The sequence below is a fragment of the Muntiacus reevesi genome, chromosome 5, assembly GCF_963930625.1.
Source record: "Muntiacus reevesi chromosome 5, mMunRee1.1, whole genome shotgun sequence".
Taxonomy (NCBI): domain Eukaryota; kingdom Metazoa; phylum Chordata; class Mammalia; order Artiodactyla; family Cervidae; genus Muntiacus; species Muntiacus reevesi.
The window spans coordinates 109,354,336-109,476,231 of record NC_089253.1 but is presented as its reverse complement, the minus strand read 5'-3'; the positions used below and the strand labels follow the sequence as shown (position 1 = coordinate 109,476,231).

The 121,896-nt window shown below is 41.2% G+C and overlaps 1 protein-coding gene across 1 annotated transcript; it reads right to left on the bottom strand.

The window, feature by feature from the left end:
• Positions 1–394: 394 nt before the first annotated feature.
• On the bottom strand, positions 395–118,021 carry LAMC1 (laminin subunit gamma 1). The gene is made up of 28 exons (XM_065936173.1): positions 117,149–118,021; positions 46,233–46,537; positions 40,179–40,309; positions 37,957–38,123; positions 34,819–35,007; positions 33,883–34,000; positions 33,415–33,513; positions 33,192–33,328; positions 32,700–32,822; positions 32,419–32,608; positions 31,996–32,108; positions 29,563–29,784; positions 29,253–29,441; positions 22,588–22,833; positions 21,977–22,130; positions 21,226–21,368; positions 20,040–20,218; positions 18,801–18,957; positions 16,022–16,227; positions 15,505–15,584; positions 13,541–13,678; positions 12,896–13,040; positions 11,071–11,220; positions 10,687–10,801; positions 9,520–9,719; positions 8,131–8,289; positions 5,410–5,509; positions 395–3,433 (listed from the first exon to the last, which is right to left on the bottom strand). Exons 1-28 carry the CDS (start codon positions 117,561–117,563, stop codon positions 3,177–3,179), a joined length of 4,827 nt encoding a protein of 1,608 aa, XP_065792245.1. The 5' UTR covers positions 117,564–118,021; the 3' UTR covers positions 395–3,176.
• Between the last annotated feature and the right edge of the window lie 3,875 nt (positions 118,022–121,896).

Genomic DNA, 121,896 nt, shown 5'->3' with positions numbered 1-121,896 from the left:
TTACCGAAAAGTCTGCCAGCCTCTGTATCACACCAGAGTATCCCAATCTGAGAAAATATATATGTGTATTACACTGTTGGGCGTGTGTGTGTGTTCAGTCATGTCCGACTCTTTGAGGCTCCATAGACAGTAGCCCGACAGGCTCTTCTTGTCCATGGAATTTTCCAGGGAAGAATTCTGGAGCAGGTTGCCATTTCCTCCTCCAGGGGATCTTTCCAACCCAGGGATTGAACTCGTATCTCTTGCATCTCCTGCACTGGCAGGTGATATACTCACCCACACTGGAGTGTTCTCAGGAAAATCATCCAAAAAATATGTTATGAGAAGCTTCCCCTTTGTCATCCCTTTTAAAACATCTTACATTCCCAGTACCACACTCAAGTCACACCAAGTATAAAGGGTTACAAATATTCAGATTTTATTATAAATAAAATACTGTTCTTTTTAACATAAAAAATGCCATGTGTTGCATTTTTTTTTTTTTACCACCCTGGAGAGCAAGACCGTAGAGGTTAAGGCAAACAGCTCAAGTGAAGGCACATGGAAAAGGGCCACAGTTGGAATTAAAAGGGAAACTTCCAGGGAACAGCTGTGTATGTTCCCTGCAACACCCCGCATTCTGCAGCAGCCACCCTGTCGGTTTCAGTACATATAATACAGATAACTGGAACTATACAATAGAATAATGGCTATATTGCAGGAGTGTAATGAAGGTATCCTCTTATAAAGAACTTTTATTTAAAAAATAAAATTCTGTTTAAAAATATACCACATAGATGGAAAAGGAGAAAAGAACCAACCAATCTCCCCAATTTCACTGTGGCCTAAGACTTACTGTCATGAATCTGACCCACAGGCTAGGCGGGAGAACCACCTTCGCAGTCTGTCTTCAGTCCTTTTCCTGCAACCTTGACCAAAACGTCTACTGGGATGTGACCACATAACAAGAGGAACTAGCTAGGAAACACTGATGTGAACACTTGGCAAGAAAGAGTCATGCCTCCTGTGATGGGAGAAGAGGCCTGAGAGGAGGAATAGAGTGATGCCAGGTCAAGACACTGCTAAGTCAACTCTGGGAGGCAAGGAGGAGAGGGAAAGGAGAAGAATGAGGACAGACCACCTCTCCCACTCTACCTATCCATAGCACAATCCCTGATGCCTTACAAGTGCTCAGTAATTATGCACCTCTCTATCAAAATAATCCATCCAGTCCAAAAACAACTGCCAGAAAGGATATTTCCAGCTCATCCCTGGCTAGGCTCACACTGAGGGTGAAGATGTCCTTCAGCACGTTTTCCCAATTCCAGCATTCCCTGTCAACCTGGTGTTCCTGCTCTGGGGCAGGCATTAAGAACACTGTGCTGTGGTTGAGGACCACCAGGACTGCAGTGGAAGAGGGTTCCAGGTACCTCTTTCTCGTGGCTGTGTGTGGAGGAAAGCAGGTGGATGTGAATGTCAGAGAATAGACACGCTGCAAACACAAGGCGAAGGGCAGACCAATGGGGAGCAAATCCAATCCAAAGAACGGGAGATGGAAGAGGAGGAGGTATATAGACGCACTGTGCCGGTGAAGAGGAAAAATGAAGTGAAGAAGTGAACCGACAGTGTCATTCCAGAAACAGGACAAGGGTATTTACATAAACTTCTTACTCTAAAATCATGATAAACAAACAAAAAAAAAAACATTCACACAAAAATATAAATTTGAAATAATTAATAGCACCAGTGTGTCAGATAATAGTTTCTTTCCCCCGCTACGCAAAGTACAAAGTTGCATAGTGTTAAAGGCTATATATGAATCTTGAAGGCGGGCTGGCAGGAGGAGGAAGGGGTTTGTGGCAGAGAATCGTCACGCTGTGATCTTGGAAGAAAATCACAGAGCTGAGGATCAGAAGTTGAGAAGCCCATTAGGAAACTCCATGTAAGGGCCTTCCGTCTACACTTGGAGGGAAGGTCTAGAGGTGGTGCAGATCACAAAGTGCAGGAACTAGACGGTGTTGGCAGCCGCATGAAATACTGAGTGCAAGTATCTGCCACCAGGAGTTGGCAAACAATGTGTTCTGAGGGATTCTACACGATGGGAGCATCAGAAGAAAACTGAAACTGAAAAAAAGGGTCTAATATTTCCTCTCTCCCCAATGGAAGAAAAATGGATACGTGGGATCCTGACAATGCAAGTCACATCTAAGTTCTATCCCTTTGCTAGAAAAGACTAGGACAAGGAGGCTTTTGCTTTGTTTGTCAAGATCTTAAGGACCAACCACCACCCTCTGCCAGGTAACAACACTAGTTCCAAAACTAATATACTAAAAAAAAAAAAGCTCTAAGAATTAGTTTGATTTTGGAAAAAAAAAAACTTTAGTGGTTATCATATCCCTATTTCTTCTGTATAATTCCACTTATAGGAATAGAAGGCGTCTGTTGGTGAGTGCAAGCTGCCCGTTGCAGATTTAAAGTATCAGCTGCCCAAAGATCTGAAAAAAGTTTATCTTCCTAGTCAATTATTAACATCTGAGAAAATGTTCGGCCTACTTCTGCAGTCTCATATTCTCCTGGAGACTGTCATAAATCATTGCATCCTTACCCGTGGATGGCTCAGTGTCCTAAACTCAAAGAGCTAAAACAACTGATGATGGCTCTCGACATTCTGAATGACCAACACCTTTGGCACAGGAGGTGTATCTCCTTTTTGCTTAAAAGGAGGAGGGGCAGGAGATGTAGATGCATTTTCTTTGCCTATAGACTGGATATACTGGCCATCACAATGCTACTGTTAGTAGCCAAACTTTTCCTTCATAAAAACAAGAGTACTGAGACAGGAGGCTCTGCTGGCGTCAGTGGGAAAGGGGGGGCTACTTGCTCAGCCCTGGCATACAATGGTTCCCACGGAGTGTCTAAGCCACTGCACAGCAACGCAGGACGCCACGTCCTTATGCGACTCGGAAGGGACAGGTGGGTCTGAGGGGGTGCCGTTAAGTGGAAGAGAGACTTTATTAGATAGAACCCTTTGTTCCTGATTCACGATGTTTAATTTGCTTCTCTTTAAAACTTTGTGACTTTTCCTGGTTCAATAGGACAGTGGAGGAGAGCAGCAGAGAGTGGGGGCAGGGGTCTGAAAACTGTAATCGCTGTGTGGAGGCACTCTGTGGCCTCACAGTGGCTCCCGCAGGAAGACGCTAGGGCTTCTCGATGGACGGGGTGTTGAAGCAGCCGGACGGCAAGGTCTTCTTGATGTCTTCCAGGTTGCGGATGTCCTTGAGGATCTCCTCAATGTCTCGGTTATAGTCCATGATGGCAGCCTCCTGCTTCCTGGCTTCGTTCTCCAGGTTGGACACCTTCCTGTCCAGATCACTGACTTTCATTTCCTCTTTGGCTTTGTTCAGGGTGCCTTCAATCTCATTTAGCTTGTTCAGATCCACTGTGTCCAGCTGCCCTACAGAGTCAGAAGACAGATGCACTTAGTACAAATTACGACATCCCTCCACAAGTACTGCCCCCCACCCAAACCCGCCAGCCTTTTTATAAAGGAAGACCAGCAACTGCCATTATACAAAAGCGGTCTGAGAACGACACCTCACTAATGAGAACACACTGGACAGCAGAGAGAACTCTACTTAACGCACTGCGGTGACCTCAATGGGGAGGGAGCCCAGGAGGGCGGGGATGTATGCATATGTACGGCTGATTCATTCTGCTGTGGAGCAGACACTAACACGACATTGGAAAACATCTACACTCCGGTAAAAGTCAATTAAAAACGGGAGGGGACACTAACAATGCAAACCAAGTACAGACACGGACCTAACCCAGCAGGGACGGGTCAGAACATATAATGAATACTGGGGCTGGATTTTTTTTTTTCTCAGAATATGGTTTCTGTGAAATGTTTTCTGAATATATAGCTACTATGTCCTAGCCCTTACGCCTTACTTGTGGTTTGAAGGTCATCTAGTAACGTTTAATCCCTTTTTCTTTTTCAAGTTTATATATGTAATCTTTTTGTCTTTTTGGTGCCCTTTAAAAAAACATAAAAATCTTTAAGCTAGAACTCTAAGCTCTCAGCTCTTTGATACCAGGGAGACTGGGTTGCTTTGGGGGAGTGTTACCTGCTCCTGGAGTTAGACTCTATTATAGAAACCCTCCTGTGGAGAATGGCCAGGGTTGAAAGGCTGAAATAATTTTAGCAAAGCTTTGCTTTAAAATTAGCATGAAAAAGAGGTCCCTTTGAAAGAAACTATTTCTTTCTTTTTTTTTTTTTAGGAACTATTTCTATATAAACGAAAGCAGACAGCCAGCTGCGGTACTTTATGTATACTGTACTTGATTAAATTCTCACAAGACCATTTGACATCAATGATTCTCAGATGTTAAGTAATTTGCCCAAATTTGCACAGCTTACAGGCAACAAAGCAACGATTCCAACCCAAGTCTGACCAACTTTAAAAGCCAACCTTTTCTGCGACAAAAGCTACCTCTTCTAGCTTACTTTCATTTTAAAATCCATCTGCTGGCACATAATTTATTACTCTTCAAAATTAAGATGGATAAAAGTATCACACACACACCCCACAAAACAAAACACAGACCAAAACCAAACTTCAGACACTAACACGTTAAAACAGGATGCCTTGCTACCCAGCTGTGCTAGTTAAGAGTATCGTGTGCGTGCTAAGTTGCTTCAGTCGTGTCCGACTCTGCAATCCTGTGGACTGTAGCCTGCCAGGCTCCTCTGCCAAGCAAGAATGCTGGAGTGGGTTGCCGTGCCCTCCCCTCCAGCGGATCTTCCCAGCCCAGGGATCGAACCCGGGTCTGCTACCTGGCAGGCGGATTCTTTACTGCTAGTGCCACCTGGGAAGCCCGCTGGTTAGAGAAATTACAGCTTTATGAGGCAGACTGGTGACAAAAGTACGTCTATCCTATAATGCGGCCTGCTCCCTATCAAACTGGATTAAAGGAAAATTTCAATATGCTTATATTTCCTTCAAAACAAAAGCCTTTTCTCTTATTTTGCATAAAAACCATCAGTTCATCAGATTATTCTTTAAAGTGCTCTTTTATTCTACCACTGAAATCCTTCACGTCAAACTCTTTGAAGACATTCTGCCAGCAGGATGAGCTAAGAATAATCACTGCTCAACTATATTATAAATCTTGACAATAAAAGCCATGCTAGCTGGCAGCAAACCTTTAGAATTTTATTAAGTCCTCGGATCATGGTCAGATTCCAATACTGAGGTCAGATTCCATGGGAGGACCTAGTAAGCACATGTTGAATTAATACAACTTAAAAATCATGATTCAGTTTATACAATCTTTGCACTGTAATATCTACTTTTGAGTCAACTATCTCTGATCCCAAGAACAGTACCAAGAATTCAAAGACTGCCTACAATGACTACAGTTACTTACCAAGCTGCTCCAGGAGGTCATTAATAAGGTTGAGGAGGTTGGTAACAGAGTTTTTGGCTTTTCTAGCATTGATCTCGGCTTCCTGAGCAGCCTGTGAAGCCTGTACACCAAAAAAGGATAAATAATAAATAATACATTTTCATCTTCTTGAAATATCTTTTCCCAATGAGCCAACAAATTCAATTTTCAGATGGTTTCCCTTCTTTTAACTCATGAAACTATAATCTCTCACCGTAGGAATTTTTTGGGTCATATCTTCATGTTGAGGATGTTGCTATTTTTAATTCACATGATAGTCATAAAGAGGCAGTCGTATGCCTACACTGTATTTGTATTTCAAAGATCAATGTTATTATTTCCTTTTCTCATTTTCTTACTTAAGAATACATGAAGGTGTATTCAAAATAAAACCTATCAAGAAGAAACAAGTTACTTAAAAAATATTTTTTTGGTTCTCTGCTTCTCCTTTTTTAAAAATTTAACTAAATTTATTTATTTATTTTTCGGCCACATCATGTAGCATGTGGGATAGATCCCCAACCAGGGACTGAACCCATGACCCCTGAAGTGGAAGCATGCAGTCTTGACCACTGGACCACCAAGAAAGTCCCTACAAGTTACTTTTTAAGGATGAATACAAAAACTATTAATACATATTAGAAGTAAAACATGTCCTCCAAGACTTGATTATCAGAAATAGCCTATTCTCAGGAAATTTTCATAATTATGTGATATTCTTCTAAAATTCCCTCTCCCCCTGTAACCACACACATACATACACATACAAACTGAGACAATACAATCTACATTTAAAAAAATCAACCAAAGGTAAATCTATTTGGGAAAATTCCATGAAACCTGAACAAATATGCCTCTGCATGAGTCACAGGAAATGGCAATGGAAGAGGAAGTGTCTAAGGATCAGAAAACAGATGCTCTCACAAATAAATCTGGTCAGGATATACACCAGTAACTTTGAGCTTCCCACCACAGAACTGTTTTTCCTAGTTTTTTCTGGGTCAACAGAAATACAAAACTTTTGGGTAGAGAAACAATGTGAAAATTTTAAAAAGAAAAAGAAAGCAAGAGGAAAATAAACGATTAATCTCTGTTCAAATCACAGCCACTACCATTGCGTCTTCCCAGGCAGTCTGCGAATATCCTAGCAGAGATGCTGGCCGTTGGACTGCAAGTGAGGGCATTTATCCCGCTGTCTGCAGCCCCCTCTTCTAGGAACAACTGTGAGCTTTCACCCTTTTCCTTAAAAAAATAGGTTACAGACTCCAACAATACTGATGCAATTCTGGCCTTTCAGGCTATTTAATTATAAATGGGATAGTACATATGAGGGTGCCCTGTGCTCCTTATAAATTATTTACCAAAAGGAATAAAAGATAAATCTTTTTTCTTCTTTGAGGGTATGAAGATATAGAGAATATATATCTTTTCCCTTCTTTCAACAAGCTCTAAATCTCATGTTTCTATGATTGCATTAAAAAAAAAAAAATCCAGAGACCCTCAGCACATATGAAAAACACACATTTTTACTATGTGGGAATTTTCACTTGAGATATGCCTTGCTATAGAAAATTCAGAAAATCCGAAACAAAAATCAAAAAACGCATAATAAAATAAGGTATTTGCAGAGGGATACTTCTGTTATCACTTCCCTAAGGACTTCTTCACTAAATTAACAAGCTTCGTAGTTCTTCTTTCTATTCCAAGGTGAAAATGATCTACCATGATTATTTATACAGTCACTCAGTCAGGTCCGACTCTTTGGGACCTCATGGACTATAAAGTCCATGGAATTCTCCAGGCCAGAATACTGGAGTGTGTAGCCTTTCCTTTCTCCAGGGGATCTTCCCAACCCAGGGATTGAACTCAGGTCTCCCGCATTGCAGGCGGATTCTTTACCAGCTGAGCCACCAGGGAAGCCCAAGAGTACTGGAGTGGGCAGTCTATCCCTTCTCCAGCGGATCTTCCCGACCCAGGAATTGACCTGGGGTCTCTGCACTGCAGGCAGATTCTTTACCAGCTGAGCTATGAGGGAAGCCCATACAAAGGAGTTCATGTCTGTCATTACTGTGATTATAATCAGACTGAACTGGAATGAAATTATTTCCATTGTGACTCCACTAGTATTTCAAAAGCAAAATATTGCATAAAACAGAAAAATGGACCCCAGTCCTTTGGGGGACCAGGCATTCACAAGTCAATCTTGTTACAAACAGAGTTATGTATATACATCATCACAATAAATGAAAAATTAAATTGGATGTAAGTTTGGTATGCTGTGTCATCTTCAAAACTGTCCAAGAAACTGGTCTTTGCTAAAGGCAAGTTGCTAGGAGACTAAGAGGAGGAAGGAAATTAACTTTCATTGCATTCCTTTTTTTCCCCTTTCTGACTATATCCCATTTATGAATTACCCATTCAAAAATATAAATACATACTTTCAAATGTCCTAAAACCTCAAATGTGTAAAACAATGTTTTGCTTTTAATTGAGAGTAGCTTTGGGAAGGAACTCTTGTGCAACCATCTGGCAGAAGATCCAAATTCTTTGTCTTCTATGTAAGTTACTAACCCAATTCTTGACCAGGAAACACAATTGAAAACAGAAGTCAACAGGAGAGAGACTCCTCAACAAGTCAGGAACCTTTCATCACTAAACACCCTTCACTTTCTACTCGTTACCAAAAATTCCAAAATCACTTACCATCCCTGCCATCATCATGTCCTGGTCAGCATCCTCTTGTTTTTTCTTCAGCTCTTTTTCTGCTTCCTGTAGTTGTTTCAACATATTATTCACCTCATTATCCAGATCTGTAACTTCTGCAAAAGTCCTTTCAGCTTCTGCCTTGGTGCTGGTAGCGTTCTAGACACAAAATAAACAATTGCTGATGAAAAAATGTTTCCCTTTCTCTAAAGTATTCTGCCACTCAAAACTAGGATCCAGAAACAACAGGGCAATAATTTGCCCTATAATTTGTACTGTAAGTTGAATTATGTTGTCATTTATTTGGGCTACAAATAACAGTAATGAAAAAAATACCATCACCACCTAACACAATAACATTTTACAAAGCACTGCTATTTGTATCCTTTTATTTAATCCAGTTAATAAAAATTCCTGTTCTATTGATGCCATTTTTAGTTGGGGTCACATCACTGCAACATTTAACTGGTGTGTACTTTCCACCGCATCACACTGATTAGGCTCTTTCACATGGATAATTTTCTATTCAAAGCTAGTCTTATTCTAGTTGGCAGTTCATTATAATGTATAAAAAGTCCATAATCCTGAAATATATCTGCTCTAAACAAACTAAAAATGTGTGTGATTTTCAAACACATATAAGTTTACAATCAGCTCCAATCTCTCCTTTAAATGAAACAAACTGATGTTTAAGTAGGAGAAAGCCAGCCTAAAGAAGTTATTAAGATGCGTAGAAAGAATCCTGGTATGGGCAGCTACAAAAATTCTGAATAGGTGGGGCTTAGATATGGCAATATGTTTGTTTGAAAGGGGGGCGTGAAAAACCGTATAGACTTGACACTCTATATAAGACAGAAAAAAATAAACTATCCATGGAAGGGAACTGTGTTTATTTAGAAAGAGTCTGATTTTTTTTGCGGGAGGGGATTCTATGGGTCCCTGAAGCCACCCCCCTCCTCACAACTCAGACCCTGCCACTGAGACATAGGAGAGATTTGAGAGTAAAGGACCCTTTCTTTCTTTGGTTGGATCACACAGCATGTGGGATCTAGTTTCCTGACCAGGGATTGAACCTGCACCCCCTGTGCTGGAAGCATGGAGTCTTAACCACTGGACCTCCAACAAGTCCCAAGAGACCCTTTCAATAACTCTCCCCTCTAATCACTGTGGTTACCTGCTCTAATGCTTGGTTTAAAAAAGAAAAAAGGGAAAAAGAAATGACAAAGGTGGAGTAATGTAACTTTACTTGAGTCAAGGAAAAAATGTGTAAGACCTTTTGGTGGCGGGGGCGTGGGGAGGGGGCGCTGTCTGGAAAGAACCTGGAAAATGACTAGAGAATAGATAACATGTGAGCAAAGGCCTGGTTTCGGACAGGAGGGGCGTGCACACCTTCTGGACAGCGCTGGCGATCCTCTCCGCCTCGTGGGCCTTGTTCCTGGCCTCGGTGGCATCTGCGGCAGCATTGCCCAGCGCCTGCTGAGCTTCCCTAGTCTTTTCATTGGCTTCAATTATGGTCCGGTTGATGGCAGGGATTCTCCTTAGGGCCTCCTCTGCAGCCGTCTTGTTATCATTCACTCGCCTATCAAAATCTAAAACAGGTTCAAGGAATGCATTTGAACTAAACTCTCAACAAGCCAAAAGGGAAACTTTCAGGGAGCTGTCACAAGACTTTGTTTTATGAATAGTGGAAGTCAGGGGAAAAGAATGAAAACAACATGGACTGAAATCTTAGAAGAACAAAGCTCACAGCTCTATATGGAAGATTCATGGGAATGAACACCTGCTTCTGCAAGGCAAATTCTCACTTGAGGCATTTATTTTCATGCAGAACCGAGGATGCTATCACCTTCAGCTTAACCAATATTGAAAGATGCAGCTGATTCTGTGTTTGCTATGTGTAAGGTACTGAGTTCAGAGCTTCATGAATTTTTGTAACTGCATCGTTGGTATACATTAGAAAACTGAGGACTAAAGAGGTAGATCATTTTTTCAAGGATTCACAGTAAGAGGTAGAGGTAGATCAGGGATTCTAACTCAAACCCACTGACACAGAGCCCATACATTCAACCATTATCCTGTAAAGCTTCTGTATTTACAGAACTTATATCTATCAGAGGCAAGTTCAAGGCTATACAATGAATTGAGTGTAGTTGTTTTTTATCTTGGGTAAAGAAAGAAAACAAAGACTGAGATGCAATTGGCAGAAAACATTAAAGATACTCTCAATTTACCAGTACTAAGCAGATAAATAGGTGTATCTCGGTTATAAGAAATATACTTTTTTTTTTGGTTTTCATGCCATGGGTAAAATGACATGAGCTCTGGGATTTTCCTTTGAAATACTTGACATAAAAAAGGTAGGGAAGGTGTTGGGGGATAAAGTAAGTGCAGTAAAAATCTTAACTGTTCAATCTGAATGACAGGTATACAGGATTTATTATACTATTATCTCTCATACCGTATGTGGTCAGAAAATCTCACAGTAAAAATCTTTTACAAAAGAAAGAAAACCAGCCTAACGGAGGACATTTACCCTGTGACCTCACCCTCTCATACCTTTCAGGTTGTTGAGAATGTCATTGGCTTCTTGTAAGGTGTTTCGTCCCTTTTCGGCAGCTTCTTCCGCAAGAGCCTTAGCAGCGTCAGCTCGGGCGAGGAGTTGGTCGGCAGTCTGCAAACACATGGCAGGTCAGAGGACAAAGCCTCCCAGGTAAAGCCCTTCTCTCCCCTAACAGACCAGGCAGCTCCAGGCCACCCCACTCTGACACCAGCCAGCATACAGCAGGTTAGGCCGGGGCATTGGCATAGCACCCTCCTCTGATTTCTTCTTTGTGTATTTTGTTGCTTCTGTGATTTGTGGTGATGGCTCAGACACAGCTTACAGTCAGACAATTTCAATTTCTGCCTCATGAAATGAAGCAATCTGCAAAGCAAACCAACCTGCTGTTCAGTCTTTCCTTTCTCCAGAAGGTTCTTTACTTCAAACTCTTTGCCTCTCATGTCCTCTCTGAGGTCCTCATAATCTTTCAACTTCTGGTCAATCAGACGGTCCAGATCTTCAGCTTCCTTCTTGATTTTATTTGCCTCATTCTATGAAAAGCAAGTTAAGATCACATAGGTTACGAAAAAACAACCTAAACTGCTCAAAAGATAGCCTCAGTAATTCTGTAATACTTAGTAGATAGTTTTGAAAAGAATAGCACAGGGCAAGATTTTATGGACTTTTTTAAGAGAAAAAAAAAAAAAAGAAGGTATATCCTACCTATATATAGTGAAATGCACAGTTTCATGAGTTTTGACAAATATATTCACCTGTGTAACCAAACCCCAATCAAGATACACAGTATTTCCGCCCAGGACATGCCCTTGTGTCTCTTTCCAGTCCATTTCCCCACCCACCTCTCCAACAATGTGGCTGTCGCTGGTCTGTTTTTTAAATCATCATAGATTAGTTTTGCCTATTGTCAAATTCCATATATATGAAATCATAAGTATGTACAAACCTAGACAGCATATTAAAAAGCAGAGACATTACTTTGCCAACAAAGGTCCATATAGTCAAAGCTATGGTTTCTTCAGTAGTCATGTAGGGATATGAAAATTGGACCATAAAGGCGGCTGAGAGCCAAAGAATTGATGCTTTTGAACTGTGGTGCTGGAGAACTCTTGAGAGTCCCTTGGACTGCAAGGAGATTAAAACAGTTAATCCTAAAGAAAATCAATCCTGAATATTCATTGGAAGGACTGATGATGAAGCTGAAGCTCCAATACTTTGGTCACCTGATGTGAAGAGCCAATTCATTAGAAAAGACCCTGATGCTGGGAAAGACTGAAAGCAGTAGGAGAAGGGGATGACAGAGGATGAGATGGTTAGATGGCATCACCAAATCAATGGACATGAGTTTGAGCAAGCTCCGGGAGATGGTGATGGACAGGGAACCCTGGCGTGCTGCAGTTCGTGGGGTTACAAACAGTCGGACACGACTGAGCAACTGAACAACAATGACAACAGTATGCACATGTCTGAAGAGATTTAAAACATTATGATAAAAACAAAGTCAAGACCTCAGACATACGAATGGAAACTTAACATATTTCAAGTTTAATGTAAAAAATATACCATTTATATAGAACCTGGTGTGAGGATTCATGATTAGAGTACAGGTGAAATAAAATACCATCAATCGCCAAATATTTCGCCTGCCCCAAAGCATCCTCACAGTTCTTTCATTTAAATCACTATTATTTCTCTCTTGTTCAAAAGCAGATAGTGCCTGGGAGCAACGATCTAGGTGTCAAATATAATTTGAATTTAGGAGTGATTATTCATATCACTAAAGGAGTCTTTTCTATTTAATGTTTATACTCACAGGATTATTTTACCTCAATAAGCTCTCCTTTTTCAGGCAAGGCTTTATTGGGGCCCCTTGCTGCAGCAGAGAACAAGTAACAGGCTACCTTGCTCACTCGTTCACTGAAAGGGGTGAGCTTGTTCCTTGTATGGGGTGAGGGTCGGCGTTTATTAACATATCTAGACTTTACCAGTGAGTCAACGGGAGGTCAGAGGAGGTATTGGGTGGGCCATTACCATAAGATCTTATGGAAAAACCCAAACGGACCTTTTGACCAACTCAATAGGGCCTGATGACAGCTGAGGGGCAGTCAGAAGCGCGCTCCCCCCAGACTGAGGGGGCGTGCGGGTGTGCGTTTGGTGGGGAGAGGGTGGGGGCGGCAGGTCTGTGCAGGCAGGCTGTCAGCCCACTACCTCCAGTGCTTCTGAGTCCACAGGAGTGAGCAGGGCTACACTGGCGTAGATCTCCACCGCTTTGTCACCAGCCTTCTTGGCCTCCTCGTGTACACGGACAGCTTGCTTCTCCAGATCCTGGGAGATGTTCTTTGCTTGTTCATACCTAAAGAGCAAAAGACGTGACCTAATGAAAACCTACATTCCTTTTAGCATCTTAATGCTCACCAGATTCATTCTAGTTTAAATCACTGTGACAGTATTTTCAAAACTTCAAAGAAATGTTATATTAAAATTCTATTATTTAATACCAATACAGCTTACATTTCTGTTTTATCTCATCACTTTATAGCATATAATATACCATACGCTTTCTTATTTCAGACACCTTTTAAATATACGTAGCTTATTCCGTGATATTTTTTCTTTTCTCATTTATGCAGAATTTTAAGTATCATGGCTAGTCTTTACCATTCTCTGCTGATACAGCAATTGGATCAAATAAAATCTCTGTGGCTCTAGATCCTTTGCTCTAATTACTGCATCATTTCAAAAGTATGATTAATAAAAGATACCTTACTGCATGAATGTCTGGCCTGAATTCACCAGCATTTAATTCTTCATTGAACTGGTGCCACTTACAAGAACAATTTAAATTATACTCACTTTCTATTAAGCTCTTCAATCTCAAGTGCTGTTTGATTTTCTCCTGCTAGGGTCCTCAAAAGCAGATTGTATGCCTCAGCTGAGGTATCATTGGCTGTTTTCGCTACTCGTACAATGTCATCAGCTTCTTGTTTATGGCTATATAACATAACAGGAAAAACAAGTCATGAAACAGAACCTTTGAATAGGGAAAGAAGCAGAATTCAGGTAAAGCTTACCTTATTATTATACATATACTACCGCGGGCAGAGTTCCACAAATATTGAAAAGTCTTATACATTTGGAATTTTATCATTTCAGTGGGACTGAGTTTATAAATAAGCATTCTATAATCTGAGAAAATGACACTTTCCAGGAAGATTAATGATATAAAATATATAGGGACAAATGCTTTTACTTCTTAAAAACTACTTTTAATTTTAATTATTTAAAAATATTTATACATGAAGCTATGTATGCTGGCAAGAACTCATTTCTCTAGTCATAAACACAAATCTCAGACCTCATCTTTAATGGCTACTCTGGTTCATTACTACCTAATCTTAAAACCCCTTTGACTATTTAGATTTCTCACATGCAACCTAGGAAGAGCAATTCAATGCCAAATGGCAAAGAACACGTCGACTGGGACTGCTGAGTAACTGCTAAGGTTTTTTTTCAAGCTCTAAAATTTCATATTACATTGTCACACTGCAATACCTGGCCATTCTTTTTGATCTGATAAACTTTCCTTCAAATTTCATGCAAGAAGTACACCACAATTAATTTATCTCTAAGACCTAATTTTTCTTGGGAGCTTTCTCTAATGTTTTCAGCTGTCGTGTTTTAATCAGAAAATCCAGGTCTGAAACCATGAATGTTCTATGAACTAAATTACAGCAGTTCACACACTCACATTTACAAAGAACAGAAAGAGAGCACATATGTTAAAGCAAGAAGCCAATGCAGTTGCTCAGATATTGAGGCTAAAATTGTATCAGGTTTTACTTAAGCACCCTAGACCCATGAGGTCTACTGTTCTGCAATGCATTTATAAACATTTATTGAGTACTTATTATATGTCAGACATTATTTCAAGCACTGGGACTTCAGCAATGAATAAAGCACACAAAAACGCCTGCCCTCACAAGGACTACATTTTAGCAATTTTATTTTTTTCTAAATGCTTTAACTTAATGCCTTCTACAATTTAAAGTCTTCTTAAGAAATTGCATTACTTTTAATCAGGAGTGAAATGATCTGTTTGGCTAATTTTCACGTGTACTATGGGTTATTAAATGTTTTCTACCGAAACTTGAAAACATTTTTGTTAAAAATTTCAAAATTAAAAACAACAACAACAATGACAAGTGACTTCAGTGGTGGTCCAGTGGTTAAGAATCCGCCTGCCAATGCAGGGGGACATGGGTTCAATTCCTGGTCTGGGAGGATCCCACATGCTGCAGAACAACTAAGCACACAAGCCACAACCACCGAGTCTGCGTGCCTTAGAGTCTGTGCTCCGCAACGAGAGAAGCCACCGCAACGAGAAATCCCACACTGCAACAAGGAGCGGCCCCCACTCACTGCAACTAGAGAAAAGAACACGTGCAGCAACAAACACCCAGTGCAACCAAAAGTAAATAAAATTTTTTTAAATCAAAAACCTTAAAAAAGCAGCTAAGTTCTGAGCTTATCTATTAAAGATTAAGGTTTCAAAATTAAAAATCTAAATTTTCTTTAGATATGTAGATACAATTTCCCCCTAAACCATCATATTCTAATATTCAAAATAAATATTCTAATATCAAAGTGAAGGGAACAAAAGAGTACATGTAGTTCTTTTCAGAGTACAGTACATAACATTTCAGAAAAGAGAGTAAACTTTGCAGAAGTAATTATGTGGGAAGTGTCTGTGGGTGTAGGATGGAACATGTACATGCCATAAGTCATAATTAATCATTAAAAAGGGATCTAGAGGTTACCGTTCAGCAAGCTTCCGTGCCTCTTCTGCCAAAAGGGTCATGTTGTTGGGGTCCCCTGTAGACTCTGGCTGAGTGATTGACTGAAGAGGAAGTAAACAAAGCACTGATCTCAAAGGAGGGGATTATTTATATTAATAAACAAGTGTCAAAATTAAATTTTTATCAGTATTATTTAGAGAAAGAATGCCTCTTTATTTAAGAGATCTTCAGTTAATACCAGCATCCTTGACTACAGATTATTATTTCTATTTTCAGCAGAGAATAAAGAAAGCTTAAATTGCCTAGAAGGACCAAAACTAGAGACAGGACCCAGATGTCCTTTGGTTTTAATTCAGTTTGGGATAACTATTTCAAGGCAACTATGAGCAATGTGGCTTTCTTCCTCCATGTTCAGAGACAAATAAAAAGATACAAGGAGTCAATTTATCTGAGGAAGCACTCCACTCCCAGTAAAAGACTTGCTGTGAATGACCATGGGACCCCCCCAGTCCCACCTCAGACTGTCCCCGTCACTCACCACATTGGCGATGGCAACCTTCGCTTTCTCAAGTTCTCTGGATGCGATTTCAATTAACTGCTCTGTGCTTTCTACCCGGGAACGTGCTTGTTCAGCCAAGTTTCCGGTCTCTCCAATGGTATTGCGGATATTCTGTAAACGGCTAATTTGGCTGAATAAGGTGTTATTCACTCTCTGGAGGCGATCCATCAGATTTTGGTCTACATCTGCAATAGCAGTGCAGAAGAAAGTTCATAAATTATCTGAAGGGGGGGCACATCATCTCATATGAAACCTGAGGCACTGCTTCTCATCACACTTCCAAATATAGCATCTTTCTGACAAGTTTCCCGAAGCCATCAGCAGAGCTGGTCAGTCCTCACCGTGCCTAGCAGAACCACCACTGTTACATTCAACCACGGTCTCCGTTGTGTTTAACTGGAGATGAACACACCATCTCTCCCACTTGGCAACGAGCCCCTCCGTTCCTACTCCACACAGCATCCCAGTCTTCTACAATGGCTGGCCAAGAGAAGACACTCAAAACATAGTCTAATGAAGCAAAGATTTTGACACTCCAGCACATCCAAGGTTGAATCATAAAAATACAATGTTGGTAAAAGCACTACCAGCCCTGAGAGCTGGACAGTTTTCTAAACTAGGAAAAAACTCAGTTCAAAATAGAAGTTGAAATACAGCACTTTAAATTCATTTTTAAAATTTTAAACTATGTAGACTCTTGCTGCACCCCACACATCCACGTAATTTCAGACTGATCTCTGTTTTTGAATAGTTCTTTGAATTGTTCTTTCTTAATTTTGCCCATTCAATTTAAACCTCATAGCTGTACCCTAATCAATCAAGAAACATATATAAGCCCATACAAAGATAATTCTGACATTATTAAAATTCTCACATGTCATAAGGTTATATTAATATACAGGAGTCATTAAGTCAATTTTATTCAAACTGACCAGTTCTTAATTCTGCATGATGCTAGTGTTGGTATCTGAATTTTCCAAGGTATGTAAAAGAGATGAGAAGTTGAAGTCAAGATCAACAAAGGAACACAGGCTTGGAAAATAGCATCTTGGAAGCAAGGTCACCCAATCAATATACACACAAAGCTGGTAGACTGCAAAATGCTCATCTAACTACAGAATGACCCTGTTCAGATATTACTTAAACAATTCTTTGACAACCCAAAGACTTTTAACAAAACACAAAAGAAAAAGCAAGTTGAAATCACAGAGAATCACTTAGATTTAGGAAGCAGCCAATGAAATTATAGAAGCCCCTTCCATTTCAAACTCCAAGAAGGTAACCTATTGATCTCTCTGGCCAGTTCTTTAGAGAAACAATAGTATCCCCCCAAAAGGGGAAGAGATAACCTAAGTGGATCACTTCAAAGCCCTCTAATTTCAAGTGTCCACATGTACCACATAATCTCCTTTCAAAACCGAAGAATAAACACAAGTTTAAACTACATATGAAAACTTAGGGAGAGTCTGAAAGGATAAATCATTATGAAGACATTCTTATTCTCAGCTAGTTTGAACCTAAGTGGGAAAAGTCAGCCAGGACTCAGTGGGCATGGATTTTAACCCCCAGCCTCACTCTGGTGGCTCCCAAAGCGAGCAGAAGCAGGAACTCATTATGCTTCCCATCCTTGAGGTGGTTCAGGGGGAAGTGCGGTGGCCATGGCTCCCATTAGAGCTTCATCCCACAGAATCATCCTCTCAGGCAGAGGAAAGGCTGTAGTCATTGTGGCTGAAAGGAGCCCAATGTGCTGTGGCCGCACCGAGGTGTAGAGCCTGGATGGGTGGCAGTGCCGGCCAACCTTGCTTTCTTGCCCCTTGACTGAGCTCAAGATGCTGGCACCAGAGCTGTGTGCCACACCCCACCTCTCAGGTGGCTGATCAGCGCTTAAGAACGACAACCCCACATTCAACTCTTCAACAGATATGGCAGGACAGATATGAATTTGTTGTTACAGGAGAATACGTTAATGGAAAAATGTGTGTCAAAATTTGAAAAATTAACATTCTAAAAAAAAACCCCACCATTATTTATACAGAACAGGAAACCCATAAATTCTTCTTAATCTAGGTTTAAGACTTAAAATGTAACAGCTGAAACAAAAAACATGTTTTTGACATCTCATTTTATTTTTCCATTTCTAAAAATTTACCTCATAGAACAATTTCTGGACTGTCCTACAAAAATTAAACAAACTTTCCCAAACCAGATATATCCAATTTCTTCCTTCTATACTTCAATCATTTTATAAAATCTTAGGGACATTTACAACAGGAAGTAAGCAATATATTTAGTTTTCGTTGACCCGTACCCTGACAAAAAGACTTCTCTAACTCATAGTGGACATGGAGTCAATAGGGAAGTTGATCATTGCGGCCCCAAGTGTATTAATGTTAACGCACACTTGCAGTGAATATCTGGCGAGCAACTGGATCTCAACGATGGAGAAAATTCAACACAAAAGTAACCTCAGACCAACAGTGAGCACCTTGATAGAAGGATTTATAAAATGCTTGGGTTTTAACATCTAGCCATTTTGATGTAATGGGAGAATTATTTTCTGCTTAGTGTATCTTAAAACAGTGACAAATTCTTTTCTACTTAAAATTCTTTTCTAACAAATAAAATCATTCATATTCTAAACATAGTTTAAAAACTGAGAAAGCATTTTATAAAACCATACTATTTAACCTTGAACTAAGAGCCACATCTAAAGATGGCCCACCTCACGGAAATTACCCACTTGTTTAACTTCGTGTACCTTTGACATCCTGGGCTTCACGAAGGAGGTCAGTAACTTCTCTCTCTGCTTCCTTTAGTCTATCCTCAAAGGCTTGATCTGTCACCATCTCATCCCCAGTTCCAAGGTTTGCAATGAGATTCTCTAATTCCCGGAGTTTTGCTCGATGATCAGCAACCTAGACATAATGAAAAAGGAAAAAGGAAAGGTAGAATGTATAAACTTTCCTGAAGAACTTGATTGTACTTCCTGCAGAAATAATAATCAAAGCGGTGCTCTATAAGTGTGGAGGTCTACATACTCCATGTATGTAAACTTTTAAGTAGATAACATGTGTAGTTTTTCCTCATTTCTCTGGTTTCAAAAGAAAAACTGTCAGGCTGATTCCTGCAAGCTGCAAGCTGATGATTCTCCAGTTCTGATCGCTCTCTCCTGTTTGAGATTACTTTCCTGATATCACCACTTGGCTCTCTGACAGGTATTCTCAACTTAACATCCAGAACTATACTCTTGATTTTTTTTCTCTTAAGTATGTATTCTCTGAATCATCTCCATCTCAATAAGTAGTGCCTCCAACTACCTTAAGCAAAATAACCCAAGATCTATCCTTGATTCTTCTCTTTCCCTATCCTGACCCTCTCCTATATCCTGCCTTGTTGAACACACATATTTATCTAATTCAGTCTAAGTTTTCCCTTTTGCCCTATTCCTAACCATCCAACTGCATGGAGCAGAGTGTTCTTGAAGTATAAACTGAATTTCCCAGCTTAAAACTCTTTAGTGCATTCCCATTGAATTTTGAATAAAATCTACATTTCTTACTCTGGTCAACATGGTGCAACATAAGCAGTCTCTAACAACCTCTCCAGTCTTATCACAGACCATTCCCTCTTTTTTCAGCAGGATCCAGATACCCTAGAGCTTCAAGGCCTCTGTAGCCCACGTTCCTTCTTCCTGGAACAGCCTACCTATCACTTCTCCTTTGGCTTGCTCTTTCTTATCCTTAAGATCTCACCTTAAGTGAGTTTCCACAGAGGTTTTATAGAAAGTAGTTCTCCCCAGTTATTCTCTGCATTCTTTCTTATACTTATCTCAGTCAGTATTTAGTTTTTATTATGTGTCTCCCAGTCGGCACTTGAGCCCTTGAGAACAGGGGCTGGGTCTATCTGGTTCACCATTTTTTCTCTAGAGCTGAGAGCATAGGAAGTACCCATTCAACGTCTGCTGAATGAATGAATGCATGCACTGTTGACAGCTGACCTTATCCTTCACCAGCCGGTAACAAGCTGGACATTCCTGACAGCCAGGCCAAGACCGATTGTAGAAATAGTTCTCTTCACACTGGTCACAGCGATTCCCCACAAAGCCTTCTCTGCATTCACAGCGACCATCATCCTTGCACTGGAGGGAAAGAGACCCCTCAGGATGACAGTCACAGGCTGCAGAATAAAGGGAAAAGGGTACATAATAAGGAAAAAACAGGAGTGCATTTTCTTTAAGTTCAGACTGATATCAATAAGCCAACTGTACTCTCATTATAAGTAGATGCTTAGTGAAAAACAGGCTGATTTAGGAGAATTTAACTGGTTATGCCTGCTCAGCAGAGAAGACAGACATTTTTAAAACAACAGTAAATTTTAAAGTAAAGTAAGCATCTTTTGGAGGGGGCACACTTCCTATGACTGAATAATTATACTAATCAGTCTATGAAGCAGAAATCAGTCCATTATAGAAAGTGCCCTTTTTGTGCACTTCCAAGAATTCATCTCTACCTTCATCTCTCCAACCTTTTAATTTTTCCTTTCTCTAAGGAACTAGAACACCCAAATGCTAGTGCTGATTTTCCATTATTTTGTAGTTTGTTTACTCATGTTGTTCTCTGAACGGAGTCAATGACCTATGCTGCATTCCACAGGAGAAACGAAGGAATTCAGAAAGCAAAAACCCAAACTGTTCTGCGGCCTAATTCCAGGCAAGTGTTTATGCCAAGGAGCAGCAGATGTGGACATGTAAGCGCACCAAAAAGGCCCCAAGGGTGGGAAGCAACTGCAGTCAGTAAGTCAACAAACACGTCTGAGCAGAGTCCCTCACAGCTTCATTATCTGCACGAAGAATGTGATCAATTAAAAAGTTTCATTAAGCACAGGAGGCGGCTCGGTAATCAAAGGGTAATCACTTGAAAATATGAAAGACCAGAAAAAGGAAGAAACAGAAACACTATAAAAGAAGACATAAATTGGGTGGTTGCTAAGAAACCAGAGAGACTTTCGGTCCTCCGAGTTTTACAAATGGATCATGTTTCTGAAATAAAGCATCTCTGAGGACTTGGGTATAGCCCTGACTGTGAGCCGTAGGCCTACATGGAGGCTGGTGAAATGTATTGGATTCACAGTTCTAACGGGAATGAGAGGGGACTGAAGACCTCTATGCCACCCACGCCCCTTACGTTTGCAGCCTTCGGGTCCAAACCCAAAGTGGTTGACCTCGCAGCGGTCACAGTGCTGACCGGTGATGCCAGGCTGGCACTCACACTGGCCACTGTGGATGTCACACTGTCCGTTGGTGGAACCCAAAGCATGGCAGTCACACCTAATAAACGAAGACATGAAAATTCTCAGGTAAGTAAAACAGACTTTCAGCAAACCTTTCTTTTTTTTCTTTCAGCATAGGACTGATACAATTTTGTATCAGAAAACAGAATGCTTTAATGATGACAGATGTTAAGGGTTATTATACCCCTGAGGTTCCAGTAATTTTCATGAGCTCTACTCAGATCTTCTTTTTCTAACCTAACCCACACAAATAATGCTGTTCCACTACTAAACCCACTTCCCACCACTCTCCAACCTGGCACTGCATGGGCGCTGGGCTGGAGCTTTGAAAATGGGAATTCTCAGCCTCTAAAACCCTAGAAGGTCCGATTCTAAACGTCTCAGAAAGGACTTTATAATTTGCATTTTTTTAAACAAATGTTGCTCAGGTGATGCTGACATAGCTGGTGCCACTGCCTTGCACTCTCTGCTCTCATTACTTCATTACAGCTCTCCAGCATCGCCTCTAAAGGGTGCCTTGCCTATTTCAGGCACTCAATTCCCGAACAAAGCCAAACCAACTGCGGAAATATAACTTACAAAAATGCACCTGTGACAATAAAAGAAAGCCGAGGTTACCCGCACCAAAGGCACCCGCCGCTTTACCTCTCACAGCCCTGCCCGCTCTGCAGGTTGTAGAATCCGGGGTCACAAGTGCCGCAGTCCCGGCCGGTCACGCGGGGCAGACACTCGCACTGCCCGGTCACGGGGTTACAGCTGCTCTGCTGTTTCACCGTCCCGTAGGGGTTGCAGTCACAGGCTACGGCAGGAAGACACAGACAGCAAAAGATGCACATCACCCAGAGGAACGCTCAAGTGTAAACGACACAAACAGTCTTTCGACTCATGCTGTCCAATACAGCAGTCACCGGTCACCGGACGGAGATGCGCTGCCAATGTGAAACACACACTCAACTTGGAAGAAGCAGTGTGGGAAAAAACAACGTACATCTCAACCATTTATATTGATCACTTGCTGAGATGATAATATGTTAGATATGGCAAATAAAATACAATGTCAAAATTAACTTAACCTGCTTCTCTTTATTGTACTGTATCTACTAGAATAATTTAAATTACGTGAGTGGTTCGCACTATACCTCTATGCAACAGCGCTGCATTAGACCAAGACAACTGTAAATATTTAAAGAGACCATGAAGTGACGCTCAGGATGAATAAGTGCAACTGCGAGAGGATTTGGCTGATGGCTGGTTACCTTTGCATTTGTCTGCTGGATTGGGAGCCAGGGGATTTCCAAAAAATCCATCTTTGCAGCGGTCACAGTAGAAGCCGGCCGTGTTATAGATGCACTTCAGGCATTCTCCCGTCAGGCGGTTGCAATTCCCAACTGCATTGGGATCGATGTTGTCATTGCACTGGCACAGGCGGCAAAGCCTCACGGGGCCGTTACTACCCAGAGGGTCTCCGAAGTAGCCGTCATCACAGAGCTCACATCTCTTACCTGCGTGTGAGACAATCTGATGTTACCAGAGAAAGGCCTTAGATGTTTCTACTGCCACTGGTTACAGACAGCCTGGAGCAATCACCAGGCACAATGCTACCCGGTGCCATGGACACAGCACCAGCCTAGGAGAGAAGACCTGGGCTGCAGCTCTGGCATGGTGCCTGGCCACTGGGGTGACCTTGGACACATCTCCATTTCTTCAGAAAGACAGCACCCAGTTTGCCTCTTTCTCCAGCCTTTGAGGATTAACTGAAATCATGCCCTAAGAGTGCTTTATAAATGAGGCTTCACTAAACTTTCCAGCCCCAAGGGTTGGCACATTCACCTGTGCTTGTTTTTGTCAATAACATTGAGAAAACTGAAAGATGACACTTTTTATAAACATGATTTTTAAAAAAATATTTATTTGGCTGTGCTGGGTCTTAGTTGCAGCACACGGAATCTTTTGTTGAGGCGCATGAACTCTCTAGTTGCAACGCATGGGCTTAGTTGCTCTGTGGTGTGTGGGACTTAGTTCCCCAACCAGGGATTGAACCCATGTCTCTTGCATCAGAAGGCAGATTCTTTACCACTGGACCACTGGGAAGTCCCTGAAAATGACTCTTCATATCATTCATTCCCTATACAACAGAGTTGAAAAAGTGATAGTCACTCAGTCATGTCTGACTCTTTGCGACCTCATGGACTATAACCCACCAGGCTCCCCTGTCTACGGAATTCTCCAGGCAAGAATACTGGAGTGGGTTGCCAGTCCCTTCTCCAGAAGGTTTTCCTGACACAGTGATCGAATCTGGGTCTCCTGCATCATAGGCACATTCTTTACCATTTGAGCCACCAGGGAAGTCCCATATAGCTGGTTTGGCAGGATCATTTTCTTAAAACATAAAAGGAATCTACTAATCCTTGTGTGAGCAGTGTCAGCCAGCACAGAAGAGACCTCAGAGATCATCATTTGCTACTCATTCTTATTATGAAGAAAGGAACAGACAAGCTAAGAAATTTGCCCACAACCAAGCAACTAATAATAAAAGAGACAGAACTAGCATTCAGGACTCTTCCCACTACATTAAACTCACTGCTCCTCATCCTTCCCTTTTCCACTTGCTCACCATTATCAGCTCAAGTTGTGTTTTGGTATCTTTGTACCAAACTGGGCCTAAATTAGCCTAAACTTCTTTTGGAGAAACAGAGGTTTGTTCATTTACTCATCCCTTTAATACTGTCTGAGCATCTATCATGCACAGACTGTTCTAGGGTTGTCCAGGGCAACGTGGAGAACAGGGTGGATGAGGTCTCTCCTCTCACAAGACTTGTGCTGCCCCTGAGGCAGATGAGTTCACAGACAAACAAACAAGACCACATCAGACAGCGACACGCATAAAAAAGTTAAAACAGAAAATATGATAAGAGAGATAGGTCAAGGGTTACTTCATATTGGGTGGTTCCTCTGTAAGAGGAGCTAACTGGGATGACAATGGAGAGACACAAGAAATAAACCATGATAATATCCAAGGGAAGAATGTTCCAGAAAAGCAAGATGAGCTTGTAGAAGCAGTAAGAGCAGCCATGTAGGGCACAGTAAGGAAACGGGGTTTAAATTAAAGTGCAATGCGGTGCTATTGGGGGAGGGGGTGTTTCTAAGTGATGAGATCTGAGTCACATTTTATTTATTTATTTATTTTTCTGAGTCACATTTTAAAAGTATCATTTTGGCTGCTATATGGGGAATGGGTTGTAGGAGAGCAGAGTGAAGCATGGAGGCAAATTAGGAGGCTATCTCAGGTGAGAGATGACCGTGGTGTCAGACAGGGTGGTTACCAGTGAAAGTGGTGAAGAGTGGTCAGATTTGAGATAATAACACCTTCTGGCTGACTCCTAGAAAATGAAAGAAAGAAGAGTCAAGGATAAGCCTAGGATTTTAGCTTGAGCAAATAGGTAGATGGAGATAAAGACTAGGGAAGGAACAGAGTCAGAACTGAAGACAATCAAAGACCTAGCTTGGATTTGCTTAAATTTGAGATTCCTTTAGCTGTCTGATTCAAAATCACAACAGAAAAGATTTGGCACCTTCAAACTAACAACACTTGAGCAGAGTTAAGAAAGACAGCATCTACAGAAGGCAGGGGAGGGTGCTGAGACATCTCAAGTAGAGTGTAGCACTTGGGATAGTAATGCAGGGGTCCATAACCTGGACCTCAGGGGGTGAGCAGTTACCAGAACCTAATAGTTTCTAACTTTATCAGAAAGAGCTGCTTGGAGAAGGTCACCTGCCAAGAGCCGAAAGACCCTTCAGAGACAGGGCCTTGGAATACATACTCTGCCCTCCTCCTCTTTTTCTCTCTGACCTATGTGCGTCCCACCAAGTGCAGGTGGCCATGTGCTGCAGCACACACAGGTCTCATCAGGGTGGAGCAGCGCAGAGCATAGATACGGAGGGGCAGATGGAAGGCTCCCCACCCACCATCCAGGTAGAGACAGCAAGTAGGTAGCTGGCCCTTGAGAGAGCAAGGTCAGGGCTGAAGACATGGATTTTCCAGCTATGGGCAAGGAGGGGCTTTTGAAGCCTAAAGGTGAGAGGTGCTCACCTAAGGAGAGAATACAGATAAGAAAACCCCAGGCTCAGAAACAGAAGTGATCGAAGGAGACACAAAAGAAGAGAAGAAAGGGAGAAGAAAACCAAGGAGAGGGAAGAGTCACAAAAGGCAAGAGGAGAAACTCTTTGGAGCAAACAGAGTAGTCAGCAGTGTCCAGTGCTGCTGAGACACCAGGTCAGACAAGGGCAGAAAACGGACCACTGCATCTGGCAAACAGAGACCAATGATGAGGTAACAGAAGACCGAGCTGGGGATGGGGCAGGACGTGAAGACAGGATGTTAAAAGGGGATGGGAAGCTAGGGGCCCTTTTGCCTCTGAGGTAAATACAACAGTTTCCAGACACGAGATCCTTCTCCAGCGTAGGATTAAGACAGTACTTTAGTTCTGCTTTTTCATCAGGTAATTTAGCTAGTTTAGATACGATCCGTATTTTATTTATTTATTTATTTTTAGATATGATCCATATTTTAAATGTCTTAGGGACTTCCCTGGTGGTCCAGTGGTTAACACTCTGCCTCCCAATGCAGGGGACACAGGTTTGATCCCTGGTTAGGGAACTAAGACCCTACATGCTGTGGGAGAACTAAGTCCGTGTGCTGCAACTATCAAGCCCGCGCACCGCAACCAGGGGGAAACCCAGACACTGCAGCGAAAGATGCCCTTGCCACAACTAAGACCTGACGCAGCCAAAAATAAACATTAAAATGTCTTAAAACCTGTCTTGACTAAAACTCAATTAAGAAACTTGCTAGAAAAGTCAAAACAGAGCTACATGGTACATAAAAGCTCTCGTTGCAAAATATCCTCCAAAGCTATAGCTAGCCTGCCCCTTTGTTTCAGAGTCTAGGATGTAGGTTCTAATCCAGGCTGTACTACTTACATGACTTGGGCAATTTATAGACTTCTCTTATTATCCTTCCCATACCAGGAGAGGTGTCTTTTTTCTCCTTTAGCATTCTTGAGTGCATTTCTTTATCTGAACTAACCTCACTGTATGAAAATGATCTCTGTGCTTCCCTCCATTTTTAGACCCTGGAGAGTAGGGACCCTCCTTTATTCATCTTCATAATCCCAAAGCCATGCACACAAACAATTTTGTTGAAAAAAGATTAGTATTATTAATTTACCTGAAAAGATCATTTTAAGTATTAAATGCAGAAGCGAATCATGCATGAAGATCTCAGTGACTATCATCAGTCACTCATATCCTTCAACAGTCTTCTAAGTGAGGAGCATCTTACTTTGCCCCTGCAAGTTCTATTCATTTATTTAATAAATACTCACACTCATTCAACAAACACATGCGCCAAACACTATTTCAGGTGTTAGGGATACAAAGATGAATAAAACAGAGCAAAGTCCCTGCTTCAAGGACCTTAACTCTGGGGATGGAAGGGGGAGATAAGTAATAAACAAATGAATACACATAAAAATATTGAGCAGCTAAAAAGTGCTATAAAAAGCAAAGCAGGATGTAGGAAAATAGAGTGATAATATTGTTTTTTTTTAACAGGTTCTGTGCTGGTTTCATGCAGACTTCTATATCCTAATTAACATCCTCAAGAACTGCTATAGATAATTTTCTTCAATCCAGGTGATACCTCACAAAACAAATGCAGCTGACCCTTTAACAATGCAAGGAGTGGGGGGGTTGACCGCCCCCCTGCACAGTCAGAAATCCACAAATAAACTCTGAAATTCCAGCCCCCACCTTCTGTGGTTCCTCTGTATTCACAATTTCACATCCATGGATCCAGCCAACCATGGACTATAGTACTGTAGTATTTACTATTGAAAAAAATCTGCATATAAGTGGACCCATGCAGTTCAAACCTGTGATGTACAAGAATCAACTGTATATTTCACAAACGTTCTGTGAGAAGCATTTAATTAGTGACTAATATAACATTTTCTAAAATCTTCTATGATATTCCATCTTTCCATAAGCATCCCAAATAATTTTACTTCACCATCTGTACTAGTTAGTATAGACATGAGAACGACTCCACAGTGCTTAACTGTTCAGCTCATTGACCAGTGATGTAACAATGAGTAGAGGGATCTTTTACCAAAATGCTGTGTTAAATGCTTCTGAGTGTAGACCCTGAATGTGAGATATTTACTATACTCTTCGAAAGCAGAGCAAAGGGTCCTAAGAACCTGGGGCAGTAGCACAGAAAGGATTCATTGAGGAAAACCATTCTGGGGAAGGGAAGTTGCAACTCAATCCACAGAAGAGTTAGGAGCTGGCTAGGAAAAGTGAGATCTGGGTAAAAGGTCCGGGTAAGCATTCAAAAGAAAGAACAGTTCATGGCAGGCCAGAGTCGGGTGCTCTGGGGGAAGACAAGACCAGGAGGCTTGGAGAAGAGGGTACCAGTGCAGAAGCAGGTGGTGGGGAATGAGGCTGGGGAAGTCTGTTTGTAAGAGACTCTGCCGGGCCGCTGTTTGGTTTTTTTTAATAAACGACAACAACAAAAAGAAAAGTTAAAAATATGAAATTCTATACTAACCTCTACTTCTCATTTCCTCAACTGCCTTAAGCGAATGACTGGCTCTCCCTGCGTGGCACAGCCTGGCGCTCAGTGTGGGGTCAGGGGGAGGAGTGGAAGGAAGGTAGAGTGTTTTCATGGTTCCCAATAATTAAAGAGTGTTTTTGATGAGACAAGAGAGATGCAGATTATGAGCTCGGTGCTTCAGTTGTTCTGTTTATGTTCACGCTCTGTAGCAATATTTTTTGAACAAACAGCTTATAGTGGAGTCAAAGGCTGGAAGGCTGGCCAGAACCTCTCTTATTACATGAAGGCTAAAGTCAGTGGAAGAAGGGGAACTGTCACCTGTGAGCCCCAGTCTCCTCTGTCAACCAGCACAGGCAGCTCCTTGAGCAGCTAGCAAAGATCTACTTCAGTGTTCTTATAAAAAGAAAGAAGCTCAGAGAATGGGAACAGAGGTATATATTCAAAGCTATAAAAATATTTTATTCCCAACTAAATGTGATGGGCTCTGATACATTTGAAACAACTATTTAGAGAAAAAAATTTTTAAATGCCGCTTTACATCAAGAATCACTGGGCGCTCACAAACTGAAAATCTTTGAACCACATCTTATAAGAGAGTATGTTGTAGTAAATCATCATCGTTGGCACCTGAATGCCTGGGTTGAAATTCCAGCTCCTTCAATGACCAGCCATCCATCTTTGGACAGGTAACTTAATTGTGCCTCAGTGTTCTTAGCTATAAGCTGAGGATGGACTTCCCTGGTGGTCCAGTGGTTAAAAATCTGCCTTGCAATGCCAAGGATGTGGATTCGATCCCTGCTCAGGGAAACTAGGACCTGATGCAACCAAATAAATATTGGTGGCTGAGTGGTAAAGAATCTGCCTGCCAACGCAGGAGACTCGAATTGGAACCTTGGGTCAGGCAGACCCCCTGGAGGAGGAAATGGCAACCCACTCCAGTATTCTTGCCTGGAGAATCCCACAGACAGAGGAGCCTGGTGGGCTACAGTCCATGGATTCACAAAAGAGTTGGACACCCCTTGGCGACTAAACAGCAATGAACAACCTGAGGATAATACAAGAAGCTATCTCAGAGGGCTGTGAGGATTAATGAGGCAGTATATGTTAAAGTACTTAGAAAAGCACCTGGCCATAATTATTACATCAGCTGTTATTAATATCATATATGCATTTTATGAATCCATAATAAACCTGTTTCCGACAAAACTTTTGCTACTGGGAAAACTAATCATGAAACCAAACCAGAAAAACCCTAACCTCCAAAGCCCGTCCTTCCCAGGTGCTCTGCGGGTAGAGCCGACTCACCGGTCGTTCCGGTAGGACAGTTGGTGCACACCACCTCCTGGGTCTTAGGGACCACGGCACAGCTGGAGCCCCCGGGACATGGACAGGGCTGGCAATCGAAGGAGGTGCCCGCGGTCGAGTCTCCATAGTAGCCATCGCTGCACTTCTCACAGTGGGGCCCGGCCGTGTTGTCTCTGCAGTTACAAACACCTATTTGGAGAGCAGGTGTTGAGAAGGAGGCACGTGTCCAAGCGAACAAGACAGTGAGCATTCCTGACCCGCCTGCTGAGGAGAACTGAGGTCTAGCAGTCCCCAGAGGCCACCGTCTCACCTGTCTCAGGGTCACAGGTCTCGCTGTGCCCGTTGCAGGTGCAGAGCACACACGGACTGTATGGGCCAAGGCTCGGGGTTTCTCTTCGGTAACCCGAGAGGCACATCTCACAAAACTGCCCTCCATATCCCACGGGACAGGTGCAGGACTCCACCCAAGTTGCAGGGACCCCAGGCCCAGGACGAGCGCTTGACAGGGTGACATCATCCAAATAGCCAGCACCTGTGTGTGGAGGAGGGAAAGAGGATCACTGAACTGGCTTCCGTTTTCCAAAACTTCATGAAAATTCATCAGTGCTAAAGGATAGATTCAAAATTTCAGAGACAGCCAACCATTTGTTTAATTTATCTACTGGAGAAGATAACTAGAAAATACCACTTAGATCAATTATGTGGTACCTGGTGCTAAGTATCTGGAATGGCAGTATATCAAACTCTTATTTTTTAAACACACACACACACACACACACACACACACAGACATGCACACAGAAATTTCATTTTTACAGTTCTCCCAATCTGATCCCCTGGAGAAGGAAATGATAACCCACTCCAGTATTCTCACCTGGGAAATCCCATGGACAGAGGAGCCTGGAGGGCTACAGACTCTTTGCGGGAGTCACAAAGAGTTGGACATGAGTGAAGTGACTTAGCACACGCACCCAATCACCAAAGTGAAAAACGAAAAGCACTGGGCAATGATCTGGAGCAAGAAGAGATGGAAGAATTTGGGAACAGGAAGAGTCTAAGGCTACAGCCACGAAGCCATGCTTCTGTTCTTCTGCCACAAAAGCAGGCAGTGATCATAGAGTTTAAGGGTTGGAAAGCAGCGAAAGCACCTGTCAGTAAGGACCACGCAACTGTATTTTTTGCCCTGCATAAAATAGCAGAAATAATTAAACAAGTTCGAATAATCAGGGCTACTTTGACAAACATAATTACTCCAGAGCCATAATGCCATTATGCCATATATCATAACACTTTCTTGTTTTCAAAAGAAAATAAAAATAGAGAGAGCCCTATATTGGCTTAGCTCAAAGGTTCATCCAGCCTAACAGTGCATGTGACAGGCTCAAAAGGAACATCCTCCCGAAGGGCCAAGTTTTTATTATACCAGCATGTTTCCCTTTAATTTCCATCCCATTACTATCTCTTACAGTCTTATCTTTTAAGTGTATCTCCCCATGTTATGAAATATCACTTGTTTATATAGAAAATGAGAAACTGAGGTTAAAGGACATCTCTTATTTCTGCCTTGTACTTAGTTTAACTTTTAATATATTTATGGGCTTTTTCAACATTAGATCATGAAAGATATCTCCACTGTTAAAAGTGCTTCCAACTCCAAACATTCTTAAGTCTCCCCATCCTAAAAGTATTCTTCCTTCAGTCTGTCCCTAGTCCCAAATTAAAATCTCTTTTCCTCCCCTTAAAGCTGCACTTCTTAAAAGAATATTTTACTTCATCTTCAAATGTACTTGTAATTTAATTTACTTAATTAAATCATTGCAATCTAACTTGTTCCAACATTTCTCTTAAAATAAAAAGTCACCAATGATTCTTTAGTTGCCAAATAACAAAATCCAATTGTACTGTCTTTCTCAATCTGTTAACTTCCTTAAACTTCTTTTTTTCTCTTGAGTCTCAGATCAAGGTCCTTAAATAACCATGTTTCCAGGATTGCTTCTTTTCTCTCCCTACATTTTTTGTCATATTTCCAAGTTTAAAAATGACTGCCCATACGCTGACAACTCTTTGATTCTAAATCTCCAGCCCCAACTAAGTCCCATCCACATTTCTAACTACTTATAAGACATTGTCATTTGGATATTCATGCAGGCACCTCAAAAATCAACACATCCAAGCTGCTGATGCCACACCAGTGCTCTGATTCCTCTCCCCCAGCATTCTCTACCTTTCTACAGAAATAGGTCCTTATTCTAAAAAATTACAGGAAAACAATTTAAAGGCACACTTAAAAACAGCTTTGTTTATCTAAAATTATAACAAACGTTCATTCAGTAAATTTTAACTTTTCATCGTTTAGCTAAAAGGGCTTGATAATTGATTTAGTTAAAAGGGCTTGATAATTACATAGGAAGAAGTAAAAAGAAATGGAGGTTAAGTAATGTGAGCCAGTAGAACTATATTGGGATTCTTAGAAAAATCTAATTATATATATAATGTAACCTCAATAGGCTTACCCATTATAAGACAACACCATTTACTAATTTTTGGATAATTTTCTCCAGGTCCTTAAGAGAGGTTTCTAAATGCATTATTTTTATACACAATTCATGTATGATGAGGAAGTTTATTATACCACTTCTTTAGGATCAGGTTTACATTAGGACTTTAGAGATAAGCTTTTGATTATGGATCCTTTTTCCTAATCATCATCTTAAATGATTATCTTAATTATATTATAACTTACTTCTCTCACTGTATGTCCCACGAATCTTGATAGAGGTCAAATTGTTCAGGAGTTTCTGAAATTCGAAAGGGGTAAGAGTAGGCCTCCAAGGGTAATCTGTCGCTTCATGGAGCCTAGAGAAAAAGGAAGGGGCATGTTAACCTCTGTGAGGACAATTCTGAGAGCTGAGAAAGTATTTCTTACTCATCCATGCCACCCACGATGCACTGCTCTGCCGGCCTAACCCCGTCAGAGATGAGTCTTTTGGTTTGACCATACCACTGGAAAAGGCACAGATAAACGGGGGCAAGTGCCCTTTTACAAAGTCACATCGAGAACCCCAACGTTTCTCTTTAATACACACCTTGAGGCCTGAGGCGCTTAGATAAAGAACCACTTTTATAATTCTGGTCAAGTCAGATTTAATAAACCAAACTGTCTTACCTGAAGACGTATGTCACAGCGGTCTCACTTGGGTAGGAATTGCCCTGAGCGATCAAGGGCACAGACACTCTTAGGCCAGCTCCTTCAAGCACCAGGTCTTCTGCCGAGAGGCGAGTGTCTCGCCTGTCCACGCGGAAGGAGAAGGAGAAATTCTGACCATAACTCAACACCTGCTTGCCCAAGAACTTCGCTGGAAGGCAGACACAATGGTGAGCAAGAACATGAGGTCAGGAATAAACACACACACATACCACACCACAAGGTTTCCGAGCCTTACTTACCAGGAGCAATGAAGTACCTAGGAAAGTAGCTGTCTGAGATGACGGCAATATCCTGCCTCTCAGAGGACCACTCAAATGATGCTTCAGAGCCATCTCTTTGTTCTGCACGCCACCCATCCTCATCTACAAGCAGAGGATTAAAACACAAGTGCAGTTACCTTGCAAACATCCTGAATTCAGGTCCTCTATATTCCACAAAATATACAGAAAGTCATCAATGAAAGTTTTTGAATAGATGGAAGCTGTAACAGTGCCTATATATGCTATACCTCTGAAGCTGTATTTTTCTTTATTTTATATAACATTTATACTCACTGGTAAATTCTAAAACCATCTGTATATGTTTTCATTAAATTAAAAGCCAAACAAAAATCACATACATTAAAAAAAAAAGTGTTGATATTCTCAAAAACTCTTCAAAGAGTTACTGACTTTTTTAATACTGTAAGCCTAGGCTCAAAATTCTAGGGGACAGAAGGAAAGGTCTTTTACCAGTCTCAAAGGTAGAGGTTATAGAATAAACGCTGTAGCCAACGGCATTTGTACACACGGAAGAATGCCCAAAGCAGAAGCAGGGGGTGCACCCTCTAGGGTTAGATGATTCCAGATTAAAAAATCCAGGTTTGCATCTGAAAGAGATTAAGATACAATCAGGTATTTTTTGTATCTGAAATATGAGAGAAGACACAACGCAACCAGAGAAAGAATGAGCTACCTCTCACAATTGAAGCCTTCAACATTGTCTTTGCAAACACATCTTCCTGTTTCAACATTACATTCATCTATGCTGCCAGAAGGATTGCAAGAACACGGCCTGTTGGATGGAAAACGGAGTGAAACAATGAAACAAGAGGATAAAGAAATTTTGCTCCAAATCAGTCTTTTGTTTTACATGCTAATAGATTTTTTTTAAAAAAAGAAATACATGAAAAAGCAAAATGAATCCTAAAGTCATCTTTGTATTTGGATTTTATTTCAGTCAAGGACACCCATCACATTTAGACATTAAAAACTGCTTCATTTCTGTACAAAACAATCCTGGATCATCATTACAGCGAGAAGCCTTAAATCTTGGTGATAATTATTATGGGAGGGGGGAATGTTTATATAGCTGCAGATAAGCTACAAGATCTATTACTAAGAATCAGCTACACTTGGGTTCTGCCCCCTTAAAAAATCTTACCTGCATCCAGCCTCAGTGAGAGAATGGTACCCAGGCTGGCAACGGTCACACTTGTCCCCCATCACTCCTGGCTTACAGCTACATCTGCCATAGCTATCACACTGTGTACTGAGGGAACCTGAAATATAAAGCACTCAATGTCAACCACCAGAGAGGTAAGTAAAACTAATGTCTCAAAGAAAGAAAACTGGTAACTAAAAACAATGCTTGAAATTCAGTATGTAGATTGGTTTTCAGTGTCTAGATGGTAACCAAGAGAATAAAGATCAAATTTTAAAACAGAACTCCCTCAAAACCCATACCCCTTTAAACTATGACATTTAAACTTTTCAGACACACCCTAAGATGAATCTACTCATAATTATTGAAAAATACTAACAAATAACTCTGTACCCATGATAAACTGCATGCAAAATCAGTCACTGTGGACAAGTACAGGCTCCTTAGGGCCTGTGTCTAGAATTTAAGTATATACAGGCAGCAACAGCAAAAATAAAGTTCAAACTCCTAGAAAAGTAGAACAGACTAAGAGCTCTCGGCTCCTCTGAACACGCAGCAACCTGCTGCAGGAGTTTAGTCCTCTGAGGAGGTTAGACTAAACAAAATCATTAACAAGGAAGAACTCACGGAGCAGCTAAACAACCTTTTACAGTCAAAAGTTCAAATGGTCTCAACGATCTTACTGCTAATTATTTATAAACCATTACTCAGGCCAATCCCAGCTTTATACACACCAGAAAGTCATCTAAAGGTTCCACCTGGTTAAAGAGAGTTGAGGCCAATGCCAAATCGTTGACGCAGTGTAACAATATTCACTCTTCTGTACTTAACCTGTGAGAATCCTAAGGAAGCAAAGCTTTATTTCCTGGAGATACAGGAAATGCTTGTTGTGTCTCCCAACCCATCGGGCTGAGGCAGACCCTGGCTGTCACTTACCAACAGGACTGCAGTGGCAGGGAGAGCAGGCTTCCCTGCTCCCGAGGCGGAAGAAGTCCTCCCTGCACCTCTCACAGTTGGCGCCGTCTGTGTTGTCCCGGCAGTTGGTACAGTGGCCACCATGGCCCGTGGAACGGTATAGTTCAGGGTCAAAGTAGCATTCCTGCGATCGGCCATTGCAGTCACAGGCTGTTGGCCAAAACGTTAAGTCAGATCCACATTTTGAAGACTCAAACCAAACTGTAACTGCCCACATATCCATGACAGATGGTGGTGGTGGTGGTTTAGATGCTAAGTCGTGTCCAGCTCTTGCAACCCTATGGACTGTAGTTCCTCCGTCCATGGGGTTTCCCTGGCAAGAAAACTGGAGTGGGTTGCCATTTCCCTCCTCCAGGGGATCTTCCCAACCCAGGATAGAACCCTGGTCTCTTGCATTGCAGGCGGATCCTTTACCTCTGAGCCATGATAGTTGGTAGTAGAATAAGAATGACTACCAGATACATTTCTCATTAAAAAAAAAACAAAAAAAGTATGTCTATTAATAAAAGGTTTATAGTCAGGTTATCAGCTTACAAGGAAATGTTCATCCTTATAAAAAATGGTACTATCATAGATTAGCTGGTAAAGAATCCGCCTGCAATGCAGGAGAACCTGGTTCAGTTCCTGGGTTGGGAAGATCCCCTGGAGAAGGGATAGGCTACTCACTCCAGGATTCTTGGGCTTCCCTTGTAGCTCAGCTGGTAAAGAATCTACCTGCAATGTGGGAGATCTTGGTTCAATCCCTGGGTTGGGAAGATCCCCTGGAGAACGGAAAGACTACCCACTCCAGTATTCTGGCCTGTATTGTCCAGCAGATCACAAAGAGTCAGACACAACAGAGTAACTTTCACTTTAAAATATAACTAATTCCTGTACTTGGGAATCTCCAGATAGTAGTATATATACAAGTAAAAGCCAAGTCAAATTACAGTTTTTCTGAGTCTTTATCCTTCATTTTAATACCAAGTCCAAGCACAAGGGACCAGTTCATACGCAGGTTTCAGGTTACCTTTTTAGGGCTCAGACAATTCACTAACTTTCAAAATGCCAGATTACTTGCATACTGAGATTGGGGTGATCTGAGCCATATTGGGTACAATATGTACCTCTGTAAAAAGAAGCAGGAAATCTAGATGCACTAGAAAGTAAATCCACTAGAAGGGAAATCTAGACCCACTAGATGCCTCTATCTACTGGGAAGCCTTGGTACCAAATGGTTCATCTGTTAAGCAGCTACAGTCCCTACAGGGCACAACCATATTTTAAGAACAAGTATCTACAGCCACTGAAAATCTTTATTATATTTATATTAACATGATTTTTTTCAAATTATTGATTCTTCCCCAAGTACAGACAGTATTTTGAACATTAAATAAAATTTTATTTGATTTCAGATACAGCAGAAAATTGTTGTTTTTGAATATATGTATTTTTTCTCCTCCCTGCCTTTCCATTAGTTCTTTTATAGTGTTATACTTGAAAACTTTTTAGGAACTTGAATCACTAGCATCAAGAATTAGAGAGTTAAGTAATTTTAAAAGCTCCCATTCCTTTCTTCATAGCTATTTTCTCCTCTCTCAAGCCTCCCTAGATTACTTCACAATCAGCCCAGCTTACAGCACCTAAATGGTCTGGTGCCTGTAGTTTATGAGGCAGAGCAACCCCCATGTCTACACTGTCCTAACCCACCACTAAAGCAGACGCTGTGGCTCCCGGATCCCAGCTGAGAAAACAACTGTCATCTTCTCTCCCCTACCCCAGCACCTAACAATACTGTAGTGCTGTCCCCCACCAGGAGCTCCTCTCTCAGGGGTCATGGTGCTGAAGGGACTTCCAAGGGAAACAGACCGACTTAGCTCTTCATCAAAGTCTGGCTAGCTGTATTCAGTTCATCTGCCAGTCAGAAGCTGGCAGTCACATTACACTCGCTTTTATAATAATGTTCCTTGATAGACTCAAAATATGACATCATTAAGCAGATTACTGTTCAAACACATGTGTATATTTACTTAGATGTCACATCTTAGGAGAAATCACTTTTTATCAGCCTTTATCATGCAGCTTCTAACACTGGATGTTACAATTCAGTAAAAGACATAGAGAAGTTCAAGGGCTTAGGAATACTAGAGGAGGAGGCTATCAGACTTACCTAAAAATCAGGGATTTGCTGAGAAAAGAAAAGATGAATAAGAAAATGTGCTGTATGCAGCTAATGGAAACAGTCCTAAGTCAAGATATTGGTCCCTTTTCAAGGTTTCTGCCAATAATTCTTGCAAGTTCAGAGTGTCTTCCTTCTTATTCCCTTTATTTCCAAGAAGGTATGATAAGGAATATTTATAAGGACAGAAGAAAGTTATAGCTGTTTTAAAAGTGTCTTATTTTTTAAGTCCTTGGCAAATCATGATTACAACGGTTTCATGATTTTTCTCCTAAGATTCCTTTCCCTATCTCTTCAGAATAAACCGAGACATTTATGAAGGAATAAACAATGTATAATCTTTTTTCATTTTCTCTCTTCCTAAGAGGACTGGGATCTACTCTTTCTCTCAAAGCCTCTCGCCTCTGCACAAGGGAAGTAGGAAAATTCTCTGTATTTTGCTCTTTAGTGAGATAAAGAAAAAATGATTTTTATATACAATCTTTTGAATGGTAGTATGTCTACTACTCATGATACCTGACAAATGTTAATCAACAACCTTGGCTGTCTGAAGAAATAAGAATTGGAAGGAAGAAGACTATTTTAAAGAGCAACAAAGAAAAGACTAGAAAAACCATGTTTTAGTGTAGGCTATACCAGCCCAGTACTTAGAACTAAGGAGAAGGCCAGACCTTGGAAATGCTGCTCCCAGTCTGTTAAGTGTGCTCCTGAAGGAAACAGAAAGCCTGAGAGTTCACGTTTACGGCCAGTTCCACGCATCTATGCTTTTCCTCTGACACGCATGCAGGTGAGATATATATATATCTACATGCTCAAACTATGGAAGAAGCACTGCCTTGCAGGCTCTTCCTTTCAAGGAAGAATCGAAGGAGGCCACCCACTCCCCCCGCCCCCTGAAGTCCTCAGGACAGCTCAGCAGACGCTGAGCCTGGCGCACTCACGCTGGCACTCGCTGGCACTCTCGGCGGTCGCCCTCCTCCATGGCCGGTCGTTGAAGAAAGGAAGGCACTTTTCACAGTCCACGCCGTAAGTGTTATGTTTGCAATTACACACCAGCTTGTCAAAGTCGTTTTTCACACATTCGCTTGCGTGTCCGTTACATTTACACCTGGGGAGAGAAGAGACGCTCAAAAGCAGAAACAGCTAGAAAGCGCTGACCTGGACTAAGAGAAAGGGTGTTCATGGAGAATTACAGCAACCTCCGAATGTTTTCAGTTTACCAAGCAAAACTGTAAACTGAAGAACTGAGCAAGATTAAGTAACGGCTGTGTTTTTAGTTATGAAGAAAAATTCTGACCAAAAAAGGTAGCTTTATTTAACAGGGGCTGGAGCATTCACTGGACATAAAAAGAACACCCCCGACAATTTCTGAGGACGTCTGTAGGACTCTTTCCTGAAGTGAAATCTGTGTGTTTCAAGAAGAAGCCAAGTGTAGTGGTTAAGAAGAACACGGTGTATACATATGACAGATTCACCTTGTGTGCAGTGAAACTAACATAACATTGTGAAGCAATTATACTGCAATGGAAAAAAAAAAAAAAGACATGGACTCTGAGGCCAGGCTGCCTGTGACTTACAGATGTAACTCAACCTGCGCCTTACCTGTAAGAGAAGGATGAGAATAATGTCTATTTCATAGAGTTACTGAGGTCAAGAGGTTGCTGTTTTTACGTGCCCAGGATTACATGGGCATATAACAAGTCAATAAATGTCAGCAGTTACCTGTCATCATGATTTTAAAGCATTCTGATCTGAAGACAGTAAGAGACAGACACGATACCACCATATGGATCTCTGGTAGACACGCCCTCGGGTTGTCTTGGGTAAGAATCCTTGATGGATCCCTAAGACGAAGGCACTAGAACAATAAGGACTTGTGGAAATCCCCAAGAGTATCTGCTGCCCTGCATGCCCCTCACTCGCTCTTTAAAGACAGCAGTCAGTTCACAGCTTCAAGCACCACTTGATATACACTCAAACACTTCTGAAATATCTACAGCGCACTAGGATGAATCCCAAATTACATCTCCAGCTTGCCTCTTTCTTCCAAGCTCCTGTCCTTGACTGCTACACAAATTAAATGTCCTCCAAGACTTAAAGCTTTACCTTTTATAACTAAACTCACCATCTCACCAAATGAGCTCATCTTCTCTGTTTATATTATTATAAACTGGCATCACCATTCTCCTGATCACTAAACCTTCAGATCTTCTTCGACTAAAATCCTGATAATTCTTCCTCCACATAATGCACCTAAATGTTCCCTTCCACCCTGTTGTCACCATCCCAACGTCAGGCATTTGTCACCTAACACTTAGATGATGGCATAACAGGAATATAAAATTCTCTCAAGCATATTCTACTTTCACTCTGCCTGCAGCTTGTCTTCCTAATCTACTGGTCTGATATCAGAGTCCTACTCCAAAAGAGTACCTGATTTCCCACTGGTTACAGTTTCCATCAGCTTTCTCTGAGCATCAATCCCATGCCAGGAACACAACATACAAAAATCATGTTTCTGCGCTGGAGACTTCACAGGCTAATACAAGGAGAGGTAAGCCCAAGATTCTTGGCCCACTGTCTAAGGTCTCTGGCTAGCAAACTCTCTCTGGTTTACAACTCTACAAATTCATGTAAGATGTTCCTCCTGTCAAGGAGATTTAGATTCTTCCAACTCTAAACTTTTGCTCACATGTCCATCCTCCTGCACCCAACCCAGACATCCTCTCTCCCTACCTAAACCCTGCCTATTCTTCGAGGCCCAGCTTCAGTTCCATCTGCGTCTCTAGCCTGACAGTCCTCTGGCATATGACATCTCTTTATCTAAAGCATATGACTGTCCTAGTATTTAACTTTTCACGCACTCACATAGCACCTGCCTCGTTCATCTGCAGGATTCTTGAAGGTCAGGTCCTTCTCAGAAGGTGAGTGTCAGTCCCATGCTTCCTCAGTAGCTTCACAGTGCCTTGTCATAGGGCTTTGCACTTAATTGCTCAATAAGAATTCACTAATGTGTTGACTGGATAAGGTTTTAGATAACCTAGTTACTTTGTTTCCAGGATAATGAGGTCTAACAACTGTAATGTGGTTGTAAACAAGTGGCTACATACACTCCTACGCCAAAGCTTCTATGGCTTTCAAGGTTATGTAATGGCTTACTTACCTACCACCCACAGCAAAATCAGAGATTGCATAATAATAGGATTTGAGAACTTTGGGGTCGTTAAACACTTCATCTCCAAAAGTGTTCAGGCGATTGAGAGTTACTCTGATGTCAGTGGCAGTTACCCATTCCTGTCAGAAAATAAAAGCATAGAAAAGATGGTAAAGGCACTGACATGTATGTGACAAAATCTTCTAAACAGTTAATGTGTCAGTTAACTTATGTCTTCTTCTGGCATTAAATCTATTATACTACTCAAAGACCTCCTCTAATATCCTTATATTTTTCTCCTTGACTCTTCCCTTCTTGGATCTAAGTTGTTGCTTCACCACTCAGAATCCCCCAAGGCAGAAATAATATTAGTTTCTTCACAAGGCTGTAGAAAGGCTTAAATGAAATACCTTTTCAACACTCGGCATACATTAGGTACTCAATCCACATGTCCTGTCTCTCCAGTCTATATCCGCAGCCCAAAGCCAGCCCAGAGAAGCCAACAGAGAGTTCACAAAGCGCCACGACTGCACTCGATGTGCTGGTCACTGCCTCCTCCTGCCCATCTTGTTCCATCTCCCTTTCCCTTTTACCCCAACCACTACTGACAGCTGAGAGACACATCCCAGCACAAAGCAATCAATCATTACACTGGCCTGAACCCATCAGACGTACTCTTTTGTCGTGACCCTTCCCAAATGTCGCTTCTTGTGAGGCCTTCCCTGGCAATGCTATCTAAAACTGCCACCACACCACTACCTCCAACTCCCTATTTCCCATCACTATTTTACTAAAATTGCCTGTTTCCATCACCACCACCTGCCCACCCCACCACTGCCACATCAGATTAGGAGCTCCACAGGGCAGGAATTTTTTTGTTTTTGTTCACTGCATTTCACTGCTGGTTAGGATATACTTGGTTCTCAGATTAACATTCACCAAGGAGAAGACCCTTGAAAGTTCTTTAGACAGCAAGGAGATCAAACCAGTCAATCCTAAAGGAAACCAACCCTGAATATTCATTGGAAGGACTGATGCTAAAGCTGAAGCTCTAATCCTTTGGCCACCTGATGCGAAGAACTGACTCATTGGAAAAGACCCCGATGCTTGCAAACATTGAGGGCAGGAGGAGAAGGGGATGGCAAGGGATGAGATGGTTGGATGGCATCACTGACTCAATGGACATGAGTGTGAGCAAACTCAAGGAGACAGTGAAGGACAGGGAAGCCTGGCGTGCTGCAGTTCATGGGAAGGCAAAGAGTTGGACACAACCTAGCCACTGAACAACAAGCAAATGGGCAGACTGGCAGAAACTACAACTGATCAAGATGGCAGGTGTATCATAATGGCAGAGGACAAGAAGGAAGGTTGTACAGTTTTCCCCTAGGTTTTATGAGATCTGAGTGCTTATAATAAATGCCCTATCATTGAGCTAATTTTAGACAGATGTTTACATCTGGGGTAATTATAACAATGATCCTGGGGAATCATGTCTGTCAGTGTCCAAGCCCTGTGTATTCCCTTTTCACACTGATTCTAGGTGGGCAAATGACTTGCTTTGGCCAAAGAAACATCAGTGAATGTGACACAAGCAGAGGATTGATATATATGCGTGCACTGGGACTTACCCTCGTGAATACTTTCACCATCACATGAAGAAGCCTAGTCCAGCCTCCTTGAGGAGATAAGATGACAGGGAGAAGATAAACCCAGCTCCCATCCCAGCTGACTGGCCAGGGAGTGACCTCAGGCCAACACAGAATCATGAGAAACAAGAAATCACGGCTGTTTAAAACCATTAAGTTTTAGAGTGGTATATTACATATAATGGCCCAAAGATGCCACTTCCACTTTCAGTTCTCTCCTGGGACTGCATCTCAGCATCACCAACAGAAACATAAGAAGCCCAGTGCAGAGCTGAAGGCATCTGTTTTCAGAAGGCTTCACGTGAGACAGTGAGGCACACCCCTGATTAAGAATCGCTGCTTACACCATGCCAAACACCTGGCAGATAGAACAACACAGAGAGCTCATCAAGGCTAATCTCCGTGAAGCCTCAATGTATAATTAGAAAGGAGAAGAGATGGTGATTTCACCATATCCAAACTTGGAACTCCAATAACAACTCCCACTCACGGTCACAATGTCAGGAATCTTTCAGTCGTCCGCAGTGTAAATAGCTGAATGGATCTCTGTGTTTAGCGCTTGTATCTTTGACAGGCTTCAACTTTATCACAACTTTTCTTGAATAAAAACTTCTCAAGAGCTGAATCTGCAACTTGTTCTTTCACAATGCGCATCTTAAAGAAAACAGACTCTAGAACTAGACTTTCTAGGTTTTGAATCCCAGTTTAGTGGCTAAAAACAGTGTAATTTGGGGCAAGTGATTTTACCTTTTCTAGACCTCTGATTCCTCATCTGTAAAATGGAGATAATAAAAGTGTCTACCTTATAAAGTTATTGGGAGAGTTAAATGTGTTAACATATTTAATGTACCTAAAGGGCTTAGAACAACGCTTGGCACACTATGGCATGCTATAGTAAGTGCTATAATAAATGCTAATTATTATTATAAATCACTACATGCTCAGCAATATTCAACACTGAAACCAGGAAGGTTTCTGAGAGATCACAACTTTTATAGGGAGGTGCAAGGAGCAATGAGGACAGGAGCCAACTGCCTCTGTCCTCACTGTCAGATCGGCTACCAGTCAAATCAGTTACCATTCCTTGGTAACTGAATATCAGAGTCAGAGCTCTTACATCCAGAGACACATAACTGATGCTTCTGCATAATGATACCAACTGACCAAATCTATTGTGAATGCCCACAGCCTTTTGTCACATTTAGTCTTATGAGTTTCTGAGGCATGAAGAATAAGAAACATCAGAACTCCTATAGCTGTGGAACTGATTTAAGACAAGGCATACAGTTAGCAAAGGGGCCAGAAAACCACAGTCACATTACCTCACTGCTTTTTCCTACTGACTACATGGTCCCTCTCCAGGACAGTAAAATAGAATAACTCGTATAGAAAGAATCAAAGCCAGGAAACATGTGCCAGTTGATCAACTTAGACTTGTGGACACAGCAGGGCAAAGAGAGGGTGGGATGAACTGAGAGAGTGGCACTGACATACTTATACCGCCAGGTATAACAGACAGCGAGTGGGAAGCCGCTTCCTAACACAGGGAGCTCAGCCCAGTGCTCTGTGATGACCGAGAGGGGTGGGATGGGGGGATGAGAGGGAGGCTCAAGAGGAAGAGGGTATATGTGTACTTATAGCTGATTCACGTTGTGGTACAGCAGAAACCCACACAACATTGTGAAGCAATTATCCTCCAATTAAAAATACATTTAAAAAAATTTTTTTAAAGAGTATTTGTAGATCACTTCTCCCCTAGGTAATCTGTCTCCTGTTTATTCATCTACCAGAGCTGGTTATTCTTTCTGCCATTTATTTTGAAAACATCCTCCAGCCATTGAAAGAAATTTTCTGAAAGGCCTTTGCAAACATACTCACTGCTCACCAAAATTCTTGGAGTTTATCAAATCAAGATTTATGATTGCCCAGCAAGCAACAGAAGTACAATGGGAGGGAGGAACTGGACTCAGAATATAGTCTCATCTTTTGCCACTGTCCAAAGTTACACAGCCAAGTTAGACAAAGAGTCCTTGAACATAAAAATTTCCAAAGAGAGAGAATGAGAGGGTGCAAAGGCCTAATGCCCAGAAAAACACGGGCATTCCCTTCTTAGAAGTTATAATAGCTCTTCATAAAGTATATGTAGCACTTGCAAACCCACATCCAGTCACAGCAAATATGGGCTGCCCCCATTTAAATGTTAGCTTCAGCCACGTGACTGAAGCAACTCTGATCAGTGTGAATGTGCTGAGGGTGGCAGGACACTCATCCACCTCTCCAAAATCAACAGCCATAATGTAAGAAGTCACAGACATCTAAGCAATACAGAAAGATTCCAAATTGTAGTGCATAAGGAACACGCACACCGAATTTATGAAAAAAAAAAAAAATCTCTGAATCGATTGCCACATAGGGACAAGTTTCTATCACCATCCTTAAGCACGACACCAGGGTAGCTAAATTCACATCTCGACATAAAAACCAGTGCCTTTAGGTGATGAAGAGTTTTCATAATGATTGGCAACAGTGCCAGACAACCAAAATTTCCTTGTACAACAATAAAGGGGGCTTCCCTGGCGGCTCAGCGATAAGGAACCCACCTGCCAACACAGGAGACATGGGTTTGATTCCTCATCCCGGAAGATCGCGCATGCCAGGAAGCAATTAAACCCACACACCACAACTACTGAACCTGTGCTCCAGAGCCTGGGAACCGCAACTACTGAAGCCTGCACGCCCTACAGAGCCCATGCCCAGGAATGAGAGAAGCCACTGCAGTGAGAAGCCTGCACGCCACAAGGGAGAGTAGCCCCCACTCACCACAACCAGAGAAAAGCCCACACAGCAACAAAGACCCAGCACACACAAAAATAAATTAAAAAAAATTTTTTAAATAGCAAAGGAAGGTAGAGTTCTTAAACATCTTGTTTCAGTTGTTCCCTCTTGTCAACATTAAAAGATAATTTTTTTTTAATTTTGTCAAATCAAAGAGGTAAGACAGGATACAAAAAAAAAAAACAAAAACAAAAAACCCAAAACCCAGCAGATTCATTCAAATAACCTCCTTCAAAAGGAAGGTAGAGAAGCAAAATATTTCCACTGCAAGTACAGAGACGCAAGTTAAAACTGCTCAGCATTTAAAAATATCTGTGGTTTACATCCCAGGATACATGTGCATGCAAACACAAGAACAAACATCAATGGGACAGCAGTAACAAAACTACTTTCCTTCACTTATTAAGAGTACACAGGGATACAAGCAACTCCTGCAGCTCAATTCCAGAAAAATAAATGACCCAATCAAAAAAATGGGCCAAAGAACTAAACAGACATTTCTCCAAAGAAGACATACAGATGGCTAACAAACACATGAAAAGATGCTCAATATCACTCATTATCAGAGAAATGAAAATCAAAACCACAATGAGGTACCATTAAACGCCAGTCAGGATGGCTGCTATCCAAGAGTCTACAAGCAATAAATGCTGGCGAGGGTGTGGAGAAAAGGGAACCCTCTTACACTGTTGGTGGGAATGCAAACTAGTACAGCCGCTATGGAAAACAGTGTGGAGATTTCTTAAAAAACTGGAAATAAAACTGCCATATGACCCAGCAATACCACTCTTGGGCATACACACCAAGGAAACCAGAACTGAAAGAGACACGTGCACCCCAATGTTCATCACAGCACTGTTTATAATAGCCAGGACATGGAAGCAACCTAGATGGATGGATAAGGAAGCTGTGGTACATATACACCATGGAATATTACTCAGCTGTTAAAAAGAATTCATTTGAATCAGTTCTAATGAGATGGATGAAACTGGAGCCCATTATACAGAGTGAAGTAAGCCAGAAAGATAAAGAACATTACAGCATACTAACACATATATATGGAATTTAGAAAGATGGTAACGATGGCCCTATATGCAAAACAGAAAAAGAGACACAAAAGTACAGAACAGACTTTTGAACTCTGTGGGAGAAGGCGAGGGTGGGATGTTTTGAGAGAACAGCATGTATATTATCTATGGTGAAACAGATCACCAGCCCAGGTGGGATGCATGAGACAGGTGCTCGGGCCTGGTGCACTGGGAGGACCCAGGGGAATCGGGTTGGGGGGGGGGGGGGGGGAGGTGGGAGGGGGGATCGGGATGGGGAATACATGTAACTCCATGGCTGATTCATGTCAATGTATGACAAAACCCACTGCAATGTTGCGAAGTAATTAGCCTCCAACTAATAAAAATAATTGGAAAAAAAAAAAAAGAGTACACAGGAGAGCAGAATAAAATCCAGCTGTCTGTCCTGACTCTCACTCCAAAAGCGGGCCCTCGGGCCGCCACTATGATGATTTTCCCGCACCCTGGCATGTGGAACCAGTCAGCGGCTACCAGGCCGAGCTCCGGGTGCCTACCTGCAGCACAGGGCTGTTGTCGAAGTTGTAGGCGCTGGGCCTTCCTTCCAGGGTTGAGAAGGCCACGTTGCCCCCGGTGAGAGGGGAAATGTCGCTGAACTCATCCGTGCACAAGGCCTGCTGCTCGTCGCCTCCCGTCCGGATGAAGCCGCGGTTTGCCTTCGCGTAGGTGTTCTCGCAGGAGCCGCTGTAGTACTGGTAAGGGATCCAGGGCCCGTCTTCCCGCGTGCGCTTGTAAATGGCGAAGCTCTCCGGGCGGCTGGTGTGGAACTTGAGGCGCACGTATGTGATGTCAAATGCTTTTCCTGTAGGGGCGAACACGCGGATGTTTGTAAGTCATGTGGATGAAGCGAAGAACCCTCCTCTATTCCCACTCTGCTTTGGAACTCGACCAAAAAAGAGGATACAAACCACCCTGCACAGACTAGACTAAGAGCGTTCCAGAGCGCAGTACATGTGGCTGGGCCCGACAGGCTATCCTCAGCCCGGAGACAGTGCGTGCTTTCCCACAGACACACGTTACAGCTGCGCTCGGAAGCTGGCTCGTAAAAGCCCATTTATGATGTGTGCTGTTGAAATTTTGCTTCCCATGAAAAATGACAGTGTATATTATGTACTTATACTGTGAAATGAAAGTAAAATTAAGTGAAAAAGGGCATTTTATCCTCAATGCTGTTGCTTCTACAAAAGCTTAATTAAAAGACAGAAAGGAAAATATTTGCTAGCTTTCTTCTGGGCACTTCCAAGATTTTAAAAAGCTCATTCTTTGTTCATTTTAATTTCTCTTCTTGATGCAAGAAGAGTATCATCAGGACTAATCTTTCTTTCTTTACCAGACTCTGGAAGAGAAATTTGAGAGATAAGGTCAGGAGTTGAGTAGGAATGAAGAAAAAAAATTCCTCCAGTAGCTGAACAAAGACAAAAACAGAGAGAAAGAGGCAGAGAAGAGAAAGGCAGTTTTAAAAAGCTGTATTCAGAAGAGAACATATGGGACATGAGTGCCGAGCAGGAACAACAGCCAGGAGCAGGAGCCAACGGGCTGTCATTCCTCTGGGAGCCCGGTCCCTGGGTCTGGCAGCACCGCGCGGCATCCGGACCAGAACACGGTCTGAGAGCTGGGGCGGCGTGGGTGCTGGCCAGCAGGACTGCAGGTGGGCAGGAAAGGCACTGTGCTATGGCAGAAACCATAATGTAATCAGTCTCCAGTTAAAATAATTGTAAAAAAAGAAAAGATAACGTGTGACTGGTTCCAAACGCCATTCATTCACAAATGGGTCTTCCCATCAGTTTCTGTCAAGAAGAGTTTCTTGGGCACAACTACCTGCTCAAACCCATGTTACATATTTCGGGGGACAAGATGTGTCAGACACAGGGGGTCTCCTCTGTGAATCAGAATCAACTTCACAGGAAGAACCCTCCTCCAGGGCCCACAGCGGACGAGCTCCTGCACTCTCACAAGTGTTGAGGAGAGACTTCTATCATGGTCTCACTTCCTCACACCCACTCACCCCCGGGGAGGCGTGATGCTCGTGTGTGGCCTGGAACCTCCTCAACTCTCTCCTCTCCCTCACTCCTCAGAGCGCCCCTCCTCTGCCGGGTGGGGGAGGCCTGCTGACACCCTGCTACTCCATCCAGGACTGAGTGGGTGAGTGCAACCTTGGTGGGGAAGTGTAGGCTGTACGTCCAGGCTCTCATCTTCAAGTCAGTTTTATCCAGGATAAAACTGATCAGATGACCCAAATATGACTCTATGGTCCGATCTTAAAAGAGGGGTTTAACTGTACCCATATACATGAAACACATTCATGCACATAAGATCTTGAACATAAAGAGGTAATATGCATGACGGAAAAAACACAGGACCAGGCACTGCAAAACCTGAGCACAAGATCCCGACTCCTCAATACTAGCTGTGGGATCTCTAGTACATCTCCATTCCTTTCTCCTCTGTAGAAATGAGGACGATACAGACATAGAGAACAAATCTGTGGTTGCCAAGGGGGAGGTGGGGGTTGGGGAGGGAAAGATTTGGAGTTTTAGATTAGTAAATGCAAACTGTTACATATAAAATGGATAAATAACAAGGTCCTACTTATAGCACAGGGAACTATATTCAATATCCTGTGAGAAACCATAATGGAAAAGAATATGAAAAAAAAAAAACAAATATATAATTGAATCACCATGCTGTATAGCAGAAATTAATACAATATTGTAAATCAACTATATATCAATAAATTTTTTTCAAAAACAAAAAAAAATGAGAGTGATGATCCCTGAGCCACCTATCTCGAAGAGTTGTTGGAAGGTCAAACTAAGATTCTGTCTATCTGCATATACTTGATTAGTTATAAAATTGTACACAGACTTTGTATAATATATATATCCTGAATTTTATAGTCATGAAATTGTATATATATGTTTATATATATAATTGTATATATAATCATGAAATCATAGCTTAAAAACAATTGTCTCTTCAATCTAGTCTGAGATGTAAACACTAAGAATTTCAGGGTTTTGGCAGCATTACGCTGGTTGAACATTAGGCCTGCTGGCTCATTTTTCAGTACCATTACCACTGCTGGCTCAGTGGTAAAGAATCTGCCTGCCAAGCATGAGACCTGGGTTTGATCCCTGGGTCGGGAAGGTCCTCTGGAGAGGGAAATGTCAACCCACTCCAGTATTCTTGTCATGGAAAATCCCATGGAGCCTGGTGGGCTAGAACCCATGGGGGACGAAGAGTTGGACATGACTTAGCAGCTAAACAGCAGAAGCATGCAAATAGAAAGCATTATTATAGGAGAGTACAGAAGAGAATTCCTGAACTAGGATCCTGGAGATGTTCACACACAAGAGCCTGACTGCACAAGGGCCTACCTGATACAGTTGCCAAAGAATATAACACAAACCTGGACCTTCTGCCTAGGAAGCAGTACAACACTTTGGACACAGGTCATGCAAATACAGCTTACAACACTCCTGTTAAAAGAATGCAGAGTGAACCTGTATCTCTTTGCTGTGTCAAAAATGTAAAGAAGTCACCTGTGAATGAGGGCGAGGTTATAATACAGTATCAATGGCATTCCAGAGACTATCTAAAACATTCGGGAATGGTAAAACAATTTAGTTACTCATGAGTACGTGGCTTGGGATGTTCAAAGGCTTATCACTAATCTTTGGATTACAGATTACCCTTGTTTTTCTATTCTGTCTACATTTCTGCCATTTCATTGTTCTTTAGCAACCCAATCTGCAGGAGGATGGATCAAAAGAGAGAAGGTAAAATGGATCTGGGTATCCAGTGTCCCAGACAAACATCTGCACCACAAAGCCACACGCTGAAAGAAACAGGAATATGTGGTCACTCAGTGTCAGCACAGAACATCAGAAAAGCAACTCTGCCAGCATTAAGCTCTGCAGCAGCCTAGCTTGCTGGCACTGGCCCTGTCTAGCTATGCCTCATTTTCAGAGCTGCTTTTTTCATTCTAACTTTTAGCTACGGTTGAAAGAGGTGGCAGTCTGTGGCTATCTGGAAAGGAGGCTCCCACATTCCACACTACAAGACGGACACATGCAGGACCTTCGGTGTTGCGGCCAACCCAGACGCGGATGCCGACCACTGCAATTCCATGTGATGAATGCTATGATGGAGAAGGACATGAGGTTTGGGAAGGCTGGAGGAAAGTCACCTCACCCACATTTGTGAGGTCAAGAAACATTTTCGAGAGGCAGAGACATCTAAACCCAAGACCTGAGAAACGCAGAGGGATTAGCTAGGCCAGTAGAGACCAGTCGTCCAGGCAGATGGAACAGGAGGTATGAAAGACCAGAGGACACAGAGGGCTGGAGGACAGCTAGGACTGGGGAGGGTGGCTGGAGACAAGGCAGCTAGCAAGCATGGTGCGCCGGGCCTGAGGCCATGCTGAAGGGCAACTTCAACTCCCACTGACAAGCCAACTGAGGGATATATGTCAAGACATGGACGATCAGGTTTGATTTTTAGAGAGATCATTCTGGCCACCGTGTGGAGATTAGGTTAGACAGGACAGGACTAAATGTGGGAAAAACAGTTAGAGAGATGTGGCAGTAATCCTGGCTAACAGTGGCTGAACTCGATACAGGGACAGCTGGAACAGAGAGGAATGAACGGACTTGGGTTACATGCAGTTGTGTGTGTGCACGCTCAGTCTCTCAGACATGTAGTTAGCAGGCCTCAATATGAATAATAATTTGGTAACTAATGGAGGGAAGCAGAAGATAGTTCCGATAGCCTTCTCTACTTTTACCCTATTGACATTGCTAAAGTTTCATTGCTGAAGTTCCTTCTACATGTTCCATAAGGTGGTAGGATTAAGAATAACATTCAGTTTTCTAGTTTAAAAACAACCAAATGGAGAGACATACCATACCATTCACTGAAACAGACAACAAAGGAGGTTAAGCAAAATTGGAGGCAGAGGTGGAGGGCACGATCGGGATATGCGTTCTATCTTGGATACACAAGATTTAAGGTGTTTATGGTCACCGAGTGGAGAAGGCAATGGCATCTCACTCCAGTACTCTTGCCTGGAAAATCCCACGGACAGAGGAGCCTGATAGGCTGCGGTCCATGGGGTCGCTAAGAGTTGGACACGACTGAGCAACCTCACTTTCACTTTTTACTTTCATGCACTGGAGAAGGAAATGGCAACCCACTCAGTGTTCTTGCCTGGAGAATCCCAGGGGCGGGGGAGCCTGGTGGGTTGCCGTCTATGGGGTCGCACAGAGTCAGACACAACTGATGTGACTTAGCCGTAGCAGCATGGTCACCGAGACAAGAAAAAAAAAACATCTGGTAGGGACTTGAATGTGAATGATCTGAAGACCCAAGAGAGACATATAAGCAGAGATACAGATTTGGGATTCAAGGACTTCCCTGGTGGTTCAGCAGGTAAGGCTGCACGCTTCCAACGCAGGGGGCGTGGGTTCAATCCCTGGTTGGGAAACAGATCCCGCATGCCCCACAGTGTGGCCAAAAAAATTTTTTTTTAGTTTTTTCAAAAGTTAAAAGAAGATCTAGGACTCATTAGCGTGCAGTTGGATAATGAAGACATGGCCATGGTTGCAACCGAAGAGGGCAGGAGTGTTGAGTGAGAAGACAGCTGACTTTTGGGATCATGCTGAAGGACATCAACATTTAAAGCACAGCCAGAAGAAAAAGTGACAGAGGGGACGATGAAGACCAGAGTGGGGAGGGCAAGTCAGAGGGTACAAGTATCATGGAAGCCAAGAGGGAAATAAATAATCAGTGGTGTTTAAATCTGCTGACCGAGTCAAGAAAGATAATGACTAAGAAGCATCCACTAGCTTCAAGCCACAAACAGGTCACTGCAGGGAGATGGGAGGGGGGTTCAGGATGGGGAACACATGTACACCCGTGGCGAATTCATGTCAATGTACAGCAAAACCACTACAATACTGTAAAGTAATTAGCCTCCAATTAAAATAAATAAATTTATATTAAAAAAAAAAAAAGAGGTCACTACTGTGCTTAGTGAGGATAGTCCCACTGGCAGGGATCTTACTGAACTGGAACTGGGAACCCATGGCAGACAGGTGGTGGAAATACAGAGACAGTGATGGCAGCCAGCCTGGTCTGACATCTCAGTGAGGCGGAGGAGAAAGAGAAGACCACAACAGCTGGAGGGCAGAGGGCCGGGACTCCGCCTCCCTTTAAGGTGGCAGGAGATACAAGGAAGACGCCTCCCTTTAAGGTGGCAGGAGATACAAGGAGGTCCTGCTGTGGTGCTCCAGTCGGCAGAGAGGAGAAGACTGGAAACGAGGCTGGGGACAGGAATGTGATTCAGCACCGTGAAAGGACCGGCTCCATACGGGAGGAAACCTATCCTTTGCTTCCTACCTGAGGGCAAACGCAAGGGATTTATCAGTAGGCTGTAGTGGGTGGAAGTTGAAAACATTCACAGGGATGACTATTTTTTCTATGCAGTGACAATCAAGGGTATCTGATAAGGGGTTGAGGGAAAAGCCTGTGGACAATGTTAGGTGGGGAATATCTGAAGAGAATGGATACCCAAGATAGAAACTAGCAGAAAGCTGACAGCAGAGAAAGACACGTGGGGCAGAGACAAGGCTGCCGGGTAAGGGCATATTCAACTTCGAGGAGGTGTGATTTCCTAAAGAAGCACTTAGTTCCCTCCCACTGCACAGGGGCAATGAATGGACAAGGCAGGAGGGCTGATGTGACTTCAAGGATTTCCTTGGCAGTCCAGTGGTTAAGACTCCACACTGCCACTGCAGGCGGCACAGGTTTGATCCCTGGTCAGGGAACTAAGATCCTGCATGCGAGGTGTGACCCCCAAAATACACAAATAAGAAAGTAAATAGAGAAAGTGGAGTGGAACAGTCGTGGCTTGAATATTCTGTGTTATCTGGAACTACCTGTAATCATGAATAATCAAGAATTGAAAACTTAGGAGCTAGTTTTTATTTCACTAAACAACTACAGCTGAGACCTGCCATGTGCTTGTTCCCCCCACACACACTCTCTCTCAATATACTTCCCTGCTCCTTATCTGTCCATCCTACTCATTTCACAGTAGACAGAGCAAGAAGGTCTCATTCACCTACCATTTAATAGAAAAAGAGGACTAGGTCTTCGTTTTTCCAGGCTAATAACAGCTACTATACTATCTTCATAACGCGGGGGCACATTAAAGTAGACAGTATGACTTCAAAGTAAAGGAGCCAAGCCAAGCCAAGCAATGAGGAGGATCAGGAAGATCTTGTCTGGAAAGGATCCCAGCCACCATACAGCTTAGAAGGTCTTCCCCCTTCACCTTGCCTTCACGCACATGAAGACTAACCCTGGAAATACACACCCTCAAGAAAATACTTAGCTTCTGAATGTTCTGCTGCCTCCCACCCTCACCCCTCGCTGCCACATTCCTTCCACAAACAAAAAGACTCGAGTGCAGATGTTCATGACCAAGCAGACAAAGTTAACTTAATACTTCCTGCTCTGAGCCCTACAGTGCATGTGGCCGAGGGATTGATAAGACGAGGAAGGGACCACAGCCTGAACAATGAGAATCCAGCCTCTGCTCACACAGGGTCGAGCCAAGGAATTCTGCGTCAGCCTCCTCCATGATGAAGTATTTCTAATCTCTCCGAGTAAGGGAGAAACCATTCCTGTCTCAGAACTGGAGTCAAATACTGACTGCAGCGGAACATGAATGCTTCTCTGTTATGTGTGGCTCAGAGCATTCCATGGGGACGTTGTGCAATAGCGTCCCTTACAGAGAAGTAACGAACAACAATGGACATAGAGTTGCACGAAATTTCAACATGCCCTTGTGTGGCCTGAATTAGAACAGAACGAGCTCATTCTAAGTATCATATTAGGAGTCACTGATCCACTGCTGTTCTTATATGCTCTCTCCTCAAGATCAGAAAGTGACTGCTCTCCTTGCAGTCAGCCTTGATCTGAGATAGACATGCACACGTGCTTAGTAGTGTCTGACTCTCTGTGACTCTCTGGACTGCAGCCTGCCAGCTCCTCTTGTCCATGGAGTTTTTGAGGCAAGGATACTGGAGTGGGTTGCCATTTCCGATGCCAGGGGATAGTCCCGACCCAGGGACCAAACCCGTGTCTCCTGCATCTCCTGCATTGGCAGGCAGATTCTTTACCACTAGGGCCACCTGGGAATACGAAACTTTAATGAGGTTGTAGCACAGAAAGTTGATTAGAGATGGGAGATATTTAGGCTACTAGTGGGGAGTCTCCAAACAGTTAACACAAACAGTAGTCACAGAAAACAACTACTTGAAAACGTTTCCAATTTTGTTAGGATAACTGCTGGCTGAAATAGGAGTTCCCAGGACAACGTGTACAGCTGCATACCAGCTGTTATTGTTCCACCTCAGCAGACAGATTGTACAAATACGGCCTCGCCAATCAAGATGACCCAGGGCCAAGTTAATGCTGAATGTGGGATCCTCAAGTGGACACAGATGGGTGATCAGAAAGCATGGAGAAGAAGCATCAAGCACAGACAGAATGTGTTGGGGTGAGCTGGGTACATGGAGTCAGTCCAGCTGTTAGAGGAGATTCAGCCCTAACTGCCTGCTGAGAGGCCAGTTTCTGTGGCTCAATTCTTATCTTCAAAATAGATTGTCTTTAAAAACTCATTATCCCGCTCCTGTCCCTTAAATTTTAGTGCTCCTTTTGTATGCCATCTCTCTTGTCTATCAGCTAAATTGCCAACACTGTAAGGGGACAATCCCACGGGAACTGCATCTGAACCAGCACAACTGATGAAGGAGAACAAGTAACCTTAACAGCTCTCTATGAACTAGTTGTTCTTTCACTGAATTGATTAAAACAAATGCAGCAGCATCCACAACTGGAGAAAGCATCCCTTTCAAATGAATAAACAAAATGTTCAAATTTCCAAGTACATGCAGAAGGCACATTCCATCACATATGAGCCCCTGTCATGACAGAGAGTCATGCTGAGATGAGTGGCGCTGGAATACAGACAGTTTCCATTCCAAGCTGCCATGGGGAAATGTAACAAAGCAGGCGGTAAAACAGACAAAGGGAAGATGACCATTTTAGAGGTTTTTAAAAAGCTAATAAAATTCTCTACCAAAGGTTATGTATTAAAAAATAATGGTATAGCTATAACAATAAAGCTAAGGCGAAAACTTGAGTTTTAAAATGGACTGGTATGATTTGGGAGAAAATAAACCCATAATCTCTTGGGGAAACTAGATTTTTTCCCTAAAGGACCAAATTTAAAGTTCAAGGCAAGCAAGACAGTTTTACTCTCTCCCTATCACCTGCTGAACTTCTACTTAGTATGACTGTTGAATAAGACCATGGGCACTAACTTAGTATAGCAATCCTCAAAAACTAAAACCCTGCTTGTGTTCCCCAAGTGTAATACCCAAAAATGCGACATACTCTTCAGCAAACTGAAGGGTCAAAACTGATTTGCTTTACACATTAAATAAACATGAGATCATCATACAATTGTTAAACAAACAGAATTCTTAACTGAACACTTTTGGAAGGTAATTTCAAAATAGGTGCAAATTACTGTTAGAGGTTACAGATATTTTCCTTTATTGAAACATCAGATAAATGTATCTCAATTTGTATATCCTGCCATTTTATTTGAATTTGTTACCAGAAGAGACAAGATTTGCAAGTGAAATTCCAAGCCAAGAACTGGGCATATGACTTATTAACCCCAAATCTCATGCTCGCAGACTCAATACCAGCCCTAATTCAGGCTAGTAGGTCACAAGCATGCCTGAAATCCTTGAGCCAAGCTAAAGGAATGAAGCCAGCATTTACTCCCACTCGTCCAAGCTGAGGCAAAAAAATCCACTCTGCTGAACATCAGAGTTCTAAACCACAAGGAAATGATGTGTAAGATTTAATGGAATCACATAAAGAAAGTAGTTAAGTTAATATTAAGAAGTAAACAGGCAATGAAATGTAAGTTCCATAAATAAAACCCATACTTTAAAACTAATATTTTTTAAGACATGAAAAAGATGTCTAATTGTCCAAGACATGAAAAGGAAAAATGACACCAGCTTTATGGGTAGCTATGTCTTGTTCTGTGACATCCGTACACTATTGAGATATGACTAACTTTGACTACCATCCCTAGCAGAAGGCTGTACAACAGTAGAGGGAAAATCTGACAGGCAAAAATAAGAGATTCTAACATAGTCATAATGGTAAAATCATAGACTAAGATAATTTCTAATAAATCCTCCCCACACACAAAAAATCACAAAACGTTAACCCATAGTGTACTTTTTATTCATTCAATAACTATTTGCTAAGTAAATTTAAATGGTAGGCCATTATGACAAGCTATTTAAAAACCCAGTACTTCATTTTGCTAGAATGCCTTTTACCCTCCATTTACCCTCCAGTTTAAGTCTTAAACTCAGCTCTCTATGCCTCCAGATCATAAACTATTTTTATCTGTCCTCAATGGCAGAAACAATTACAAATACCATAAAATATCTTAAGTACTAAAATGTCTTTCTCGGTTTTCACAACAGTGTAATTTCTTACCACAGTCACCTATTAGATCAGGTTAATAGCCATAACTGGTATTAATAACTGCAAGTCCAAATTCTCCCATTCATTCCTCAAATATTTGCTGAGCACCTATTATGCCACTGTCCTAGGCATTATTCTAGGCACTGGGGCTACAGCAGAAAAGCAGATGGACAAGGTTCCGACTTAGTGGGGCTTACAATGCAGTAGGGAGTGGGAGTGAGGAAGGGAGAGACAAAAAACAAAAAAATCTTGTGTGTCAGATGATGAATGGAGTGATAAAGAACAAAGAGGGACAGAAAGCAGGGAATGGAGTGGCATTTAATGCAGTGTCAGGGATGGCCTCACCGATGTAGATAAGGTGACATTCTGGGGAAGCACGAAGAAGTAAGGAGGCACCTGGGGGAAGAACATGCCAGGAAGGACACACCTGAGGCAGGTGTGCTGGCCAGCTCCAGGGAAGGATGAAGAGGCCAGTGTGGCTGAAGTAAGAACAGACGACAGGGAAAGGACAGGGGATGCGGTCAGAGAAGCTGAGGGAGCGAGACTGCCGAGCACGCCAGCCTTTAGGCCACTGTAAGACACTGGCTTCTCCTCTGAATGAGATGAAAACCCACTGGAGGATTCTGCACAAGGGAGTAACATGATCTCACTACTCGTTTAAAAGGATCACTCTGGCTCCTTTATTGACAGGACTGTGGAGGGGAGTACAGAGAGAAAAGAAGGCTAGTTGGGGGATTCTGCAATCTCCCAGATATGAGATAACAGCAGCGTGGTCCAGGGTGCTGGCAGCAAGCAGTGATCAGATTCTGACTGTATTCTGAGGCTAGACCAGACCAGTTGCTGAGGGACTGGATACGGGGTGTAAGCTGCGGCAGCTATGAAGATCACGCTGTCATTTACTGAGACAGCAAAGAAACAGGTAAGAACAAGTGTAGGGATGGAGAGCAAGGAAACTGGGAGTTCAGCTCTGGATATTTTAAGTTTGAAACGCTTATGAAACATCTGAGTGAAGATTTCAAGTCAACCACTAAGATACACAAGTCTGGATTCCAGGGAGAGTTGCAAGATAAAGAGAAATCTGAAAGTCATGAGTCAGACAGACAGGACTGAAAGTGACAGCATTAGAGGAAAACACCTACAGAATGACTTGCTAGGCACAGAACTGGGTCTTGGGACATACTAACTTTCAGAGATGGGGGAGGTAGGGAGAATTCAACACAGGAGACTCAAGAGGGACAGTCACTGAAGCAGAAAGAGAATCAACAGAGCAGAATCCAGAAGCCAAGTTTAAAAAAAAACAAAAAAACAACTTTTCAGGAATAAGAGAACGATCGACTGAGTCAAATGCTTCTGAAAAGGTGAGAAAGATGAAAACAGTGTTGGCCACTGGATTTCCCTGATTACTGCTGACCTTGACAGCAGATGGACTGGCAGAATGACAGGGGTGAAAGCCAGAGAATGTAGAGGGGGTGGGGAGGAGAGAGACTGGAGACAGCTAATAATTACATTTTTCCAAATAATTCTGCTATGAAGAAATGAGACGGTAAACAGAGGGGAGAAGAGACGGTTCAGGGAGAAATCACCTTCTCGTCCAGGAAGACAGTACATGTTATGGTGATGGCATTGATCCAGTGCAGCAGCTGAATTTACACTGAACAGTGAGGACCATCTCTAGTGTCATGCAGATGGATTAGAGAGGGAAAAAGAGACCTACTTTGGTGCACAGTAAAGTTCTTTGCGCCTTTCCAAAGTTTCTCTCAAGAAAGAAGAAATAACAGAACAGGATCACAGTAAGTATCTAGATTAAAAAAAGAGTTATCTGGTGCAAACTGTTATATAGGATGGATAAACAACAAGGACCTACTGTATAGCACAGGAAACTATATCCAATATCCTGTGATAAACCATAATGGAAAAGAATACAAAAAAGAAAGTACATACATGTATAACTGAATCACTGTGATGTACAGCAGAAACTATTACATTATGAATCAACTATACCGGAATAAACTTTTTTAGAAACTTAATCTGGTACCCAAACAGTTCAAAGACCACAGGAGCTCTGGAAGGCCTTCTCCAGTAGAGCCAGCCCAGATGGAGACTTTCTTGCTACAGCGGTCCCAAAACCTAGCCCACAGTAAGGTATCAGACTAGCTGTTAGAATCAATCAGAAAATTTCTGAGAAAATGAAAATTGTTAAGCTTCATCCCCAGAAGTTCCATTTTGGCAGGTTTGGGGTGAATTCCTCAAATCTGCATTTTTAAAAAATACCTTAGGTGATTTTTATGTACATTTGAAAAAATACTCACTATAAACTCACCTCATCCTCGTTCTCACTCTTTAAAGTTTTAGGAAGGAAAGGTTCTACCCCCTGTGCTACACTGTAGAATGAACTCTGGCACTCAGGAGTGGGGACTTCCACTTTCATGTCATGTATTTTAAGGTGAAATTTACGTGAGTGTTAACTGTACAGGCAGGAGCAGTGAACCAGAGTAATAGGGGTCTATCTTCTTGCAGACACAGACAGATGTTAAATTACACAGGGGCTGCTCACTCCATAGCCAAGAAGACTTGGGGTCACTGGACCAGGTGAACCCAAGCTCCACAACATTCTTCTCCATGCCAATTTCCTTTGTCATTCAACTTGTATCCTCAAGGCCCTATTTCCCAGGCAAGTAGAAATAAACATTCGATTTTAAGAAAACCCACCTACTGCTGGAGGTTCCACAGTACTGTTCTTCTCATGGAGATGTGTGTGTGTGTTAGTCACTCAGGATGTCTGACTCTCTGCGACCCCGTGGGGTTTAGCCCAACAGGTTCCCCCATCCACAGGATTTTCTAGGCAAGAATACTGAAGTTGGGTTGCTATCCCTTCTCCAGGGGATCTTCCTGACCCAGGGACTGAATCCAAGTCTCCTGCATAGCAGGCAGACTCTTTACCATATGAGCCACCAAGAACCTGATTCTCTGTAATCAGGTCAAGATTCTCTGTAATCCAAATTCTCCAACCCCTCTAGTTTCGGTCCCTTCTTCTTCCTCCCAACAATTACTTAACAGTTTATAAAAGGACAGACCACCAACAGTTCTCAATGGCAAGAACAAATCTGGAAGCAAAGAGTTAACTTCTGCTTCAGTACACTCAAAAAGATAAGAAAACACGTTTTCTTCTTTGTCTAGAAGCCTAGACTTGTTTAATCCCAGTCTGTGTCGGGTAGTGTTGGCATTTTCAGAGAGAGTGTTACATTCTGTTGGTTAAAGACCAATGTAGAAATATTTACTTTTCAGAGAAGAAATTTCAGGTATTTATTTTTTAAAAATATATATATGCTTAAGAGTAAAGTACCAGACATTCACATTGTTATTAGAAGGACTGGGGGCGGTGAGGGGGTGAGGCTGACTGAAGAATTATAAGAACACTTTAAAAATCCAGACTCGATACTCTGGATTTTAAATTCTCCCCGATCATTCACATCTGATCTATAGGGTGTGTTTTCTATTTTGGAAATACTTGGAGGTGACTGATCTCATCTCCCTCCAGAATCAAGCCTGAGGACACATCTTCAGTAGTTTCGAATCTAAGGTTGAGCACACTGTGGCCCATGGACCAACTCTAGCCTGTCACCTATTTCTGTCAGTAAATGCCCACTCACTGCACGCTGTCGATGGCTACTTTCTGGCTATAAGGGCAGAGCTGAGCAACTGTGAGAGATACTGCAGGCCTAAAATATTTACTATGTGGCCCTTATGGAAAACATCTGCCAATCCTGCTCTAAGAAATCAAAGAATACAAAAACAAAAAGCTCTACTAAAATCTTCTCTACCTCTTTTCTGCAGGGCATAGTATTTTAAAAATATAACTGGCCCAAGGATATCCGAATCTTTTTCTCTATGGCCCCATAGAATACGGAAGGAGGAAGTCTATTCAGGCATTTTTAAAGATTAATAACAATTCAAATTCATTTGAAACCTAGATTTATTTTATTATTTCATAGGAAAACTATTATTTCAAATGAATAGGCAAAAAAGATCAGCAATTAAAAGAAGGGATGAAGAGTTAACGCATTTCAAAAATAAAATCTGTAATAATGTTAGCCCACAAAAACGAACCAGTCAAGCAGAAAGACAAGAAAAACAGCACCGCTGGGAAAAGTAGCACCGTGTTTCTAGTGATGCTCCCTCTCAGATCCACCCCACGTGGAGACTTAATAAGCAAAAGCAGTGAAAGGAGAAAAACTGACGAGCAAACTCCACAGCAACTGCTGGAATGGCAGGAAAAAATGATGCTGAAAACGGCAATAAAGTGAAAAAGGCAAGTCAATCCCACGTAGATCTCTGCGAGCTCCTCCCTCCCCTGTCCTCCGGGTAGGAATTCAGTCCTTCACACAGGCCTCCTTGTACTTCTGCTCTTCTGAGCGGATGGACAGTTTACATCATGAGAATGCTCTGCCAACTGGCACTCTCTCCACAAGCGGCTGATTGTGAGCAGATGCCTTCCTAAGATAAGGGTAAACGAATGCACCCCCTTCTTTATTTTTCATTCATCCCCCCTCTGTGCACAGGAAAGGACATGCATGCCCTTCACACTGTCTTTTAGAGACCAAAGTCTGTGTTCTTCACATCCCTTCATCTCTCATGGGCGGTGCCTGGACTTGCTATTGCGTTTCTGATTTCACTGTGCCCCCCACCACATACCTAAGATGTATGCAATCTCGCAATCTCCCTTGATTATCTGTGAACAACCCTGAGCTCCCAGATACAAGTGCCTGCTTATTTTTTCTAATAATTTAAACACTGACTACTCTCAAGCAGAGCCTCAATTTAGAACACTTGATAATCTACCACAACAAGAATCAAAACTTCCAGCCAGAAGTCAATCAAAATTATTGGTGTAGTTACTGTTACAGATGAAACAGTCACATTTAAATATGCTTTTTTCTAGTTAAATCACCTTCCTTTTAACACATACATTATACTTTCAGAAGCTTCATTTTAAATTTCTCTTCAATAGGAAAGTAGTTAGAGTTGCAAAATCCCTTTTCAGGGAGGAGAAACTTTTTGTGATCACTCCTGAAATTGTTTTATACACTATGTATACACCACATTCAGTGAGGGGAAGACAAGATCATGTGACAAATTATTTACACAGAATGCTTCAGGTAGGTCGGTCAGATTCGCTGTACTTCAAAAACATGAGCCTTCTTTATCTGCTTTTCCTTCTATATTAAGAGCAAATATTTAGCAGTGATATCAGAAGAAATGTTCTTCTAACCCATCCTTCACCTTATTTCAAACAGACAGTGCTGAGTTCTCATCCATGGGAGGATTCCCCATGCACCACAATGGGACCTGTTCTACCTTTCTATTTACATTCTGGAGAACTGCCAAAGTCCTTCCCAGTTCTCTTTGATCTGCTGCCAGAGACTTGGTACCCAACACCCAGCTAGAAGAAATTCCCTCAGGAGATCCACAACTAAAGAGGAGGAGTCAGGAAGGAGCTGGAAAATATTCTATAAATCCACCCTACATCATATTGCTACCCAATTTATGAATCTGTGCAAGGTACCTAATCCAGCGTAAACTCCTTAGGGATGTTATTGCAAGGCACCGATAAGCCCGAACACTTGGGCTTCATTTTACGCCTTCAGACTATATCCTACAACTCTCTAATGGAAGACTCCAGTCTTGCCACCTCTTTTATATACATACCAATGTTCACTTCAAAGCCATTCAAAGTCTTCACTCCTACCAAATCCTACCTTTCTTCCTAGGTTTAGTTCAAGTGGCACTGTCTCCATAACACTTCCAACATGTGTTATCTTCCTGGAACACATAGTTCTTACTATCCAAATCACATAATTCAGAACTTGGGTTTTCACCCCTTTGTATAAGTTTCATTCCCCCTACAAGAAGTTTAACTCCTTTTAAAAATTAAACTATAGTTGATTTCCAAAAGTATATTAGTTTCAGAGTATAACTTATTCAGAAGCAAGTAATCTACCTATACTTTTTGGATATCCTCTACAATAGAACTTTTCAGGTTTTTCTGACCAGGACACATGGTAAGAATAAAGACATTTTATACTGCAACTCTCAACATACACACACAGACAGACACTGAAACTCAAATTTGACTTAAAAAAAATGAAATACTACCTATCATGCAATCTGATATTCTCTTCCATCCCCTATTTCATTTGTTTATTAAAAAAAAATGCTAGTCACAGCTCACAAAATTCATGCTATGACATTAGGAAGTTGTAGCCTACTTGGAAAACACTGTCCTTGGCACAAAACCAGTGCTTAGTTAAGTATCTACTATAGGTTGACGCATCTCCTGTACATAACAGGTCAGAATTCCACAATGAAATAATGTTTTCTAGATACTGACGTAAAGTTTAAGATGATAAACTTTCAAGACCTTCCAATTACTTAAAAAAACTGAACAATATTTTTAAAGTCTTTGTATATGGCAGCTTTTAACATGATTAAAAAAAAAAAAAGAAAGAAAACCTTTTCCTAAAGCTAAAAGGCGAAATTCCATTCATCACCATGGCATCCCTAAGAAGACCAGAAGCCACCAACCCTTCTTGAACTGATCCCTCCAAACTGGTTCCTTTTAGCAGCTCTGGTTCCAGATAAACTCCTTCAGCCACAAGTCTGTGACAAGCCTTCAGGGTAGCAGCAAGGATTTCTTCTCTGTGGGGTAGATGGACTGATGCCCGGTGCTGGGGGTCAGACTTAGAGAAGACATTTGGATATTTAACCCAAGGGAAACTCACTTCTTGTCTCATGTTCAAGGCACTCTTCTCACTGGGTTATCAGTACCTGGAATTATCTCATTTATTTTTTGCACGTCTTGTTTATATGCCCCCTTCAGACACACACACACATACACACACACGAGAGTAAGCTTTTGAGGACAGGACTCTTGTCTTGTCCCCTGCTATTGCTTTACTTTTGAGGGATGTTTCTGTTGTTGCCTTTTAAAGGGAGAGAAATGTCTGACTTATAAGCAGCAAGCCAAAGGAGAAAGTCAGTGACCCAGGTAAGTCTGGCTTGTTGTTTCATTCATTCATTCACAGATTCATTCATTTTGCAAAGATATGCTAAAACTTTCTGCTAGGCAGTCAGTTAGGCAAGGATGAAGGAAGTCTCAAGTCCTTTCCCTAAAGGAATTCCATATGATAAATAAGGGAAGACACAAATAATTAAAATGTCATGTGAGAGAAGTACTATACTGGGGAGTAAGGAGTAATCACACATCTATTTGCTCATCCATAAAATAAGGGCTCAACAAGATGAACTTAACATTCAGATCCAAAAAGCTTGATTCTACAATCCATGTGTTTAGAAATCCACATTTCTAAAGATACCTCCCTCACAGATCTTTTGAATACTTCCTTTGCTTATAGCAACATTCTAGAGAATGTTAAAATGCCATAGGAACTGATTTCACAAAGACAAATGACGTCAGAGACATGAAACAGCAGCTGGTTTCCAATTAACCTCAGTTCTTTAAAGACAGTAAGTAATTCTCTGAACCCAACCATGCTTCTGCCAGTATTTTGTACTCTGTTTAATCCTATAGTCCCAGGTGAGTTTATACTGAATAATCTACAAAGGATAACAGAAATTAAGGTTCCATTTTTAAGGTTAAAACTTTTCTAATGACCTAACAAACGGCTCTCAAATAGCTGCTTCCGACCTTGAACGAGAAAAAAATAACTCTCCACATCTAGGTCCACAGAAGATGATGTTCAATCTCCAGGCTGTAAACAAATAACCAAACACCTCTGTCCACAAGGGAAAAATGACACGTTCTAGAATAATTTCTTCAGTACCAAGAAAGAATGGATTTTCTGCCCTTGTTTCTCTCGCTTGAAAAAGTAAATGCCTGGATCCCTTTGAAAATTAGCCCAATCTACGAAACAGTGGAACTGAACTGAACTCCCACCAAGACTTGGCTCATGCATTCTTCCACAACTGTGGAACAAAGACCCCATTGACTTACGCATGTAGGCGGATTAGAATTGCAATGCAGCCATGTAGCACATTACTGCTCATTGATTCCACCCGGAGAAGTCAAGGGAGCCTTCTCCAGATAGATGTCCCTGTTTTCCTTCTTTCCACAGCACAGCACTGCTCAGTGATTCCTGCCCGACAAGTCAAGGGAGACGTCTCCAGATGTATCTCCCTGTTTTCCTTCTTTCCACAGCAAAGTAAATTCAAGTTCACCCTATAATACAGATGTGGGATCTAGCGTAAAACAGATCTGTCTGCACATTTTTAAACAAATAACAGGCATTACATTTTTTAATTTGCCTGCTTCTATTTAGTGCTGTTTCTAATCCTTTTTAGAGCTTTCCTAAAAAACCAGATAAGTGGAAATATGCGAAGGGTCAAACACTCCAAGTTCTTAAAAGTCCAATGAGAACCTAAAGAGAAAAACATGGTTATGAAAACTATTAATAGAAGGAATATGAGAATGGGAAACGGGTCACATGGTAGAAAACAAGAGCAAAAGGACAGCATGAGCATAAAGCAGTTTTTAACCAGTTTTGTTATCTCTTTAGAATTGATAAAGCATGTTTATAAACTTTTCAGTGGCCCCCACTTTCTAATTTCTAAGCACATAGTAACTGCCTAAAGTAACAGAATGTAAGAATGGATATGCTCTCTGCCCTCAAAAAGATTACAATATAGTGGAACCAGAAGTCCAAGTGTAACCTAGAGAAGGATGTGCTAAGTTTTAGCAAAAGTGTATGCAGGGCAAACTGACTTCAAATGGACGACTTCACAAACTTTTATAAAGCAGTTATGGGCAAATTTAGGTTTCTTCTTCTGAATAACTTGATAAAATACAAGTGGGAGGCTTTGACACAATAGACGAACATAATCTATACTCTCAAAAGCATTTTCTTCCAGTTCTTCTCCTGATGTTTTAGTAGAGGAGTTTTAAGAATACTCACTTGAGTAGAATGCCTGGCATTGTCACTCTTAATGCCAGAATAAAAAAGAGAGCATTGTAAGAAACCCACAGAGAATTTATATGAATACGGGCACAGATAAGGGATTTTAAACACCAGGCTGATTTTAAATACCATATATGCCTGAGTATAATAAAGGAATTTCCCCCTAAATTATCCTTTCAGAAAAGGGAGAACTGCTTTGTATTTCAGTTCTTACAAACCTTCCCAATTATTTCATTTTAGACCACAAATTACTGTGAGGAAATCAAATTAGTCTGAAATGACCTCAAATAACACAAGTTTTGGATGCTTACATAGGATACATAATAGGTTTTTTGTTGTTTTGTTTTATAAGAGGCAAGAAATTAACTCAGATTTACATAATTTTCCCTGAGAAGTATGGCTTGAAAATTAAAAGTGCTGAATACTATAAATAATAAACCTTTTAAAGAATACTTTATTAGGAAAGAGAGTAAATGGTTATACTATGAAGAACGCAAATACAAACCAAAAAGAGAAGCGGAGAAATACATATATTAATATTATATGAATCAGTTTGTATGGCTTAAGGAAAAATTTCCGATGATGACAATCTTATACAAATGTAAAAGTACTGTATCATAAATAACTTGTTCATGAAAATGAATATATCTGTAAAACTGTGCTGATGGCTAAAAGGGGACTTTAACAGTCACTGATGTCAGAAATGTATGCAAAGAACTGGAATAAAATCACTCCATAGTTGTGAAATTGTGGAAAAGAATATTAATTTATAAATATGTTATTTAAAATGTATAAGTTAATAAATATTTTAAATAGCTGATTATTTCGCCTATAATCCTTTAAATTTTTATATAGTCAAATTGGCAAAAATTTGTTTTTAAAATCTTCTAAAAGGGAAAAGGAGAAATAGCTTACTATTTGGGCTGTCTTTCACACATATTCATACGGTAAATTGCATGCTGTGACTCAAAAAAAAACAAGACAGTAACTCAAAGGGGATTCTGTATAAGAACCGTATAAACCTTAACAGAGCAGTACCCATACAAAAGCGTCAGTCCTAGAAGATACCAGCACAAGTCAGGCAGTGTGTGGGCTGGCAGGCTGGCCACTCATCCTGGTCTTATTCTGTTTCCATATCATAGATGAACGTTACCCAGGTGGAAGGATGCCCTGCTCAAAACTCTTCCATCCCTTCCCCATTTTATCCTTACTTTAAAAAGGAAAAACAGCTTGAGGACTTCCCTGGTGGTCCAGAGGTTAAGAATTGCCTTCCAATGTAGGGGACGTGGGTTTGATCCCTAGTCAGAGAATTAAAGATCCCACATGCCACACAGTAACTCAGCCTGCACGTCACAACCAGCAAGGCTGCATACCACAACAAAGAGTCCACATGCCACAAGTTAAGACATGATCCAGTCAGATAAATAAATATTTTAAAAATACCTCTTTAAAAAAAAAAGAAAGAAAATCAACTTTACAGGCAGATCAATCACCATCAACACTAACATATGAAAGAGCATCAGAACAGGTACACTAGGATGATCTACCCTTGATGGCAACAGATTACCATGAAGGAAAAAAATCTTTTTTTTCTCTTATTTGTCTTGCACTACTTCAAAAAGATCACCTTTCCTGGCTTCCTCCAAAGTCCTCCCACTGCACAAGTCACTGTGAAGGGCAAAGCTGCTGGAAGAGTTAGCAGCATAGACAGCAGGAACATGGGCACTCAACTCAACTCTCTTTGAGCCGGGCTAGGGCTCAAGAGCCCTTGTTTCTCTGTATCACTAACAGACCACATGACGATACTGTCCACAAGGCTTGAGCTGGAGGAACCTCACCTCGAAACTCGAAAGAATGCCATCCAAAGTCACAATCCTCACTTCAATTCCCAGCACCAGGAGATGGTTAGTACTGACCCTAACAACTCCCCCACTTAAACCATCTTGAGAGATCCAGGCACATGCCTAAAATGCACAAACATTTTCATCATCAATACTAACAAGGCATACCTTGTCTTATTGTTGTTCACTTCATCATGCTTTGTAGACACAGTTGAAGGTTTGGGGCAACCCCGCATCCAGCAAGTCTACAGTAGCATTTTTCCAACAGCATTTGCTCACTTTGCGTCTCTGTAACACATTTTGGTAATTCTAGCAATGTGTCAAGTTTTTTCATTATTACTACATCTGTTACAGTGATCTGAGACCTTTGATGTGACTGCTTGCTGAAGGCTCAGATAATGATTATCACTTTTTAGCAATATTTTTAAAGCATGTACATTTAAAAAACGACTTTAAGTATTTATTTTCACTTTTTTTTTTTTTTTTTGCTGCACCACACAGCATGTGGTATCTTAAATCACCAAAAGACTCTTGCCCCTTGGAAGAAAAGCTATGACAAACCTAGACAGCATATTAAAAAGCAGAGACATTACTTTGCCAACAAAGGTGCATCTAGTCAAAGCTATGGTTTTCCCAGAACTCATGTACGGATGTAACAGTTGGACCATAAAGAAAGCCGAGCACTGAAGAATTGATGCTTTTGAACTGTGGTGTTGGAGAAGACTCTTGAGAGTCCCTTAGACAACAAGGAGATCTACCCAGCCCATCCTAAAGGAGAGTTCATTGGAAGGACTGATGCTGAAGCTGAAACTCCAATATTTTGGCCACCTGATGCGAAGAACTGACTCATTTGAAAAGACCCTGATGTTGGGAAAGACTGAAGGCAGGAGAAGGGGGCGACAGAGGATGAGATGGTTGGATGGCATCGCCAACTCGATGGACATGAGTTTGAGTAAGCTCCAGGAGTTGGTGATGGACAGAGAAGCCTGGCCTGCTGCAGTTCATTGGGTCACAGAGTCGGATAAGACTGAGTAACTGAACTGAACGGAGGGATCGAAACCATGCTCTCTGCAAGGGAAGCACCGATTCTTAACCACTGCACTGCCAGGGAAGTCCCCAGTATGTACACCTTTTAAACATAACGCTGTTGCACACTAACAGGCTACAATGTAGCATAAACATAGCTTTTATATGCACTGGGCAAACAAAGGATACCTGTGACTCACTTTAATGGGACACTCACTTCACTGTAATGGTCTGAAACCAAACTGGCAGTATCTCCAAGGTAAGCCTGTGTAATCAAAAAGCATTCGTGCTATAATCTCATCAATACCATGGCCCTTTGATACTGCAATAGCGGTCATATGTCATTTAACACTGTCCAAACCCACAGAAGGTATTACCACCCAGAACAAATCTAGCGTAAACTATCCATTTGGGGGGATACTTACGGGTCACTATTGTCCCACTGACTGTAACACGTGCCCCACTCTGGTTTAGGATGTTGACAGCGGGAGAAGCTGTGTGTATGAATGAAGGGAAGAAGTGTTCCATGGGAAATCTCTATACTTTACTTTCAACTCAATTTTGCCATTAAAACTACTCGAAAAATAAAGTCTGTTAATTTTAAAAAGAACATTACTAAATTTAATCTAAAGGGCTCATTTCAGAAGCCAAATGAACCCTGTCATAGTTTTTCAAAGGTAGTTTTCATGCAAAAATACTAAAAACTTAAAACATTAGTACTACGAAAAGTTGTATTAAGACCAGTTTTTTAAGTCCCAAACTGGTTTGTGTTGGGGGGAAAAAAAACTAGCAATCTAACAACATATATAAAATAACACAGCCTAGCAGTATGCATTTTTCTATTTTTAATATTAAAAAAAAAACCACTAACATCAAACTATAACAGTTAAGATTTAACAAACTAGCTACTGGGTCTGGAAAGAACAAACCAGAAGCAATAAACTCCCTGATCCTCAAGAGGTCTGACTCAACTCAGCGACCACTTAGTATAGCTGGTGTTCTCTCAATGGTTCTAAGTCCCAAGGCTGAAGTCTGAGAAGTTAAGGGAGGGAACAGGGAAGCCTTGGCTTCCATAAGGAGGGCCAGGACAAAACACTGAGGATGGAGAAAGGGAAGCTGATCCTTCGAGAACTCCAGGGATACGCCCCATCCAATCTGGTCCTTTCATGAGCTACAAGCTGAGTTGTGCCCATGTACATTTCATCACTGATCAGTGTAATGCTCTCTGGAAATGAATAACCAAAGAAAAGGACATTGCCTAGAAATTGTAGAAACTATCCTGGTATCTTAAATATCATCTGTGGTGGGGGGGGGGAACAGCCAATAAAACAATACTTTTTTTTTTTACATTTTTATAGCACTGTCAATATGCAATAAGATATCCCTTCATTATGCCTACAATAATAAATACATTTATGTGTCCATTCAGTAGAATTGTACTGACTCTATTATAAAGACTGGTAACACTGGTTATTTTATGCACAATCATCTCATTTTCAGCTTTTCAAACTGAGAAATTTAATTTTTTATCAGTGCATGAAAGGCTGATTAGGCTCTTGGGAACTGACTTGTGCTAACCAAACTCAACCAAACTGATGTATCCATAAACAACCACATGTTCATTTTTGATAAAAGCTGTTTCTGTCAAAACAATAGGAGCAGATAGCTGCACAGCAAGTCCTCACAGAAGACCAAATTAGAGATTGGAGAACTGCTTGGTAAGCAGAGAACTGGAGCAAACGGGAGCTGAACATTCTCGGGCAAGAGTTCTCTCAAATTATGGCAAACTGCCCTTCTCTATTCTAGAGATAGTTCTAAAAATAATCAGACCAGTGGTCTAATATTACTTTCTCCTCCAGAGAATGGGACACAGATTAAATTTTTTATTCTTTATTTCCTTTTCAATACTCCTTATATGTCAGTAAAGATTCTGTCTTATAGTTTTTACATTAATTATATATCATGATCCCCTTAATCTCACAGTGTTACCTTTAACCACAACATGAAAATTAGTTAAAATTACTCCATCTATTAGATTCCATTTTCTCACCTTGACTCCCGATTTGGGGATTTGAGGATCTTATCTCATTACTTGAGCTTTTAGATTTAAGTGCATTTTAAAAAGCAATTAACATTCTACTGTGATACCTACCCTTCCAGTTAACACCTTATCTGCAGATGCAGGAATTCATAGGATCCATAACTAGTCAAAAAAAAACCAATATGATAAAGTCCTGTAAAGAATAACCTTTCTGAACTACTATTTTTTATAACTTTATCCATATCTAAAATATCAAGGGAAAAAGTACACTAAAACACACACACACACAAAAAGCAAAGCACGACTTTCAAAGGTTAAGAAAAAAAATAACACCAGAGTTGAATAAATTTTGAGAGAGAACTTTATTACTACAAACAAGTAGTTTGTAGTACTCCAAAGAGATGAAAGAGAAAGCTGGTAAGAACCAGTCAGCACAAACAATAGTACTGAGAAAAGACTTGATAGAACAGGAAAAAGGGAAGGGAAAAGGAATTCTTGCAAATAATGAGCACTGTCCGCAACCATGACTCTCTCCTGTTCAAAAAGACTCAACAGCATTATCTCTAGGATCACAGGTACTTCAAAGAAATCCCCACTCCCCCAAAACTTTCAGCAAGTGTACTTGCTTTTCAATAAAAAGCAGAAATGGAGGGGCAAATTGGGGTTTAAGACTGGTTGCATTTTTTAGGTCCTTTGTTCTGCTCTCTCTAAATTAGAAAGAAGCAACCCTAACTGTTCTCCAGAGACCCTCTTATTTACACCAACTACCAAAATGAACTCAGGAAGCACAATCCTGGTCTTTCAGGCAACTTCAGGAAACTGCAGTGAAAAGGTCAGTCACTAGGTAACAAAATCAACAGGTCCTTCTCTAACTAGTTGGGCATGAAGTTAAAATACTTTTGTGTTTAAATATTTATGACAGGCATTAGATGGTGGGTGGAGTCTGGGGTAAGGGGGACAAACTGGAGTCTCTTAGAGAAAAATAATGTTTTTGTTTGTGCACAAATGCTTTGAATGACAAGTGATTTCTGCCAAAATGTATATCCAGCCTTCAATAACCAGTGATCAAACCTCTAATATTAATTAGAGAGGCCATTCACAGGATAAGTTGATGACTGCGATGCAGAAAAGCAAGGAAAACAAGCGCTGACTAACTTTCTTTGATATAGTATTAGATGTAGTATTAATATGGTTCAGATACTGTTTCATTCTAAAGGTCTACAATGGTCCTGAAGTTAAGACCTGCTGATGCATGAAGGTTGGTACTCAGCCACTGCAGAATAAAGGAAGAGAGAAAGGAGGTTAATAATCTCTCCTGTTATATGACCAACCTACACAGCATATTAAAAACGGAGACATTACTATGCCAACAAAGGTCCATCTAGTCAAGGCTATGGTTTTTCCAGTGGTCATATATGGATGTGAGAGTTGGACTATAAAGAAAGCTGAGTGCCGAAAAATTGATGCTCTTGAACTGTGGTGTTGGAGAAGACTCTTGAGAGTCCCTTGGATTGCAAGGAGATCCAACCAGTCCATCCTAAAGGAGATCAGGCCTGGGTGTTCATTGGAAGGACTAATGCTGAAGCTGAAACTCCAATACTTTGGCCACCTGAGGCAAAGAGCTGACTCACTGGAAAAGACCCTGATGCTGGGAAAGATTGAGGGCAGGAAGAGAAGGGGAGGACAGAGAATGAGATGGCTGGATGGCATCACCGATTCGATGGACATGGGTTTGGGTGGACTCCGGGAGTTGGTGATGGACAGGGAAGCCTGGCGGGCTGCCATTCATGGGGTCACAAAGAGTCAGACACGACTGACCGACTGAACTGAACCCCTCCTTTCTTACCACCCCAACCACCAGTTTGGTTCCATCATTTTCCCAGGCTGCTGAACAAAGATGGCAAAGGCTGGCGAACAAATGAATCGATGGACATGTTAACAGAATAAAATATAACTACAGAAGTGTTTCTCATTTGACATAAAAAACCCCATGACTGCATTCTTTCAGTCCTTACTGCTAAGAAATAAAAATAAGAAAGCTCAGACAAAATGTCCTTCCCTACTCAGGGATAAAGGCAAAGGAAAGGGAGCTGAAAGCATTAATATGAAGTGTGCCTAACAATCACAAAAATGTCTGGTAAGCGGAGAACCTTTCAAAGGGTGAACAGATTCTCCATTTCCATCCTTCTTTACCCCTGTGGAGGCATATTTACACTGTTGGAAACAACTTGCCTAGGAAGGTTAGTTCTCTCTTTATAATATCTCTAAGACCTGGTAAAACGACAGAAAGAGGCTTTTATGACAGCTGCAGAAGCACTGGCAGAAACTGGCCAGACAACATGAGGTTGAATCCACGGATTTCACAGGTCCCCAGTGCGCCAGGAGATTAGGAAACTTACTGTACTATCTCTTACCCTTCCTCTCCACGCAGGAGACAGCTGAGTCATGAGCCAAAACATCTTAAGCACCAGAATTTGAGGATTTGTTTGACAGGAAATAAAAATTTTTAATTTTTTATGCCTTTTTCTCATTTACTTTTTAATTATGGGAAAACTGCTTTACAGTGTTGTGTTGGGTTTCTGTCGGATGACAACACGAATCGGCCACAATTATATGTATAACCCTTCCCCCTTGAGCGCCCCTGCACTCCCCGTACCCCCCCCTCTAGGTCATCAGTGCCAGGCGGGGATCCCTGTGCTAGAGAGCAGCTTCCCACTAGCTATCTATTTTACACATGATAGTGTACAAGAATGCTACTTTCTCAATCCACTCCACCATCTCCTCCCCCCGCTGTGTCCAAAAACCCACTCGCTACATCTGTGTCTCCATTCCTTCCCTGCAAATAGGTTCATCAGTACCATTTTTATAGTTTCTATATATATGCGTTAAAGCTTGCTTTTCTCTTTCTGATTTACTTCACTCTGCATAATGGGCTCTAGGTTTATCCATCTCACTACAACTGACTCAAATTTCTTAAGAAAGGAAATGAAATTTTAAAAAACTTTCCAAGGATACAAGAGTTTTCTCTACCAAATGCTTGTAGCTATTCATTCCAATGTACTATACAAGTTACCACCATACCTGAAATGGCAAACTCTAAAAGTTATAAATTCCCTATTTCTGAGGAAAGACAGGAAGGGCAGATCATCGCTATCCAAAATAAGCAAACAAGATAGTCCATTTTAGGATGTGTGGGAAGAAAATATTAGAAACTCTCTATTTGGTTTTGTCTAACCCTTCTAAACTTCCTATCTACTATATTTGTAATGTACATAATATATTGCTATAGCCTACACGTGTACCATTTATAAATAAATTAGTATACATACATTACAGGTGTATGCCAAGAAATATTTTACTACCAGTGATGACTGATCCGAAAGTTTAGAGACCACAGGTCCAGGTAGCCACTTAGAACTCATGCTTGTCATGGACTCATAAAGCTTTGAGATAACCTGAAAGTTCACGTCCTAACTTATGTAACTTCCCTTCATTCTTGCTCAAACATAACTATAATCTTAGTAACCTGTTTTGGAAAATTTTTCCATTAGACAAGAAAATCATAAGCAGTGAATCAATTTTATTTCATCACAATTCTTTTAGACTTTAGTGGGACTGAGGCTGTGTTTGAATTTGGGAGGAAATAAGTTTTCTTTTTAAAATTCAGTGAGGTAAAAGCTAGTCTGTATATAATCTGTATCTATCCCAAAGTAGATAAATGAAAGAGGTTTCCACTACTGCTATTCAGTTACCTGGTATTTAGGTAAAGTTTCATCTTTAAATCTTACAGCACTGAGTAAAAAAAAACTCCCAGGATTTTTTTTCTTATAGTCTCCAGTAAGATTATCAATTAAAACTATAAAATTAACAGGTAAGAATGAAAAATATCATTTTTTCTAACTTATAAAGTGTCAAAATTCTCTGGAGTAGATGGGAAAGGTGTTCTGTGTTCAGCTCTTCTTTAGGTAAGTACTCAGCCTCCTCTTCAAGAGGGTAGACAGAATTGAATCCAGCCAGGGACCAGAGCCTGTGCGATCAACATCAGGAGTGAATGGAATCGCAGCTTGCCCTGGGCCTGCTACTGCTGACGCTCCCTCGGCTCTGCCGTCTCCACCTCCACTCCTTCCGCCAGCCAGTCACTCTCCGTGCCTGTTCACGCGACGCCAGCCCCTGTCTGCCGGCTGTTGCACTGTACTACTGTACTTTTAAAGGTACTAGACTGGAAAGTTACAAATGTTTTAAGTTTTGCACTTGTTTTCTATGTATGATTTCTGTGAAAAGTATTATAAACCTATTACAGTACAGTACTATATAGCCAACTGTGTTAGTTGGCTGGGTACCTAGGCTAACTTTGTTGGACTTAACAAATTGGACTTTGAACACGCTCTCAGAAGAGAACTTTCTCATATGCAGGGGGCTTATTGTACCATGATGTTGGGGGGTAGGGCTAGAATATATGAAATCTGACAGTACAAATATTCAGCCCATAACATGTATCATTTCGAAAAGGTTTTGGAAGCTACTTTCATTAAACAATTTTTATGGGAAAAAAAAAAACTTTACAAAGCAAATCATGGTTGAACATTTGGCATATATCCAACTTAGGCAAAAGTCTGATTCCTAGATTCTTCATTCATATCAAATGGGTGTGTCTCTTTTAGGTTCCCATTCAGTCAGTTCAGTTCAGTTGCTCAGTCATGTTCAACTCTTTGTGACCCCATGGACTGCAGCACACCAGGCTTCCCTGTCCATCGCCAACTCCCAGAGCTTGCTCAAACCCATGTCCATTGAGTCAGTGATGCCATCCAACCATCTCATCCTCTGTCGTCCCCTTCTCCTCCTGCCTTCAATCTTTCCCAGCATTAGGGTCTTTTCAAATGAGTCAGTTCTTCACATCATGTGGCCAAAGTATTAAGAGTTTCAGCTTCAGCACCAGTCCTTCCAATGAATATTCAGGACTAATTTCCTTTAGGATAGACTGGTTGGATCTTCTTGCAGTCCAAGGGACTCTCAAGAGTCTTCTCGAACACCACAGTTCAAAAGCATCAATTTGTCGGAGCTCAGCATTCTTTATAGTCCAACTCTCTCATCCATACATGACTACTGGAAAAACCTCAGCTTTGACTAGACAGGCCTTTGTTGGCAAAGTAAAGTCTCTGCTTTTTAATACGATATCTAGGTTAGTCATAACTTTCCTTCCAAGGAGCAAGCGTCTTTTAATTTCATGGCTGCAGTCACCATCTGATTTTGGAGCCCCCCAAAATAGAGTCTCTCACTGTTTCCATTGTTTCCCCATCTATTTCCCATGAAGTGATGGGACCAGATGCCATGATCTTAGTTTTCTGAATGTTGAGTTTTAAGCCAACTTTTTCCCTCTCCTCTTTCACTTTCATCAAGAGGTTCTTTAGTTCTTCGCTTTCTGCCATAAGGGTGGTGTCATCTGCATATCTGAGGTTATTGATATTTCTCCCGGCAATCTTGATTCCAGCTTGTGCTTCCTCCAGCTCAGCGTTTTTCATGATGTATTCTACATATAAGTTAAACAAGCAAGGTGACAATATACAGCCTTGACGTACTCCTTTCCCTATTTGAAACCAGTCTGTTGTTCTATGTTGAGTTCTAACTGTTGCTTCCTGACCTGCATACAGATTTCTCAAGAGGCAGGTCAGGTAGTCAGGTATTCCCATCTCTTAAATAATTTTCCAATTTGTTGTGATCCACACAGTCAAAAGCTTTGGCACAGTCAATAAAGCAGAAGTAGATGTGTTTCTGGAACTCTCTTGCTTTTTTGATGATCCAACGGATGTTGGCAATTTGATCTCTGGTTCCTCTACCTTTTCTAAATCCAGCTTGAACATCTGGAAGTTCATGGTTCAAGTACTGTTCAAGCCTGGTTTGGAGAATTTTGAGCATTACTTTGCTAGCATGTGAGATGAGTGCAATTATGCAGTAGTTTGAGCATTCTTTGGCATTGCCTTTATCATATAGTAAAAGAACATTTTCTAGATTAAACTATATAAACAGTATTTTTAGTCTGGCACTGCCTACCTAGTACTTCCTTTTTCTTTTTACTTCTCATCTATACCTTATCTAAAGACTGGTTTAAGGAATCACTCTTCAGACAACAGTAAATGAGGTCAAATGAAGAGGAAGGACATTAAATGTCGTAAGTGAATTTGAAAAGCAAAGCTTCAGTTTTAATGCTACTGAAGGATAACACCAAGCACTGATGCTGCAGTGATCTGTCCTCTAACCGAGAGGACCCAAGAGTCATCCATTCCCCACACCTTCGTATGTTCATCCACAACTCTGTTCATAATAGTACTGTGGGGAAATTCTCTCCCACCGTTTCCTAGATTCAGGTTAGACATTCACTCTGGAAGGTCCATACCCATAAAGAAGGAATCTTTATGGGTGTTTGAAACGGTGTTTGAAAACCAGTGGAATGAGAGGCTCTATGACTGTCGACTCAATACTTCTAATGAAGCAGAAATGTACATACAATCAGTCAGAACTTTTGGGGTCCAAGTTATTCAAAGTGCTCTCTGCAGACTTTGCAAGGATCACCCGAATTAAATGTTGTCAAGCCTCACACTCTGGAATGTGTCACAGCAAAAGTTTATCTACATAAGAAGCTCACCATGGTCATATTATCACAAATGGTGTCCCCCAAATAACAGACCTCAGAAAGTCAAACTTTACCTATGTGCTATTACTTGTTCTAAGCTCCAAATTAAAGTTCTTTTTTTTAATTCTCAAGAGATTTTTTTCCTTTTTCTCTTTCAAAATACATAAAAACCCCCCATGTTCTAATCCTCTTACACTGTTGGGAATGTAATTGTGCAGCCAAAATGAAGAACAGTTTGGAATTTCCTTAAAAACCTAAAAATAGGTCTACCATGTGATCCAGCAGTTCTACTCCTGGGCATATATCTGCGGAGAAATAAAAACTCTAATCTGAAAAGTGATGTGCACCCCAATGCTCACAGCAGCACTGCTTACAGGAGTCAAGACACGGAAGCAACGTGAATGCCCATCAACAGGTGAACGGACAAAGAAGACACGGTACATACATAAAACGGAATACTACCCAGCCATAAAAAAGAGTGAAATAACGCCACTGTCAGTAACATGGATGGACCCAGAGACTATTACACTAAGTGAAGTCAGATGGAAAATGAAATATCATATGATATCATTTATATGCTGAATCTAAAAAACATGATACAAACGAACTTGTTTACAAAAACAGAAATAGACTCTCAGACATAGAAAACAAACTATGGTTACCAAAGACGGAAGGGAGGAGTTTGGGGTTAGCAGACACAAATCACTATATATGAAATAAACAACAAGGACCTACTGTATAGCACAGGAAACTGTATTCAGTATCTTGGTAATAAACCAATATGGTAATAAACCATAATGGAAAAGAATCTGAAAAGGATACACACACATACTCTGCTGTATACCTAGAAGTGACACAATAAAGTAAATTTACTATACTTCAACAAAAAAAAATTTCTCATGTTCGCCCAGACATCTGAACCATGATTAGGGCCAATAAGTTTACTTCAAATATGATCAATTCTCATTATTCTGGTAGTTATGTTCTATAACTAAATGCCATGAACACTAAATTAGCAAATATACAAGCACTGCTCTCAGAGGAAATACAGATTTTTGCAAACATCTGGACATATTCTGTCAACACATTAATACATTACCTTGTTTTATGTGTGTTTCTGCTTTAGGGCACTTTATTTAACATATATTTTTGGTTAACACTGAACTCATGGCCAACAGGACTATAACTCACACCTGAACAAAGCTTATCTAACACATGTATTTTCTCCCTGAAGTACAAAAAAAGCTTTCTTGTACTTAGAAACACTAGACACTTGAGGGTCATTTTAGGTAGTAAAGTCACCAAGAAAAAGCACCAAAATGAGGAAAATGTGGCACTAAATGTTCACCATATGACAGCTGAAATGAGAGGGTGGGGCATCCCCTTCTCCAATGTCAGCTGAGAACATGGGTGTCTGCAACAAACATTCTTCACTTCTCTGAACATGTTCCCAAGTAACTGCAAAGGAACCTTGAGTACTGACTTCTGCATTACCAACAAAGTTCAGTGAGGAGGGGAATTTGCAAATACCAAATCTGTGAATAATGACTGGATTGCACAGGGTCTACATACATACCTCAAACAGCATCACAATTTCAGTCTCAGTCTTCCTGGTATCCAGAGAAAGAAAAACACAGACTTCTTCTTTATTATTATTTTAAATTACAGCTATATCTGGATACAGTTTCAATTTTCAAGTGAGAAACCCCACAGGGTAACAGCTACAGAACACAGGATAAAGCATTTTCCTCCACCCACACGCAGACAAAACATCTATGCACACACAATTCCAAGCTTCTCATTATGTCTCTTCCTGCATCAATCACCAATTCCCTGACTTGACAACATACACACACACACACACACACACACACACACACAAACACACACACCCCAACTTTCAAATTTAGAGCCTTGAAAGACATTTCCTGGATCAGCCTTTTGTGAAACAACAACACAATCAGCTTCCTGACATATAAAACATGATTTCCTAAACATCAATCTTGAAAAGCACTGTTACTTTGTATAGCGACTCAGCAGGTGGCAGGGTGTGATGAAACAGGAAATGAGAACAAATACCTCCCACACACACTTGCAGACCACCTCAGGGAATAATGCCTCAGCACACAGTCCCACATCTTCACCATCCAACCAGCCATCACCTGCTGGATGATTTCGCATGCTTTAACTCACTCTTACCCACTGTTCAGTTACCCTTTGCATCTATCTGACAAGTCTTTACACATTAACGTAAGAAATCTGCCGAGGGTGCCATTACTGTGAGAATTACACTGAATTCAAATAGAAAAAAAAAAGATTACCTAATTCCTAAAAAAAATTACTTAAAAGCAAATCTCCTTAAGCCACAGATTTAAAAATATGACATGGAGGGAGTTCCCTGAGGGTGTAGTGGTTAAGAATCTGCCTTGCAATGCAGGGGACTCAGGTAAGATCCCTAGTCAGGGATCCCACATGCAATGGAGCAATTAAGCCCGCGTGCTGCAACTAAGCCAATGTAGTCAAATAAGTATTTTTTTAAAAAAGAATTTTAAAAAGTAAGCATATAACATTGATATCTCAAGAAATTATTAAACCCTTTTCATCTAACTACCTCCAAAGAGTAAGGTCTCCCTAGTTATCAACTAGATAACAGCATTTATTCGACTTACAGTTATAAAAACATAGGATATTTTCCTTCACTACCTCAGAAATCAAAGGAGCCAAATAAATACAAATGGTGGTATACTAGTGAGATCATCACCCAGACAACAAAGGAAGAACACACAGATGTTACCATCACCCACAAAACTGGAAGTATCCCAGGAACATCTGAGCATCCACAAAGCATCTCGGTCATCTAAACTCCATGACAGGCCAGAGTGATGCTCAGAGAGCCAGGACACAGAATCCAACAGAAGGGACTCAGCTCTGGAGCCCCAAGGAAAGCATTAACACCTGTTCATTTACTTAAAATCACAGATGCTCTCTATGGTAGAAGGAGAGTTCCCAAATCTAATTGCCTCATTAACAGGCGAGGAAGTGGACCCACAGATTAAATGATTTGCTAATACAACTACTGAATCACAGACTGAACTGTATGACTATGTATTTGCCTTATAAAAGGACTATGGAGAGATGATTTAGTAAAAAATACTCAAATTTTAAAAGATATAGGTCTGGGCATTTCATTCCCTTGTTTAGATTTTTCAAAGCACTCTGGACTTTTAAAATCTTACCATATGACACGAAAGATTTTCATGGCCAAGTCTATGTATCTCTTATCTAATTCTACACACATCCTGCAATCCAGCACACTCATTCATCTGTCCGTTCGTTCAATCCCTCTTTGAGTAATCTTTTATGAAGAGTCTACTGTGTGCCATGTACTGTGTCATTCCAAACCACTTACAAGAACTCAGCCGGGCCATTCTTCATGGACTCAGAGCCTTTGCCCATGATATTCTGTTTTTACTTGGAACGCCCGATCTTCAAAAACACAGCAGGACGTTAAACTGCATTTTTAATAATCAGGTTTTCTATATCCTGGTGGATAGCTCCCATCTGTCATACTTTGAACATGCATTAGCAAAAGAGAAATAATGAAACTCCATGCTTATTATTCCCAGGCACATACCAGGATGCTTTGAGAATCTGGCAAGAACAGCAAGCGAAAATGCAATGCCTATTTGCAAGTGGGTAGGTGGGTGGGTGTGTGTGTGTGTTCGGTCACTCAGTCATGTCCTACTCTTTGCAACCCCATGGACTACAGCCTGGCAAGCTCCTCTGCCTATGAGATTTTCCAAGCAAGAATGCTGGAGTGGGTTGCCGTCTCCTCCTCCAGGGGAATCCTCCTGACCCGGGAATCGAACCCATGTCTCTTGCGTCTCCTGCACTGGCAGGCAGGCTCTTTAATAGCTGAGCCACTGGGGAAGTAACATACTCAACCATAAAACATTAAATCATTCTCTTATTTAAAATCAAGAGCAAGACAAAAAATGCCCCCTTCACCACCTGCATTCCAGACTCCATTCATGACTCATTGCCTTCATGGCCAAGCCTCAGAAATCCTCTGGCAGAAAGCTTCCCTCAGGGCTGATAGTCACCTTCTTTCTTAGAGGTGGTCAAGTGAGGAAAAGAGGAAAGATTCCAGCACCCTTAGGCTCTACCCCACAGCCATGCCACACCACCCAGTGTGAGAACATGAGCATATCCCCTCAACCTTCAGAGTCTTGATTTCCTCAACTAGAAAAATGAGAATAAGTGATTTCAGTAACAAAGCACTTATTGAGGTCCTGCTAGCCAACGTACCAGATACATAAGGCTTCATGAAGACAGGTAAACAGATAATACAGTTGTGAAGAAAGTTATCACAGTAAAATGTATGAAAAAGCTTTGGAAAACACAAATGAGAAACCAATTAATTCTGTCCTACTTAAATCACAGGACTGGAGTAAGGCTCAAAAAAGATAAGCTACGTGAAAATAGTTTTATAAATGACAAATCCTTCCACAAGTATGGGTTACAATGAAACGGCAACTCACTCCAGTATTCTTGCCTAGAGAATTCCATGGATAGAGGAGTCTGGCGGGCTACAGTCCATAGTGTTGCAAAGAGTAGGACACGACTGAGTGACTAACACATGCAAGCTGGCATCTGATGTTTTGATGCATGTTTATTCCCTAGAACATCTAGGACACTGTAAACTGAATTAATTCAGTATATATTATATAAACTGAAAAATGTGCAAAGCCCAAGAGATTTGGATTAATGTGCCAAGTACAAGACACTGGATGAAAGTTCTCTGAGAACAAATTACTCTTTTTCTTTACTGACACATAATTCACATACTATAAAATTCACCTATTTAGCTTTTATAGCAAAATCTGACCTGATGTGACATGGGCTGTTTATAGTCATTATTCCACTTATGCATGAATTTTTCTTTCACTGCAGAAACTGCCATGCATTCAATTATGGGGTACTGGTCCAAAAACTGGTGAGAGGTGTAACCCAATATACACATTGGGTTACATTTCTAAAAATCATGAATTCTGAAACAGTCTGCCCCATGGGTGTTGGAGCTGGGACTCAGTTCAGTTCCGTCGCTCAGTCGTGTCTGACTCTTTGCGACCCCATGGACTGCAGCACACCAGGCCTTCCTGTCCATCACCAACTCCCAGAGTTTGCTCAAACTCATGTCCATTGAGCCAGTGATGCCATCCAACCGTCTCATCCTCTGTCGTCCTCTTCTCCTCCCGCCTTCAATCTTTCCCAGCATCAGAGTCTTCAAATGAGTCAGTTCTTTGCATCAGGTGGCCAAAGTATTGGAGTTTCAGCTTCAGCATCAGTCCTTCCAACGAATATTAGGATGGACTGGTTGGATCTCCTTGCAGTCCAAGGAACTCTCAAGAGTCTCCTCCAACACCACAGTTCAATAGCATCAATTCTTTGGCACTCGGCTTCCTTTATAGTCCAACTTTCACATCTATACATGACTACCATAGCCTTGACTAAACAGAACTTTGTTGGCAAAGTAATGTCTCTGCTTTTTAATATGCTGTCTAGGTTGGTCATAGCGAGACCTGCAATAACCTAGTGCCTACTTCACAGAGTGACTGTGAGGATGAAGAACATCAAATGTTAGCACACAGCAGGTCTTCCTCCAGAGTCAGGGGCTACTGCTAGCCTTCCAGGACTACTGGGTGAAGAGCACTAATAACACCAAAACTTCCAGTTCTGACTTCCTCATTCCCATCCCAATGGATGTACTTGCCCTTCCTTGCTTATGTACTATGTATGACTTCTGACTTATTATGTCTTACCCTGGACTATAACATCCCAGATGTTACTTCAATTTACCTAAGAATAATGACTTTACACTTTAAGTTCACTTAAGCATCTGAGTTTGGGACAACTGTATCCACTGTCATTCTTCACAAGAAGAAATGAACACAAAACAAAGTAGATAACCCAACAAAATACAATATCATCTTTTAGGCAATAAATAGCAAAGGCTTTTTAAAAATACCTTGTTCAAATAAGAAATTGAGTATTACCAGCTACTTTCAATATAGCCCTTATGCTTCTCAATAGGTTAGTAGGAAATGGACCCTAAATTCATCTTTCATATGCTAAAGGAAATTCAGGTTAATAGACTCTAATCTACTCATTTTCCAGAAGATTGACAGGTATATAAACAGTTAATCTCTTTTTTCCATTCATCTAGCACAGAAGCACCCATGTGAGGTCCCTAATAACACATCTTTTCCAAGTTCCTTCTGCTATCATGATACTCCCAACACTATTAATAACAAGGTCAATATTGACAAGCTACAGAACACTCAGTGCCGAACTACATCAACAAAGAAAAGCACAAAATATATTTGGCAGTTATGTGATCAACTTTAATAAGAGCCATCCTAATCTTTTTTATTATTAAAATAAGAATGCTTTTATAACTTAAAAATATACTTACCAAAAAAACAGAATTCCAAACAAAACTGAAAAACCTTATGAATCAAAGATTACATTTCATTTCTGAGCAAAATCCCAGAGTTGATCAGTAAATCATCATCAATAGTTAGACAAAGTCCTAGGTATGAAATCTGTAAGAATATGACCTCCTTTAAAGATTTTTCTAGAAAATATGGTTTCATTTCAATGAACACTGGTATCCAAACAAGAAATGACATTTCCAATGCACTCTTAGAATGTACTTAACCTTAACCTGTGACATTAAAAAAACTATACACCAATAACTAAAAATACAATAAACAAAACTTATCATCCCAAGCTCTGTAGATACTTTACAGGATACCTCATTTAATCTTCAAACAACTCTTTGAGATCACAGCATTGCTTATCTTCATTGGTTGTTCAATTTTAAAAAAGAACAATAAAATTGAGAGTGCTGGATTTTTATTCAATTTCCCCCCATATACAATATCAATCATGTGCTCATATATGTTTGTATTAGCCTATAGTGAAAAGATATAGGGGAATTTAAAACTTTAAAATGCAATATAAGGGACTTCCCTGGTGGTTCAGTGGTTAAGAATCTGCCTACCAATGCAGGGGTTCAATCCCTGGCTCGGTTAGATTTCACGTGCCACGGAGCAACTCAGCCCATGTGCCACAACTGCTGAAGCCTGTACACTCTAGAATCCAGGAGCTGCAACTACTGAAGCCCACACACCCCAGAGCCAGGGCTTCACAAGAGAAGCCACCACAATGAGAAGCCCACCCACCACAACGAAGAGCAGCCCCTGCTTGCCGCAACTAGAGAAAGCCCCCACACAGCAATGAAGCCCTAGCATGATCAAAACTAAAAAAAAAATCAGTATGTACAAATACACAGATATTTGTATGTATACATATGTATGTACATGTGCATGCATATACTGACTGATACACACACACACACATCTCCTTCCTATTGGTTGTGTTTCTCTGGAGATTCATGACTTATATATACACTTAAATGTATTACATATAAAATTATAACCACCAAATGCATTAACTCATGCACATAAGTTAACCTGTTTTCATGAAGACACTGGAAAAACTCTTCCCCATCTCTGTGATATATCTGAACTTACACATGTGGGTTAATTAGGCCAGTTATAGTTCCACTTTGTTTTCATGTAAATTCAGCTTTGGGCTTGTCCACTTATGTAAAATACATACACTATTACTGCCCGTATGTGCCACACTCAGATGCCAGAGGGAGCCTAAACACACTTGATTCCCTGGTGCTGCACCTGCTACAGGGCAAGAGTCAACTCTACAATAATAAGGATGTTACCTACTTTGCTTCATAATATCCTAACATATATTTAAAGTGTCAGATCTTATTCTCTTTTATACTTATAACCTGACAATGAAAATGTAACTAATTTGTCATTCAAAAATAAATTACCATATCCAAGAATGAACAATGTTGTAAGCAAACATGATCTTAAAAAAGGGGAAAAAGTATCAAGTTTGATGTATGAGCAAGCGACTGTGGAAATAAATTTAATATCATCATCTCATAACACCCCCAGGGAAGATTCCAAGCAAGAGCATCTTTTGCATATGCTGAGTTCATTCAATGTCTGAAACTGGCTAAGTCCATTCTAACAATTCAATTTGATGAGACAGATTTTCTCTAAATGTTTTTTAACATTTCTTCAGGAAAAAAAAAATAAAAAAGAGTATTTACAAGATATTATGATACACAGTTTAAAGGAAAGATAGAAAAGATCTCAGGAACAGCATGGCCCTGACAAAATCAATTACCACAATATGTTCAATAGTAAGCATCAGATACCAGCATCTTTCAAATAGTAACGAACAGTCACACAAAAGCTGCCGATTTCACTAAGCCGTCTGTTGTTTAATTGTTTGTTTATTTATTTATTTTGGCTGTGCTGGGTCTTCACTGCTGTACAGGCTTCGGGCTCTTTCTCCAGCAGCAGAGAGCAGGGGCTACTCTCTACTCATGGTATACAGGTTTCTCACTGTAGAGCCTTTTCTTGTTGCAGGGCATAGGCTTTAGCGCATTCAAGCTTCAGCAGTTGCAGCTCCCAGGTTCGAGAGCATAAGCTCAAAAGTCGCGGCACATGGACTTAGTTGAATTGTGTACACCACCTCTGAAATGCTCATTTTCCAGGGTATCAATACCCACATACAGCAATTTCAACTTTTTTTCATACTATTTGCTATTTGCTCTGGAGCAATGTGCTGATTTCTAATGATATTTTAAAATTACTTTTGGTTGATAAATTCCATCCATTAACTACCTCTGAAATAAAAGATGTAAATATCAATTTGCCTATACTCCAGAACAAGCTTTAATCTTACTATACTGAAGGCTTACAGACAAGTGTTAGTTTGGACTCAATGTGTAAAACAAAATAAATTTGACTATATTGATACATTGAGTGAAAAGCTGACAGTCTTTTGATTTTTTTAAGTAACCATGAACATCTTAAAATGTTACAACATACATTAAAAAATCATTTTATGCCAAATAATGAGACTGGATGTAGGGCTATTCACTAACTCCCTATCTGTACCCCTAAAATGAATTTAACTGATATGGAACATTGACATCACTAGTAATTCAACTTTAAAACAAAATTTCCTACTATTTCTCCTCCAAGTGTTTTGGATTATGTAAATCAGACACTACCTTGATGTTGCAAAACAAGCTATTTTATCAAGTATTAAAGAGCCACATTGTAATTTTTAGCACTTTCTGACAAGATAAACAATACTAAATAATACTGACCCAGCCAAAAAAAATACTAAATTACCCACGACTTTGAAATCTCATTTTGCAAACAAAATTTACATAAAAATAAACTGACCGAAGGTTTAAACATAACTCTCAAACTGAAATTTAGTGTACTGAAGAAAATAAATGTACATAACATTACTATTTTTATCTATCTTATGTATTGAGAGTGTGACTTCATTAGATAAAGAGTCCTGTTATAAGAAAGTTTAAGAACTGCTATATGAAAAAGTTCAGGTCAACTGGGGATATTAATATTTATTTTTATTTATTTATTTGGCTGTGCTGGGTCACATCTGTGGCATGTGGAATCTAGTTCCCTGACCAGGAATCGAACCTGGGCCCCCTGCATTGGGAGCATCAAGTCTTATCCACTGGAACACTAGGGAAGTCTCCCAGCTGGGCATATTAAAAAGATGTAGGCTTCCTTTTTCACTACTTTTCAATTATGCAGATACAATTTAACTACACAAAGTTTTAGTTTCCTCAATGAAGTAAATTATTATTTACTTTACCAGATGTTGTGAGCATTCAATAAAATGTCTGCAAAGAACCTAACTGGCTCAGTTAATGCAGGAGATGCAGAAGACATGGGTTCGATCCCTGGGTCAGGTAGGTCCCCTGGAGAAGGAAATGGCAATTCACTCCAGTGTTCTTGCCTAGAGAATCCCATGGACAGAGTAACCTGGCAGGCTACAGTCCATGGGGTCGCAAGGAGTCGGACACGACTGAGGGACTGAGCATACACACAACGCAATAAGTACCATCCACAACCGCAACAAAATGTCAGGAAGCCATAATATCATAAGGAAGCGACAGGAACATCTTATAAATGCCAAGAGGAACTGACAAATTATTTCCCAAGATTCCGTCTGGGCCCACAGCCCAGCAAAGATGAGCTCCGAACAAACAAAAAACAAACAAACAAAAAAACTAAAAGCAAGAGTTATTACAGAAAGAACTTCTGTTCCTCTTTGAAAAACCAGAGCAGAAAATTTCAGATTTAGGTGGAGTTTTTAGATACTAATAATACCAAAAGACAGAATGGCAAAGACTTTACTTTTGAAGGGAGGCAATGGGGTAAAAAAAAAAAAAACCACCTTGGCAAACCAAAATGTGAGAAATCTAAAAGTGAACTAGGTCCGCCAGAGTTCTGTGGTTTGTTGTTTTAAATGTCTCTCCTCTGGCCTTTCTGATTGGCACATCACCCCAGACTCAGTCATCATTAAAACACATCTGGACTGCTACAATAATTTAACTAGTATTCCAGGATCCAAAGTTTTCCTCATTCCAAACCATCTAGCCACTAGACTATTTTTCCAGTAACTCTGCTATGTAACCATGTCACTAATCTGACAGAAAAAGCTTAAAATGGCTCCCTTCCACAACACATCTCAAGTCTGCTTCATGTTCAGTCTTCCAGATGAAGTGATCACATCTCCCTCTCGCTGTTACAGAAGCCTGCTTCTGAACACAAATTCTTCTTTCCAATTCAACTGTTTCACTCCTCTCAACAAAGTGATGCAAATTTTGCATTCTTTTCTTTGCTTATGCTTATTTTGTCAACTCATCATAACCTCTAACCAGGACTTCTGTTTTTTTCATTCATTCATTCATACAACCACCCAATGAGCATCTACAATGTGTCTGGCACTAGGGATGGCGCTCAGGATACAAAGATGACTAAGACCCGATCCTTGTCCTCAGGGGATGTAAATCATTACTTAGTGAGTCAGACATGTAAACAAATCATTAGGACACAGTTTAATAATTGCTGTAATACTGTGTACAAGGTACTATGGAAACACAGTAGAAGCAGTGATTCACACCACAGGACGTAAGAGATAGAGAAACCATGGTAGGAGAGGCTGCACAGAAGAAGTGGAATTTGAATTAAGTCTTAAAGGATGACTAATGGGGAGTGGTGGGACAGAATAAAAGGGCAAGTGCTATTTAAGAAAAAAATGAAAATATGTATCACCCTCCAAGAACTGCAAAAGATCCAGCATTAAAAGTACAAGAAGTAAAGCTGGAAAGCAATTCACATTAGGCTTGAACTTCTAGATACATGATGAAGAGCCTAGGATGATTTTTAGCAGTGACATGCTCAGGTTTTTAGAGCTTGCTCTGAAGACACTCTCCTTTCAAGATCAACAGAGCCTTCTTGCGATGGTTAATTTCACAGTCAGCTTGACTTGGTCAAGGGGCGCTCACATTAAACTAAATTATTTCTTGGTTTGTCTGTGAGGGTGCTTCTGGATGAGATTAGCATTTGGATGGGTGGACTCAGTAAAATAGCTTGCCCTCCCCAATGTGAGTGGGCACCATCTATTGTATTGAAAGCCTGCACAGAAAAAGACAAGGCAAGAGGAAGGAAGAGTTCACCACTTTTTTGCTTCCTGTCTGTTTGAGCTGAGACCTCTGTCTTCTCCTGCCCCTGGATTGGGATTTATAACATTGGCTCCCCCGGATCTGTGAGTGGAGGAGAATCCAGAGACCCCTTCTCCCATGGGCCTCAGTTCTTGGTAAGGAAACAAAGAAGAATCTGAGGTCTTACCTGTTGCAAGAGAGTTTACTGAAGATTAGGAAAGAGAGAACAGAGAGAATACCTTAAGACAGAGAGGGGGGAGGCCAGACCAAGGAAGGCAATGGCCCCGGAGAGTGCAGAGACTTTAAGGCAAGGTTATTTGCATAATCCCGGGGCAGGGGGGTCACTGACTGACAGCTGCAGGCTGTTATATTAACAAGAGGCTCTACTGCCGCATGTCCTCCCCATCATTCGGTCTCATAATCAGATGTATGTACTCATGGAATATTTGTGAACATTTAATGAGCCCAATGGCCACCAAAGGCTACCTAAGTACATGAAGTGTGAGGTGTGCGCATGTGCCAGAGCAGGGGACGTCCCGCCAGTCGGCCAGTGGGCCATCTCTCCAGTCCCCTATTTTGGAGTATTGATAAGGGTGTCTTTGGGGCAGGGCTGGTAAATAGCGTGATGGGATTAGGTGGCCACTGGACATATAGCTGAGGGGGCTACCTCTCACTGCTTGTGGCTAACCTGCCTAACAGCTCTCAGGCCTCTGGATTCAGACTGGAATTACATCACCAGTCTTCCTGGGTCTCCAGTTCGCAGACAGCAGATGGCGAGACTTCTCAGCCTTCACAACTGCATGAGCCAATACCTCATAATAAATCCCTTTACATAATAAGGTTCAGGATGGAGGGGACATATGTATACCTGTGGCTGATTCATGTTGATGTATGGCAGAAATCAACACAATACTGTAAAGCAATTATCCTCCAACTAAAAAAAAAAATGAAAAGAATAAAGCAAAAATAAGGATCTCTCTCCCACTGGTTCTGTTTTTCTGGAGAGCTCTGACTAATCCATCTCCCCACGACCACACTGTTCACCTTCCTCTTCTTGCTGCTCTCTCTTCCACTGAAGACAAAACAGTAACTGTCACTCGGGAACACTTGCCATGTCACATGCACTGTGCCAGACACTTAATACCGTCCTATATTTAATCCCTACAACATTTCTAAGATAAATGAACCTAATGTCAGAAAAATTAAATTTCTTGTCCAAATGGCACACAGCTTGTAGGGGTAGATGCCCCACTCCGGATTCTGTGGTCTCCATCCCTGACGCCATACACAATCCTGCACTGAACAGCCCTCTGCTTGTCCTGTCCCCGCTCCACATCTATGTGTCTTCTCTTTTACCTATCTCGTAAATTGCTGCCGGATCTCGGGTCCGCGCTCAGGGCCGCCACAAATTATCAATACTTATTGACTCACACTGGGCAAATCACTTAGTTTTACTAGCTTCCTTGGCTGAAATGGAGAATTAGACCAGGTAGTGTCTCAGATCACTTCCATTTTCTCTTGCCACACACTTGGGGTTAATGTAAATTACAAGTGTTGATACAAAACAGGGCAAGCGGTCTCTTATAACTTGGGATGCTGTGGTCCACCATGATGTAACTTATTAATAACCCATCTATCAACATTTATGCCAAACACCTTTCAAACCAGGAAACGAAACCTGAGTTAACAAAATCATCAACGAAGCCTCCCCTCTTATCTCTCAGCAGGGCTCTTATTCTGCTAACGTAGTCTCCTCTAAGCATGGCTGCTTTGCTTATGAAGGCTTGAATTAGAGGCCACTTCACTACCAGGGGCTTCTAAGAAAACCACAAGACAGGCAATAGCTACAGGGAACCCAATGGAAGGAATTACCTATATCAAACTAGTAAACTGAGACACATGGCAAAAACAGACTCTGTCATAGAACAGCTATCTTTCAAGAAAAACTTTTCAGACTTTATTCCAAGGGAAGAAAAATTTATATGTTGTAAAACAGAACAAAATATAGATATTACCTTAATTGAAGAACACTTGGGTATTGAGATTGCAGCTGGTAGATTTTTACCTTTAGTAAATATGTAGAGAGCCTTTTGTTGGTGGCTTTTTGTGAGTTTTTCTCCTCCATTAATCACCTTCTTTTACCCTCCAGGGAAACCAAGTAGGTGGGCAAAAATTCCTGGAGGTTTTCTGGGAGGTACTGAGAACACCCACATCCAGAGACATAAAAAAAATACTTCAAGTCTAGATAAACAGTCTCAGAAGATAATTTGGTTAACAAGAAACATTAGGATGAGTAAAGATAAAATATTTACATATTGAGACATAAGAAAATGTTATAGGAAAACAGGAGAGATATGTAAGAACAAAACTTAAAATATTTAAGATGTATTCTCTAATGATTCATTCACACGCAAAATTCCCAAATCATCAAATCCATCATGTCTTCAGGGGACAAAGAAACAATATGGATCTCAATTACCAAATAATTGCAGAGAAGAAACAGAAATAGACTTAAATTTATATCTTCCAAGTAAAATAACCACAGAGGAAACTTTTCCACCAAAAGTAGTGTATTCAAAAAGCAGGAGGGAGTTCCAAAAGGGAGGGGACATATGTATACCTATGACTGATTCATGTTGAGGTTTGACAGAAAACAGCAAAATTCTGTAAAGCAATTACCCTTCAATAAAAAATAAACTAACTTTTTTAAAAAAGCAGACAAATATAAAGATGTAGAAAATCAAAAAGCACTGTAAAATTCCATCACTCCCAGTATCCCTAACAGTTGACCAAAACTCACATCTACTTAACCACACAATGTGCAGGCTTGAGATAAAAATCCTTAAATTGATTCTTTAAGTGTACTTCCAAGAATTTACTAAATTTAGAACAGAGCAGTCAATAGTGATGAACTTTGGGAAAACTACATCATAGACAAAAAAAAATAAATGCCCTGCCATTTTAGAATGAGAGACAGTCTCTTTTTAGAAGGGTCAAATATACTCAGTGACAAACTGATAGTTTATTTTTAGAAAGAGATGAGATCTGTTATTATTTGCTAAACAAGAGCAAATCCTTTTAAAGATGACTTTATGAGTGAGTTACTTCTTAGGGATTGGGCATAATAAAATATTTGGTATGTTTAGTTAAGGCACATAAAATATAAGGAAAAAAAACTTCAACAGAGACTAAATGAGTATGATATATATGTACATTCTCAACTTCCCAACCCTACCAGCTTAGGCTATAGCTGACAGCTTTTAGAATTTTTAAGTAACTTTTTATATGGTCTTTGGTGGTCTAGGAAGCTTCCAGGAAGAGAGGCAACTTTGTCTCTCTGGAGATTGGCCTGTATCATGAAATCTATTTAGACATCAAAGATGGCTAGGGAAGTGGTAATGAATGAGGGCTGACCAAAGAAAGTCCCAGGCAGCATTCAGAAGGCTATAAGGTGGGTACCACTGTGACTTCGAAATAGAAACAAATGCACTAAACACTTCTCTTCTAGAGCAGCTGAGGGGAGAGAACCAGGTGAGTACCAATCTATGTTCCTCTGACCCTGTATCATAGGGAAACTACACTTTAACAAACCAAAGAATACTTAGTCCTGCTCCAGAGTCTTCCTTATTCACTTGTTTTTTTTAACTGCTCAGAAGGCTGTGAGCTCTTCAAAGACATAGACTTTCTTATAAAGCTCACAGTGCTCAAAGCTCTGTACAAAGTGCTTAGTACACGTATGATTATTAATGCTTGTGTTGTGATTTCAAGTAAGAGAATTACTCAATTATTATGCCTACCCTCTAAATAAAGGCATATAGACTATGAGCAGGATGAGCCCTTAGAAGAGCTTCTCTGTTCCATAAGGTATGGGTCTGGTTACATAACCTATTTCTGTCTTTGTTTTTTAATCAGCTCACAAACTGAAATGGTGCATAAAGTCATAAAGAGAACACTAATCTAGAAGCAGGAAACCTGATCACTATCTTCCTTGGATTTCAGATTCTTCATCTGTAATTTGAGTGTGGTCGGTAAAAAGACTTCTGAGGTCTTCGAGGTGCCTTCATTTTGCCTCACAAAGCTGATTAAACGCCAGTGGCATTCGAGAATTTAGGAGGGAGAGCAAAGCAATGGCCAGGGGAACTGAGAAGAAGCCCTCAAAGATGAAGACACTCAAGTCAGGCTTCAAAGACAGTGGTCCTCTCCAGTGGACAACAAATGTACCAGATTTGGCAAGGTCAAGTGTTCATACAAGGAGGAAACGGAGATGAGCCAGAATACCAGGAGCCGTTAAGTGTCAGATAATTCTCTCAGGAAAGCTGACTAGTCTCAAGATCAGATTTTTACCGTTCAGGCTTATTATTGAGCTAAGTATTTTTCATACAATACACTGGCTTAAGATGGGGAAAAAAAAAGTTGGTAGGTCAAAGTCAGCATTAAAAAAATAATTAGAATGGAAATATCAGAGTAAGTCTTGTCTTAGGACACCTGTGTCCATAGTCCTGAATATGTGGCAATATAAAATATTCCTTCTAAAGGGTTACAGTCAAAAATATAGGAGAAAACTCACCTATTAAAAATTGACAAGGAAACTAAGTTTTTTGAGTCTTTAAGCAAATTTTTCAAGCTTTTTAATTTAAAGCATTGCAAAACCCTAACAAGAGATCTGATTTACAGCACTCTTGTACCATAAATTCAAACAAATAAATTCAGAAAGGGCTGATCTTTATCCTTCCTGGATAGGAAGCAGAAGTACAGAGAACTCCAGCCAACACTAGGAGGAACAGAGTAATCATTGTGTAAGTGCTTTGCGTCCTTTACCTGTGTTTGCATAAGGAAACCCACATGCTCTCGAGACAATAATTCCTTAGGTTTCCAGCCACTAAGCCCCTCAAGACCTTTTATGTAGCTTCTTCGAGAAAGAAAGAAGAAAATGCAAATACAGAAAAGGTTTCTACTTAATCCAAATAATTTAATGAACATTGTTACGTATTATGAATGATTAAGAACTTCTCTGTCCTCAAACTGCTTATAATCTATGAAGGGAGATAAGACAAACATCCAAAAAGACTCTGCTCAAGGTGAGGGAGAGAGAGGAACATGAGGAGAAATAAGAAATTAAAGATGTTAAGAAAAAGAAAGCAACTGAAATTAGCCTTTTAGTATAAACACAGTATCAGCTGGCACAGTTTGGCAGAGACAGTATTAGGAGTGGAAATCACGGTACCTCTGAAGGAGGCAGGAGCAGCTAAGAAAAGGCATGAGAGCTGCATAAAAATGGATAGGTAGCTAGTCAGACACCTGGAAGGAAACAGTGGTAGTTAAGGCTATGGCTGATGGCGCCAGGGGGTGTACGTTCTCTTTGGCAGGCAATGACAGGGCAGCCTTTTGGTCCTGGGGAATGGCAGGAAGCTATGGATACCAACAATCTGAACACAGCTCGTCTTCTTAGGGTTACCACATTCATGGCTCTCCTTGAGATCATCTTAATGATGGGTTCCTGCACCGGCCTCCCATGCAGCAGCCACAGAAGGATACCGACCGTAAGAGTCTGCTCTCTCAGACACAAGATCCCTGTGATCAGAACTTGGTTTGAAACTATTGCCAAGCTTCGGTTCTCACACAAAAATGCACAGCCCGGGGATGCTTCTGGCTCCTCTCCCGCTACTCTCCAGTGGAAGCCAAGAAGAAGTGCAATTTCTGCTTGGAGTCCACAGGTTGTTTTTTTAAAGCAACCATTCCAGGAAGGAATACAGGCTGATCCCCCTTGGGGGGAAAACAGCTTGGGCTTTCCAAGTCAATACCCCAGAGACTCAGTAACTGGCTCAATTATCTACTGCTGCGCAGCAGGCCACTCCAATGCTCAGCAGTCAATACCAACCACAATTTTTATATCTCAGGATCTTGAGTCAAGAATCTGGGAAGGGCTCCGTTGGGTGCTTCTCGCAGTCTGCACGGCACTGACTGAAGTCACTTGGTGGTATTCAGCTGGGCTGATCATGCCTGGTGCCTTGGCAGGGGTGGATGGAAGGCTGGACACTGCTGAGAACGCCCACCAGGGTGTCTACCCATGTCCTCTCAAGTCTAGTGGTGTTAGTACAGTCAGACTTCTCCATGGCGGCTCAGGCTCCAGGAGACCAAGGCGGAAGCTGCCACTCCTCTCACAGGCTAAACCAGGAACTGGCATATCACCACGTCTGCTCTCCCACTGCTGATCAAAGCAGTCACATGCCAGTCCACGTGCAAAGGGAAGAATGTTGAAGCACTCATGCCCATCTCTAATCCATTCTAACCAGCAAAATCAGAGCTGCATCTTAGGGCAGACATGATCTGCTAACTACTCATGATTGGGAATTTTAAAGCTCAGGTGAAGAAAAACTCATTTGACCACCTGACTTAAAAGGAGAGAAAGATAGGGAATTCCAGAGCAACAAATCCTCTCGGACCCCACCTCTCAGAGCTTCAGGCTGAAAAACTTAGATGAAGAGAAACTAAACGCTCAGCGGTGAGCACACTGTAGGGTGCACAGAAGTGAACGTGTAAGGCTGTACACACGAAACTTACACGATGTTAGAAAGCAATGGTACCTTGATAAAAAAAAAATTCTTAATTAAAAAAATAAAATCACCAAAAAATTAGTAAGGAATCATGGAGAGCTTTCTTCAATTTCAGTTTCTATTATAATGGAGGAAAAGCAGATTAAAAATATCAGCAAACACTCCTGAAGCGCACACCAGGCACAAATAACTACACGAATACACTGGAGAGAGAATGAAATCAAAGACACAGTCCCCGCCCATCAACGTCTCCAACTGGTGAGACCATATATACACCAAAATGCAGTGCAAGATAGCACCTGAGGAAGTAACAGCTGGTATTTCAGAAACCGGAGAGAGACTGTGGAGACAGGAGATGGGTTAGAAAACTACCTGTGGAAGGATGACTCACTGTAGCATGATTCTCAAGCCAACAGACTGCAGCCTTACTTTACAACAAGTATTTTGCAATGCCTTCCCTTCACCATCCCCAAATGAAACCCATAGGTTATCATCTACAACACACAACTTTCAACGGAGGGTGCACGTGTGTGTGTGTGTGTGTGTGTGTGTGTGTGTGTGTGTGTGTGTGTGTGTGTGTGTGTGTGTGTGTGTGTGTGTGTGTGTGTGTGTGTGTGTGTGTGTGTGTAAGTCTACCTATAATGTAAAGCAGAAGTCAAAAGAAAACTATGCATTTCAGTAGATAAGACCTTGATCACTACTAAAAGGCATTTCAAAGCCATCAGACACCTTTACCAGACACCAACTTATAACAAGTAAGTCTGCATTTTTATTCATTTATTATTTATTTTTTCGGCCATGCCATCATGTGGCATGTGGGACCTTAGTTTCCCAACCAGGGACTGAACCCGTGCCCCCTGCCATGGAAGTGCAGAGTCTTAACCACTGGACTGCCAGGCAGGTCCCAGGTTTGCATTTTTAAAAATAAGACTAGATGCCTTTCTATACACGACATACAGAAAATTAAGGGGCAGAGGTACAGAGGGACAATGCAATAAAGAAAAACGGTGTTAGCAAAAGCAGTAACACACCAGATGAACCCAAACGTGTTTTAAGAAAAGAATAAATAACACTTTGACTGAGAAGGTATAACAAGTCAGGTCAAATTACAGACTGCCAAAGTAGAGAACACAGGTTAGAATGATATATCTCAGCCAACTTTATCAGCATGTTTCCTTGTAAAATATTCACCTAATCCTAATGATTTCATTGGTCCATAAGAAAAAAACATGTTGGCAGGATAGGCACATCGATAATTATTCATGTGCAAGAAAACCTGGAAAAGCAAATTCCAAAATTTCAACTGAATATGATCAATACTTTCCTTGACATTTGATATTTTAGGAATAAAAGAGGCTAAGTATACAAATATGCACACGGAGTCACTCTTTGAGTGCTGGAAGTGTAGTGTGATCTACACGTGTGTCGAACAACAACCTGAACTCCGTGAGAGGGACTATGGGCAGAAAATGGCTTTCCTCTTGCTAAGCTCAAAAACTATTTATACAGTGGCTGTATTCATGGAAAATTATGTATAACAAAGTTATGTGGAAAAAACTGTTTATGTGTAAAGACAAAGTTATGTTCTATGCTCAGATATTTATAATCAGGTTTTTTAATAGCATAAATGTCCCATGAGAAATCACAAAGTTGGGCAAAACTTGAGCAATTCTTTGCTGTGTCAGACTGCCTCCCTTCCCCACTCTATCCTCTCTGCCTCCCATGTACTAAATACCCCTAAAGGGACAGTACCACACTCCTCTGAGGACCACTTCTCTGGGGGGGGGGGGGGGGGGCGGGCGGAAGGGGTGGGTACAGCAGAATCCATGAGGCTTATCTATTCCAAACACTTTAAAAACTTCAGATTTATCACATTTTACACTGTACAAGACAATCTTTCTACAAATTCCCATAGATTTACCATTCTTTGTTCTAAAAATCTCGAAATTCAATCCACCTCTCAGATTATAAATAAGGTTTCAAAGTGTATTAAAACAGTTTTAAAGAGGGGTAAGAGAATTTAAAGTACATGACCCACATTAATGACAGAAAATTCGTGACAACTGGCCTAACACATCTCAGGAGCTTGAGAAATTTATCAAACTGAAGTCAAGGATGATTCAGTTAGGAAGACAAGGTCTTTTTATCAGTGCTTCCTGGTGTTGCCACTGAGACAGTCTGCTTTGTTTTTTAGAGAAACAAATATATTGACCAAGTCTTCAGTAAATTTTATAAGTAGCAGCGCTTTTGTGATCCAAAATACTATTTATCATGCCAAACAGTATGAATTAACAACTAATGTGGTTCCTACTTTATCAAAGAGGTGAGTAATATCTGGGTACTGCTATTTTTTTCCCTTGGTCCTGCCATGTGCCTTGCAGGATCATGATTCCCCTAGCAGGGACTGAACCCTGGCACTCAGCAGTGAAAACACGGAGTCCTAACCACTGGTCCACCAAGGAATTCTCAATTTGAACTATTTTAATTCACTGTAACCTGTAGCCAAAACATTCCTTAAAATGGTTAAATAGCAAAATAGTTAGACACTAAGCTAAAAAGATTTTGTATTAATACCACATCTCTTTACAAAAAAAGAAAGTGAGACAGCTTACAGAAATAAATATCATGCAACAGAATAAAAAATAGTGTCAACAATTACAATGATTACAAAAGAAAGGCAACCTAAAATAAAGCATTTCTCATCTATCAAATTAGCAGAGCTTTGTAAAAATCATAGTCCTTAAGGAGAATGTTTAAACAGGAATTTGTATATTGTTCAAGTCAGCAAAGAAAAAATAAAAGAGTTAAGGGTCAGCAAGAAGAAAGAAAACTATTATTATTCACAGATTATGACTGTCTACATATAAACCCAAGAGTCTAAAGAAAAGTAATTAGAATTAATAAGAAAATCAAGCAAGAGTTAGGCAAGTGATCTTATATACAAAAACCAGTTACATTCTTACATGCCAGCAACAAAGACATAGAAGACATGATTTAGAAAAAAGTTAAAATAACAAGAACATCAAAAATGTACCCAGGAATAATTCTAACAGAAAAAGGGCAGGGTTCACATGGACAGAATTATAAAACATCACTGGCGTTTGTCAGGTTTTCTTATTCTAACTAGCAATAAAAAGTGTGCACTTAAAGAAAAAACTACTGGAATTCATTAAAGAAGAACTAAATTATACTACACAAATGAAAAGAAAGACTTAAAATTGTCAAGATGTCAATTCAACCCAAATGGATGCATAAGTCAATGCAATTTCAACCAAAATCCTAATAGAGGTTATTAAGGAACATGATAACTTCAACATAAAATTCATGTTTAAGAGCAAAGGCCCAAAGACAGCTAGGATATTTGTAAAATAGAAGAATAAGTTTGAAATGGACTCGCCTTAGAACATAAAGACAATACACAAATCAATTATTACATTCAAATTAAGAAATTCTGCCCAAAAGCTATCACAGGGAATATAAAAGACAAATCACACACTGGTACAAGATACAGAAAATATGTAATTGATGAAAGATTAGTATCAAGAATATAGGAAGAATTCTACAAATGAATAAACAGGCAAATCAATAAATGTGCAAAAAACATGGAGAGACATTTACAGGAGAGGAAATATGAAAGACCAATAAATACATGAAAAGATATTTACCCTTATAAATAAAACAGCTGAGATATAATTTTACACCATCAAATGGGCAAAATTTAAGAGTTCTAACAATACCAAATGTGAATCAACTGTCTATTAACACTTTTAGTGAGCATCTAACCCAGCACAACCACTCTGGAAAACAATTTGCATGATCTCATAAAAACGGTGACACGTGTTAAGATCCAGCAACCCAGTTAGAGAGACTTCCACATAAGCATCAGAAGACATAAGTGAGAATGCTCATAGAACATTTTTTGTCATAACAACCAAAAAAGGTCCATTAGCAGAATAGCCAATAAATTACTATAGTATAATCACAACAGACTACTACACAGGAATAAGAACAAAAAATTACAACTACATCTTAGAAATGTATTAAGTGATTACTAACAAAGTGCTGACGACTACAGAAACCATTTTCATAAAGTTCAAAAACAAGCAATACACTATCTAGAGATGATAAACTACTTCCTTTTAAAAGCAAGGAAATAAAACATAAAACCCAGGGTAGTGGATATCTAGGGTGGGGAGGGTGGGCAGAAATGAACACAGAGAAGTGTTCACTACTACTCCAGATTTCTGTGCATGGAAACTGCAACTGCTGAACAAACAACATAATTATCTATTTTGTCTTGCGTTTTAATTCCAAGTATAAAACACACAGCTGACCATCTGCATTTCCAGACAGATAAAACACACACAAAGAACTCCAGAAACGATTCCGTTTGCCATTGCTGAGTACTTAAGGACCACTACCTAAGTGACACCAGCATTTCCTCCTTGAGGAAAAATCCCTGGATTCACTGACAATTAGTATTAAGAATTTATAAGAAGTATTACACTGTAATAACTTTCAAATGCCATGAAGAAGGAATTTCAACACCTACTTTATAGGACTTATTTTATCCTTAGAGAAACAGAAACTCTTAAAAGTTTCAGTCTGAGAAACTCTGCTCTCCTAAAAAAAGAAAGGTATTTAACTTGGCACTCTGGATCCTGGAAAGGAGCATAAGGCTTACTTAAAAAGAAAATTATGGTTGGTCTCAGTGATTTTTTCGAGTCTCAAAAGAAAGTTCATCAGAACAAAAAGACAAGTCTTCTATTACTACTGTCCACAACAGGGATGATGTCTTAAATTTCGAGAAAACAGCTCTGTGGATTTTCTCCAAAGGTCAATAAACACACCTCTTCCAAACACTTTTTCACAAGGTCTGGACATATTTGTTGAATTTAGCCGTATGCTTCTCAATTTAGAATTGAATTTTCTGATTCATCAAGACAAAGAATACTCAAACGCCTATGGACTTCATAAATCAAGTACCTAACTGAGTTGCTGACCCATAGCTCCCGTTCACGATGAGCTCGCTTGAAGAAACAAAATAAGTACACATTTAAAAGATTCCAGAACAAGATGGTATGCTCAAGTCGCCAATGAGTGATACAATAAGCACTACTGTCTCACATTTCTAGAATGTGGAAAAGAATTTTTAGAGAAGGCAGTTTCCTTTCAAAAGAAAATGGAATGATAAAGCACAGAGAAAAACATGACATGTATTTAGGCAAGAGTGGTGGCAAAGGACGTTAAAGCAAATAAAAACAATGAGTCTCAGAAAAAGGAAAAAGATGTCAATTCAAGGAAACCACAATCTTTTAGAAAGCAAAAACAAAGCTGAGAGAACCCTAGAGGCAAAAGCAATCACTTATAACCATTTGTAAGGCATTCCCAACATGAGTGACTCTGCAAAGATTCCTAATGACTCTGCTTTCTTACTGACTTAAAACAACTGGACGGAAAGGAAAAAAGCTGTAAGTAGGTAGATAGGGAGGAAGATAAAGGGTGTAGAGAGCTAGGACACAGACATCACTTAAATCATGTGTTTCTGAGAACAAGAAGAAAATCAGAATTGACTTCCAATTCAAGAAGTATCTCAAGTGAAATGCTTTAAAGCAGCCACATTCCTAACATGGGCACTGGAGATAAAATTGCATTTCTACAAAAAAACACAACATAAACCACTTCTCTGAAATCTATGTTTAACGCTCCATTTGAAATTCTACCCCTCTCACCATAATTTGGCTTCCGTGGTGGCTCAGATGGTAAAGAATCTGCCTGTGATGTGGGAGACCAGGCTTTGATCCCTGGGTCAGGAAGATCCCCTAGAGAAGGGAATGGCCCCCCACTCAAGCATGCTTGCCTAGAGAACCCCACGGACAGAGGAGCCTGGTGGGCTACAATCCATGGAGTTGCAAAGAGTCGGACACAACTGAGCGACCAGCACTTTCACTTCGCCATAATTTAATAACCCATCCACTCAAAGTGTCTTAAAATACATTTGTTGAAACTCACGCTTTCAAAGAAATAAAAGTTTCTGTTAAATGGACCTTATTGAATCATTTAGAAAATAATTAATCAAATGTCTGTTGTGTGCCAAATTTTTACATAGTCTTTAGTAGTTCTATGATCACTATCTGTGAAAGTGGTATAACTTATATGTAATCAAATGTGATACAATCCATAATCCTTTATCTGTGATTCTAAATCCAAAATATTCTAAATAGCAGAAGATTTTCATAACATCTGACAACATGATTTGAACTAGTGTGAGGTCCTTATAGCCTTTAATCAGCTTTTAACTCATAAAATTATGAATACATTTCGTGCAGAGAATCTCTGCAGTGTAGTAAATTGCAGTTAGTAAATTATTCATTCACTACAATTCTGTATGTCAGGGACCTGGCTCTAAGTCTCTGACCTAACTAATAGTTAAAATACAGTTCCTATACTTAGTGAACTCAACTCATATTGAAGGAAAAGATAAATATGCATTTAAAAACATCCCAGAACAAGACTGTATGTTCAAGTGACCAGTAAGTGGTACAAACAATAGGCTCTGTTTTATTATTTTTGGAGTGCTTGTTTCTGAAACACATATGGATTTTAAAACAGCGTGATTCATCCACCACGACGGAAGGTAACATGATCAGTACTGTCAAGTAAATCAAGACAGGACGATCCTGTAAGGATGTGCTTCTCCTCCAAGATGAATGTGATACAGAGCCAATCAGTGCAAGTACTAGACACTACTATAGTGAGATCTCAGTGTTAAGATGGGACCATGGGAATAAAAACTGGTATCTCAGAATCAAATGAATTGTGCAGAGGTAGGGAGTGAATGTTGCAACTGGGAAGAACAGGACGAGCACGCACCCCTATTCTTCAGAGGCTCTTCTCCTGAAGACCTAGGGGTGTGAAGATCTGCAGAGAAAGTGTCTGCTCATTTTTCTAAATCCACTTCCTAAAACTGCTAGCCACAGAACAGGATACTCTGAAGAATGCACTTCAGGAAGACCAAAACTCAGTAAAGAGAGGATTCCCCAGAGCAGGGACTGGCAGGCACAACACTACCTGATGCAAAGAGTCGACTCATTGGAAAAGACCCCGATGCCGGGAAAGATTGAAGACAGGAGGAGAAGGGGACGACAGTGGATGAGATGGTTGGATGGCATCACTGACTCAATGGACATGAGTTTGAGCAAACTCCAGAAGACAGTGAAGTACAGGGAAGCCTGGTGTGCTGCATTCCGTGAGGTTAAAAAGAATCAGACACGACTTACAGGAGCAATGCCAGCCCCCTGCTCCCTGCCCTCCGTGACTGTAACAGATTTGTGGCTGGCTCTGGCTGCCCAACCAGACTACATTTCCCAGCCTCCAATGTGTATAGGAGTGGCCAGGTGACTAAGTGCTCTCCAATGGCAGATGATACAGTGATGTGGACTCTGTAGGGTCTCAGTCTTGAGAATTAAGCCTACACACCTCAGCAGTATCTTCCCTTTTGGTAAAAAGAGATGCCTATGACCAGCTTCAACCACACACATGAGGACAGCACCCTAAGGAATTGAAGATTATGAAGATGAAAGGACCCTAGGCCCCAGAATGTCTGTGTGGATCACAGCTATCCTGCTGACCACTCAGGACCACCATGTGAAAGAGAAACCTCTATGGTTCTTGAACGACTGTCGGAGCTCTTTACTACTATAGCTCAGTCTTCACCCAACAACACCGGTGAGGGAGCTACATCATGGACCAGCCATTCCCCTCCACCTGAGCCAGTTTCAGTAAGCCTATGTAAAAGGCAAACACCACCTTGAGAAGAATCTAAACAAAGTTACTCTTTCTCTCTTTTATCTGCATTCTATGGCTGTAGCCTCGCAGAAACAGGACTTCTTGGCATTCTACAGCTGGTGCCTCACAGAAACAGGAGTTCATTCATTCAGCAAACTTTTGGGCACTTACTACGATATGAAAGGTATTATGCAACACATTAAGACTATACAAGCCAACGTAATAAAGAGTGTCAACACACCCCTCCTATGGTCAGGTCCTCTGTTTCACCCAGAAGTTAACCTCTAGGTCTTCTTTTCTGTCCCATCTCCAGCACATTGCAGAAGATTTAAAAAATTTTTTAAATACTGGAGTGGGTAGCCTTTCCCTTCTCCAGGGGATCTTCCCAACCCAAGGATAGAACCCAGGTCTCCCACATTGCAGGCGGATTCTTTACCAGCTGAGCCACAAGGGAAGCCCAAGAATACTGGAGTGGGTACCCTATCCATTCTCCAGCAGATCTTCCCGACCCAGGAATCGAACCAGGGTCTCCTGCATTACAGGTGGATTCTTTACCAACTAAGCTATCAGGGAAGCCCCTGCATTGCAAAGTGGACTCCTAACCCACTGGACCACCAGGGAAGCCCCGCAGTGCTTTTTACATAACAGACAATAAATATCTGTTAAGTAAATGAACTGAAAAATCAATAAATTCATCCTATCCTCAATGAATTCAGTCTAATGGGGGAAACAAAACAGTACATCTAGCACCTCTCGAATCACAGACACGCACTATGTTCAGCGATTTGCAGAAATGAACAAATATGTGGACACTGAACAACATGACAGCAAATGCTATGGAGGGGCAGGAGGAATTAGAAATCAAAATCTTTCCAGAGAAACTGAGATTTGCCATGAGTTCTGAAGGACAATTAGGAGTTAACCAAATAAACAAGGTAAGGAATCAAGAAGATGCAGCACCCATGCTGTCTGAACATGTTTACCATGACTGGAACTTAAGGGCAGCGTTCCAAGCACACAGCGAACATATCTAGTACTCCTTTGAATACCACTGCTCCCACTAATTAAGCCAAGAACAGAATTCTTTTCTTTAGCATCTGCATCAGTCTACTTGTTTAATACAAACTGCTGTCAACACAGAGCTACCCACCTCTTTAACATCCAGATTTAATTTTCACTTTTAAATCTAAAATCAGAATGTATTTGACTAGTTCTAACAAGCCCTCCATCATGTAATCAAAGAATCTCAAAGCTGGGAGGACTCTGAAAGGTCATCAGATAAGTGGTCTGGGAATCATTTCCTCAGCTACAATCAGTTCTTTGCAGTCATGTGGAATTTCTGATCTTTCCCTTATAGTGCTTTATATTTTGTCTCAGTGTGTTCATTGATAAACACATGTTTGCTCTCCCACTAGACCACACAGTTTTTATGCATAATCCACATCTTTCTATATCTCATATTCTTTCTGTGCTCAATAATCATAGGCTCTGTAAAAGAATCTTCTTTTAATCCGATCCAATCCCATCAGGTCCCTCAGTCCCTGTCAAGTCCCAGTCATCTGCCTGTTCACGTGTACGGCCTCACTGTTACCTCCAGGAAAGATGAGTTGTTGCACCTTCTTTCCAAGACCCACAGAGTTTCCTTCCTGTTTTGTTCTTTTTAAATTTATTTATTTTTGGCCACACTGGGTCTTCATTGCTGTGTGCAGGCTTTCTCTAGCTGCAGCAAGCAGGGGTGACTCTCGAGTTGAAGGACGCAGGCTTCTCACTGCAGTGGCTTCTCTTGTTGCAGAACACAGGCTCTAGGGTGGGCGGGCGGGTGGGCTTCAGCAGTTACAGCACGCAGGCTTCATGGCCCTGCGGCATGTGGGATCTTTCCAGACCAGACCCAGGATCGAACTTGTATCCCCTGCATTGGCAGGTGGATTCTTAACCAGTGGACCACCAGGGAAGTTCTTCCTTCTGTTTTTAACGCCACTGATGTCACACTGCTTCTCTTTTACCTCCATGTCTATGTTATAGATTATGGAGACTGACTACTCCAAATGTCTGGTGGAAAAAATGAAACAAGTTCCAAATAAACCACCCCTTTTATAAGCTGCAGAATGTCCTTATCTCAGAAGTTGTCAGATTTTTCCCTGCAGATGTTTTAAGCCTAAAATCATCAATGGCCTTTCCCATACCACCTTCTGTTCCTCTGACAAGGTTATTGTGTTTCCTGGAGACTTCCTGTTTGAATAATCACACACTTGGGTGTCCGAACTCCCATGTGTCCATTATTCACCATAAAAGGGACCTGAGGAAGTCACCAGGCAGTTGAACATAAAATGATGCATGAACAAAAACAGCTGTGTGTTAGAAGGATGGACAAAAAGACAGCAGGGATCTAGACACTGCTGTGAATTTCAAAAACAAGGTCTATTTAGTCAGGCGTGGTTAAAAGGCTGCTGATTCAGAGCATTAGTGGCCCACTTCATAACTGAAAATCACTAGGGATGTGAAGAAGTCCTTTTAGTTACTTCCACAGAGTCACACCCCAACACCAGCCTTCCTAGCAGTCTCCCTTTTGGGAACAAAGCTGCCTCGCCTTTCTCTCAAAGAAATGGCAAATCCAACTTAAAGATTTCACAAAAAATGTAATACTTGTTTTGTTCCCCATTCCAAAGAACACATCCCTCTTCCCCAAGGGGTTTTCCTATCTTAAAAAAAAAAAAGAAAACAGGAAAGCATAGACACACACAGAAGAACACAGAAAAACAGCACAGAAAACAAGTCTATATTCTCCAAACATCTGGAAAGCTTTGTTAATTTGCACAGTCTCTCTTCGGGTATACTAGATTTACCATCCATGTCTTCTGCCAGGATGCAAGAACTTTAAAGTGAGCCTAAGATAAAACCAAGCTTCATCAGGATGGCCACAAAACTGAATGAGCCCAATTGCACCATGAACTGATGCTAACTTATTTCTTGGCAAAAGCAACAAAAACGCTGAAAACGGCAGTAAACAAACCAGCGTGAGCCTCTGAAGCGTTCCTGGTAAAGTAAACAAATTTTATTACAGCTGCATTACAGATGGGCCCACAAACTTTCATAATCTGTAGCAGAGTTGTAAGAATCTGGTATTCAACAGACTTTCTATCCCATGACTTATCTAAAATACTCACTAGAAATTCACAACCATGCACAGAGCCACTTTGAAAATTAATCCTAGATCCTCAAGCCCACAGAACATGACCCTTTTACCATGAAGGGGCAACCACATGACCAAAGCAATTAAAGTATACAATTGCTCTTTTGGTTTCAGCTGTCTCTCCCCCCAACAATGTTCACCTTTTAGCCTCATGTTTCTTCTCACCTCCAAAAAAAGAACACAACTTCAATGAATATTTCAGGATGCCCATCATTACCAGATCAGGATCTGGCATTTAAATAATAAGAATAATCTAAAAACAGTGGTACCAAAACAACAGAAGTCATCGTCCTGTGAGAACAAGGTCCATAAGAAGCAGGAACCACTAGGGGATGAACAGCAATGCCAAAGCACAGATAAACTGTTAAACCAAGGCAACTATACCCTAACTTCTTTGGTAAGAAGAAGTTAATTAACCAAATTAAGCAAGGACCCATCCGTAAAACACATTTTTTAACAGCTTAAACTTTCCTAAGTCTCTTTTCAACTCCAAAATTATTCCAGTTAGCCACATATTTAAAAGTCCAAAGATGCCAACATTCCAGAAAACCGAAGTTGTTCAGGACAGAGTCAGAAAACAAAATCCATTTCTAGATCTAATTATTTCACATTGCCAAGTTACTAAAACTTAGTCCTCAGTAGTCAGTGATAATAAGATGACCTCAGATTTTGAGAACATCTGGGCAAACCATTCCTGCCTCTAACCAGAATCTTTGTTGCCAGAGCAGGAAAACATCACTTCCCAGTCCCTGCCAATGAACAGAAAGTGCAATAGAAGCTGTTCAACTCATTTTCAACAAGCTGTCATGACCCCCTTTTCAAACACTGTGAAGCTCTTCTCTTCGAAATACTTAACATCCTTTTATTCTCTTTGAAGACAGCTGATGGAAAAACCCACTTATGCCCTTGTATTTTCCCAACTGGCAAAAGTGGTAGGGGCATTTTAAGTCCAACACACAGACTAGAATGCAGCAATAAGTGCCATCCTTTTCATAAGAAATGTGAATTTAAAAATCATCAGTCAATCAATGTAATGCCTGTGTCACAGAAATGCAATGTGTACAAAGTAGGTCTATAAAGAAAGCAGAGAAAGCAGGACTGTGATTAAGTAATACTTCATCTTAGTAGAAGCGGAGGTAGTATGTTGTGGGGGAGGAATACAAAATACAAAATCCAAGTGGGAAATATAACCTCCTCCTTCAGAGAGAAAGCAAAAAAAAATTAAATTTAAGGAATCTAGGAATTCCCTGATTGAACCTTAGCTCAGGAGTGCTCTAGGGAACCTAAGAGATAAACACAGAATGACAGATAGATACACAGATAAGACAGATTACATAGACAGAGTTGTAGCTTTATAAACTAACAGTTACAGCAATCAAGGTGAAGGGAGTCACTTCTGAGCTTGAAAAAGGAAACAGTGACAGAGAAATCTCCCAGGACCACAGCAGTTATTTATCAATCAATAAAAGGTGGTTAGATCTACTCAGTTAGCAAACATGAATAACAAAAAAGCCACAATATCAGAGAGTTGACTTGAAGCAGAGGAAATGAAATAGAAACTGGAGATGGCCCTGACAGACTTATCTTTAAAGATGTCAGATAAAGTAAGCAACTGAACCAACTCAGCCATTCTCAACAACCAGAAAGGAGTCATGGATAAGGTAGAAAGGAGATAAGGTAGCCTTCCCCGACCACCCTTCAGGAAACAGGGTATGTGGTACACTCTTCCTATCAGTAGACACTGACAAAACACAGGATCTCATTCTGAAATTCAATAAATTCCTTGGAAATTCCTAGAAGTGTTAACAGCTAAATATAAGGCTAGTATAAGCACCCAAAACCTAGTATTTTTCCATTGCTAATAATCCTCTGTTCTTCACAAGTAAGTGCAGAGATCCTTTTTAAAGAAACAATCCAAACCCAGAGCTCAAGCAGAGATCTGTCAGAGAAGCCAGGCTCAGTACTCCCGTTCAGTGGACTTTCATCTCACTGCCCAGTTAAAAGGTCCTCTTCGGCTCTCCACCACTTACCAGGCTTGTTCTAACACAGCACGATGGCAAGAGCATAATCTATCCACAGCAGATCTGAATTCCAACCTAAACTCAACCTGTCCCGCCTCAGAGCAGTCACCAGTCATCTTTTATTACTATCCATAGGGGTAACTAACCAAATCCTTACTTGGTTAAAGGTACTGATGAGAAGAGCAAAGAGAACTGGCTCAGCCTGCACACCTGCCCGCACTCCGCTCACCTGAATGCTCTTCTGAACCTACTCTGTGGGTATGTCAGTTAAAATCAGCTGACACCTCAATGAAGATCAGCTGGTTGGCCTGTTCATCCTTTCATTCAAAAAAACATTTCTTAATGCCTATTAATGCCAGCAGCTGCTGGTGGCATAGAAAGACGGCAAGAGAAAGAGTTTAGATTAAGTCTCAGATTCTGTGCTCTCCTATTTTAAACCAAAATCACACCTCAAACTAAAAAAATCACCTATATATTTTTTGTATTTTAAAAGACTGAAATGTTTCTTAATTCTTTTTTCTAATTTGAATAATTCACATACAATGAAGTGCACAAATATTAAATGTATGATTCTAAATCTATATATATGTATACACCTATGTAATCTCCATGCAACTCAAGATACAGAATGTAAAGTGAGAAATATAATGGAGAAAAGGAAAACCCAATCATTGGTCATGTCTCTGAAAACACTGAAGGCATCTCTACAGTCACTGCTATGGGCAATCATTCTTCATGTGTGATTTATCAGCACGAACAAAATTCATTGAGTCCCTAACTCTACACAGGACCACTTGCATTTTTTTACTTCAAAAAAAAAATTTTTTTTAAGTGAAGGAGGCTGATTCTGAATTTTTACTTTCAAAAACTTGCAAAACAGAAAGAAGATAAAATAACAGAAATCAAAAAAAGATGATACAGCAAAAATCCAACGTTAACTGCAATGTAATAGGAAGCAGCCATGAAGCTGGAAACAAAGAGTAAAAGCAGGGAGCTGAGGGAATATACAGCTCCTAAGTTCTAAAAGAAATGATGTAAATCCCCTAACTCATCTCCCAGCCTTGCCACAAGAGATCTGAGAGCGCCACTGTCTAAGAAAGAGATAAGTCTGCTTTATTTTATTCATGAATATGTAGCTGCATAGGGCACCAGGCTGACTGGACCCAGTTATTTTAGGCTGGCCCCCCTGGAAGAGACCATGGAAAGAAAGGCAGATGTACTTAATTAGTGTCACCACAGTCTGGCACAAAACTCTAAAACCTCAGCAACATTTCTATAAATGAGTTTTCTGCTAACCCCTTTTAGCAAGCTGTCCATTTTAGGCTTGCATGAGCAACATCTAACTTTATCATTTTATAAGAAAGGAGAGGTTTGCAAATCTTAGCAAGGCTCTCTTACAAATCTTAGAGCAAGAAATGTAGGTGAAGGAACAGAACTAGCACACAGTCATCTTGAAATTTTACCCTTTGAAATGACAGTTTAAAATAAGGGACAAAAAAAAATAATAATAAAAAAATAAGGGACAGAATCATAATCTCTTATTTTTAACAATCTCCTCCAGAATGTTGGACAGTAAAAATAAACAAACAGCTCTGCTCTAAACTTTGACACTTTCCCCTAAAACTCAAACAGAACAGCAGCAGAGCTGTCAGTTACCTACAGCCGGAAACAAGAACCAAGGAAAGAAGCATCTGTTGGTTTTGCTGCCTGTTAACTCTAGACAATAAGTGGTTATTATTCATCTGTCTAACCATTTTAATGTGGTTCTTCACTATCCTGCAGAGAAGGCATGCCTCAGTATGCCTGTATTCCAACTGCACCCCAATGAGTTAAATAAACTAAAAATGCCGCACACAATAAGCAAATAAGATATTTCACTGCAACCCTTCCCCACAACTGCTTAATAATTATTTCAACAATAGACATGTGAACACATATTTTAAAATAAAATTTATGTCCATTTCTAAAGAAAAAATACACAATATTAACATTAAAATTTCAGGAACAATCACAGGAAGATTGCTGTGACAATCAAAACAAAACAAAACAAACAAAAACAAGGGAGAGTCAAATCTGAGCATCTAGTTTACTCATAAAATTTATCCAGCTAACTATAAATCATATAAAAGTCTAATTTTTGCCCCCAAAAAGGACAGTCACAGATCTTTCAATTCCATATCAGTTCCACACCCAGTTAACTTAGTACTTTTCTTTAAAGCTACAGAAATAAAACCACTACAGACCATATTAACAGTGGCATATATCTCAAGAGAATGAAGAGATGGCACTGATAACAAACTCAAGTTCAAAAGTGTTACTGAGAAGAATGCAAATTAATAAGGAGTGTTTTGGGGCTTCTTATAGTTCAGGCATTCGTTTATTTACTTGTTTATCAATATACCTATTGAACCATGTTGCTCAATATGCCAGACAGACTGATAAGCACTGAATATATAAACCGTTCAGCCCCCCTCCAAATGTTGAAATAAATGAATGCTCACTGTGTGTGCACCTTTTACCTTAAAGCTTATTATATAACATTGAATGTATCCATCTAAAGCAGACAGAGGTCACCAAACTCATGCTACAGAGGGTCAGACAGTAAACATTTTGGGCTTTGTGGGCCAGGACGTATTGACACACTCAACTCTGCCATTGTAGTGCAAAAGCAGCCAGAGACAATATGTTAATAAATGAACTTAACTGTGTTTCAGAGGAGTTTTACAGACACTAAAATTGGCATTTCTTATCATTTTCATGTGTCATAAAATATTTTTCTTCTTTTGATTTTTTCAACCAATTAAAGATGTAAAAACTGTTCTCAGCCATTGGCCCATACAAAAATAGGTGCCAGCCCAGGACTGGATTTAGCATGTGGGCTATAATTTGCCCACACCGAGGAGAGACCTAGGACTCCACATCTAAGCCACAAGTTCCAGGGGGTCAGGGCAATGTCCAATGGGTCATTATACACCCAGGAAACTGTATGGTGCTGAGGCATAGCAAGCAATTAACTAAAAACTAAAAATATAAATCTCCAACCCGGCCTTCAAAAACCTCCTGGGCTAGAAGCGGAGAAAAGTAAAGAAACAAGACAATGCCATGTGCTAAGCGCTGTGGTAGATACCTGCAGGGTGGTGTGAATGGAAGATCTAATCCAGGCCAGGGAGTAGGATGGAAAGGGGTAAGAGAAACAAACTGGGGAACGGTTCCTAAAGGTGGTGACACCTGGGAGAAGTGTCCCAAACCAAAAAGGAACCCTCTGAGCACATGAAATGACAAAAGATAAGCCTAGAAGTTTAAAAAGGTCCAGATCCTAAAGTACCTTACACAGCATGACAAGGTGTCTGGACTTGATCTTAAAGACTTGAGGAACCACTGCAGACATTTTCAGCTAGGATACAACATCAACAGGTTTGCATTTGAGAACCAGTGCTCAGTCCCAAGCAACGGCTGCCCAAATAGAAACAGCAAAACTGGCGGCAGAAAGACCACCAAATCAGTTAGCAAGCTGCTGCCGTAATCAAGGTAGAATTCCATGGGGAGCTACGGTAAAGCAAGATAAAGTTAAGGATCCAAGAGACATAAAGGCTGGATACAGGAAGTGAAAGTGGAGTCTTGATCAGACTGCAGTAAGGGTGGATGGGAAAGAAAGTGATGGAGTTACAGCTGCCCAGAGACTTTCAGCAGTGGATGCTATCCGCTGGCCAAACAGTAATCTTTACTGGCGCCTATAAAGCACAGTCTTTGGCAAAAGAATGGATGAGAGTCTCAGGGCTAAACAGTAATTTAGCTGTATCTTCATTTCATTAAGATACAGCTTTGAACTGGATAAGACAATAAGGGATGAAATTTGGTTTTGGACATGACCTCTGGACATCTGAAACTGACTATGTCCAACCTGGAGAAGAAACTGTCCTGAAAATGTGAATTTAGAATTCACTGATTTGCCAACAGTAATGAAAGCCTTGAGATTAAGAGTTCATTCAGAAGAGTAAGTAACATGAAAAAAAAAGAAAGAAAAAAGAAATTCAGAAACATAAGTGGAAAGGAACAGAGGCAGGAGAAAGAAAACCAAGCGAGTTTGGTATCTCTGAATCAGTATATACATGAACTTGTATTTTAAAGTTACCCTGAAATAAACCAGTCATTCTTCTGAGAGATCTGTTAGAGGAGCTAGGAGCTGAAGGAGCTATTATGTTAGACTGAGTTAAAAACCTACCTCCACTGAATTCTTTTTGCAAATCACCACCTCGGGCTCCTCATCTTTGCCTTCCCTCAATGAGCTATGAAAATCTAACCAGTAATTGACTGGCGGCTTTAAAACAGTACAAAGGCACTCCTGATTTAGAACCGTAATGGCATTACATCTGGGTATGAAAATTCCAAATGGAAGTAATTGAAAGTGCTAGTTGTTACTCGTGTCTGACTCTGTGTGACCCCAAGGACTACAGCCCGTCAGGCTCGTCTGTCCATGGAATTCTCCAGACAAGAATACTAGAGTGGGTTGCCATTCCCTTCTCCAAGGGATTTTCCTGACCCAGGGATCGAACCCAAGTCTCCCTGCACTGCAGGCAGATTCTTTATCAGCTGAGTCATCAGGGAAGCCAAAGTTCCATCTAACCCAGTATAAACTTCTGAAGAATGGGCCTTCAATCTTCTACACCCTTCTGTCAGGTACTGCACCATGTATTTAGTAGGTATTTAAAATATGTTTGCAGAATATTTGGAAGTAATGTGAGAATGTATGCACAAGGCTAAGGAGTGAATAGCAAAAAGGGATATCTGACTTCCTAAGAGGATTTAGAATTGAAATAGTCAAGCTTTGTCCTTCCCACAAATGTGGTCAATGACAAAATCAAGGGTGGAAGGGAGCTTACAGCTCCAGAATTTTCTCCTAATGTGTAAACTGTTTTTCTAAATATTCTAGAAACATGAAGAAGGTATTTAGAGAAAAAGCAGTGAATTGTAGACTAGGAAACCAGCCAACAGCAACTTTATAAAACCGTGTTCACCAACTGCTGGCTATTAAAGAAGAGCTCCTTAACTTCTCAAGTTGAAACCTGCAAAATGTAAATCAGGCCTTTGTGAGACAAACTAAAATAGTGTCCCCTCAGGGTACACAAATACCACAGTGAAGTCACCAGAGTTCTGACAGAGTCAGAACCTACCTTGCAAAGATTTTCCTGGGGAAAAAAATTGTCATTTTTTTCCTGTTAAATATACACTAAGGGACCAAACAGAATAAAGTGCAATATCCTTCCTTATATAGCGATTATTCTAATTTAGACACCAAAAAACGTATCTTAGATACAGCTTAAAAGCATCATTTAATCACTGTTTGTTACCGAAACTTACAGCGAGTATGGACACCAATCTGGTCTTGGTGTAAATTTTAGGAGTTCCATAAACTTTGACTGAGTTGGTTTTATAAGCACTCTTTTCCTTAATATAAGTGTTTTTAGAAAGAGGGAAAGGTACCCTCCTCCAAAAGACCCAGTTTGCCAAGTTTTCAGCTACAAATGACTACCAAGTTAATTAAACAGGTTGTTTAATAAAAGGCAAGTTCTCAGCTACAATCTTACTATCAACTACTCTGCTGATAAGGCTAAAACTCATTATAACTTGTAAAACGCAAAAGCTAAACTTTGAAAAAGTAGTTGAATAATTCATATAGAAGTCAGGAGAGAAGATCCAGAAGTTGAAGGCAAACTAAGAAAAACTTCTTTTTAGAAAAGGGTGCCTTGCTGAGATTTCTCTTCACAACAGGCAGAAAATGTGGTTCTGAATCCCATAGCAACTGTAACTCATTATATCTAAGGATACATTACACCCTGCACCCTGGATTACTGTATGTGGTGCTTAAGACATGGCTGCTTTCAGAATCAGTGCTGATTTTCCTGGCTTTCGTACAAGTGATGATAATGGTACAACCATGTAATTTGTACCTGCCATCTATTAAAATATGCCTCACCACCGAAAAAAAGGACCAGTTAAAATGATCGTGTTATTTTATACATACATGGGTATGCATGAAAAGTTTCTGGAAGGTTACAAAAGAAATTGTGAGCAACAGTCTCCAGGGCAACTTAGCAACTGGAGATGAAGTACACACTAGTCATTATACTGTTTTAATTCATTATGTCATGTTTCACTTTTACAGTAAAAAAAAAAAAAAATGACTTAGGATCAGTAGCAAAGTATGTATATTTCTTGTGACTACTTAAGTGAGAACTGACTTTGCTTAAAGTTTTACTGTGTTTAAAGTTCAACATTAAAAGGAAAGCTAGAAAAGTGGTGGCAAGACCTAGTTCTTTCACACTGCTCCCGTAGAGTTTCACATGCTCTGTAAGGGCAGAGCACAATATGCATCACTTGTTTAAGGGTATGTGAAATCTGAACTGGATGGGAGATTTAATAGATGCACAAACAGTCATGGTCCTTGAATTCATGGGAAATAATTAGTTAGCTAGGGCCCATGGAGTAACTGGAGTTAGGGAGTGAATACATTGAATATCCAATACATAAAACCCTGCCTATCTGCCATAAGTTAGATATCACGACATGCACGAATACATATATCCTTGTCATTAAAAAAGAGAGGGGGGAGAGAGAGAGAGATTGAGACATCTAACCCCACTACACACAAATCTCCCTCCCCTTCCAAGAACAAGTACAATAAGTTCTTGTCAAGTTTTTTAGAAACTGTCCACCTAAAAAGCTTAAAGAAAATGTTTTTACAGCACTTGTATGAAAACTTTTAGGTAACTTTTTACTTAGAAGTTTTAAATCTACAGTTTTATGAACATCATTTAGCAAAAATGTTACCAAAACTGAAGAACTTTTCAGCAAAACAAGTTGAAGCATATATAACATTTTCAGAGAAAAAAGTCTATCAAGCATTCAATCACTAGGACCCAAAGTCCATGTATCTGTCGTCCAGGAGTAGCAACCTAACTTGACAGATACTGTCTTACCTAACACATTATCTTTCTAACAGAGGAGTAATCACTGAGTAATCTACCTTCCTACACCATCACCTGAAATAACCTTTCACTACATAGTGATCAAGGGCTTCCCAGGTGGCTCAATAGTAAAGAATCCGTCTGTCAATGCAGGAGACTGGGGTTTCATCCCTGGGTCGGAAAGATCCCCTGGAGAAGGAAATGGCAACCCACTCCAGTATTCATGCCTGGGAAATCCCATGGACAAAGAAACCTAGCAGGCTATGGTCCATGGGGTTGCAAAGAGTTGGACACGACTTAGTGACTCAACAACAACAGATGCAATGCTCACAGCAGAAAATTCAGAAGGTCCAAACTGTCAGCCCTATCTTTACCTAAATAAGAGATTTTTATGCAGAAGTTTTCAAATGAATCTCAGGCATGTGAGACACTGAGGCCATGTTTTTGCTTCGAAATGTTTAATATTTCAAAACAGATGAAATAAGACTTCGTGGGGATTCAAAATTCAACACAGAAACTTTAACAAAACAAAAATTTAAGCAAAAATAAATAGATAAAAATTTCAAAAATAATTCTGGCCAAGTTTAAAAATACACGTGAAGTAATTGGCCTCCAACTAATAAAATAAAATTAAAAAAAAAAAAAATACAACACTTAGGAGAAAAGAGCTAAGAGCATCCCCACAAGGTCTTGGGAGGCCCTTGGTCGCTTGCAGAATCTTCAGAAGGGCACCTGTTTCAACATACAGTTTAGCTCCATATGTTACCAATACCTTTGAAAAACTGAACTGTTTATTTCTTCCATCTCTAAAAAACGGGTGCCTCAGAGTTCCAGTTTATAAACATATTTTTGAAAAGCTTCATCTTCCTAATGATTTGTCTACAAATAAAATATTTACTACAAAAGCGCTAAATACTGCTTTTCTAAAACTTACTCCACACACAGTAATTTAACTTCACTTTTCAAGTACTTTCTCTGGAATCTTGACACTTACATAAAACTTAACGTACCAGACAGCAGAGGAAAGAAAAATACAAAACCACAACCAAAAGAACCATGTGCCCACCAAATAGTTCCTTTCAAAGATTCCCCCAATCATGTTTCCAGCCTTACAGAACTATCCTGATTTGACAGAAGAATGGCTTGGCACCCTGTTCTCTCTGGAAGTTCATTACTACCAGCTACCAGTAAAATCATGGCTTTCAACCTAACTGAGGCTGAAGCTCTACATGTCAAATGTCAGTTTCTTATGCATATGTTACTCTGTTAAACACAATGATGAATCACTCAGCTTGTTTGTATATTCCAATGATGAAGAAAAACCGACTCAGATCAAACATGATTTTTCATACAATTCTTTGAGATAAACACGTCCATCCTCGTCTACCACCCAGCGATGAAGTTTTCTATACATCCCTTTCCTGATTTCTAAAAGGTCTCTCACACATGCTTCTACACTTGCCTTGAATCAAAGCAAAAGGGAAGGCAGTGAGGAGAGCCTTTTTACTCAGGGACCAAACTTCACTGAACAATTGCAGCGGGTGCAGAAACTTCCTTTTGTTTTCTCCTTACGGAGATTAGCAGTGAAATCGCTTTGTGGCCCTTCATTAAAGATGAACAACTTTCAAGAACAATAACTTTAAAAGTGAACTTCTATTTTAATTACACGCAGGCAACAGCGGTAGTAAACACATTTGCTCCCCTCAAATCCCCTTAACCTTTCCTCTCTAGCGTATTCAGCAGAGCAAACAGCAATCACCCTCAACCCTGGAGAGAAACTTTTTAAACAAGGTAAAAGTGCTTAAGGTGGACAAGGAGAGGGGGACGAGGAGGGTTTCTGATTCATGCTTCAAGAAAGAGGGACCAAAGAAGCCGAAATGGCGAATAATCTAAGGAAGGAAAAGCCGGCTAAGTTAGAAGAGGAAAGCAGAGAGATGCTGGCGGGAAGAGCATCTTGGCTCGCGGGAAGTTAGGTGCTAGATCAAGCATAGAAGTTGGAGAAGGAAATTTCTGTGTGGCCCAGGCTGGGGAGCCAGGGAGCCCGCAGGCGGCTGTTCGGGCCCCTGTCCAGGCTAGACCAGGGGGTGAAGGTGGCCCGGGAGCCGGGCTGCGGGCAAAGCAGCAGGGCACACGGGGCTGTCACTGCTTACCCAGGTGCAGCGTGAGGTTGATGGAGTTGGGGTACTGCACCCCGGCCAGCATGGTCTGGCTCTGCCACCAGGTGGTGTCGGCCTGGTTGTTGTAGTCGGTCAGGAAGGCTGCCCCGTGCTGCAGGTGGGGCTGCCCGGCGTCGCACAGGTGACAGGACTTGGTGACCCCGGTCACTCCGGTCTGCACGCAGTACTCCTCGGGCGGAGTCCCGCACGTGTTGGTGGCCACCACGGTCACGTTGAAGGCGGCGTTGACGAACTCGGGCATGCAGCGCTGCGGCCGCCCGCCCTCGTCCGTGCACTCGTCCATGGCTGCCCGGGCGCAGCCGGCCGCGGCGGCCGCCAGCACGACCAACACCGGCCAGACGCGGCCCCGCGGCCGCAGCGCCGCCGCGGCCCGGTCGCTGCCCCTCATCCCGCCGCCCCCGCGCTGGGCCACGGCAAAGGCCAGGGCGTGGGTGCGTTCCTCTCGCCCGGGGGCGTCCCTCGGAGGCCGCTCCGCGCGGGTTCAGCCGCGGGGCCCAGTGACCAGGCTCTCCGGACGCGCGGTGGCGGCGGCTGTGCCACCGGAGAAACGGGCGGGTGGGCGCCCCGGGCGAGAACCGCGCGGCTGGCTGAGCGCTGCTCCGCGCGCACCTCTCTCCCACCCGGGACACAGCCCGCAACTCGCCGCCGACCCCCGACTTCCGAGCGCGTGCCCGCGTCCGCGCGCGCGCCCCCGGGGAGGAAGGAGCTGGGGGGTGGGGTCGGCACGGTCGGGTGGGGTCTGGCCGAGGAGGAAGCCCAACCCCGGCGTCCTCTCAGCCGCTCCCCGGCCCTCCGCGCGCGCCGTGGACTGCGCGTCCGCCCCGGAGACTCGCGGCGGCACCTCACGCTCGAGCCCGCGGCGCGCGGTCGGCGGGGGCGGGGCCTGGAGGGGCGCGAGGAGTGGGCGGGGTCGGGAGAGGGGCGGGGCGACGGGAAGGCGGGGCGGCGGGGCGGTGCATGCCGGGAGGGCCGCGGAGCCACGGGAGAGCCGGCGCCCAGCCGGGAAATGGACAGCAGGGTCCCCTGGCGCCGAGTCCCCAGGAAGACTCGGGGTTGGGGGCGGGGGCAACGGAGGGGTTTTACAGGGGCGACGCCGGAGGGGCGGGGACGCTCGGAGTTGGCCCTTTGGCCCCGCGCGGTCTGGGCCGCGGTAGCTCTTGTCCCAGCCACGCCAGGTGTCCGTCCTGGTGTCCAGCGGGCCGCGCCCCGGGGCGGGGACCTTAGGGACCCGACATTGCGGAGGGAGGTGGGGTCTCCGCCCTCCACCCCAGCCCCCTCGCCGCGGGGCCACCCCGGGAGTGGCCCTGGCTGCTCACGGCTGGCCCCAGGGCTTTCCGAGCAGAGTTCCCGGAGTGTCAGGGGGCTGACACGGTCCTCGGAGATTTAAAGAGCCGGATCGCAGCATCAGAATGAGTTTTCTGAAGTGATTTCCTGCCTCAAAATTAAAACGTAACCCATGGTTTTTAACAGGGGCGAGGAAGGAAGTGAGAAGGCTGGGAATGGAATGGCATTTTTTTTCCCCTGGGTATGCAGCAGACCCACTGCGAAATTCTTCCACTGTGTTGTTTATGTTCCCCAGCTTGCCTTTAAAAGACTCGAAAGGATCTGGGATTTGGCATCCTCCTTTTCGGGCCTGCTGAGTCACGGAATATTCTCCTTGCCAGAATGACTCAGTTCACAGAACCTCAGCCAGAAGATCATGAGGTCTAGCCCGAGATCAGAACCTGGGCACCTACTCCGTGCTGATACGACGCACACAGGAGCAGAGGGAGGGCGCTGTAAACGTGGATGGATCGCTTTGGCGTGCGGGAGCAAAGTGGATGCTCCTGAGACAAATTTTTTTTTTTTTTAACTTTACAAGATCTTAACAGTAATAAATGCACTCGGTCGGGGACGGGAGCGGAGAATATCTAGTTTTGTACCCAGAAGTCCCGTTAAGAGAGAGATGGTGGGGATACGAAATGATGAAATGTGTCCGTTAGGTTACTATGGTAGGGGTCAGCGTTAACTCTAGGAGGACCTTAAGAGTGATGGTTTTGGGGAGGGACGAGTGGGTTAGGGGACTTGTCAGAATGGTGAGCTTGCTTCGCAGATACATGGATCACTTATACTGTTAATTTATTTGAAGAGGTGGGTGGAGATTAGGCGTGACTCAGAAGCCTGTAACTCCTCATCCCTTGGCATCTGCTCTTTGGTTGAAGAAGGTTGTGGAACTGTGGGTAACAATGTTTTTTCATCCTTTCATGTTTGAGTCAGAAGCAAAATATATTCATTTATACCTAGAAGGGGTGATATTCTCTCAGTCCTTGATCTTGAGAACAAACAAGGACATAAAAGACAAAGATAAGCACGTCAGTTTGTAAATAAAGCTACAGATAATTTTAATAACTATATTTAATACATATATTAATACATTTGCCTTATAAATTTTCAGTATTTTTTTAGACATTGGCAAACCAAACAGTGGATCTCCTTTTGTTTACTGCCAAGTCAAAATAGTTGAAGAAATGGAGAACCCAAAATCAACATAAATGTTTTCTTGTCACTGCTTCCCTTTGGGATTCTAATGTCCAATGGTAACTAAAGCTATTACTTATGCTTATCTACCCCACAGTTTCATTACCAGAACCTCATCTGGTATTTGTAAAGCACATAAAGAGACTTTGAATTGATTTCTGAATTTTGTTGCTCATCATGAGAGTGTGACAAGGATGTATCTGTTTTGAAGAGAGATAAAAATGTAACCAGCTAGTGTGCTTAATGATAAAAAAAAATTTTTTTGCTCCATTGTTTGAATCCTGATTCAAACCAACCAATGATTAAACGAAAAAAAATTTAAGACGATTTGAGAAGCTTAAATGCTGACTAGATCGTTGATGATAACAAATCAAGTATTTTAAGTACCTGGAGATGCCACTGCTGACTAAATAAACTTGGTATTTTTTTTAAGTGAGAATGTTTGAGATTTTCTTTTACTTCATGCTAGCCTGTTTTTTCGAAGAATTTCTGAGTCCTTAATTCATGTTCTTAGCTGCTTGGAAACTTCATTATCTCTGGTAAATAATTGTGGTGTTTAGAAGAAAAATGTGACAATGGTGGGGGAAATGGTTTCAGATCCCTCCAGAGATGATCGCCAGTGCCTCTATACTGTGAGAATGGTAGAATGAGGGAAGGTAGTCATTTATTATACAGAGGAAAGAGCTCCAAAAATTTTTTTAAAAAAATTCCACTTAGATCTTCAGAGAACAGAGATTTCCCCCATCAGGATCTGTGTAATTAGTTTCAAGGAAGGATGCTGATTCCCCTGACTTGGGTCACTGCAGATGCCTGAGCATACCCACCCCTAGCAAGGTGAAGAGAGTGATGTGAAAACCTTGGAGTTTAGGAAAAGCAGTTCTCCAAGGAAAGAGGTTGCTGTTACCAGAAGAGGGCAGGTTACAAGGCAGAAAAAAAACCCAGATGCCCATTACATCAAGACTGAAACTATGTGATATATATAATTAGAAAAATAATTTTAAAAGTTTGTATTGACCTTTGCAGATTGCAACTTGGCCCTTTTTTTATCCTTTATAATTACCAGTGTGTTTATTTTTCCATCTGTTAGTCTCTCTGATTTCATTTCCCTATATTCTTTTCAAGTCTAGACATTACTCTCTCTTTTTCAAAAATATTTTATTTATTTATTTGGCACCGAGTCTTAGTTGAAGCATGTGGGTATCTCGTTTCCTGTACGCTTGCTTAATGACTCAGTCATGTCCAATTCTTTGCAGCCCCATGGACTGTAGCCCTCCAGGCTCCTCTGTCCATGGGATTTTCCAGGCAAGAATACTGGAGTGGGGTGCCATTTCCTCCTCCAGGGGATCTTCCTGACATGGGATGCAACCTGGGTCTCCTGGGTCTCCTGCATTGGCCAGCAGATTCTTTACTGCTGAGCCACCTGGGAAATGGGGTCAAACCCAGGCCCTCTGCGTTGGGAGTGTGGAGTATTTGCCCCTGGACCACCAAGGAAGTCCCAAGCTTTATCTTTTATATTTAGAATGCAACTTAAAGATAACAGTTACAACTAATAATATAATGGTGTTAGTCTATATTTACATTCTGTTTTATACTTTTCAAAATGTAATAATTCTGAAGCAAGGAATAGTAATTGTCTAGGGCTAAGGATAGGGGAGCCTGGCTGGTACAGTCCCAAAGAGTCAGACATGACTGAAGTGACTTAGCACATAGCATACATAGGATTGAGGAAACTAAGGATCCAAGAGAATAGAGAGCCTGCACTTTCTGGATGACTGCCCAATGCTATTTTCTTTTCTGTTGTTTAAAGATCATGGATGAGAAAAGGGTAAAGGAAAGCTTTCTCAAACTTCCAAGGTTTTGAGATTATCAAATGGGGATTTCTAATCAGGTGAGAATTAATATGATACGTTGGAAAAGAGCCTGATGATGGGAAAGATTGAAGACAAAAGGAGAAAGGGATGACAGCAGATGAGATGGTTGGATGGCATTACCAACTCAATCGACATGAATTTCAGCAAATTTCGGAAGATGATGAAGGACAGGGAAGCCTGGCATGCTGCAGTCCATGGGGTCACAAAGAGTTGGACGCAACTCAGTGACTGAACAACAACAGCAGAAGAGAATTACAATATTCCTCTTCAAAGTTACACTGACTACTACATGTGATTCTTGGTGTTAGGTCTATAGATCCTTTCTTGGTCCTT

Bases quoted from the DNA above. Each gene is read 5' to 3' on its own strand.
- LAMC1 (XM_065936173.1), bottom strand. From the start codon at position 117,563: ATGAGGGGCAGCGACCGGGCCGCGGCGGCGCTGCGGCCGCGGGGCCGC. The intron at 21,369-21,976 runs GTAAAGCGGCGG...TTCGTTTATTAG, and splicing joins AGCGGGCAGGGCTGTGAGAG to GTGTGACTGCCATGCTTTGG. The intron at 3,434-5,409 runs GTAAGTAACTGT...CTGACTCTGTAG, and splicing joins TGACCTCCTGGAGCAGCTTG to GGCAGCTGGACACAGTGGAT.